Source organism: Electrona antarctica (genome assembly GCF_951216825.1).
Source record: "Electrona antarctica genome assembly, chromosome: 17".
Lineage (NCBI taxonomy): Eukaryota > Metazoa > Chordata > Actinopteri > Myctophiformes > Myctophidae > Electrona > Electrona antarctica.
Window position 1 is genome coordinate 25,232,253 of NC_136798.1, and position 144,179 is coordinate 25,376,431.

The window sequence follows — 144,179 nt, forward strand, 5'->3', positions numbered from 1 at the left end:
TGCTGAGCTCGCATTCTGAGCTGGCTGGCTTGCCAGGCCGGCTGGTTCTGTTGCTGCAAGGCAGGGCGGGGCAGACCGGGCCAGGCAGACAGAGAGCCAGGCCTCGAGAGAGGCCTGGCTGAGTTGACTAACCCTAACCCTTGGCTGCAATGGCTGAAGTGTGCTGGCTTGGCAGCCTGACTTTCTACACTGGCTGACTGGCGGGGCTGGCTGGCTGCGTTGGCTGACTGAGCGTGCTTGCTGGCTAGAGCCTTCCAACGGTGTCTACCTTGATCTCCGTCCTAAGAAAGAAAGACAGAAAAAGAAACGCACATAAATTCAGAACGACTTAAACCCTCTATATTTAATAAAACAATTCTGGACAGGAATCCTGTATTGCAGGGGTGCCCAAAAGGTACATTGTGATCTACCAGTAGATCACAAAGGCTGTGCAGGTAGACCACATGGCATGCCCCTGTATATAATCTATCACTTGAATTAATGTGACTTGATTGATTGACATAAAAAAGGCCTGTCAGCTCAAATGTTGCACACAAACATCAGTAGCATTACAAAGTTATTGTGACAGTAATAATTGCTATAGTGTGTGTTCAGTAACAGTGTTAAATAGATATTGTGACAGTAATCATTGCTATATAGTGTGTGTTTATTGTGACAGTAATCATTGCTATAGAGTGTGTGTTCAGTAACAGGAATATTCCTGTCTCTCCAGCTCTTTAATAAATAGTAAAGGGTTAAAAAAAATCGGGTAGGTGACAATTTCAGCCAATCAGGAGCAAGTAGCTATTTATGAGCTTAATGTTCCAGTTCTCATTTTGTCTGTTACATTACAATTCCACTTGTTTAATCTGTATCCTGACTGCGTTCCTGATGCAATGATTACGGTCACACTATAGAGCTACTTAACACTGTTACTGAACACACACTAGCAATGATTACTGTCACAATACAGAGCAATTTAATTTAGGTAACCAAATGGACCCCAATAGTAGATATTTACACTCTCAATAGTTTAATTGTCGTTAAGCATCTGCTTAATTTCCAAAAAACTAGAGAATGTAGAAGATTGCTACTTATGATCGTTTGTTTGTACAATGCTGATAATATTTATATGTATTACTGAGCAGAGTGGTTACTGCGCCGCGTTAACATGAGGCCCTGGGTTCGGTTCCCGCCAATTCCAAAGAATCTTTGTATGCTTCCCGCCAATTTCACAGAATGTTTGTCTTTTTACCAACCAAACAAACAATACTCTTTTCACATCTAGTCGATTATTTATTCAGCATTTGAGCCACGGACCACCATTTGGTGACATTTAGCCTCTCAGACCCATTTGAGCCACTGGCCACCATTGTGAGAGTCTATGAATATCATAAAATGGTGGTCGTGGCTCAAATGCTGAATAAATAATGGACCTCGACTAGATGTGAATAAATGTCGTTTGTTTGGTTGGTAAATAGGTATATTAGACTCCTGCCTCGACGGGGACGAGAAGCCGGGCCCTGATGTAAACAAAACGCCGGACTCTAACCACACGGCTATACCACCACAATGCAAAATCATAACAGTAATATAACATATAAATAACATATAAAGTAACGGTGATGGTACTAATATATCACTGTAGCCGAATGGTTAGTCTCGGCACCTTGTAAACATGAGTGCCCGGGTTCGATTCCCACTAGTTCCAAAGTATGTTTGTTGCTCCCCGCCAATTCCACAACAACAAACAACAAAACCAGCGTTAAGTATTAAAGAACATTAATTATTTACCTGCAGACGACGAGCACGATGTGGTGAGTGACGTGGCACTCTCAACAAACTGTGATCAAACCCACATGAATGCGTCTGCGCCCTATTTGAGGGGGGCGTCACTTCCTTCCGGTGTGAGGCTCCGCCCACGAGTTCTTCCCGCGAGTTTGTTTTAGTCATTTGTAGTCCTACTACGAACTGTCTACGATACGTCCGGGTCCTAGTCCTCACCAGCTCCCGTCCGCTTCTCATTGTAAATACTAGCAACGCGTGAATCTTTTTACAATGACGTTATTTTTCAGAAAGGAAGCCATTGAGGGTTAAAATGGGTCTTAATGCTTCCAACTCGAACTAGAATTATTAATGTAACTGTACAAGAAAATATATGACGTGGAAGTTTCCTCGAGTAAGACCCGGAAGTGGCTGTGGAAGTGCGGCTGACGTCATGGCTCTAATAGTCAATACAGGGCCTGATCTTCAGACTGGCAGCATCCTCAGTGGTCTGGTAGACTCCACGTCGGTCTTTCAGTCCAAACTTCACATCATCGCGATTTCAAGGCCCATCCGATACTTTTTCAACATCCACGGATTACTTGTTTTTGTGAGGGTTAGTTTGACCTGCATTAGGCTACGGACCCCCATTTAATGGCATTTCTATCTCGGGGACCCCCAATTTATATTGTAAAATCAAGGTTAATGTAACTCTGAGAAACTCTAGAAATGTGTAATAAACGGAATGACATTTCTGACCACAACGTGGGTGTCAATGGGCTGTGGCGCTGCCAACTGACTTGTGTTTACTTTTTTCCCTCTGCTGTTCTTCATGATCACCTTTTAGTTCCTTTATCACAGCGAACAATCAAATCAAGGTCTGTTAAATACTTCTGTAATGAATGACTAGCTGACTATCTCGCGATTTTGGCCTGGGTTTTGTGTTTACGCCAACTAGGCTATACATGAAGAGACCCGAGCAGCAGCAGCACTTGTAAAAGATGGACGGAGTCCTCTTTAAGCAATATGAACGTGTTTATTAACAAGAAGGTTGGTGATACAAAAGGTGGTTACGTCTCTGTCTGTCTCTTCTTCTTGTTGATTTCCGGCAGTGTGGACGCCGCGAGGCGTATTACTGCCCTCCACTGGTCTGGTGATTTATTCACCTAAATCTTGTCGCGTGTGCCAACGTGTACGTCACCAAGAGGGGGGCGGCGTCTAAAAGGCTAGGGACGGCCCCCTGGTGGGCATTAAATTCTAGCCCGCATCACTCAGAATAGAATGACGGTGGTATGTTTTTATAAATATTGAGCTCGTTCTTGGCGATAACATAGTGAACAAACACCAGGATGGATAGAAAGAACGTCGGGCCCAAATACATTACAAGGACAAGGAAAATGTTGTGAACAAACACGGCTGTGCTTAGATACTTTGTTGAACGTTATGTCTCTGCGCCCGTGCGCCGATCCAAGTCATTCTACGTCTTTTTGTAAACTCGTCAATCTGGGTTCCTTGATGCTGTCTCCATGCTGGAAAGCTGAACATCTAATTCCGTTTTCTGGCTCATTTCCTCGACGCGACCTGCTGTGGCACTTATTTACTGAGCAAGTCTGCACCATTGTGAGGTCAGTTTAGAAAAAGAACGTATACAAGCATACGGATGGTCGCTCAATGTAAACAAACCAGACAAGCCAGCAAGTATGGCGGAAGCTACCACGTGACACATATGTTGACGCCCCCTCCAGGAGATTTTGGTACACCCTATAGTCCAGTGTCATGCAGGAACTGCAGAACTGCCTCAGAGATTATTTGGTGGTTCTCATTATGGCCAAATAAAGATGAAACTGAAAAGGACTCCTCTCCTGCCTCTGCCATCCTTAGGAATAGGGATTGTCTTTCTATGCTGTACTCCTTACAGTCTGTCTGTCTCATAGAGTATATATATAAGGGTCTGTCTCTGTATATGCTATATCATATCATGCATGACCGGACATCCTGTCTGTCTGCATCGTACCTGTCCTATACTATATACTCTATGGTCCTATACCGTAGTACTGCGCAGTGCTGCGCAGGTACAATTGTGTCACAATGTTACCGTATATCTCCCCCCTTTTTTTTTCAGGGAAAACAAAACAACATCCCACAATATCCGTAGCAGAGGAAAATAGTAATAACACAACACTGTTGTAAACATTTTAGAGAAATATAACTCAAAATGAACACATGCGATCCAAGTCTAACTCTTATAGCTGTCAAAAATAAAATAAAACAATCAAAATAGCAAAATCTCAAGCACTCAACATTTGGATTTTCCTTTTTATTTTTTAGCAAGGGCAAAACAATAGTGCATCAAAACAAGTCCCTTGTGTATGTGTTTGTGTGTCAATTTTGTTTGTGTGTCAAATTTGAGACATTTATAATGGGGCTCAATGGCTTATTGGCACGTCAAAAAATCACTTTCCACCTAGAAACTCCATTCACACTGTTTATAATTCAGTTTACTGTGGGCACACATGCTGGAACTTTTTACTTTGAAATGTTTTGTAGTTTCTGAGTTATTTAATTTAAACGCCCAATGCATTCTCAATGGTAATAGCACAAACTTTGGCATGCTACTAGTCCTACATACTTACACCTAGAAACCCCATTCTAGCCTACTTAGGTTCATCTTACGGTGGACTGAAAAGGAATCTTTGAAATGTTTCAGTTTTAGAAATATAGTGCTTTCAAATTTGAGACATTTACAATGGCAAACTTTAATATATGTTCATCTTACGGTGGACATGTTTTCCTGAAAATGAATCTTTGAAATATAACTGGCCACCAAATGGTGGCAGTATTGCACTGTAATAACAGATAAGCTTTGCTATAGGCTATAGTTACTATGAACTCGAAAGGGCGCACCTGGGTGTGGTGGACGGTAGGGTCATCCCAGTCCATCATTGTTAGTAGGTGATTATCAGTCATGCTTCACCCTGTCCTGTCTTGCAATATATGTATCCGGTAAATGATTAAAATAAAATATACACAATATACAAAACATGCGGTCAATTTCCTTCATTTCATGAGTCTGAAAAGGATCTAGTGTTGGATTATCCAGTCCTCAAATTATAATGTATATTGGTTTTGATTGATTAAAAAAAAGATGCAAGTCCGCACACAGGCTCAGCTCCAGTATTTCATTTATTTTAAAATACCGACATCCACAAACAGAAACACAACGTTTCGGCCATAGTAGGCCTTCATCAGGTGATATGGCCATGTCCCTGTTTGATGGAGAGGTTTATTGTGTGGGTGTTGATTGGAGCTATGGAGATGGCTGAGTCTCTGAAAATATTGGAGGGAATATTGTCATGGCCAGTGGCCTTGTTGGGTTGCAGGGCACTCAGTTTTTTCAGTACCTCATCAGTTGTTACCATTACCAGTTTAAAATCGTCTTTGTATACTTGATCATACTACAGCGTCACACAAAAGCACCAAAAGTAGCAGATCCATAAGAACGAAATGCGACGTCTCCCCCCCCCCCCACACACACACTATTCAGAGCCTGCGTCAAACCGAATGGTGTAGGTCTCCTTTTTTCCCGACCTTTAGAAAACTCCATTTAAATCAAGCAGTATTTTTTTTAACCATTTGAGGGGTGGAGAATCCATTGCTGCTATTCCCGAGGCATGATTTTCACTCTCTACAGTCCCTTGGAGAACTCGTCATATTACTATGAGGACTGCCATGATCATTTCAATAAAAGGCAGAACTGTTACGAATATGAGCTCAGCATCTGTGTGGTTATTTATTTCTCTAACCCGTAGTCATGTTTTCAGAAAACTTTATTACAAATTTCACAAATTAACCCACAAAGGTTCAAATGCTTTTCATCTATCCACATATGCCACTAGAAAAAACTTAGGGCTAACGTTTTATCTACAAGTAAGGATACACTTTTGTAAAGAGGGACAAAATATTGACAAGTCTACATGAATTCAAGGGGCGAAAAGGCTATCTCATTTCATTTGTAAGGCAGGAGTTCTGGATTATTTTTCCAAGACAGCCCTTGAATTAAAAGAAATGGTCAAGAAACCAGTCAAAATGCCTCTTTCCCTTCTGGCATGGATAAATATACATCTTGGCCAACTGGAATCATATCAAGTGCAATGAAAACAGCCAATTAATAACGATACCCTCAACAATCTCTACTCTTGTCATGATACTAGTGTGAAACATTAACGGCCATTGTGGAAGAATGTTTGCTAAATATTCCATGATAACAACTTTACTGTTGACAGATTTGTGTTAATCTTTCAAATTGAATCGTCAAATTTACTTTTAAATGTATCATTTGCAGTTCTTTAACAAAGGCAAATAATTGCATATGGGAAATATTTGAAACATACAGTGTATTCTTTACTAATGCTAACCTTCAGTGATGACATATACAGTAGACATAGTCAAAGTCTTTTAGAAATACCCTGTTTAAGCCCCCCTGAGTGCTGGAATGTACAGACGATAAGAAAAGGCTCCAGTGTCCAAGGTTTTCAAAGCCGCTTTCCTTAATTCAGAGCACATTTAGAGTCCTTTATACAGATTTTCATACAGTACTAGGAAAGACAATCCACAAGTGTAATAGTCTCTTGATACGAATTAAGTCACATTTGTTCTTGGTCGGCTCAGTAGCATAGGTCCAACAACTGTAATTGTAGTCATCTTCGACTTCAAGTTCATACCAACCCAGAGCAAAGGGTTCCCAAAAAGAATCACAGTAAAATGGTCTTTCTTCCATTGTAAAACAAAGGGAGAAAGATAAGCTTGAATTATCTCAATTATTTTTGGACAAAGCCAAGTGCCTTTGTTTCAGTAAAGCTTAGGGGACGTTTTAAGGCGTCAAGACACGGGCAGTTCCATCGGTTTGGCTTGCTGTAATATTAAGCCTCATGCTCTGCTAACCTTTAAACAAGTTATAGCATTCTAAGCTATGTTTCATCTCATAGCTCCTTATCCTGAAAAGATCGGCCAGGACGAGATAACTGTAAACAAATTTTCTGCAATTTTTGTTTGATCTACTTTTGTATATCACTTTGTCTAGTAGAGTCCATTTGTGTTCGCTTGAACCCATTTCCCTCTAGCTTATTATGAGGACATTCACATTCCTTAACTCAGTCGTACGAGAGAGAAAAAAAGCCTTCCACTAACTTATATTCATCCAACCAATCTCATTAGATTTATGTGGATGTGCCAAAGGGATATCTCACTCCATCCCTGACACCCTCCTGTTCATTCTGTTCTTTGCAGACAAGCTTTTCTAGTTCTTGACCACTTCAGGCCGTGGCTCCATCTTCTTCAAGGACCCTGTGGATTCCGTTTCCAGGAACGCTCTGAATGGTGTGGGCAGTGTTGCTAAGGTCTCTGATGCTGCTGTGACGCGACTGACTCTCCAGCCGCTGGGTGGAGCCATGTCGTGATAGGCCGTCCAGGCGGTTGGAGCTGCAGTTTTTGGACAGTGATTGGTCGTTGAGGCGAGGCAAGCTTCCATACGGCAGCCGGTCTTCTGCAGCCCGGAAACTGCAGGCGGTGTATCTGTGAGGAAGAGGAGTACATGTTATCCTTTATTTAGCAACGGAGATGGGAGACAATAGACGCAGATCATCACAGATGTCACATGTTCAGCCATTTGTACTTTATTAGACACAGAAGTGGTACAATGCCTATCTGCACCCTCATGGCCAAATCCATGCAAACACATTGTGTTTGGGACCTGGGACCTGTCATTACTAAAAAATGCCATGCGACAGTTAAGGCTGTCCCCGAACATTCGGGGTTCGAACATTCGCTCGTTAGAGTTGGCAATCGCATCTTAATTAATGGGCTTTTTTTTTTAACTCGAAAATATATCTTGGCGAGAATGCGATATGCATAATAAATGTACTATGTTCATGTTGTGTTTACATGTTTATTCAGGGGGCACACAACCGGTGCGCCAGTGCACATACGTCGTCAAAATGTTTTCTGCACGGTAGATCAAAGGCATGCAAGGCGCATTTGCGCACCAACAGCTGAGACAGTTATGTAGAGAACCTGACAGGCATTCAAAAGGAACTCAAATGTGATGCTAACGTCCTGTAAGTAGACTTAGAAATAAAACTAGTGTTGACTAATCATTACACCTGGCTCTTATTTTGAAGAGGAAGTCAGTGCACAGGAAGTCCGTTTCAGTTGTAAACAAGCTACTATGACACTTTCACAAAGTGACGTGCTCATCTCATAGTCAAACCACGCGACCATAATTATTTACAATATGAAAACCATGCATCTGGGATTACTTATGGAACCTGCAGCAGTAGGTGAGCAATTACCTTTATCTATGTTGGACGTTTGTTTTGTTTTGGTTGAGCTGCTAACAAACGTCCTCCTGCTGCTTAACGACTAGCCTACACAAACACACTGTCTGTGAGCATCTTTATCATCTGCCCATGTGTGTGGGAAGCATAACATTGTGGCAGAGTAGAAACATCCGCCCCCCACCACCCCACCCCGCCAAGGTTCGGAGCTCAAAGGTTATTTTTTAAATTAATTCGAAACGAATGGTTTGGATGTTCGCTTGAAAATTCCTGCCGAAGTTCCAGTCCTAAAAACAGGGCTAGGGTACAGCCTTAGCGACAGTACACTATGTCCTCCAATGTAAAAAATAAATACAAATACAAATAAAATACATGTTACACTATGTCGTCCAATGTAAAAAACATTCAAAGAGATGCCATGCTATACTATGTGGTCCAATGTAAAAGCCATTAAATTGAAATGCCATGCTACACACTACAGTGCACATTGTGTCATGACATCCACCCCCATGCATTCACACTGCTCCCTACCTGCCGTCTCGGGAGCGGTGGAGGCTGCCGTGGTAGCTGCTCATCTTGGAGCGGGCGCTGCGGACCGAGCCGGCGCGGCTGGTGCTGCCGCTGGGAGGCTCGTCCAGCATGGCCAGGTGGGTGGAGGAGGCCTGGGTGGACGTCCCCTGGGTGGAGGTGCCACACGACTTCCGCATGACGGGCGCACCGGGGTCCCGCAGCAGCAGCTGGGCGAAGTCGGGCTCCTGCAGCACCTGGCGGCTCTCATTCACCATCCGGCTAGTAGGGGAGGGAGGGGCGGGAGAGGGGGAGGGGCGGACGCATGAATCGGAGGAGGAGGAGGAGGAGAAGGGGTGCGGCGGGAGGGAGGGCAGGGAGAGACGCAGGAGGGTGGGGAGAGACAGGGGGAAGGTGGCGGGGCGCGAAGCGGCGTGGAAGAACAGGAAGGAGGAGCGGGTGGAGCAGGGGGCGGGAGAGGGAGTTAATGCTCTGAATACACGGAGGGTGGAGGTGGGAGTGAGTGCAGAGAAGGGTCTGCGGTCACTAGGACTACACAGAACCTGGAGCCATGTCACCCACAACCCGAGCCCTAAACCCACACAGCCTAACAGACATGGTCCCACAACGTACGTTGACTCCACATTTTCATTTCAACACAGGAAGCAGTCACAACAGTATTTGTAAATCAGCATTTGAAACTGTCAACAAATGCCTTCTAAATCAGTAATTCTCACACTAATGGGTTAACCATTTAATCAAAAATAGTTATTCCGTTATTTTTGCTATTCGTCATATGACAAAGTATATAGAGCTTAGAGCTGAGAATACCAGACATGCGGTAAAATAAATTGCAATATCACAAGTATAACTAATAAGTCTGCTACATGTCACGTTGCAGTGTGTAATTTCTGACAAAATACAATAATAACCACGTCGTCCATGCGGGACGGATTTAATACGTACTCTTTGCGGCGGCGCTTGCCATTGAAGAAGCTGACCCATTCGAAGCAGGTCTTCTTGCTGCCGACCCAGAAGACAGAGGGGATGCCAGCGGTCAGCATCATGAGGTACTTGATCAGGAATAAGACCAGGTTTGGACGCTTGGTCCTCTCCACCTACAGAACAAACAACAGAACAGTATGATGAGACAGTGTTTCAAAATAAGTACAAAATAAAGCTATGACAAATGTAGGTCAAATGAATGAATAAGAAAATAGTCCACTATTGCATGTGGCAAACCCCAACTCCATAATTTACTTGCAACATTTTGTAAAAATGTAATTTCATCAGAAAACAATCAAGCGTCCCATGTCAAAGACATTGTGCTTTCATTCAAAGGTGCATTATTTGTTACAGACTTTCATGTTAGTTTCCAGAGTCAACAAGGGTGTGACTACCCTGTAAAATCCAGAGTTGTCATTTAACTCAGAGAGTGTACAAATGTAACAAAATGGAGACTTGAGGCTCCATTTGAGGCTTTTACTGTGGATGGGTATACATAGTAAACCCCCTGCGGGTACATTTTTACACTCTCAGCTTTAAATTAAATAAACAATTTAGATTTTGCTGCATATGCAGGGAGGAATAGATTTTGTGTGTGTGTGGGGGGGAGCCCCAAATGCACCCTACTAATGTTAAGCAATGACAGTGAAATAAAGTAAAGATTGATTCCCTCTCCATTAATGCCTTAAGGCATTGGGTTAACGTGAGAGCGGCCATTTCTGTGGAAGGGAGTAGAAGAGTAGACCATATCATGTGAGCCATGCACTTTACAGTTATTGAGTCATGCACGTACACTACAGTAAGTACATGCCTGGCGTAAGTTCACGCTTGTGGACAATAATGACATCAGTGTGTGTGTGTGTGTGTACATCAGTGCAACTGAGCAAGCTTTACGCTGGAGGCATAAACACAGAGACAGCTGACCCGGTGCCATCCCTCTATCTCTCTCTTCTCTCCAATCCCAGCGTTCCGTGCAAAGGGAGCACCTGTGCCGTGCTCCTGTACTGTCGGGTGGAAACCTTGTATGTCCAAAACCGTTCCCATTTCACTACTTTTCTGTGACACTCTTGTAAGATCTATAGAGCATTCATTTACAAAAAAATGTTTTTTTGCCCGACAGTGACGATATGCAAGCTCTGTGGCATAGTTTCCACCGTGTGCTTCTCAGCTGCTTAATGAAATGACAGACATCAGGCTCAGGTTATGGATAGGATATATAACTGTGAGTCACTCATCATCACACCCATACGTGCTCCAGAAGTGCTCTGAATTTTTATTAATCAATTTAATGGATTATAATAAAATGTTATGTTTTTATATATGGTAATGAAATGACAGTGAAGATAACAACAAGATCTACAACCTCAAAAAGTGTAGGATTTAAGAGACTCAGACTAATCAATTTAGAAGATTATAAAAAAATCTATTTGATTGATCAACAGAAGGAATTCTCTTCGCTTATCGATTATTCGACTAGTCAAAAACGTAACACAGTAGTATTACATAGTGGAGTAATCGCTAAGAAAATAATTGATATTTGCAGCACTAAATCACTGCAAAAGAAAACCCCAACATATTCTTCTCAGATCTGTCATAGCGTGCCTTCAATTCAATGAGTAATTTGACATACCCAATTTAAACATCCAGAGTAGTAGCATAGCTTTGAGCTGCTGTACTGGGTGCAACTCACCGTACATAAAGTCTGTTCCCATTACAGAGCCTGTACTGAGTCAGAAAATAGCTACATGAAACTGGAAACTCAGCCTAAGCCTTGGTTCTTTTGTCAAATCCCATCTGGTTCTAGCCAACCGCAGCTACTACAGTGCTGTATGGAGAATGTGTGTGTATGTGTGTGTGTGTGTGTGTGGGTCGGGGTAGCGAACTGTAGTCTGTAGCAGTGAGCTGTGTGGTAAAGTGAGTAAAGGACACAGCCTGCAGGAGAAGCTTTTAAGATAAATATAGAAGCCATATGTAAGCCTCTGCAGTCTCCTGATGGACCTTTGCTTTGTGTGGGCATTTGCTTTTGTATGTGTGTGTATAGTGCGAGAGTGTGTGAAGTGTGTGTGTGCGCGTGTGTGTGTGTATATTGATATATTACGGATCAGACAAATCTCTACGTACAGTAGCCAACATAGCACGTTTCATTCACCACACTGACACACCCTGACAAACGCACCCTGCTACAATGCTTTTTCAGGATCATTTTCTAACGCTCGTGTCCGTTTTGAGTTTTGACATTGCATCTTCTTTCACAATTTCCTATCCAGCTGAGCAATTATCACAGGTTGTACATTGTCCTTTCGATCGTTTTCTACTTTCTTCCCTTTTGTTTTTGGATGTGGTGTTTAATAAGCCCCTTGTTGTTTTACGTTTTTAATCTCTCCAGTGCGTTTCTGCATTATTATAAAAAATAATTCTCACTTTGTGCATTGGGTTTAATCAATTCCGCTCTATTTATTCATTAATTAATCCCTTAAATAACCAACAATCACCCTTTCCAATCTGTACACTGCAATCTTGTGGGGTCCAGGCAGGGACCCCCCACCATTATGACATGTGCAAGCAAATACAACTACAGAATATGGGGTGGCAGATTGAGAACTAAATAGTATAAAGTATATTTAAACAATGTAGCTGACATGTCTGTGTTGTATGTCAGATGTAGTGTGGTCTTATAATGTGGTTCAGCTTGACCCCAGTGCACCCATTCTATTCCAATAGAAAACACACAAAGGATTACTACTACTACTACTGAATGCCACGGCATTGCTCTTATTACGCAGAGTTTGCGTGACAGATTAACTGAATGCATGTGAATGCACGTCCCCTCCTCCCAGCGTAAGGCTCAGCTGTTTGTTTACGGCTGCATGTATGCACACACAGATGCACAGATGCCCAACATGCAAACGTGAGTAAATGTACACACAAACACGAGAATATTCACGCTAATGCAGGCGCACGGAACACACACACACACACACACACAAATGTACACACTAACACACACATCCTGTGTAAGCGATCTAATGCATTGTTGTGACATCATAAGCCATATTATCCCTGTTGGGGACACACACACACAGATGTTGTGGTGGGTCATCATATGGCCATGTTGGGGGTGGTGCAGCTAGATAAGGCACTGTCTCCTAAACCTGAACCACAGGGGGCAGTAGGAATCAACAGAGACCATTCTCATGATAATATACAAGGTCACAACAATGGCCTAGTCTCTACAACGTGTTGCAAGGCAACATGTTGTCTCAGATTGGTTGCAGAGTTTCTATTCCCCCCCCCCCCCCCCCCCCCAAACTACATTGCTGGTTTAATTACATTTTGTTACATTATATTTCACCAAATACTCCATACATCTGGCCAGCTCGTTTGTTCTTTCAGACCAGCATATTTCTTTAGCAAGTTCACGTCGTACGCCATCAATGCCTTTCCCTGAAGATGAAGTACTTCCAAGCTCACTCAACATTTGATGTTTGAACAGAAAGGCAACGTGGTGGGCTGGTCCCATGAGTGGACATGAGACCTGTCTGCGTCCCACAATGCTAATTCACTTCACATGACAGTCATTCTTTCTTACTGCACTGTGCTCGGTCTTTAATGACTCAATGGACATGGTTTGGTCTCAGTGTGTGGTATGTAGATAATCACCACGAACAGAGGCAGGATGTGGAGGCAAAAGGCCACACAGTAAAATACATTTTCATTTAACCACTTGAACCCAGGCGTCACTATTCCGGGCATGTCAGAGAGACAAACAATGTATCTGATCTACAAGCTCACAACGTGTTGTGAACTTGTAGATCGTCTCTATTTTCGGTTAAAGGACGACTTCACCACTTTTCAACCTATCTTCATATAATTGGTCCTCACTAATGTTCATGATAAAATAAAATAAATATGAGGGCTGTGGGCTTTTCAGAAACCCATCGTCCAGTGACATCATCGATGGGGAATCCAAGCTAATAGAAACGGCAGGCTTTCTATTCCTGAAAAGTTGCAATGGGATAATGGAAGCCATCGTTCTCATGATAATACAAATCTAAATATATTATTTTATAAATCTTGTTTAAAAAAAGAAAATCTGCCTAACGATGATGTCACTGGAAGACGGGTTTCTGAAATGCCCACGGCCTTCCTATGAGACACAGACAGAGTAGTTGGTTATTTTGCTATTTTATCATGAACATTAGTGAGGTTTCAAGTGATTAACTGTGGTTTAAGTGTAGTTTTAACAGAACATCCAGAACGACCTGTGTCTTTATTTATCAGCGCTGAGGGTCCACAGCCTTCATCCACGTCAAAAGACTCTTAACATGGTTATCAGTTTAGGAACTGGCTTGTGTCCTACTGGTCATACCCTTGTTTTTTACCCAGAATAAAATTACCTACGGCATGACCGTGCGTCAACAGACTCAATGGTCACATTAAAAAGCATGAAACTTGGCAACAACACAGTATTCAAAAAATAACAACATAAAGCGTGAGACTGTGAGCAACATCTGGTGATCTACCTGCACTCTCCTCTACTGCCAAAAAGCAACAAAACAGAAAACAGTTAATTGTGAGGAGCGGTCGCTGGCGGAGTGAGACGTACAAAGAGGAAAGGAAAGCCGTTTGAATTATTCACAGCTCCTTCACGTGTGAGGGAGTGAGTGTGGTACAGCCAGAGGCCAAGTGCAGCTCTCTGAATTGTTTCATCTATTTCAGACATGCAACCTGAGTTACCACTGGGTTCTTTCTCTCTCCCCCTGCTATATGTGTATGTTTACATGTTTGTATGCATGCATGCATGTGTTAGTGCATGTTTGTTTGCACTTGTGTGTGAGAGAGAAACGTGAGAGAGACATGAAGACTGGGTAAGAGAAGGAGTAATGATGTGCGTGCGTGTGTGTGTTCATGTATGTCTGTGCGTGCAAACACCTGTGTGCACACAGGTGTTTGTGAAAAGGCATCTGTTCTTGTATGTACAGTAATCTGTTCTACTCTAGGTGGGTTGGGAATAGAAACAGGAAGAGCTTAGGGGCAGATGAACATGCCAAGTTATATTTCCCTCCTTTTATTTCATGCTTGATGCCATTCTGAAGCGCTGCACGCAACCTGAATATAGAAGGTTGACCTGCGGCACCTTGCGTGTGTTAACTATCTTCTACACAGTGCCTCTGGAGAGCGTTTGAATTAAAGTGGAAAGTATATGCAATGGCCTGATGTTAGATCAGCACAATCACACCCCTCACACACCTACTATACCATATAAACATACCCCACAGGCACCTTACAATTTTACATACACATATAATTTATGTAAATAGATGCTTATATACATACACTGGATACAGCGTATACATACATACTGTAATTATGGACATACTATTTAGAAGTAGGACGCGTGCATACAACAGGTCTTCAAAAGCACATCAAAGTGTGTTATGATTAATTTACATACTTAACTATTCTTCACCTTACTACTTGTTGTTACTAGTCTTAATTATTTGTTTTGTCATTGTTGCTATTGCTGCCAGAATATAAATATTGAGGTGAGAGTATAAAAGATAGTGATATAAAATGTTGTCCATATGACCCAGTCCTACTGAGACATAATACTACTACTACTACCACCACTAATACTAATAGTACCAGTAAGATGCCTAAGGGCGAGAAGCGACCTCGCCATCAGCGGCGAGGTCGCGTGCACGCATCCGCCTGGGTGACAGCAGACTGCTGGGCGAGCACTGGCGCTTTGGCATGAGGGGTCAGATCAACATATGGAATGAATTCTGTATTGGGAGTGTCTTGAGTGTACATCGTTTGATGAGGTCAGATCAACGTTACAACGTATGGAATGTCAGAACAGGTCAACTCCATATTATGGAGATCTAAGGGTGGCAGCAGAGGCAGTGTCTTGAGTGTAGGGGGTTTGATGAGGGCCCGGGTAGGGCCGGGCCGGTTGAGAACTCTAGTTTTCCCCCGGCTGCCGGATGCGGCTGCACAAATAACTTTGGGGCAGTCTAGAGTTTAAATGGACAGGTATCAGCCAAAAGGGAGACATCGAAGAGTAAGGATGGATGGGGAAGGATCAACATATGGAATGTCAGAACTGGTCAGCTCCATATATGGAGATGTAAGGGTTTGAGGTCAGATGTAGAGTTGCTGGTCAATGGACATGATTGACATCAGGGATCTCCATTTATTTGTTTCATAGTATTTGATTCCATAGTAAATGCGACCTGTGGTCGCAACTACTAGTACTAATAATAATACCGATTTTTCTAGATACTCAAAGTCGCTTTACAAGAACAATAATAAAAACAGCTTTATTGGGAAAAACTAGGTTTTTAAAAAGGTTAAAATCTACAAAAGAAAGGTAATCAAAAGGGGATTGGGACATAATAACAAATGTGTTTGCGTAGAGATGCATTCACCTGGAAGGGACAGGGGATGTGGTATTCAGGGGACAGGGGATGTGGACAGGGGATGTGGTATAGAGATGCATTCACCTGGAAGGGACAGGGGATGTGGTATTCACAGGGACAGGGGATGTGGTATTACCTGGAAGGGACAGGGGATGTGGTATTTACCTGGAAGGGACAGGGGATGTGGTATTTACCTGGAAGGGACAGGGGATGTGGTATTTACCTGGAAGGGACAGGGGATGTGGTATTACCTGGAAGGGACAGGGGATGTGGTATTCACCTGGAAGGGACAGGGGATGTGGTATTACCTGGAAGGGACAGGGGATGTGGTATTCACAGGGACAGGGGATGTGGTATTCACAGGGACAGGGGATGTGGTATTACCTGGAAGGGACAGGGGATGTGGTATTACCTGGAAGGGACAGGGGATGTGGTATTCCCGGCACTTCTCCTGCACCCACGTGGTCTCCCAGACGCTGCGGTGGGCGTTCTCGTACAGGAGGCAGGCCAGCACGCTGAGCAGGGGCACCAGGTAGAGCACCGAGAAGACGCCGATGCGGATCATGAACTTGACCAGCTTGTCCTGGTTCTCCTTCTCCAGCGGGATCTCCATGCGCACGCGGTTCAGAGCCAAGATCCCCGCCAGCAACAGGCCCACGCCCACCTGAGAGGGGGGAGGGGGGAGAGGGACCGGATTACAGCGGATGAGTAGTGTAGATTTTAGTTTTAGTCATAGTCTTCTAAATTCCATTTAGTTTCGGTCATATTTTAGTCATCAGAAAGGTTTTGCTTTTAGTCTAGTTTCAGTCGACTAAATATCGTAAGATTTTAGTCGACTAAAGCTACAGTTGATTTTGTTGACAAAACTTTGGCGGGCCGTGATGGCGTTGAAATGATTTATGCTCAGCTGCGTGCCGAAAATAGCGTATCTACAAGCTCAGCACACACGTTGTGAGCTTGTAGATCTGTTATTTTCGGAGAGTGACACACCTACATACAACCAAGCATAAAATGTGTTTTCTTTTAGTTCTACTAAAGGAGAAAAAGAGGTTGTGCATCGGCAATGGTTTTCAGTGGAGTGCTAAAAACAAATCCAGTATACCGCGTTTGGGCTATGAGCCTTCATCAGTGAGTCTCTGATTCTACTAAAAGTGTTTGAACAGACTGTGAAGACTATTCACAAGATTATTATTACTGGATCTCTTCTCCACTAGTCCATTTTAGTCTAGTTTTTATTTGTTGACGAAATTGTCATTATATTTAGTCATAGTTTTAGTCATCATAGCCTAGTTATTATTTAGTTATTGTTTAGTTTTAGTCACCGAAATCAACACTGTTGCAGAGATGACTAGTGAGAAATGTTTTAGATTATACAATTAATCTGCGATTGATTGAGACCATAAAATGCAGGTTAAAAAAGAGGGAAATAAAGTACAATATAACGGTAAATGCTCCTCAGAAGGCATCTGAAGTGAACCCTAACGGGGACATCTACAAACGGTTTAGTGCATTTACCCTGCAGTCCAAAACATTACTTTATTAAATGGAACAAAGACAAGCATTCACATTCTGGAAAAGTTGTAAATAGCACATTTGATTTGATTTGACTTTACTATGCCTTGGGGAAATTTGTCCTTTCCATTTAATTTGATTTGATTTGATTTTATCAGACGTCATACAGCCAGGAGAAATACATGTTACATCACAGAAGCGTCAAGGATACAAACACAAGAAAGTTGGGCGACTTATTTCCATTGCGATCCTTGGTCTGAGACAAACAGCATTGCAACAAACTACATACAGCCAGACAGTAGGCGGAAGCAGACACCATGCCACCAGCCACCTTTTTGCTGTGAGCCAATGTTGTGTGTGTGCATACTATATATATTAAAAAAATTGATGCCTCATTGGCCACTGCAGTTCATTAGAGTGCTGTGTCTTCAACGAAGGTGGAAGTCAAGCGGAAATGCGGAAGGCCATTGACCATTTGCAGACCGCGGCCATCTTGCCATCAATCAGAGTTTGGAAGCGTTTTCACTTTCAGTAAAGCAATGTCCTGAGTATGTGTGTGTGTGTGTGTGTGTGTGTGTGTGTGTGCGTGTGCGTGCATGTACTGTATGATGTGAATGTTATTGTTTTCCATCTTCTTGCCTGTACATTCATATACTCTTATTTTATTTTATTCCCTCTGTAGATTTTGCAAAGCCATCTAGTGGTCATACTCTGCAGGTGCAGTGAGTACATTGGAATCTTGTTGTCAGATTATATTATAGCTCTATGGTGTTGCGAGCCATGCCCTAAGGAAGGCCGTTTGTGCTGCTATGGGGTTGTACAGTTCTGATTTAACATGGAACAACATATTTTCAGATGGGGGTCGGCGGCCAATTACATATCATTTTTGTGATCCTTGACATGAAATAGTTTGAGAACCACTGATAAAGAAACATAGGTTTTTCAGAAAACCGTCTCAATGAGTTAACCATGCCTCTTACCAGCACGTCCAGGCCGAGTGGCAGCAGCAGGAACCAGCGCAGCGCCGTCGCGTCGTAGAGCCCCACAAAGCACACACCACTCACACCGTCGCCCTCGATCTTGTTGAGGGCCAGCAGTGCGATGGTGAGGGCCCCCGGGACCCCCCAGGCACACGCGTGGAACAGCAGGGCCTTCTTCTCGATGGCCTCGCTGCCCCACTTGGGCACGGCGGCCAGGAACCAGGTGATGGTGAGGATGACCCACCACACGCTGCCCGCCATGGTGAAGAAGTAGAGGACCATGAAGAGGAGGGTACACACCTGTTGGGTTGGATGAGATGGAAGAGTAGTAGAGGTTAAGTAATAGAAAAGCAGGCCCCTCAGTTATAAAATGGTAAATGGTAAATGGTGCATTTATATAGCGCCTTTATCCAAGACGCTTTACAGAGATTGTGCATTACACATTCACCCATTCACACACATTCATACACCAATGGCAGCAGAAACCATGCCAAAGTATGTTTAACCAGTTAGTTGACAGGGGCCCTCTCCAGGGGTCTGTACTTGCCCCCCTCCTTTTTTCCACTCTACACCAAATAGGAGACGTACAAGCTCACAATGCATTTCGTTTCGACACAATGACAGATTGCAGATCATCTATTTTTGCAAAGTGTCCACCTATTTTCACAGAATGTTCGCCAATTATGGCATGCCCAAAATAGGGATGCTAGAGATCAACTGGTTAAAGAAGGCACCATTACTTGTCTTTGAGCAATTGTATATTGGCTATTGGTATAGACAGGGAAAAGGCGAAGAAGTAGTTGTAACTCAAGTCTGTTCTACTAAGAAATAAGAAAAGATTGTGTTTAGTAAATTTTGGGGCGTCAAAACAGTAGCAAAACAAAAAAGTAAATGCTCTGAATTACAGAACAAACAATTAACCATGCAGCCAAAGCGGTCTCTTTACCTTGTTGTGGGAGCCCTGCGTCACAGTGGAGGCTCTGAAGCGGCCTGGGCTCGCGGCGTTGCAGGAAACCTTGTCCTCCAACAGAAAGCCCAGGAAGAACACCAGGGACACCATCATGTAACACACGGCGTAGAATATAATCGGCCGCTCGGGGTATCGGAACCGCGACACGTCGATGAGGAAGGTGAGGAAGGTGAAGAGGGTGGCGGAGAGGCACACGATGGACACCACGCCGATGAAGTAGCGAGCGAGCATCAGCTCCTCGTGCTTGAAGTACATGTTGGGGCAAGGCGGGGAGCAGTCGTGGACCCCCATGAAGCTGTAGCCCAGGTCGGGGTCGATTTTGAGCTCGCGAGGGCACCAGAAGCCGTAGTCCCGCTGGACGGAAACGGGAGATTCTGTGGTCTCGGCGATGGAGAGAAGGTCTACTGCGCGGGGGTAGGTCTCGTCGCAGTCTGGGAACCTGGAAGGCGGGAGATATTTCAAGATTGATCATCATGGATTCCTATTTTAAACCCTATATGATGGCTTAGTTGAACTGGGTCCCCCAAGACTCCATATTGGTCCGCACCTTTAAGACTCCATATTGGTCCACACCTTTATTCCCTCAACACCAATCTTGGGCGCGCCTAACCCTTTCTCTCTAAACTTCTTTGCCATGTTTTATACTATTTAAAAAAAAAATTGAATGTTTTTTTTGTGTGGCTTTCGCCTTTTTTTATGGAGGGACAGTAGGCTGACAGGAAATGGGGAGAGAGATGGGGGGGTGACATGCAGTAAAGGCCGTCGGGATCGGGAGTCGAACCCGCGGCACACTGCCAGACTGGATTACCGGCCCAGGCTTTACTTCTACTATCTTGAAAAACATTTTAAAATAGTTCAACTAGCCGATCTACACCGAGACGTTGTGAGCTTGTAGATAGTTTATGGATGAGGGGTAAGGGCAAGAAAACAGCTATATATTCTACAAGCTCTATTTTTGCTGAATATTTGACCCAGAATAGGGACACTTGGGTTCAAGTGGTTAATTGGCTGGTGGATGGCGACAAGAAACAATTTGAACCAAGAGGCCTGTCATTGCCATTACTGTAAGGGGCCAAAAACAAAATCAATCAAAATTTTACAACATGCTCTTTGTGCTACTGGAACTGCTGTCCAGCTGCATAAAATGTCTTAAAGTTATCAGCACGAAGTCAACCTTCGGCCACAGACGCAGTGTAAACCAGATTATATAACAAGATTAGCTAGATTAAAATGATCTTCTTCGCCTCTCCATCATCCATCCAAATGAGTTGTGTGATGTCCATCACCTCAAAGCCAAGTGATACCAAATCCAAATGTCAGCCGTTAAAATTGTTTAAAAACATTTATACTACAAAGGGATGGTATACGTCTACAGTTGATACCGCAGTAGCTAAACCATGAGTGTACACAAATACAGACCTATGGCAGTCCATCTCATCAGGCCAGGTGACTCCAAACATGTCCATGAGTTTGTAGCAGTCGCTCTTGGCTTGCAGGCAGAGGCGACGGCAGGGTAGGGTCATGCGGCCATACTCTGTGCACACGGGGGCGTACAGTGCGCACAGGAACCCCCTGAGCTCTGGAGAACACTGCAGGTTTACCATTGGATGGAACGGCTGCAGGGGAGAGAGACAGAGAGGGAAGAGACAGGGAAAGAGTAAGGGCTGTGCTTTATTGATGGGTTTGTGTGTTCTGGCACATCAGTCTGGGAACCCAGAAAAAGAAAACTAATAAATCGAGGGGCGCTGCGGTAGCCAAGTGGTTAGAGCGCATATCATATGCGCACATTCCCAGATCAGAGATTCCCGGGTTAGATTCCCGGCTGTCTGTCACTCCCCTGCTCTCTCTGCATTTCCTGTCTCTCGCCACTAACTATGTGAAACATAAGTGCCCCCAAATATAATATATTTTTCCAGTGATGGGGTGGGGATAATATTAACAGTACTCTTATTAACGACTTAGCCACGTCAACTTAATACATCAATACTGTTGTAGCAATGTTTTACTTTACCTAAGCACAAACTGGCGGGGTGCATACTTAGTTTAGACTAGTCATTGGTTAGACATGGGTTAAGGTTAGGTTTAGGTGTGCTGCCCCGTGGGAGGTTAGGTTTAGGGTGAGGGTTTGAGATAGGTTGTAGTTGTAGGACTAATGACTGGTCTAACCAATGACTAGTCTAAACCAAAAACTGTCTAAACTAAGTACTGCACCTGGCCTCAAACTGGCTGCACTCAGCAGACAGTTCATATTCAATTCAGTAGCAGCAGGTTAAAGGAGGGATTCTCTAGAATAGAAAATGCTGCACTCTTTCTTTTGTTTGCATCATCTTGCATTTTCAACATGGAACGTGTACACTCGCCCTACATCTCTAGAGGACCTACAGTAGCAGCACATATTGCATTAGTTTGTTCAATTTAGTCATGTGTGCCAACACTTTTGAATGGGCAATGTGCCATGTTGACTAAACAAAGTGGGCACTCACGTTTTATTACATCATCCTATTTTATAAATGATTACATAAAAACTTGCACACAGGAGTTGTAGAACGGAGGGCAAGGACAAAATAGATAAATATACAGAGTGACAGAGAGAGAGAGAAATGAGCTTGTGTGGCTCATCCATGTCATTCACCTCTAAGGAGTCTTTGAAGGGGAAAACGATTTGAGAAGGCGATTCATTACACTCAGCTTAGCGAATTTGTGTATTTTATGAACTTGGAACCAGTTCAAACACAACTGGCTGGCAGAACCCAAGCCTTTTCCCCCACTCCCTTCTCCTCTCCTCCACACTCTCTCCCCTCCTCTCTTCTCCTTGTTTCCATTTCCTTCTCTAGTACAATACAGAGATAGAGGAGGTGTAGAACACGCCAAGTAACCCCCACCGCACCCCAACACCACGCACGCACACACACACACACACACAATGTGGGCGGGGTTTCCAGTCAGAGGGTCTTTGTGTCAGAGGGAGGACCACGCTGTGTGACTGACTGGTTTGACACACGGATGTAGCGACACACACACACACACACACACACACACACACACACACACACACACACACACACACACACACACACACACACACACACACACACACACACACACACACACACACACACACACACACACACACACACACACACAGCTTTTATAGACATGTACTGGTGAATATTATTTACTCGCATACACATCCAAGTATGAATGGACACAGGCTTCCTGAGCGTAGGGGGGGCATGTCTTTAAATATGTAAATCCCCAAAGGATGGGGATGTGTGTGTGTGTGTGTGTGTGTGTGTGTGTGTGTGTGTGTGTGTGTGTGTGTGTGTGTGTGTGTGTGTGTGTGTGTGTGTGTGTGTGTGTGTGTGTGTGTGTGTGTGTGTGACTGTGACTGTGTGTGTGTGTGTGTGTGTGTGTGTGTGCGTGTGATGAGCCAGAGAGAGGGAAATGTCTTGTATGTAGTATTCCCCCACATACAAGCATGCATCTGCCTGCACTGCATGGCTGTGTGTGTTTGTGTGTGTAAAATGAAAGCCACACCCAGGCAGGGCCGATTTCCAAGTAGACACACGTCCTTCTCCTGCTGGGGACAGAGGTCTTTATGACAGAGGCAGTGTGGGGGAGGGGTGGAGGTGGTTGTTTGAGTGGGGGCTGGGGGGTACGACTACTGAAGGGGACTGCACTCACTGCTGTGTTAAAATACAAATAAACAAATGTGTCCACTCCACCATCTGTTAAGCAGAGATGTATGAGAGCATGATTGGATTTGCAGCAGCTTTTCTCTAAATAAATAAAAAATATAATAAAGCTCATGATCCACAGATCCAGATAGTATCTTTACTTTGTTGGCTAAAATAAAACAAAATAAAATAAAAACACAGAGAATGTGACAATGTAATGACATTGGATACTGCTCTAAAATAACATTTATATTTAGTAAGTAGTCAAACCAATAAAATTGCAATGTAATGCAACTATGACAATGACGTCATATAATGAAGGATTTCACATCAGTCTCTCTGCTTTATGTTCGGCAGCATAATTGGAGCTGAATCTAGATAAAAGCCTCACAATGTTTGCCCTTGCTAATGCCTGATTTATACTTGGTTGCACGTATAAATCAGCTTTAAGCCAAGGACATTAATGACAGCATTACATGACACCTCGGCACTAGTCTTTACAGTGTGTTTGAGCCCAGCATGCCACCCACATGTCAGCTCTGTATGCAAAAGGGATTATAATGGCTGTTAGGCTTGGCCCCGCCAAGCACAAAACACGCACAAAATGCAGCCTTTGTTACACAGCTCACACGTTACTGACAAGCAGGATTTTCCAAAAGTCTTGGGATAGAGACGCATTGGAGAAAAGCATCAAGGTATTTAAGCGAGATAATTCACCTCGCGTATGAGGGATCAGTCGTTTTCCTTGAGCGATGACAGGGAATGTGATGAATGGGATCTATGTTCAGAGTCTACAAATGGAGGGCTATCTAAATGCACACTATTCATGTATAGTCTCTTGCACAAGGGAGGCCATTGATTTAACCACTTAAGATCTATATACTTTGACAGGGGTGCCCAGCCCACTCCCTTTTTCCTTCTACCAGAACCAACACCAAACCTATTAGGCGAAAATAGTAGATCTATTCTACAAGATCACAAGGCATCGCAAACGCAAAACGTTGTGAGCTTATAGATCAGATATTTCTCCCAATGTTCACCTATTATGACATGCTCAGAATAGGGATGCTAGGGTTCAAGTGGTTAAAGAGGCCGAAACGCAATCTGACCTGTATAGGAAATAACTGCATCTACAGTGACTGGCGCGGCTAGTTGTACTAGAACACACCGAACAGTGCACTGTTTTGCATCTGCATGAGAGAAAATAACTCTCCATACAGGAGGTGGCGTGGCACAGAGGATACAAATACAGCCGATCTACAAGTATACAACGCGTGTTGTGTGCTAGTAGATCAGCTATTCTTTTTGCTATTCTTGAAATGACAAGCCAAAGATAGGGATACCAGGTTGAAAGTGGTTAACAGGCTATGTGGTTACATTTTAAATTGTGAAAGATTAACCTTACTGACCAACTTCTAGGCGCCTTTGCCCCTTGTTGCCAGGCTGCAGTCCTGTGACATCCATTACCTCCTCAGTGGTGTGTTGTCAGGGTGAGCTAACCACTCGGACATGATCTAATGCAGCTCAAGTAAGTCTACATCTGCGCCTTCCCACTGCATATGCCCTGAAGGCCACAGGACGCAATGTACCGTACTATACACAGTATACTGTACTGCGCTGTGCCCAGATAATGTACAGATACAAGTTATTGTGTGTGTGTGTGTGTGTATGTGTATGTGTGCACAACAAACGCCGGCATCGCCGGATAGTGAAAGAGAAGAAGGAAAATCCCTCAGCATCCATTTTCCCTCTATCCCCCCTTGCATTCATCTTGCTGTACACCATCTCTGCCTTTTTCTTTCTTTCCATTTTCTTCTTATCACACCTCAGCTCATTCTTCCGAGCTCTCTGGTCCCTCCATCCCTCCCTCTACCGCACCCTCCATCCTCCCTTCGACCTCTCCTGTCATCTCATCCTTCCCTCCATTCACCAGTCGTACTACGATCCAGATTCCAGGCATCGGTCATAACCAGCACATTATTCTGTGTGTGGTGCATCTCTGGTGTGAAATAGAGCCTGACCGATATATCAGCCACTGTATATCGGCCGACTGCGATATATATGCAGTCGACAGGCTCCAATTTCTAAATCTGGCTTCGCTATTTTTGACATGTCATGTCACGATTCAAAATCTGCTTTTCTTTTAATTCACTTATCTACTCGTATTTTATATCTACTCGTTTGCGGTTAAATTGAAGTCAAATGTTCTTTTCATATAATCAGATAAAACACCATCGGTCGGACACTGTTAAATGGAACATATGGTCTAGTGATGTCTTCACCCACCCAGCAATACTAACATGGCGAGACCGACATCTTAAGGCCATATATATATGTATGTATACATACATACACACACACACACACACACCCTAGTGCTATTAACCCCTATATCCACACAGCAAACAGCTGGTGAGCCTCCAGTTGGTCGGTCGGTGGCTGGATGGATGCTGTTGCCCCAGAGCCGCTTGCCCATGTACGGAGAATCAAGCGTGTAATACAGAATTCTGTGGAGTGCTGTAGGCCTAGGGGAGGCTATGCTAATGCAATTTCCCTTTGCAGCGGTCTGCCAACGTCGTTACATATTCATAGGAGTTAGTTATGGGATTTTCTGATCTTCGTATGGAATATAATATGCCACAGAGGAAACACAGCCTGGCTCACACGCAGTCAGACATATAAATGAACAGACATAAAGCCATAGCATGTGCGTGCGTACGCATGTCTGTGTACTGTACATGCACGCGCGTCTCCTCCGTAATGCTAACGTAATTAGAGTTTGATGAGAACCAGCTTTGCAGAGTGTCGTCGACACCGGTCGCTGCAGTCCGGTCGGTGATGGATGAATCATCCACAATGAAGGCCATCACAACCAACTGGTCTCCAGTGATCTACTCTTCTATAAATGCATCTGAGTCACCTCGCTTCTCTTCGTCTATCCCCTCCCTCCCTCCATCCATCCCTTGCTTTATTCCCCCTCCCCTCTCGGTTCTCCAATTCTCTGCATTCTACACCTCTGCACCATGGCGACGGGTGATGCATCAGCAGGGAGGAGAGATGGTGGGGGGGGGAGGGAGCAAGGGTTCGAGGAGGTCAGTATGCGGGGCGTAGGGGGACCACCTCCCGGCAGCCAAGAAAGCCCCTGCCTCCCTTTGTTAGCAGTACAATCAGGAGTGTTTCCTGGGCAACCGGTATGCCTCACGTAGGGGGGAGGGCAAGGACAAAAGAGAGAGAGAGAGAGAAATAGAGAGAGAGAGACAGAGAGAAAGATAGAAGAGAGAGGGAGGGATGGGCCTTAGCGACTCATCCGTGTCATTCACCGCTAAGGAGTGTTTGAAAGCCAAGCGCACTGATTGTGTGTAACAAACACACACACACACACACACACACACACACACACACACACACACACACACACACACACACACACACACACACACACACACACACACACACACACACACACACACACACACACACACACACACACACACACACACACACAGCATAGTTGTTGTGCAGCAAAAGGACTCACTGTCTTCATTGACTTGGAGGCCAATAAACATGGTGTTGGACATTAAATAAAACAAGAGGTCGCTTTATGCCACAGGTCACGCTGAGCAGGATTTATCAGACCACAATGTGTGTGTGTGTGTGTGTGTGTGTGTGTGTGTGTGTGTGTGTGTGTGTTTATATGTGTGTGTTTATGAGACTAGTCTACCGCCTACTTGCTAGCTCTTAAACTGACCAGTGGATTTTGCTCACTGCACTGAGCATGTCTGACAGACTGACAGCCAACAGGGAGCAAAGTCAGCATTTTAAACATGCGCACGCACCCACACACGCACCACACACACCTTGCCTCTTTAGAAATCCATTCACACCACATGGGTGGGGTAACTAGGTTATCCTATACAACAGCTGTGAAACAGAACACGGTTTATCTGCAGTCGCTGTAAACCTGAGACAAGCAGCTAATAACATGACCCCAAACGACAAGGAAACGGGTGTAAATGGGGGCTGTTTAGAGACCATGGACTAAACCTTTGTCCTGTGTACATCCTCTGCTCTGTCTGCGACATGATGAACATGAACCACTTAAGCCCTAATATACACACAAAAATAAACAATTTGTAAGCTTGTAGATCTGCCACTTTCACAATGATTGAAAATATCAGAAAACTGTGAACCGATGGCCGAGAGGTACCACATGGGATCAAATACCAGCGAGGCCCCGCATTGATTCCTGGCCGGATCATTTACTGCCTGTCATTCCTCTACTCCAGGTGGTCCCCTAAGGTGGTCCCCAGCTAAATGATGGAGATTTGGTATCCAAATGGACACACATAGATCTTTATCTCTTGAGTGTAAAATGAAACCAAATGGACCCGTTTTACGCTCTCAAGAGATAAATCATTGTTAACATCTGCAGTACTTAATTTACAAGAAGTCTACACAATTATAGAATGTATAATAATTGTTATTTTGATCAACGTTTGGCTGTTGTCTCTCCTATGGTACCAACACTTCAACCACCATCATATTAACATATTCTAAGTCAGAGACTAAATGTCATCAAATGGTGGCCCGTGGCTCAAATGCCGAATAAATAAATGGGCCTTGATATGGAAAGGGTTAAAAACCACTGCTAACTCTGTCTCAGTGTTAACTGCCTCTATCAAATAAAAACATTTGGAAACCTTTCACCTATAAAACAGCGAAGGCAGGTCTAAAGTGGTTAAGTAAATGATCACAGTGCATGGCGGTTTGGGGTGTTCATTATTCAGTGTGGTGCCCTGGCTGTAGGGCTACAGGCCATATGCCAGGTGCTATGTGCACACTGAGCTGACAACAAAGGCAATCCACTCGCTGGAGAATTACCACTGTAAACAACTCATTGCACCGTGGTGTGTTTGCCAAATCTATAGTCATAATGTGAGCGGAGGTGGGCGCCCGCTGGCCAAGTGGTCCAGGCGCATGCCACATATAGGCTTTGGCCTTCGAGTCCCGTTCATGACGACCTTTTCTGCATGTCTCTCCCCTTCTCTCTCTCCCTCTTTCCTGTCTCTCTTCACTTGATACTATCAATAAAAGGCAGAAAAGCAAAACAATAATCATCTTAAAATAAAAATAATAATAATAATAATGTGAGCGGAGGTTTACTAATGTACAGTACATATAGATAAACAAAGTGTACTTTACTTGATGTACCTTACATTGCCGTGCATTCTATTCCCACCGCACATTCCCTATTGATGATTGAAGAGGTTTTTAAAGAGGGTTAGAATGAATGATGTGCAGATCAATACTCAGTATCAATATATCGATATTCACAAGCTACTCATTTGGTATCGATTTTCATTATAGAAAAACTCTGGCTGCCTCATGACGTCACATGCGTTTGTTTAATTGCTATAAACAAACTTTAAAAGTCCATAGACTTGGCTGCCATATGAGGTCATTTCAAAAGCCAGACGTTTGGTTTTCTGCACGACAGTGGTGAATCATTTTGTGCAGAACAACCTCTAGGAGGCTATACGTCATCACCTAGTCACAATCCCCACTGCGACCTGATTACAAGCACAGAAGCACAGTTATGGCTGACAACTATTTTACTGTGGTGATCATAAATGAAATGACGCCTACATACTGATTCACAGCTAATGCTAGCTGGCTCACACATACCACAAAGAACAGTCAAATCCACAGTGTTACAGTAATTTAACCACATTAACCCTCTGGTTCCTATTTTGAGCATGATGTCATTATAGGAAAATCTAGATGCAGCACATTGTGAGCTTGTAGATCGCTAAAACTATAAATAGCCCAACTATAAAATAGAGCTTCAGTGTTTCACTTTCAGTGTTAAAATGAATGCTCCAGATTTAGGACCTCTTACCATCTTCCTTCCATGCCGCACGCACGCACGCACGCACGCACGCACGCACGCACGCACGCACGCACGCACGCACGCATGCACGCACACACACACACACACACACACACACACACACACACACACGCGTTACTACCCGTTTACTATGTACTGCCATGACAACTGAATTTCCCTCATGGCATCAATAAAGGTCTATCCCTCTATAATCCTTAGTTTTAATTGAACTGTGATTTGGTTTCATTTGTACACCCTCGGTTAAATTAACACAGGATATTAACTGTGCATCCTGGTAAGAAACATGGGGCTTTTACAGTCTATTCTCCTGTCACCCCACAGCACTTCAGTCAATTCAAGACCAACACCTATACAAGGGAGGTTCTATCCTCCTATTTTCCTTCTCCCCATGTGCCACTCAAAACAGCACGTATTACTAAAGGAGAATAAATAGGGGGTGGGGTGAGGTTGATGCTCCATTTCCCTGTCCCCGTGTATCACTCAAATCCGTAAACAGAAATAGCAGATTCCCATCCCCACTGTCCCTGGGGCGGCGAGGCCACTGTCCCACTTCAGCTAGGAGGTCATTCAACGGTCAGAGATGAGAGACAAGGCATGGCTTTACACAGAACAGAAAATCCTGCTTTTTGTAAATAAATCTTTCTGTGTGGCTCCACCATGTTCAGACAGCCATGAGAAGAGGAGATCTGTGCAACAAAAGAGTTTAAGAGGCAAAAAGAAAATCCTGCCAGTGTTTAAATCAAGCCTATTAGTGAATTTCCATGCATGCACATTGTGTTGCCAGCAGTCATAAATGTATCGTGCCAAAGCACTAGATGAAACAAATAATCATTTGAATGGTACCATTCAGACAATCAGTACACTTGCAATTTCCCTCGAAGATACTCTAGTAGTGTTTAAATGGACAAATTATCCCAGGCTCGTCAAAAGTGTTCTTGAAAACCAATAGACCTGGAAAAAAAAGAACACATTCAACAGAGAGACACCACTTCAGGGGGTTTTGACAGAAACTGTGCAAGAATGGCAGCCGTTGGTTCTCGTCCAAGTCCTGGTCTCTCCATGGTGCGAGGCATTCATCATCATTATCATGGCTATTCAGCAGACTTAATTCCCTTTAAAATCGGCTGTCAATTCTCATTTGGCTGCATTCTCCCTCTCAAGGGCTTTGAATTCTCTCATGGACTTAGTCTAGAGAGAGAGCTGTTGGTGACACAACGCCGGGAGAGAGAGACAGAGAGAGGCGTAGTGTCTGTGATTTGGAATCTATTTGGTTTTTTTCTTTTCTTTTTTCTGGTTTCCTAACCCAATGAGCGCTTCTCAGCATTAAAAGAGTCTTAATTGTGTGTCCATGACCAATCAAAGTGAACAGCGTCTAAAACCAGAGGCGCCTCTCTATGTTTAGCGTGTCCACAATTTCTAATCAGGCATAAAAAGCTAACCTGGTCCGAAAACACAGGATTGGGTTATTACATGTCTCAGGGACGTAGGGCCAACAATGTGAACAAGTCGAAAAGCTACACTAGCACTCCCCTAGAGGCTGTACTGTTCCTCACACCCAACGAGACAAAAGTGATTTGAACCAACTGACAAAAAAGCAGAATTTGCTATTATTTGGAACCAATAGATTATTTATTACCCTTAGATTATGAGATATATTGTGTGCAAAGGTGACGTTTTAGTCTGACGGTGGCACTAGAGGCAAGGTCATGATGAGGTCACTAGGGTTCATCCTAAATGGAGAATGACCAACCAACTGACAACCGCCATTGCAATCCTTATTCCCAATCCTTACAGTGCGTTTTAACAATTGGACTATGGTGATACCATTTATAGTTTGGTGAATTGTATTGGATTGCAAATTATTACAGTAGCTTACACAGCCATGGTATAACCCTGGTTTGTTTCTTGGAGGTGTATCATGGATGTATTATTAGCTATTGTGTAATTTGACATGTACGATGTAGCAATGAAGGGTAATTTTATTTCTGCCTCTTGGCCAGTTCCCACTTGTAAAAGAGACTCAGTCTCAATGTGTTTTTACTGGTTAAATAACAATTAAATAAAACAGCGGGTGACAGCCGACAGCCTGCCATATTTATATTTTCCAGAGTCGCCGCTGTTTGCCTGCTGTTAAAACGTAGGGTTACAGCTTGAAATTTAGTCTAAAACTTTATTCACCAATGTCCCGATACCACTTCACTGGATATAATAATAATAAAATAAAACAATAAAACTACTGTCACCGTGACAGTGTCGCAGTGTACCGTCAAGGACCTGTTCACCACCGCAGAGTCTAGACTCTAGTCTAGAGATTACAATGCACCGCAGTGCATTCGGGTAAGCAGATCGCCTGCCCTATTATGAACACAATTCATCCCCGTGTTCAGGGGAAGAAAGCCGGGTGGGGAAGGTGATCTTTGTCGCTGCACAATACTCTAGGCTAGGGCGACACCTATCAGTGGGTTGTTGTTGAGTTGAACGGGAGGAGTGGGATGGATATGCTACGTCCTCTCGGTGGGGGCTCCTCACTGGCAGGTGAGCCAGTAGGATAAACAGCAGTAGCAGTAGTATAAGTATGCAGAGGATTAATTGGCATAATGACAATCTTATTAATTGGGAGGTAAAGGGGTAAAAGAATCACACCCATGTGAAGTAAGTGGTGCAACTCCGTGTGGGGGTCCCCTGGGGGGGGGGGTCCAAACACACAGGAACACACCCAGGGTGACGGCCCGATTCCGGCGAGCCGCCCCGTGTCCGAAACGGTTGAGAAATGACAGAGTTACAACCATGCTGTTTTCGTGCTCAGACATACATACCCAGGCAGCTACCCACACACATAGTCACTTAAGGAAGTGGTTTGCACCACTTAAAAATAATCGGCTACTCCAAAAAAAACCTTCTCTCTGCCATTCAAATGATTTCTTTTAACATTTTCGACGCGTCGCATTGCTAGGTTGGCTATTTAAAAAACAACTTTTAATTTTGCATGGAATCTTTGCATGGAACACTCTTATTTGTACAGTGCACTCTGAATAAAAGGCTGCTCGCCTCTGCTCCGCTCTGCCAGGCTCAGTGAGTACAGATGCGTGCTATGGTGTAATGTGATGCGATGCATGTTCACAGGGGTTACATAACCCCTGGATTTTAATGGCACAAAACTCCTCCTCCCTCCATCACTCCATCTCTCCCTGTGTAGCTGGAGTACAGTTGAGCACAGAGCCAGGCACAGATGGTCGGGCAGACATACACCATACACCACAGAGAGGTCAGAGGGGAGAGCTGGGAGAGGAAGGCAGCATACAATATGGATGAATAGACTAAAAGGATGGATGGGTGAATGGAAATTAATACGAGGACATAACGGATGGATAAATCAGTTCGGATGAATAGTTTAGACAAATAAGATGAGGAAAACATGGACGGATGGGTAAACAAATAAATATTTGGAAGTACGGATGAATAGTCACAAACAGAGGCAGGTGGAAACAAAAGCCTGAGTTATACTTTGCTCGCAGGTGTCATGCATTGAAAATAGCCGATCTACAAGCTCACCACGTGCAGCAACGTGATGCCCTGTGCGTAGATTGAGCTTGTACATCTGTTATTTTCAGTGCACAACCAAGTATAAATCTGAATAGACAAAGAGTGTGAAAGACCTACAGAGTCAGACAGAAAGGGAGATGGACAGAGAAACAGAGAAAAAGACAAGACGTGGAAATGTGTATCATGTCGACCAGTAACTGCTGGTCCATGGGATCTGCATACATAAAAGATCTGGGATTAATCTAACGAGGTGATGCATCTGCTCCGTGATTGAGTTCAAATGCCTACATCGACGTTTCAAAGAGGATAACACTAAACTACAACAATCAAATACTATGAGCCGTACATCTATAGATAATCTATGAGAAGCAGGAGTGAGACAATAAAACGTGGGATAATTTCAGGAATCCAGGCTTAACTCTATCAGAAGCAAAGAGAAACTAAAATAATGCCGTGTCTTGTTGGCAATGCGTTTTCTAACTTTACTTCAGCCCGTTGGAAAGAAACCCATGTTAAGTCGCCACAGACTGCTATAAAGCCTGTTATGTAAAAGGTTTTAGACTAGAGACATTGATTTTAACAGCCTCTAGATCAGTGGTGCCCACACTTTTTTTTTAAACTTGAGAGCTACTTTCAAAATGACCAGCTCAACAAGATCTAACCACCGAAAACAATATTATACCATTTCTGAAAATAGTTTAATATGTATCTGAGGGGGCTTTGGAATGGCGGAGCTGGCATTACATATAAGACAAGACACTTGGAATGGGAAATAGTTGTACATTTACAACATCTATCTAGAGTCTAGATGTTGTAAATCACCATCATCATTGCAACAAGCTCACCGGGACTGGATACCATTTTGGAATAAAAAGATACTGTAGCACAACAGTGTTTTATTAATAATGCACCACCACCAAGTGAAAACGCCACACCCCTATCCCACACAAATACCGCCAAGAGAAATCTACATTTCTACTTAATGATTTGGAAATATGCTCACAGTCCCTGAGGCCAGATGAGCCATATGAAAAGTAGGCTAGCACTTTGGGATTATCAACAATTAGCAGAAGCCAGCTAACCATGGTGTGAAGTGAAGTTATCTAGGCGGCTGCGGTGCTAGTGCTACCAGGATGTCCATGGGGCAGAATGCACAGCAAAGAAAACACCCTTGACCTTTAACTCGATCGTGTGTGTGTTTGAGTGAGGGAGTCAGTGAGAGAAAAGGAATAGGCCAGAGTCTCCCAGGCAAATACAGATACAAAACAAAATGTCCGTGACCACAACAAATGTCACGTTCCTTCAGTTCTTATATAAAGCTAAATGTGAGCGACTCAGAAGAAGATCGGGGTGCCTGAAAAGGTCACAGAGAGAAAAAAACAACAAAGCAAGTAAAAGAAAAAGGGGAACAGAAAAGGTCACAGTATGCCAAACAAAATTAAAGGCACTATTTTCAGAAAACCCTGTATATTTAAGATAAAACAGCAATACTTTTGGATGTACGGTCGGTCTTTGTTTAGCAGCACACTGTCACTTTGTGTTGTGTTTCAGGGCTCAAGTCACATGTCTATGACTCAAATCATAAAGGAGCATTAAAGCTTCTTAACCTACTTCTGCTTGGACCCAAATACAAAAAAAGAAAACTCTCTCCCCATGAGACCCAAGCTCATTAAAATGTTAGTTGTGCATATGCAGAGGCCCATCTGATGCCAAAGGCCAGGGGGCCTATTTGGGTCACCAACTATAGTTTTAACAGTCCCCAATATTCTTAACTGACCGTTGTGCAATTAAGTTGGTCCCCACCTTTTTTTCCCGTACACCAAATCTCTTTCTCTTCACTGGAAATAGCATACTCACAACAGCTCAGAACACATCACTTTGTGGATCAGCTATTATTGCTGAAAGTCTACCTATTATGACCCAGAATAGGGATGAGGTAGGTCAGTGTAGACTAGACTAGAGAGACAGGACAGAGAGAGAGGAGAGCAAGAGGAGTCGGACAGGAGCTCACAAGGCACATTTGTGAGCTATTATGGTCTGTACCATTACTGACTTGAGCCCCCAGGCCCAGGCAACCAGGATCTTGGCTTTATATGAAAAAAAACAATTAAATAAATAAACAAAACAAAACATCAAAACTAGTGTCACATGCTTTCCCTGTGTGAGCATTCAGAACCTTACCTCCATGGCGAGAGCTGCAGTCTGCTGGTCATAGTGGTTCAGAATGTTGGGCATGAAGGTGGCGTTGTATGGGAGCCCCTGGCACATGCGCAGGGTGATGGGCTCGCAGGTGAACGTGCTGTGGCTGCCTGCCGCTGCGTCCATGGGTATGGCCACGCACGCCGCGAGCATCGACACCGACAGCACCCACAGGAGACCCATGGTGGGTCGGTCAGCACAGCACAGGGTACAGACCAGACCACCAGGGAGGGGATTAGGGAGACGGTTGGACAGTACCAAGGTACAGCATCGGCTTTGTTCAGCAGGGATCGCTGCAGAGCGAGGGCCAAAGGCTGGTTTCACCAGAGCTCAGCGACAGTTATGATGGGACACCAGGTTTACGGGCCGTCTGTAGCGGCGAGTTTGTGACCGCTCCTTCTCTTCGAATCAGAAAGAAACAGTCGATGTCGTCGGTAGGCAAAATCCAAGATGGCCATGGCTGAGGGTGTTCACATCCATCACCAGCAGACTTTCATTCACCAATGAAGAAAATACATTTCCATCAACTGAGAATTATGAAGGTCCCTTGTAGTTGCAATATATAGATTGGACTTTTCTGCCTTTGTTTTCTTGGAGACAGACCAAGACCATGGAGGCAGAGAATTGAAGACAAATGCAGAGTGAGATGTGGGATCTGAAAAAATAATACATACAGAAATCTAATTTAAAAAATAGCAAAATACGTCTCTTCAGTTATTCAACAAAGCCTATATGGTGTATGTTGTACTTGACCTGAAAATGACCCCAATTTCATAATAATTGTAATAAGCTAATTAGATCGAGAAAGCAACCCACAATGGGCTGCTGTTTAAGGGTTGGTAATTGCTTTCATGGTCTGTTAGGGTGGGTGGTGATATGGATTAATGACTAAACATTATTAATTAATATACTATTCTGCTCACAGCTTAAAAATCCTACATGGTTAATTGCATTAATGATTGCAAGTCATTACAGTAGCCTACACACCCATGGCATAACCCTAGCCAGACTAGTATAGGCTACTGTATTATAACCCATGAAGCCAAATATAAAATGTAAATTGGAATACATTTAAGGTTGAGTCAACAAAACCTTAAACTGATAAGCAAAGCAATATTATTAGCCAAATCTGAATTGATGGTTATGACTAATATATGCATACACGTAACACTGTATATAAATATATCCTATATAGGCAAATATAAATATAAGGTTATTCAGTGCGCCCATTACCTGTGCGTAATGTTATGGGCGTGCTGGCTATTCCTGTTCACGGACCGCTGCTGCTGCCTGGCAATTCACGAATTAAACGCTCGTGTGAAACGTGTAACTACTATGGATCATGTATGAATCATCATAGGTAAAATTGTGTCCTATCTATCGGTCATAGCTGTCGGCTCATCATCTGCTCGATCAAATGCGCGTACAGAGATAAACATTGAGGCCCCGATAGCCTAAAATAATGTCATGCAAAACGCAGCGGAACAAAAGATGACGGTTAGTTCGTGTGTGTGCCGATAGTAGCCGTATGGAAGCTCGTCTATCCACGTCCCGGCCGGCGGCTCCGCTGCTTTCATTTACACGCTGATTCCAAAGAGCGACTGTGGCGATTAATACGCAAAATGTCCGCTTTGTGAAACGCGTTAATTTCTATATTCTATAAAGGAACTTTACCTTGATATTGTGTAGAAGATTCACGTGTGGTTGAGTGCGGGTTCTTCGCTGCTCCTCGACTTGGTAACAATGAGTGAATGTGAATGACCCACCACCTCCTCCTCCTCCTCCTCCTCTCTCTCTTCAGTTCTCACAGCAGGTTTACGATGTCCCCGTTCCGCGCGGCCGCGCATCGTGGACGAGCATGGCTATTGAAAGTAAAAACGTTAATCTATGGAGAAAGTAGTAGTACTAGTCTAGTAGTAGCCTATATATAGTTTGTTGTCTGACTCTACACAGTTCAGTTCTAAAAGGTACACATTTAGGCCAGCATTTAGGTTTATTAGGCTTATAGTCCAACTCCCAAGCAAGCTATGCTCCCAAGTAAGCACTATTTAGGCCTAAACTTAACATTGCAATGAGAACATAGCTGCTGGCAATTACTGTCATCATACTTTTTTCATTAATGGCGTCCGTAGGCTACAAAGCACTTCATATCCAGGCAGAAACAGCCCGCCAACAACAATGTTACAACCTAACAGCCCGTCGACAACAAATGTTACTGCCTATCACTGATATGTTATCAGTAACGACACAGTTGTCCGCATTCACACCATGAGTCACACATGCTGTAGGCCTGTAGTGTAGTAATCTACTCTACACTGGTTCTCAACGACGGGTCCGGGGACCAAATGGAGTTTGGACCCGGCCCATTTCCATTTGGTCCCATTTGCAGTGCACGCACAAATGAACAGTTTATTAAAAAATAAGTAGGGGGTCTGTGGCCTAATGCAAAAAGGTTGAGAATCACTGTATTATTAGTAGAGGCTATAGTATCCTAATGTGGGTTATACTGCAGCGCCCCCCTGTGTGAGCAGCCGGACATTATGGTCCCAGCAGGCGGTTGTCGCTCAAGGCAGTGTTGTCACTCCGGACAACGCATGAGCGCCAGATGACTCTGGGAGGGAGGGCAGTCAATGGTGCAAGCGCTCAACGACGTTACTATGGTAACATGTAAACTGTTTTAGTGGTAAAGTCAAAGTTGGAATAGAGGAGGCCTCAGAAACAGTTCTTGCACAGTGCATCTGAGACTGAGGATCGATCATGTGCATATATGCCTGCCATGTAGATAAGAAGAACAGACGGTGAGTTGAATGAGACAACTTTGCTTTCAGAAATGTACACAAGTCAATTAAGTCATATAGTATTGTGTGTTGCATGTATGTTTCTGGCTACCGGTATTCTTTAATCATAACGAAGATGAGTGGAGAGCCGCAGACACATAAAATACCCAAGCATGGTACAACTACATTCGTCATTGTTTTAAAACAGTTTAGTTTGTTAGTTCATTTCAATGCATTCTTATATGTACGTGTTTAGGGAAAACACTACACTGTGATATCAGTAGAACAGAAGTATGCCACTCGCACCCAGAACATCTCTGAGCTCTGCAAAGATGCAGACCAAGATGAGTGCCTGGACTCCTCTCAACCACCAGCTGTCCAACAACTATGTAAGTCAGTCATCTGGCATTGTATCAGTCTTTGCTTTTATCCACTTAAGTCCTATATAATTCATCTCATGACAAAAAGCAAAATTAGACAATCTACCAGCTCACACTATTCTCTAAATGTTTGGACAATTTGGAAAATGTTAGTATTACTTAGATTCTAAGAACAATGTCCAAAATACGGCCAGGTTGAAAGTGTTTAGTTGTGAGGGCAACATGGAGCACCCGTGGGGCCATCATGGAGCATATGGTGATTTATTTTGTTTGTCCATAAAAATACTAATCAACAACATGCAACAACATACGGTAAGAGGAATGATAGTGTGGTTGAATGCAGCATGGTTAAAAAAAAGAAAAAAAGAAAAAGAGAGAGAGAGAGAGAGAGAGAGAGAAAGGAGCACATATTTTTAGCAAAGAGTGAAAAATCCCAAACAAGGGAAATGGCACAAAAGGGAAAATACCATGGCACTCTTGTGGAGAAATGAAAAGGCTTTATTTTAATGGCTAATGCATGGCAAGAATAAAAATGTAAAAAACGCGTTGTGTTGCAGTGCGTTGGCGACAGCGTCCTTTTTTATTCTCGCCATGCATTAGCCATTAAATTAAAGGCTTTTAAAATGGTCCCATAACGTTTCACTTGTTTTGCCATTAAGCATTCACAATATAATTCCTTCATTATAATGTTCATGATATTGTGGGCACTTTAACTAACAACAGTTCTTCCTCAGGTATTCATGGAGAGACGAAACCTATTGGAAAAGTGGGTAAGTCAAAAGCACATATTCAGAAATAGCATCTGTCTTACTTACTTACTCTCCTCTTCGTCGTGGGTATATAAGGCTTCAATGAGCGCTCTCCATTGCATTCGATCCCTGGCAGCATGTTGCGCCTCTCCCCATGACAGCTTCATCTGTTCCAGCTCTTGTGTCACAGTTCTGCTCCAGGTGGTTTTGGGCCTCCCAGGTTCTTAGGCTAGCATCTGTCAAGTAAAGGCTTTTAATTGATGTCTTATATGCTCACTGAACAAATAAGAAGAAAAAGCAAGAACAAAAATCATATTTTTGTACGGCATTCTATGAATGAACTCACATGAAGATGAACATTCTGTCTTCCTTCATCTCAGTTTGACAAGTGGTCTGACAGCCAGAGGAAGGCCGTGTTGGAGGACTTCCTGTCCAGGTGTTCTGTGGGCCAGCTCAGGTACCTGGACCACAGTGTGAGCAGCAGACTGCCCCAGGAGGCCGCAGACTTCACCTGCCTGCTACCCAGAGTCCTCTCCCTCTACCTGTTCTCCTTCTTGGACCCCCGGAGCCTCTGCCGCTGTGCCCAGGTACTGATCTGCTTCAAAGGTGGAGGTATTTTTCCTTTTACTAGTGATGGGGGTATCAATGTATTTGTTAACTGTAATCAATAAGAATAGGAAATAATTTGGGTGTGAGAATGACTTGGCTGTGTGTGTGTGTGTGTGTGTGTGTGTGTGTGTGTGTGTGTGTGTGTGTGTGTGTGTGTGTGTGTGTGTGTGTGTGTGTGTGTGTGTGTGTGTATGCAGGTGAGTTGGCACTGGAAGGCTATAGTGGAGTTGGACCAGCTGTGGATGTCCAAGTGTCTGAGGCTGGGCTGGTGCATCAGCTTCTCCCCTACGCCGTTTGAGCAGGGTGTCTGGAAGAGACATTACATAGAGATGGTACAGGAACTGTGGATCAACAAACCTCAGGTCTGGAGATGAAACTAGTGGGATTGTAACTATCGATTATCTTCTTAGCTATACTTAAGTTCTGATTACTTTTTTGTTCAATTAATTGAATAATCAAAAACCCCTTTATTCTGTTTTTTATAATGAACCCAATCTTTTCCCTCTCATATATGCCTTTATAAAATTGAATAAATATATTAGTCTGACTAACCACATCATACAATGGTCACGAAAAAAAAAGAAGCTAGTTTACAAGCTTACAACACATCTTCATCAATTTGTTGTGAGCTTGTAGATCTGCTATTCTACGATTTGTGGCGTATTTGAAAATCGATAATTTGATTTAAAAAAATCTATATTTTTTATAATCAATTAAATCTATTAGTTTGATTAACTGTAGCACTGTAGACGTTTACTTGCCAGTGTCAGAAATAGTATCACCACATATATTTGTGTGAGTGAGACTCTTTATGGGGTTTTAATTTTTCCAGACCCCTTCTGCAAAGCAGCAGTTTGAGGTTCCAGAGGTGACAGCCATTAGCAGCACACGGCCAGAAGCGGCTGAACCAGCCTCCAGCAGCGAGGTGCGTTCAGCACCTGCCACCCATCGAGGCAGGAGCACCCCTGGGAGGGGCTTAGGGGCAGGGACAGGGAAGCCCCCCACTGGACTGCCACCCTGGAGAGATGCCGACAGACACCCCAAAGACACCCTGCGCTTCAACTACCTGGCCAACATGGACCCCATGGAACAAGCACAGTAAGACCACTTCCCTCAGGTCTGATAATCTCCCCTTTCAGTTGATACATTTGATTTTATTGCCGTTTTGTTTTATACCACTTTGAACACACAGTAACGTCCTCAGTCTCAATTGGAGATTGTATTGGCTATTCAAGAGTGTAGGAATGGCAGTGTGATGGGAAATGAGTAGTTATTGGATTAGTTGAAAATGTCCCCATTAGCTGCCTGCAAAGCAAAAGAAAAACTGTTATCTCACTTGGTGTGAAGAATGGTTTGATACTCACTTTGATACTCACTGATGATAAAAAATACGGTAACTTACAGATTTTGTTTATCATTTTATATTGCTTTTAATTGTGCAGCAATTACTGTACCTTCAGGGTTTGATTTGCTGTGGGGGGGGTCGGTCATCCGTTTATATTGCCGGTGGAGATGTTTTATCCCTGCTTCTTTTCAGACTAAATACATGCATCTCCTTTAGGGAAATGTATACCCTCTGATATGTTTCATATTCACGGTTGATGTTATAAAAAATGTTTGTTAAAATAGTTTAAAATATGACATTTTAAGGTCTTTCTTAAATAGTGAAAATAACAAATCTACAAGCACACAACACATAGTTTGTTCGCTATTTCTTGTATGACTGTAAATATGGGCTTAAGTGGATCAGCCCTGCTTTTTGTTTTGTTTCCACCTCCCACAAATCGAACCTCATTAGTGCTTTATTGCTCAGTGCATATAGTGAGAATAGTTTCCCCTAGTTGCACCACTCACCAGCTCAAAATCTCCCTCCTCAGGCAAATGAGAAGCAGATATGCAGCCCCCACCACCACAACCAACAGAGCTGACCCAGACAACACAAGGAAAAAAACCTTGTCGGAGGCAAATTATAAACTACGCAAAGCCAAGTCACTGGTAAACCAGCTCTCCTACATCCATTATGATGATGATAACCTAACTGTAACAGAGACCCCCATTACCTGACTCTGCAGGGGAACTCCCCAGAGACACCAGCAGCAATACCTGCATAATGCACTGTGTGTGCATTATGGTCGAGCCATTACAGGGAAATTCATGCTAATTACGAGTTCCACACAGGATGGAGGATGATGGAGGACAAAGGAAGACCAACATAATAATGCTGATGATGGTGGAGGGGGGGGGGGAGTTGAAAGAAAGGGCACATTGAATATGCAATAAACATTTCAGTCTCGGTAGTGCTTTTATTGGGTGGGTTTTTAAGGGAGTAGGAGTGAATTTTCATTCACTTACAGTACCTCAGACATTTCAAATTGGCTTTGGGTTAATATATTGTTCTGATGACTGCAAATGTATGTACCCATCTAATACATGTAATTGTTCTTCTTTTCTCCTCTCTCTCTCTCTCTCAGATGACTCTGTCCCTTGATCTCAGCTCCAGCTCGAGCCCCGCACCACCCTCCCATCCTCCTCTTCATCATCAACATTATCACAACCAGAGCAGACCTGACTGGGCCACTCGCAGCCTGGACTATCCCATGACCAAGGACACGGCAAGGAGCCTGGTGTGCTCAGCCCAGTGGAATGCTGGGATACGCCCGGGGCCAGTGAGGTCAGCAGTGCCTCGGCTGAGTGTGGAGGGACTGAGGGCATCACTGCGCTCACATCGCACAGCTCCCAGTAAGACTACACACAGTGTGTGTGTGTGTGTGTGTGTGTGTGTGTCTCTTTGTACTTGTATATTGAAAGAAGGGCTGCAACTATAGGTCATTTTCTTAGAGATTATTCAGTTGATTACTTTTTCGAATAATTGAGAAAAGGCTACGTAAGTAAAATAACTTAAAAGTTCTTGGAAATTAGTTGCTTTCTACCCTTGCTAATTATGAGATGTGACTTTCTGCTAATGGCCTAAATATCTCCTGGTCTCAGGTACTCCACTGTTTGAAGGCCAGCCATGGACATAGCATGCCTCTTCTAACCAAGATGAGGAGTGAGTCACATTGCCCCCCTCAGGAGGATTTCAGAACTACAACACACACCTAGGAGGACTACTATGTACTTGAAAATGTTCAACTGTGGCAGTGTTCTGAATGAAGAGTGATTCATTAGGTTAATTATCTTGACTTGGAACTTCAGTATACGACTCATGAGTAATGCAAATAGATCGGCTACTTGAAGCATATTTCTAAGACTTATTTTAACAAAATGATATCACTTATGTCACATTTAAGTTGTTACTACTATAGCTTGTCCTTGCTTGTTGTATATTTCTGTATTTGAGAGCGAGTGAATGATCTGGTTTCGATGTTTTCCTAAATGGATCATTATGAAGACTTGTTTAATGCTTACTGTAAAATGTACTGTCAAAAGAACCATGTCCATGTAAGAAATGTACCACTTTTATTTGTCAGTCCACACATCCCATCCAATATGCAATACAAAGCCAATGCAATTCTTGAACATCGAATCATAAAAACAACACACAACACAGCTGCTTGCATGCTGAATGTTACACAGTAGCATATAGCAGGATTTATACTTTGTCGTACGGTGTTGTCACGCACATGACAGTCATAGCCCATCTACTACACAAGCTCACAACGCATCACGGATGGGACATGTGAACTTGTAGATAAGCCATTTGTGGTACGCAACACTGTCGTACAAAAGAGCATAAATTGGCCACGGCCATAACAGAAAGCATGTGTTCTTCAACCGTGACCGACCAAGTTGAAAGAGAGACTTTTTCCTCACTAATTGCAACTCTGGGAATCACTTCAGTCAGTGGATGTACACTATCAATATCATACGTACACTCTCTTTACAACTCACATAGTCCACGTGTACAGTATTCATTCATTGCATATAAAAAACAATTGCATCCAAAAAAAAAAACAAGTATGGCGCTCACACAATATATTACTAAATACCAGGATGATCACAAAAATGAACAATCAACATATCTAAAATGAATGGTAGATAACTGATGCATTAGTAGAAAATGTGAGTAGGGTACAAGGCAGAGTGTGTTCCATTATATGGCTTATGGGGTGAAATACAATATAAAGCTCAATTGAAGCAGAAGTCACTATTCAACAAGAAACTGCGACACCGATGATATACCCATGTTACAAATGTAGGTTAGTCCCATTATTTGCCAGTTTACAATAATGTTTAATTTATTCGTACGATGAAATAAAACTTAAGGATTTAAGGCAGCTGGTAGTATGCACTGTAGTTCCTACACCAGTGATTAGAAGCAATTGGTTCAAAATGTAGCCTGTATTGCGGATAGATGACAAGGTCTAATGTTGATTGGCCACGCAAGTTCATTCTAGACGAGAAATATTATTGGTCCAAAAAAAGACAGACGTTATTGTATTGCCTTTATGTCTGCCAGCTAATCTGGGAGCTGGTTGGTGACCTTTGTTTCGTCCCCTACTCACCGTTTTAATTTATTTTAAAGGTATACATCCATCTCCAATTCGGTGTTCTTTGGAACCCAGTAACTCAATTACGATTGATTGATCTCCAGTGATGGATGAGCGGTGAAGCTTCACCCATCTCTGCAATATATACTGTACCAGTACTGCACTGAATGATTAGTGCCAACAAAAGCCTTTCTATCCCTCTGCCTCAAATCACTACCTTGGATGAGAGACACCGAGTGTTATTCTAATGGAATACTACTCACTTAATACATGGCTTCAGTTGTTTGATTTGCTGTTGCCGCCAGACGGTTCTTTGAATACAAATGAGTTCCTGTCTTCCGTCTCTGCATTTGCCATTCATTAACTAGAATATGAGACTTACAAAAGCAATATTGAAGCACAATATGCTGATGAATGTAAAAGTACGACAGTGAATAATAATGAGATTGTCTGATTCTGCAAAATTTTGTTAAAGGTCATTATTTATTCATGGAGAGCTCCATTAGAGCAACCTTGAGTCATAATGAAGGGCATATCTACAGTATATATATATCCTTTATTTACCCTGAGTGAGTGGAGTGAAAAGAACCAAGAGGGTGATAAGCTTGCCCTGGTTGGTCAGCTGCCTTATCTTTCCTAGGGGTTATACGGCACCTGATCAATCATGGCAAGTCACTGTGTGCTGAACTGGCACTAGGAGCGACCTCTCACAATGTAAAATATGGACAAAACTCGACTGCGACACATGGTTGCTGTGGATGGTTTGGTAGAATTCACAGCCACGTCGACTCTGTACAGTATGTCATTCAGTCACACGAAACCAAAACACAGCAAAAAACAGCGACTTATGGTTCTATATGGTGCAGAAAAAAAACAATGGTACCAGAGACAATAGACAGAATAACAACAGATCATTGAACAGATCATATAAAAGCTGAATGAAAAGACTCAAAAGGCATTTTGGGGGTATAAAATAAAGTGACATAATAATATGTATTCCCCGATTGGCCATTTGGCCCCTGCTTTGGAAACGAGGAATTACTTATTTGTTAGTTCCCCTTCCTGAAAGCTTAAAATCTTTCAAAGGGGCCTAACCCCAGCATCCATTCTGGGGGGAACATTAGCCAAAAATAGCCGATCGGTAGATCGGCTATTTTTTTGGTTAAGAGATTCCCTCTAAGAGATAGAGGGTTTAAGTGGTTTTAAAAAAAGCACACACATTATGGAACACCATTCATCACAATTATTCATCACAATTACAAATCCCTACCTGAGCAGAGTTCACAAAACATGGTATTCTTTTTTGCTCATACGAGAGGAATTTATTCAGAATGAAAGCTTGTGTATTTTGGAAATAACTTTCTTGTTAGATACAAAAGCCACACGCACGATGAAGAATACACACATACTTTAAACCTGACACAACACTTGAATTCATCACTCTGAGCTTTGCCATACAACAAAAGAAAAAACTTTTGGTTGGTAGATATATTTGTCGCGGCGCACATATTATACAGTAGGCTGCCACCTCTTCCGTCATCACAGCCTCTACCCAATACACAACAAACTTGACATCAACTGATTGGTAACATTTAATTTGCAAACTAGCAATGACACGACAGACAACCTTTATCGCATCATAATAGCGGTAGGTATGTTTGATTGTTTTGAACAGGTGAGCTGGGTGGCAGGGGGCTTGCTCTAAAAAGTCGAACCCAACAGCTGGAAAGAGTGCAACATGCCGGTGACACAAACGCGGCAGACAATAAATCCAACATGAATTTTCTTTAGAAAATAAGTGTCATGTTGTTAACAAGCTAATTCACTGAAACTTGTTTCAAGATACCTTTCACCCTTTAATCGCTAAATCACTATTAAAATCAGAACTATAGTAAATTGTCTCACTCCAAGCCATTTCCGCCACAATCATTTTAAGAAGAATGTGTTGGTATTATGCTATATATTATGTTTAACTTGTTTTGATGGACATTTGTCATCACACTCAACTCCTCATTCATAGAATTGGCATGCAAGTTGTGGTGTATATAAGGCTGAGGTTAAGTTAGGTATGTGCTTCGGCAAACAGTTTTTGTTTTTGCTATGGAAATGGTACATGTTCTGTGGGTTTCAGAGACTTGGAGAGAATGACTATGTAAATACACACAAGTATTAACATCGAGTCTTTTGTTTTCTTTAAATAATGTAAACATATACATCTTTCTGAGGTCAGTAAATCGATCCTCTTCATGTTTATTAATATATATATATATATAAAAAAGGAAAAGTGTTACTGGAGCATTGTTCGAATGTTCTTCGGTGTGGATTCGTCGTTCAGGTGTTTTGTGGTGAATCTAAATACAAAGAAAAGCAATGCTCAGATCAGAACGAAACCAAACTCCTCACAACACCTGCAACCTCCACATAGTTTGAGGGCACGAGATGCGTCGCTACAGCGGTAGCGGCTGTACTTTGTACTCTCGGTTGTGCACATGAATACTAGCATCCCCATTCTGGGGTGGACATTCTGCAAGAATAGCACATCTACAAGCTCACAACGTTTAGGAATGTGACCTATTGACCACTGCACTATTACAGTTTAACAATAGACAAATTAATAACTAATAATAACATATCCAGTCATAATAACTAACTAAATATACCTTTAAATCAACTGTATGCAGACCAAACAGAGCTCTGGGGGACCCAGTGTCAACCAAATATATGGGTTTTGTTTAAAAGCACTGTGACGAATGGTGCTACTTCAAAGTTTCTACTTATTATATTTGAACTTTTATGAGCCACAGACAAAACACTAAGTAGCGAAAATATAAGATCTGCAACGTCACAATGTGCCGCAGTTTTGCAATACTTCGGCTATTTTAGCTAGCAAGTATATAAAGCTGAAGCGATTCAAAAGGAAGGTTGAAGAAGAACCTACTTGAGGGCGTTTAGAAGGCCTTCTACATTGTCTGCTGGCTGCTCCTTCAACACCTTGATGCAGCCTTTCATCTGACAACAAAGAGGAAATGCATCAACTGGCGCCCTTCAACAAAATGAACAGAGCCGTGACAAAATAAATAAATAAAACAGGTTTAGCTTAATCACATTCATGTAACAGCAGTAGCGATATCGATCGTTTTTCAAAAGGACTAAATGAAATTGTATTTATGTGTGTGTGTGTGTGTGTGTGTGTGTGTGTGTGTGTGTGTCTTACATCTATCTTAGACGACTTATTGAAGGCTCCGTTGGGATGGACATGGTCATAAAGTATGATGACTCCAACCATGACCCTGGAACAGAATAGCAAGGTGTCCTCACTGTTGAACCGACTCGTATACTCCCTAGAGAGAGAGAGAGAGACTATACAGTGAACACAGAGCATCTACCTGTCTTAACACTGCATATATATTATTTGTTCTGTGTTAATGCATATTTTTGTTGTTGGTTTATTTTGTATCAATGCTTTGAATTGTTTTGTTCTTTGACCATGTTCAGCACTTTGGTCAGCCTTGGGCTGTTTTAAATGTGCTATAAAAAATAAAGTTTGATTTTAATCACGTTCTCTTTTTTTTTTAAAGACATTTTTATTATATTTATTGAATCACTTTCAACCTGACATCCCTATGTAGGTCTGGGTCTTTAAGAAATTTAAAAAATAGCACATCTATAAACTCACAACACCTTGACGATGTGAGCTTGTAGATGTGCTATTTTCAAATACACTGTTCATACGAGTATAAAATAGGCCTTAAGTTGTAAACAATACGCTAAGTGGTGTAAGACATGTTAGATAGGGGTATGTGAGTAACAGAACCATGTACAGTTAGAAGTTGACTCACGGTGTCTCCAGCATGACTTTACACACACTGGCCATTGTGCTGAGGCAGTCCGTTGTGTTCTCCAGAGGAAGAGTCTTATTCTGCAGACAAACCACCAGACATGTTATTAACCACATGAACCATAAGTGTATCTGGGCTTGTCATAATAAGTAGATAATAATAGTCATAATAGTCAAAATAGACGATCTAAAAGCTCACACAATGCGTCGCTGTGTGTTAGGGAAAAAAGGAGGGGACCACGACTCCTGGGCCAGGGGAGTATAAATAAATGAGCTTGTATACAAGCCCAAAGTTTTACTTATGTGGTGTAATATTATCACCCTCCCCACGCTTCCCTCCCCCGAACCAATTGTGTTCGTGTAGAGTAGACGCTCGACAAAGCCGGATGCACCATGGTGGATTCAAACCTACAACCTCCGTGGTGGAGGGCAGGCACTTTACCACTGTGACACCCAAGCGACATCTAAATGTTCTCCAAGACATTCAAGGACGTGGCCTGCCAAAAATGATTACACAAGCAACTCTATCCTCTATCAGCACCTGTAAAATGTGATTACACATGCAGTTCTATCGGTATGCAGTTATACTAAAACTTTTATATAAAGCAGTGTAAGTATATAAATTTGATTGATTGATGATGTTCTGGGAGGTCATCCAATGGCTTAGAAAGAAATTGGCCCGATGCCAAACTTACTTGCAGGCCGCTGGTATATAGACAGCTGGAGAATCCTGTACTAAATCTAATCCAACGATAAAAATCTTCTTTTATGGGAGTCCTTGGCACAAAATCTTTTCAAATATAATAATGGGTCCATGACATGAAAATATTTATGAACCACTGCCATATACCATGAAGTCTAAAGTCTTGTGATGTAGAACTGTACTGTGTACAGTTCTACATCACTCGCTAAGAAGAGGAAGATGTTATACAAGGTGACGACAATAGCATCACTCTCACCTCTGTCACAAAGTTTGTGGTTGCATTGCTGAGTGTTTTCAGCATGGGCGTGGCCTCTGCGTAGAACAGGGACATCCTATTGGCCATCTCGTTGTTGACCTCACTCTCAATGTCCAACTACAGGCACAGCAGAACACAATGTTACTCCAAAAGCAGCCAACTTTTAATTCATTTGACAACTGCTTTATCGGCAAACTGCCATCTTCACCTTGAACACTGAGTGAAAGTGAAAACTATTGTCATGTAGCCGGACAATCAGTGACCTCCGCCTACAAAGATAAGGCAGGCAAAACCACTGCTAACAAACCTAATTATACTGCTTTGAAACCAGTCCTGTTCCCATCGCAATGACTGCGTTCACCCAGTTTCCACCCAGTTCTAGCCCCTACATTGATGTTCATTAGATGTCGCTAGACATCTAATCATCAGTAGACAGAGAGCTCGATCAACTGGCTATGCAAGACTATTAAAAGACATGTATTACTGTCTATTCTTAGGTTCCTTCCTGATTTTGAGTGATTGCAGAAGTACAGAATCCAGCATAAATATCAAAAGGAAGACATAACTTAGATCTAGCTTCTGATTGTGGGGAAGGAAGCAGTTGTCACTTTGAAGGCAGACAATGAATTAAGGATCCAAACAGACTTAAAGATATAACTTAATTGACAACTCACGTTCATGTTATTTATGCGGTTTCGACTGATTGTTCTTCTGTAGTAGCTGAAATCATTCTGGATGGCAGGAATTCTCATCTGAAGTGAGATGAGAAAATTATTTACAGGACATTATATTATATAGAGTATATCCCCTTGTTTATCGGTAGGCATTTTAAAGCATATTGTGTGTGTGTGTGTGTGTGTGTGTGTGTGTGTGTGTGTACGCGCACACACACACACACACACACACACACACACACACACACACACACACCAAACGCCAGCATCTCTAAATAAAAAGTAAAAATATAGATATTTTGTAAACAAAAAATATATAAATACTAATACTAAAATCATATTCGTTTAAGTTTCTAGTGTGTGTGTGTGTGTGTTCAGAGAGAATGAATGAGTGCGAGAATACTTGTACCGGACCCGCTTAAGCTACTGGCTTACACTTGACTACACTGTAGTCTCACTGTAGAGTTCAGTCTGAATTGGGAAAACTGCTTTCCACTATGATGCTCCTATTTCATGGAACAATCTACAACTCGCGCTAAAACATGCCCCAATACCATACGAACAATTTGATAACCTGCTCTTAAATCTCCCTACCTCACTATGACATTATTTTGAACTTATTATGGTTTTATTTTGTTGTTTCTCCTATGTCTTAATTGTTGTTTAATCTCGACAGAATTGCAAAAGAGGGTTTACTAAACCTCAATGCTCTTTTTGAGAACAAATAAAGGTTTTGATCAAAATGTCCAGTAAGTATGCTGTCCCGCAGCATGTCCAGCAGACCTTGAGCTCGTCGAAGCGCAGCGTGAAGTGGAGGATCTCTGCAAACTGTTTGGCCAGCGCCTGCTCCTTCTCCAGGTGCTGCGTGGGCGTGTAGGGCGCACACGTCAGGCATTCCAACAAGCTCTGCAGGGCCTCCTCTACAGATCGGAGGATGGGGAGACAAAAAGGCAAAGTAGTGAGAAACGTGCACGTCGGCCAGTGTTACGCTTCGATTGGTGGCGATAAGTTCCTACGGATGCATCCACGCAGGAGTGCTGTGGTTTGGGGATCCAGCCTCTCTACTATGCGCCTGCTTGTCACTGGAAATGCAGAGGCTTTAACCCCTAAAACCCTCTATACTTGGTAAAAATAATACTTCGGTCGGCTACAGTATGTACTTTTCGCCCTTTACACAAAATCTGTTTGCCAAAATTAGTTGATCTACAAGCTCAACACGACACGGTGCTGTTAAACACAGTACCTAATCGTTGTGAGAAGCTGTAGAACTTCTTGAGTCTGATGACCAGCGGGCAGACAGAGTTCCAGGCCCTCTCCTGCAGCAGCAGGTCACTGGGGTTCTGTATAGCCTGGATGGACAGATATCACAATCATAATTCAACATCATTTAAACACTTAAATACTGTAGTCTCAGTGAAACGGACTTGAGTTCCAGCTGTATCAGCTTTGCTCACGCAATGTAAATTTGTATAAAAATGACATCACGGTACATTTAACCATGGAGCACTCCACTTGTACACATTTACAAAAAAAAGAAAAGCCCAAATGCACATCCCTGTTTGTATGTATGTATGTATTAGGGCTGTGAATCTTTGGGTGTCCCACGATTCGATTCTGATTCTTGGGGTCACGATTTGATTCAAAATCTAATTCTAAAGCATTTTTTTCCAGATTCAAAACGATTGTCTATTCAAAATGATTCTCGATTCAATACTACAATACAATACAGCTGTGGTATCACAAACACCATGTAGTGAAAACTGTAACTGTAAGCATAAAAAAAATCTAATCTAAAAAATAAATAAAAAATCTAAAAAGAATAATGTATTGGGTGGGTGATAAAAAAAGCTTTTTTAAAATTATTAATCGATTTTGAATTCGTTCATAACGGGAACCGCGATTCTAATTCGAATTTTGACACCCCTAGTATGTATGTATGTATCCTCTGTAGTATCTCTGTATCTGAAATTCTGAATATGCGTCTGTGTGTGTTTGTGAGGTTGTCAGAGAGTGGGAGGGAGGGTGTGTGCGTGTTCTCCTTACATCTCTGATCTCCTGTCCTGCTCCCTTGTATGCCTGCAAGAGTAGCAGGATGTTCTCAGAGTCCTGAAGGACTGAGTTCACCTGGTTCCACACCTCACGTTCTCCCTCTGTCGGCTGTGCATCTAACACACACACACACACACATCCAACAAATGAACCAAGGGTCACGTGCACGGACACACACCCCCAACAAATAAACCAAGGGCCACGTGCACGGACACACACCCCCAACAAATAAACCAAGGGCCACGTGCACAGGACACACACACACCCCACACACACACACACACACACACACACGCTAATCTAACAGTCAAGAAGAAATAATATAGTCATTGTACACCGCTACATGGGATTTTATTCAAGCCTTTTCACATTAGGACACGATGTCTCTGTAGTCTGTGCGTCAAAGCAGATTCAAATTTATTTTTAATTCAACTGGCACATTTTCAGACACAACACATCTTGACCGCTCTAATGTGAAATGGCTTTTAATTCGTTTTGATGATTAAAGTTGGCTTGAACAAAACTCTACAAACATGTACGCAGGGAAGCACTTCTCCCACACAAAATGTCAACACTCATATTATTCATACAATTCTATATGGAAGCATGTGACACATATGCATTCAGTGCAAGCGAGGAGAGATATTTTCCCTTAGAATGTTCAAAGGTACAATGAAAATGTATCATCATAGCATACTGTCTCAGCAGGTTTTGGATAGTCTAGAGCTAGAGCTACCTTATAAACTAGCTTTAACTAAATCCTTGGACAGTTAACTGGGCAAAATTAAACAAAATGTATAGTCATTCTGCTCAATTTATACTGCATTGCGCGCCGATGTCATGTGACAAAAATAGCCCATCGACCAGCTCAGAATGCAATGTGTGAGCTTGTACTGTAGATGGGACACCAGCGAGCAACGAAGTACAAATCTGACTTTAAACAGGGCTGTTGGACAATGACAAATACAGTAGTATACGGTACACTGGCATAGGTGAAGGCCGATAACATATTCTAAGACAAGCTCTTATTTACATTATAGTCTGCATATAGGTCATTATCTGATATTACAATGTGTGTCTGCAGTCTGTTTAGCAATTCAAAACCATTCCATTCTAGTCGCTTCCTCCATGCTGAGTAAACACATGTTGTGCTTGGCATCATTTGTGAGAGAAGTTAAAAATGCCACCGAAGGAAGTGGAAGCAGTTTTATTTTTCCTGTAGAAAATATTTATGAAAAAAGGCCAAAGTAGATTTTGATGTTAAAAGTTGGGTTGATTTTGTCTAGGCCTGCGTAAGGAGAATATTACAGGAAGTAATGTTATATTAATAACCACAAAAAACATTCATGGTTAAATATTATCAATATAAACAATGGATGTACATTAGACTAGTATGGCAAAGGGCATGCAACAGGGGTCATATTTTTGCAATGAAATACGGCTGAATGTTTTTCTGTAACTATGTTAGTAGTTGGACATATAAATGATCATTATTAGCATTTTACTTCTGAATATAGGCAACACTACTACCCAGGAAAATAGGTAAAAGCAAGGATAAATGACAAACAATGAACATGCTGGTAGATGATAGCAAAGGCATTCTATTATTAGAACACATGTTGACGCATGCATGGGAGTTAGTAGTGGCACACAGCAAAGGTCAGGGGTGAGCTCATATTGAGATGCCAGTTCCAGAATCATATACAGTAACATCCATCCATCCATCTGTAAAACTATTGAGAGTATACATTACAAATATAACCAAATTGACCCGTAAGCACAAGGGATGACTTCTATTGAGATATTTACTGGTCAGGTAGAACCACTGCTGGTTGACAAGGAGGTATTCTACAAAGATCAAAGAGTAGCATATCCTCTGCCCAAACTATGTTTCAGCAGTTAACAGTTTAGACTTGAGGAGGGCAGGGGGTGGGGGGATTTGGGGGTCCGGGGTAGAACATAAAAGTTACAGATTGTAACTTCAAATAAAAACACTGTATTTTACAGTGCACTGACATCTGGTGTGAACTATAAAAACAGCTGTCAGAGCCAGTATGAGACATTTTAACTTAAGATGGAAGGTTGGCTGAATAGAGTGACCATTGACCCCGGGTTATTTCAATAAAAGGGCGGGGGGGTTGGTGGAAAGAAGAAGAACGCAGGAAGCAGAGAAGCCAGGCTGGAGGGGCATGCATAAGCTGTGCTCACTTTCAAAGTCAAGGAAAAAGTTTGGCCCCTGTTCAAGTTCTGTGCAAGTGAGCACTTTTAACAGATTCCCCATTTGGTTTCTGTAACAAAGAAAAAGGGGGAGAGAGAAAAGAGAGAAATAATATTTGGTGTTAAAAACAGCGACCCAAAAGTTTTTCAGTACAGGACAGGAAGGAACGCCAAATCTGACAGCCAAAGGAGCGTGAAGTCACGAGAGAGAGGAGGAGAAGAAAGGTAAAGGGAACAGGAGGAATAGAGAGGAAGCAGAACCCCAATCACAGCTTCCACGTCCAGAGTGCTCGGTCTGCAAACATAAAACCACCTGCTGATTTAGAAAGAAAAGAAATATAGTAGTAATAATAATAGGGGAGAAAGCTGAGAGAGCCTTCCACCTTCTCCACCACTCTCTTTCCATCCTTCTCTTTTCCTCCTCTGCTCGGCTGCCAGACTTACTTTCAAAGTCCAGGAAAAAGTGTGGATAGTTCTCTATATCCCTTGTTAGGACCTTTAGCAGGTTACCCATTCCAGCAAACCTAATGAGCAAAATACAATAGTACAAGAACAGGCATGAATACATTATTATTATTTATTTAAAACAAGGCAAGACTTTCAAGGCTATTTTCACAATATTTATCTGTGGAACTGAGTCAAACTAAATGTAATGCCACAACTCCTACATTCCCAAGTGCTTGTCATGGTGGGGGTCTTTTTTTGAACCACAATATGATATTTTTTGTGGGTCGACCCCAGTTCAAATATGATCAAATATGATTATTTTGGGGGGTCCCCAGTTCAAATGTGATTGTTTTGGGGGGTCATAGCCCGAAAAGGTTGAGAACCAGTGGTCTATACTATCATCACAGGAGTACATATTCAATGTCATCAGCCCATTCCCAGCAGAGGTTGTTTCAATTAGTTACTACTGGTGTCATCTTTTCATGTATTTATTTTTGAGTGGTGCTAGCGCCACTCCTATATGCAACAATGTGTGTCTGTCTGTCCGAGCATGGCAATGTGTGTCTGTCTACAAGCTTTTGGGGGGTCATAGCCCGAAAAGGTTGAGAACCAGTGGTCTATACTATCATCACAGGAGTACATATTCAATGTCATCAGCCCATTCCCAGCAGAGGTTGTTTCAATTAGTTACTACTGGTGTCATCTTTTCATGTATTTATTTTTGAGTGGTGCTAGCGCCACTCCTATATGCAACAATGTGTGTCTGTCTGTCTGTCTGTCTGAGCATGGCAATGTGTGTCTGTTCGTCCGAGCACGGAAATAGCGTTTTTTCACCAAGTGTCACTGTTGCGCATCCACACACACACACACGCGCGCGCGCACGCACGCACGCACGCACGCACGCACGCACGCACGCACGCACGCACGCACGCACGCACAAGGGAGGAGGGCTTGTACAGTACAGTACTACAAAACTAGTAGAGTACAGCACCACTCAGTTCAGACAAGTCTGATTTTTCTTCACACACGAGTCAGAGATGATATGGATCATACTCCGATTCAACCCCACAACGTTAGGCCTACTAGATTCTGATCTAATAAAAATGGAGAAAGAGTAGGGGAGTGACATGCAACAATGGTTCGGCTGGGTTGCCCTACAGAAGCTTTTTCGATTCCTATTTTCTAGCCTTCTCCTTTCCTCTGTAGCAAGCCGACAAATACAGTTCTAAATAAACTCAGTGCCTCTCAGATCCAGGCCTTGTTAAACGTGAAGAAAGGGGTAATTAAGTCCTAAACGCCAGTTAAGACTCTCCATAAAGATTTCATGGGAGGCAACATGCTGGAAGTAAGTAGCAGTTCCCAGAGGAAAGCCAAGCTCCTGATGCATGGAGGGTGGTCAGCTAGGACTCCGTAATAACAGCAGGAGTTCCAACATTACGTGATCACAGGCCGTGGTTACAGTAGAGGACTGACTGACCTCATTCTTCTATGTCACAGAGCTACTACTGGGCCAGGGGCCCATGGCCTAGCCCGGCTACTTTATCCAATCACAGAGCTACTACTGGCCCAGGGCCTAGCCCGGCTACTTTATCCAATCATGTGGATTTGGGGATCCTCATGGGAACAGCGAGGAATCAATGTGGATCTGGGACTTCATGTGGCCAGCCTGTGATGTCATCTAAGAATGACTTATTGCAATTTTGGGCAAGGTTTCTGCCTGATCGGAGCTCCATTGGACTTAAAAATAAATACATTTAACTTTTTCAGTTAACTATTCGAAAATGTATACCCCAGTATAGTGACCCCAGTTCATATTCATGGGTAGACACTTAAACGAATATGATTTAAGTATTTATATTTTTTTACTTTAGTTTCAGTTTACAAAATATCTATATTTTTTAATTTAGAGGTGTGTACACACACACACACACACACACACACACACACACACACACACACACACGCTCATAGCATGATTTTTCCAGATTCGGTGTATACTCTTGCCTAGACTTAGTGAAATGGACCTGAGTTGGCTCTGTAGTAAGTAGCCTTGCCGAGCCATGAGGCCCATAGGGCAGGAGCCTATCTCCTGTTTCTGTAGCGTGAGGCAGCTTGATGTACAAGTACACCCCCTGGACATGACGCTAGTATGTCGCAGGGACTTACCCCCAATCCAACCCTTGATGCTGAGTGTCAAGCAAGGAGGCACTGGGTCCCATTTTTAGAGTCTTTGGTATGACCCGGCCGGGGATTGAACCCCGACCTCCCAGTCTCAGGGCGGACACTCTAACCACAAGGCCACTGAGTTGGCTCTGTACTATCCGTTAATTCTTCTTTATTTAATTCTTTTCAGTCTACATCAAATCTCTTCGCTAAAAATCTACAAATAGATCGTGTAGATTGGCTATATTTAGGTAATGTTGACCCCAGAATATGGTTGCTGAGGTCCACGTGGTTAAGTTGTTGGGAGCTTTACAGGGTAAAAGAGCATGCCTGATACAGAGTCCAGACCCACATAAACACACGCCTGCACCTACAGCGAACCTCTCTCCTACTAACTTCGGTCAGGCTCTGAAGTCACAACAAAAGAGAGACTGTGTGCTGTGTACACATGATGATCGCCCCATGATCACTGCCACTTCTTTACCCTAATCATCAGGTTTTATCACGCCCTTATCATCAAAGGTGGTCTTATTATGCCAAATTTATGGACTGCTGTATGCCGAAAATTGCTGATATACAAGCTCAAACACGTCACTGACCCAAAATACACACTTTTATCACCAACCATTCAGCATCTTTCTAAGTATTTTATTTCACCACAAGGGGGTAGTGTTGTACCACAACCCGTTCACATGGTCCACATTACCAATACCAAGGCAGTTACACAGGCACCAGTGTGGCCGTGTTGGGGCATGTGCTGCAGCCTGCAGTCGACTACAAGCTCAATTATTGTTAAACATAACACCCACGGCTATATATATATACAGTAGGCCAGTGTTTCTCTACAATCGTGTTTTAATCTAATTTGTCTTGGGAACCTGCCAAGCTAAGATGTTGTTAACTTCAGGTACCGTTTGAGATTGAAACCTCCAATATACGTAGCTAGTGGCTAACTCTATAAGAGATAACGATGGACATGTTAACACTAACTCATCCACACCCCCAGTGTGTACTTGTTCTTGGCAAGGCAAAAATAAGAAGAAGTGAGCTTCAAGACTGAGCATTAAGATCAAGTGACACATATACTGTATTGAAACCGATACTAGTAATGAACGATATTATACTAGACTGTGCCGACCTCCCCACCCCTCCCCTCCCCGCCTGCTGAGTAAGATAAGATAAAATGTTTATTGATCTCCAGGCGGAAATCAGGCCATTGCAGGAGCCTCTGTATCTCTACAGAATGTACTGTATGCCTTATGCAACGGTAGACAGTAACATTTAACTGCATTTGTCAACCCTAACCACATTTGTACACTCGTTTGTACACTACAATGTAACCACATTTGTTTGTCAACCATTTGTTTGTCAACCAAATACAAAAGTAACCGCATTTGTACACCCAGGAGTTAAATTAAAGCTCCAGTCCGTTAGTTCCTGTACAGGACTCGAACCCGGGTCTCCCACACCGAAATGTGACCATTACACCCCATGCTGGGGTATAAGTCATGGGTTTTCAACCGGTGGTCCGCGGACCCAGGTGAAAAAAACAAAACAAACAACAAAAAATCTCAATTATCAACATTGGTCAACAACAGCTTGAACAAAAGTTAGATGTAGGCCATTTGACAGTGCAGTGCAGAAACATAATTGCCTTGATGATAACGAGCATCACAGCTGAATACAGACACACTCTCACACACACCTGCCCTCTGAGAGTCTGGAGTCATTTCTTTCACCTCGAATATGATGGAATATGATTAAAGATTATGGTATCACATGCTCAATTGTTTTCCTTTGATTATCTTTTGATTTGGGGGATGACTTGAAATGAGTGAAATGTGCTATTTCGGGACTGTCCCGCGAGATGCGGGACGGGTGGTCAGCCCACCTGACACAATAGTGGTGGTCCCCAGGTTGCTCTTAGTCAGAAGAATGGTGGTCCGTGGGTCAAAATCAGTTGAAAAACCCTGGTATAAGTGATTACATTTATTAGTTTGATTGAACTGGCGATTAACCCCTAGTCTAATCTGACAGTATTGGACAGTATATGACACTTCTGCAGACAAAATCCAGTGATGTCAGAGTCCACTCCTTGTTTTGGGGGCTCAGCTTGAGCTTACGTTACTATTTCCTGTCTCTCGTGAAGCCGAGTCGGAGATTAAAAAAAAGAAAAAAAGAGAGAGAGAGAGAGAGATAGAGAGAGTGAGTGAGGAAACAAAAACATGCTTTCCCAGGCGGGCCTCCAAACCAAACAAACTACAAGTACATAATATGCATTATATTCAGGGCATTGAGGGGAACATGAAAACCAGGAGCGGCTATATACAAGGATCAGGAATTGGGAATGAGGAGTGGAGGGTGATGTCATAAGGTTCAGAATTATGGTGGACAGATTTTGTAAGTAGGAAGACTTTCTAACAATCCAGGCATTGTTTTTTCCATACTACTTGGATAAAACATGCCACTGTGAATGTATCATAATCAAAGGTCTGTATTCCTCTCACACGCCATGCTAATGCTGATTTCAGGCCTGCTGCATGTCACAATTCACATAACAACCAACTTGTGGTTTTAATCACTTTCAACATGGTGTCCCTATTTTGAGCATACTATTATATGCAAACAATTTCAAACATTTTCAAAAATAGACGGTCTTCAAGCTCAGTGCTTGAAACTGTCCTATTCATCATACAAACTTTATAGGGCATAAGTGATTAATCATTATAATCTTGGAATTAAAGAAGCGGTCCAAGTACAGTTGTTAACTCAAGTCCGTTTCTCCGATAAAACAACGTGTTTCGTTGCAACGCGTTGGGAGCTTGTAGATCGGCAAACTTTGGCTAATGTTCACCGCAGAATATGGACGATGGAGTTCAAGTGGTTAAAGCTGGGCTAAACAAAAAAGGACAGGAAAAGCATTCATTGACCCAGGTGTTGTTTTGAAACCTGCTGCAGAAGCCTCAAGTCCCTGCAGGATCCCTAAATGATCTGAAATCCAAGCTTGCTGTCTCCATGCACCTGTGCTTCTGGCGGGACATGCCGGCTCCCCCAAGCCCCCCACCCCCCACCCTGACCTGCCCCGGACCTAGACTGACCTCTTGTCCTCAGTTTACCTCCATGTGAAATGTCCTCCCTTCCTCCGTCTTGCAGAAAAACAATGCCTGAGAGAGACAGAGCTACCATCGTGAGCCCCGTGTGCTTTGTAATTAAAGCGGGTGCCATGCAATTATAACTGCAAATAAGTGGAGTTGCATGAACAGCTTTTTTTCCTGTCGTCCAGGGAGTTTGAAACAACCTCTGTTGGGACTCAAGTGGTTCTTTTTAAGCGGAATAAACCGACCAGATGAGATTTTGATTGAATGGTGGAATTCAGTGGGTGCATATTTTATACAGAAGGCATACAGAAGGCATGTATATTGAGAGAAGGCATGCATTTGTATGTATGTATCATCAAATATCCTTGTCATAACATGCAGAAAATTTGCATTCAATATATTAGAATTATGTTGCCAAATACGAAAACTGGCCTGTCAACTTGCAGCCACAGTGTAGCAATTTTAATCGTGGTTATTGTCCATCATAATGTTGATTTAAATTTCAACAGCCCAAGCAATAATTGTGAATAGAATATTTTATTGGAGAACTAATATTGTTACACAAAGAAGAAGAAAATAGGTAGAGTGAAATCTTGTATGTACCCAAATGGAACTGTAACAGTCCATTTGTTTACATTTGTAATTTTGTACACACTCATGGGTTACAAATTGAATATTTTTTAAGGTGTGCAATAGTTGATCAGTTACGAAAGAGATCACCCAAATAAGCAAAAAATAACTAAAAATAAAATCATTGCTCCATTATAATTTTATTTTATTTTAATAAAAAAATAAGGCAGCATGCACACTTTGTAGCGTGTCCTTTTATTAAAATGAGTTCGGAGGGAGATTGTGGTGAAAGTTGATCTAAGCCAGCTAAGGTCATTACAGTAATTACAGTAACAGTATACGTGTGAAGGTGGTGCTCTTACACACCCTCAATGGGCAACTGACTGACACTTTTGCTCGATATTTTCTACAGAGCAGCTCCTTCCTGTAGCACTAATGCCTGGCCCATGTTCAGCGAGCAAATAACTATACATCAGGCTTAGACAGCATGTACCGTAATGCTCAGGCTTTAGGAAGACAGATGTGTTCACAAATACTGCCTGGCCTCTCCTCCTCCTCCACATCGCAGGGGTTAAGTTTGCATTACAAATTTCAATTTAAAATGCCATTCCTCCTTAATAGTCACCATCACTCACTCCTTGCAGCCGCAGAAAGTGAAAGTGTGGGGTTTTTAAATAAGTGCAGTCTAATCCCAGCCTGTAATCATTGATACCGCAGCACTGTTGCACTTCTGTTCTGCACAATAGAGTGTGGCTTTGCTCAGGCGTCACTGAACTTGCTAATGGTGGGCCGTGGGGATATTGCATGTGGGCCTCCAAATTATTGGCAAAATACTAAGAAAAATACTGCACATGGCCCACCCATCTGACTACTAAACACGGTAGCCGAGAGAGAGAGCGTGTGTGAGTGAGAGTGAGTGAGTGAGTGAGTGAGTGAGTGTGTGTGTTGCGCCATGTACCTTCTCTGGTGGAGGAGCCTGGGATGCTATCTATATCATCCGCTTGCTTTGTTTCTGAAAAATAAGAGAGATGAGGATAATGAAAAAGTGAAAGAGAAAGAAACGAGTGAAGGACAAGCAAGAGATACTTCATTACCATTGCTATGTCATGAATGTCACGGATACCAAAGCAGAACAAAACCATGCACGCCACGGTTGTTTTCAAAACAAACACATATTTAAGCCCGGTCTGGCCTATGTACTTAACCACTTAAGCCCTACAGCAAAAACTAAAATAACCGATCCTCAATATCACAATGCATCAAAAAGCTATTTTCGCTACTCTGTGTGTGTGTGTGTGTGTGTGTGTGTGTGTGTGTGTGTGTGTGTAACACCAATGTTAGCACAGTTTTAACCAAGCATGCAAGTTATTAAAACTTGCATCCTGGTCTGTTGTTGTTGCTGCTCATCTGCCTGTTTAGCAGGAGTATTAAATGTCATGTGACACACTACACCTGCCAACCATCACTAGGATGCACTCTCATCGTCTACAGCAAGAGCAATAAATATGGATTATGCATTTCTGACTAATTCAGTCCCCGGACTGTATTTCACTGGCAAACAAAAGTTGAGGTACAGGAAAAATACTGTAGAAACGTTAAAGGACCACTTCACCACTTTCCAAATTATCTTCATATAATTGGTCCTCACTAATGTTTATGATAAAATACCACACATTTTTTCTACTCAGTCTGTGTCTCATGGGAGGGATGTGGGCAGTTCATAAACCCGTCCACCAGTGACATCATCGTTAGGCAGATTATTTTTAGAACAAGATTTAAAAAATATATATTTATATTATTGTGAGACCGATGGCTTCCATTTTCGCATTGCAAAGCAGTTTCTATTAGCTTGGATTCCCTATCGATGATGTCACTGTTGCCCCCAGCCCTACTATGAGAGACAGACGGAGTAGAAAAAAAATAGTGACATTTTATCATGAACATTAATGAGGACCAGTTATATGAATGTAGGTTGAAAAGTGGTGAAGAGGTCCTTTAAGCATTGGACACATTATTTAGTGTTCTGCCTCGTCTATGTTAAAAAGGACAAGATTGGATTATGAAAGTAAATGACTACAGGCCCTCAGAGCGGGCAAAAACCGTAGGCAGGCTGTTTGTTTGTGCGGTTTCAAAGCCTGGTTTCAGGATGCAAAAGTGGGTCACAAGATCATTTGGGGAAAATCCCCCAAAAAAGGATTTCATGCCACTTTATGCCATTAGATCCTGACTGAAATGGTCAAAAATGTTACACATAAACACATGGTTGGAGTCAAAGTGGTAGCTAGCTACTACACGCACATGTGTATGTACGGGGCAAAAAACGATATGGTAGTTGGTAGCTTCTGTATCGAGAGAATGCATGCTCACTCACGCTATGGTAAGCATTCCTAATCCTCACTGTGCGCACACACACACACACACACACACACACACACACACACACACACACACACACACACACACACACACACACACACACACACACACACACACACACACACACACACACACACACACACACACACACACACACACACACACACACACACACACACACACACACACACACACACACACACACACACACACTTCAGTGCAGCCACAGTTAGTTATAGTGCATTAAAACTAGCAGCTTGCTTCTGCTCTCCCTCCACGTGCTTCCCCCCCTACCCACACACACACCTACTACTGCCCCACCCCCCCCCCCCCCCCCCCATCTGTCACAGTGAATAGTCTTCACCCCTCCTCCCGGCAACCTGCATGGTAACAGATCAAGTGAACAAAGTGGGATACCGAGGATGGATGGATAGAGGACTTTTAGAGGGATAGGCTGGGTTGAAGCAGACATCCTTATAAGGGCATGGTGTGTGTGTGTGTGTGTGTGTGTGTGTGTGTGTGTGTGTGTGTGTGTGTGTGTGTGTGTGTGTGTGTGTGTGTGTGTGTGTGTCATATCCCCCAATGGGCCCAACACAGTGGACCTCTCCTCCACCTCACACACACCTCCTGTGTCCTTCTGGGCTCCATTAGACACATAGACGACAGTGAGAGTGCTGCACGCACACGAATGCACGTGCCAAAACACCATGTGTAGAGCACAGACCATTGTCTGGTGATGATAACTGACACCGGCTCATCCTAACACACACTGCACTAGCCAAACCGCCAACTTGTCTCTCTCTCCCTCTTTACCCATTCTTTACTCTGGTCTTTCATCTCTCTATTTCCTCTCTCTCTCTCATGCCTCTCTCAGAGGAATGTGGATGGATTTTCTATGTTAGTCAGTCAGTCAGTCAGAAACCATGAAGCAGCCAGCGTGGCAAATAAATAAATAGCTGTTCAAGTAATTTAATTAGCCAGGCGGCAGCCAATCAGCCAAGCAGAAGAGCAGCCAGGCAAACACATGGCCATTAGCAAAGCCAACAATCACTCTCACACAGTAAAATTTAACACAGAGCGTAAAAAGAAATGGCTCTGTGTACATATTTACACTACTGTAAAACCAGCAATGGTCGTGTGAGGGTAAATCTTTACACTACTGAAAACTGAAAAGCCAACAATTAGCCAGTCTAACGAATCAGTCAGTCACAAACCAGCTAGTTGGTGAAACAAGGTACGGTAGTTGGCCAAACAGTCAGCCGGTCAGTAAATCATTCAGCCGTGAGCAGCAGGTAGTGGAACCAGCAGGAAGGGAGATGTGTGTATAATCAGAGAAAATAAACATGTTTTTTTCAGGAGCCTCCAACCCAGTGCCAGTGGAATTTTCCAGTGACCCCCCTCTGCGACAACACACAATAATATGGGTATTTTATGTTCAGCAGTGACTTGTTTTGTCGAGTAGGCTAAATCGACGTCAGGACAGTTTTTATTTTTACATTAACCACTCAAACCCCATATGGTTGAGCGGAGTCCCTCAGGGGTCTATACTAGTGTATTGTTATTGTGGGGAAAGCTTTTGCTGAAATTAACGCTCGACAAGCTCGCAGCGCGTCGTCAGCTTCTTGTCCATGTGCTATTTTAAAGCTTTCCCCACATGACGGATGATGGAGTTTAACTGCTAAGTAAGTGGTAAATAAATAAATGTCTAATTCCCTTATTAACAGCAGGAATGGATGTTGCTCTTCTAACAAAACATTGTATTGCTTCAAAACACCCCATGCACATGTGCTGTATGAAATGTGTGGGAATGGACAATGGCCTATAGACTATTCAGTCATAAGGTACATAAAGTGATCGATAGGCCTGTGTAGCTGTGTCACCAAGATTGACGACAGACTGGCAACAGGGATCAGTGCCTGACCGCCTGTTGCGTTCAGTCAATCCGAGTTAATTTAAATATTAAATTGTAGGTACATGGCTGAACAATTAATCGAAATGCAATTTTGAATCAAGTTTCTTGACCTTGCGTTTTCACCATGGTATTAAATAAAGTCCATACCATCTTAGCCCTCCCCCTGAGACTCTGCAAACAGTTTGTCATTCCATCAGAAGCAGACATTTATATTACAACACATTTCCATTTTATAGTAGTAATTGGTAGTGTCATGGACAGTATACTTAAAAAGAGGAAACGAAAAAAGCAGAAGGCTTAGGCAGGGTTCCTTATCTTCACAGATGTCAAACAAAACTACTGATAACTTAAAGACAAACAACCGTGCAACGATTACAAGCTGATAACAGTGCACTGGAGCCCGCTTTCATTTCTGTGCAAATCATTTAAAATAGGAACTCGGGAATTACAAGCCAGAGTACTGATACAGACTCCCTGTCTGTCCTCTCATGATGCTAAATAAAGCAGAACACCATTAGTTGGCTGTTCTATGTAAAACTGTCACCATGACCTTTTGACTCCAACGGTGAGCTCCTTGTGGTCATGAATTATAGACGGAGGGTCGGAGGCTACAGACAGCATTCTGGGGCATCAGTTCATCAGTTCGCAGTCACACTCGCACAGACGCACACAAACAGACAGATGTACACACAGCACACACCATATGCAGGCAGACAGAAAACTCACAGCAACATATGGGCACACACACACACGCCTGCAGGCGGCTCCTGTCTGGGCGCTAACTGTTGCCATGGTGACAGCCGGCGTGGCCGTTAAGACAGGGGAACCGCATGTGGCTGACAAGAGTGGAAACGCAGAGAGAGAGAGACGCACGCGCGCACGCACGCACGCACGCACGCACGCACGCACGCACACACACACAAAGAGTGAAAGGTGCGGACGGACTGCGGTCAGTCACAGCTGTCTGACAGGGGAAACAACATATTGTCTGGATAGATGCTGAGGAGGTGCTGACAGCTCTCAGGGCAGTGAACAGAAGCAAACGCTATGCTATGCCATGAAAAAAACAGAAAGAACTAAGAGGTCTCCATCAGGTGTTCATGTGTTCGAGTCGGACGAGTCCCATTCATGACGACTTTTGCTGCATGTCTCTCCCCTTCTCTCTCTCCCTCTTTCCTGTCCTTCTTCACTTGATACTATCAATAAAGGCAGAAAAGCCCCCCCCCCCCCCCCCCCCCAAAAAAAAGAATCTACAGTGACTCAGTACATTACAGTTGAGAATAAAACAGTGCTGAATATCACTTCCACTTCATGTTGTCACTCTGAAGCTTTAGAATGTGACTCATATGTAATCTGAGAACAAACCATTTCACTGACTGACATGACGTGTGTGTGAGTGAGATGGTATTTATTGAATTTTGTTCTACATGTCATGTCTATGAATTGATTGCATGGGCCTAAATGGAAACAAGACTGCAAAGACCTTTTTGGTGCTATCCCTTTTGGACTAAATGTTTGACTGTACTTTTATTTTTTTTATTATTTGTCTAATAAACTATTTAATAATCAATCAATGCCATGTGTACCGTATCTATATTTATGAATTCTGTCAAATGTACTGTATTTATTAGAACACAATATAGGCCTATGACATGTTATGTATAACCTCTTATGTAGATTATATACTGTAGCCTGATAAAAACATATATTACATTGCAAATGCAAGGAAGGCACACACACACACACACACACACACACACACACACACACACACACACACACACACACACACACACACACACACACACACACACACACACACACACACACACACACACACACACACACACACACACACACACACACACACACACACACACACACACACACACACACACACACACACACACACACAGTCCCGCTCAATGGTCTGAATCCAGAGTTTACACAGGAACACAAAAGACCCCAAATCCCAGAGTTCACGCTGTTAAATGGACTGGAAGACTGCACATTGTAGAGGTCCTCCTCTCATCTGGTCCCTCACCGTGAGTTTACCTGCAGTGTAAGCAGCAGCATTCCCTTTAGTTCACATTCAAACGTTTTCACAGTTGCAACTTAAGGCCTCGACATAGTCCGTTTTGTTCCTTGCGTGGGGGAGTCAAACGGACACAAAAAACGCAAGCTTATTTTATACATAGTCTGCTCCGTCGCTTACGTTGTCTTACATCCGTCTATATTCACTTTAATGTGCAATGTGGTCCGGGCACATGCCACATATAGGCTCTGACCTATGTGTTCAAGTCGGACGAGTCGTAAGAGTCCCATTCATGACAACCTTTACTGCATGTCTCTCCCCTTCTCTCTCTCCCTCTTTCCTGTCCTTCTTCACTTGATACTATCAATAAAGGCAGAAAAAAAAAAAAAAAAAAAAAGGCATCTACAGTGACTCAGTACATTACAGTTGAGAATAAAACAGTGCTGAATTATTTTTATTATGGGATTATTTCTGAAGTGTAGTTGCTTATTTGGACTTGATTTCACGATTCTTTTTGAAAATAGCTGATGTGGTGAATAGTGGTGAAACTGGTTGCTTCTTTTGGGTTTGTTTTCATAGACCTGGTCGCTTGTTTCACTCACAGAATCTGGCAAGCTAGCTTGTCAACAAACCAAACAGCATTTGTAATAGTACATGTTGGTCGCTTCTGTAAACATCACATTGTCACCAAATGGAAGCATGTAGGAGACAATAAATGATACTATCATAGCTTGTACAACGTTGTCCTGTTTAACTTTCATGTTGGCGTCCAGTGAAATAATGTGAGATAGCCATGCCTGTTCGTGTTTATTTTTACAACAGAGTGGCTTCCCTCTTCCTTCGGGGGTAGGAGCAGAGCAGGAAAACAAAATCTTGCTCTCTGCTGCCTCCAGGTGGGCAGGGTGTCCTCGACGCAAGGTACGCACTACGCAACGCAAGCAATATGGTTGCGTAGGCTCGGGATCAGATCTCAACCCGACGGAACGAGACGGATCACGTAACTGACGTGACGCAAGGGGAGACATTTCTCTCACCCTCCGTTGCGTATGTATTCTTGCGTCGATTACGTTCGACTCTGCAAGGCACTTTAGTAGTAGCTTGTAGATTGGCCATTTGCCTTATTACTAAGGCTTATTAGTACTAATACGGCAAATGGCCAATCTACAAGCGACAAATAAAAAGTCGCACTATTTAGTATATAGGGGTCAAGTGGGTAAAGATTATTCTTGTTTTATTTAAATAGGACAACGTAGCGACAGCGAGAAAACCTAAAAGGTTGTGGTTTACGTGGCCAGACAGCGTTGTAGGATCCTGTAGGATCAGAGTCTCAGTCATTCCAATGCTGGACTTCGCTCAGAATTTGCACCTTCACTGAACATGGAAAACGTGAGCATGTATGTAGCTTTAGCTTAAATGTCAAAACCTGGATAGCGTGACAGATATGTAGGCTATCTTCATGAACATCCAGGGATTCAACCAGCAAATCAATTATTTACATCAACGAGCATTCCCAACGCTGGACAAAAATAAAATAAAAAAAGCATTCTTGACACCAGGTCATGCGAGGAGAGTTGGTGTGTGTATACAATACATTCATGTGATGCTATAACTTTGACACAGGTTTCCTGGATAGTGTGTTTGTACAGAACACTGAGAACAGTGGTACATAAGTGGGCCAAACTGTCCATGTGCGAGTAAAGCCTGATTTATTTACTTTGTTGTGAGGCGTGTCACACCGAAAATAGAAGATCTACAAGCCCACAACACTTTGCAATGTGACACGTGACGTACGTTGTAAGTTTGTAGATTGGCATGCAGGACGCTGGCATGCAACTGCATTTACTCCAGTTACTTTAAAATAGGCTTAAGGTGCAGATCAAACTTGCAATGTATACACGCAAAGGAGAAATACAGTGCGTGTCTGTTACGGGTAATACATTTCCAGGTCATGGAAAGTGAAAAATGGATTTAGGGGTGGCAGAGCGGTGGACAAGGAATTAGGATAATCAAGAGATGGATGGAGCTTCAGTCAGGTAAAGCAGTCTGGGAACCCATCTGCAAAAAAAGGAAAACTCTGAAATCTGTCTGAGAGAGTAAAGTGACAGTCACATCAACATGCACTGCCTTTAGCAGACACCCTCTGAGGGGTCACCCCAAGGTTTCGTCCCTGATGGAGGGCCAATGGGCGGTTGAGGGAGGTGGAGACTGGAGAGAGAGATCTTAACTCCAGGAACATGGTTTCCTGTTCTAGTTTGCATGGCAACAGTGAATGGATGAATGGATGATGGATTCATAACACACCAATGAACAGAGGGGGAGGGTGGGACTGGGATGGTGTGTGTGTGTGTGTGTGTGTGGGGGGGGGGGGGGTCAGTCCTTTACATTCAGTCAATTCACATGTCTAGTGAAAACAGGAAAGTGCATTGTTTTACCCTGTTATTCTATTCCATTATAGACATTATACTGTAAATACTAAAAAAGTATTTAAAAAAGAAAAGATTGACCTTAAATAATTGTCCTTATTTTGAACCAGGTGACAGCTTCCAGCACGTGCATAAATGGTAAATGGTGCATTTATATAGCGCCTTTATCCAAGGCGCTTTACATAGATTGTGCATTACATTCACACACATTCATACACCAATGGCGGCAGAAACCATGCAAGGTACCAACCAGCACATCAGGAGCAATTTGGGGTTCAGTGTCTTGCTCAAGGACACTTCGACACCAACTCTGGGGGAGCCCGGGTTCGAACTGGCGACCTTGCGGTTACCATCCGGGAACTCTACCCCTGAGCCACCGCCGCCGCTGCATACACACACACACACACACACACACACACACACACACACACACACACACACACACACCAATGCCTCAGACAAGAGACCTCAATTGTAACCAGCCATAGCAATAATGGCGACAATGCTGTATGACAAGGTCTAACTAGGCCTAGGGCATACTGTAAAGTGGTTTAACTGTCATGCTTCATAATGAGGAAGGGTTGCTGTGCTGTGTGAGAGACAGGATTAAAGGCCTGACTCACATCAGTTCAACTTTTAAATGAAAATGCTCAGACAGAGACTATGCAATGAGAATAAAATGGCATTCATCAGTTAAAACTTAAACGATTATTTAAGATTATTTTCCTCATAACTCTTAAAGAAGACAGGCATTCAATTGTAATTTGTGGGGTTTGTTTGCTGTGATTTGGTCACACTGGACTTCATTTGATATGAAATAAATGTAGCATTCAACAGAATTGTGATGATTTGTGCTATTAAAAAAGGGTGACACTGCAATCGATTTGGACTGACTGCTGAATACAGTACATTTCCGGTATTAGATGAAGCCGTAATGACTTCACGATGGTGAAGTTTGTACTTTGTTTGTACATTGGAAACCTGTCCATAAGGCTGATGTGTTCAGCCAGTCTCTCATAATTCCCAAGACTCTTCCCTCATTCATTTATCGAAATACACATCCATATCCAATATCTTTCTTTTTTGCTCTCTATTCTTCTCTGCTCTCCAGTCTCCACCCACCCACCCCCAATACCCCTCTGCCCCCCCTTCGGTTGGTTCAATTAATTGTGTCGTTGTTGTTGTAGTTGCTGCTGTTAAATGGGTGTAACGTTTTTACTCGAGTGGCAAACTGCCATTCACAATTGAAGTGACAAAACTTGGAACGCTGACACACGAGGAAAACAGGAAAGAATGGCCCTGAGCAGCCCTGGTCCAGAGTCAGTCTGGAGACACCACATTCCACAGCTGCTTCATAGACAGACCAGGCTATGTCATGCTTGTTGTGTTATGGCTGTCATCATTGTCCCAGTCTAAGTGCAGTCTTTCGGTTTCATGTCGGATCATGGAACATGTCATACGTAGAAAACTGGTAAAAAAAAAGAAAAACACCAGATGAGTGGAAATGGTGGCACTCAAAATATATATAAGACCTGGCTCAGACTTTAATCATTTTATTGTGTTACATCAGGCTGCTTATGCATTTCAGCATAGAGCTTTCGCCAGAGCATCATATTATGTTTATCTAACAACATTTATAAAATGGTTTTAGACTTGCTTCTTAATATTATGGAGTGCTGCTATTTCCAGTATGCTGGTGTTTTAAATACACATACACATTATATACACAAGTATTAGGGCTGCAACTATTTCTTTTCTTAGAGATTATTCTATTATTATTACATTTGAAGTGCATACATGTTTTTATGTATTTTATCATTATATTTATAATATATCAATGCATCAATGAGAAAACAATAACTAAGTATAATCAACCAAATCGATTTGATCTGATAAGCCCTTAACAAACAGCCATGGAGGCAACCAGAGGAAGCACACATTAATTTATTTGTTTATAGCCACATTATAGCCCTGTTTCGTTATGCCAATTAATTCCTCAATTTCCTCCCAATGCACACTGCGTTGCGTGTTGTACCCTACTGGAACACCTACCAGTGAGGAGCCCCCACCAGGAGGAGCCAGCACCTCCCTACTGCTCCTCCCGACCAACCCTCCCTGATGACAGGTGCCACCCCAGCGACCAACCCTCCCTGCTGACAGGTGACACCCCAGCGACCAACCCTCCCTGCTGACAGGTGACACCCCAGCGGCCAGCGACCATCACTCCCTGCTGACAGGTGCCACCCCAGCCTGTAGTATTACGTGCAGACAAATATCTTTTTTGTGACCAAAGCAATTATGATGGTGCTGCCTTACGGATTTATGCTCACACCACTACAAGCTCCTTTGACAATAGAACTGCCTCTAAAAACACACACTATGCTGACCCCAAGAGCTCTGAAGACTTCAGTTAAGTTAAGCCATTTCCTCTGAGACAGAGACAGACAGAAAGACTTTGTTTAAACCACAAGGCCCAAAATCAACACCAAAATGACCCAAAATAACTTCTGTTTGAGAGTCTCAAGGAAAAGTGCCCCTGTGAGTGCAAACAAATCGTTTGCCACAACTACCACCAGCCAGGCCTGTGCTGTGTGGTGGGTCTCAGGAAAGTGTATGGAGTATGGCCACCGAGTGCCCAAACCCAAACTAAAATGACGGTCAAAAGGATTTAAGATATTTTTGTTAATGCTCGCTTTGTATCTTTTATACTCTAAAATAAACAAAGGGAGCATTAACAATAAAATAAAATAAAATCTTCATTTACTTCAAGATTGTGGCTCGAAAATGTGCGGCTCTAACATTTAGAGACACAATCTTGAAGTAAATCAGAGAACAGCAACTTGGGGCTCTTTTCAAAGCTTAAAAACATCTGCAAAGGGAGGGGAGGGCTATGTCATAGTAACTGGCATAGACAGATTGTTGGCCTCAGCAATGAAGAGAGTCCCACAGACATGACCTCCATGCCAGGCTGTTAACAGGATTTCAACAACAAAAAAAAGCTAGGCTAATAAAATAAAACAATGCATAAGCCGAGGAGCAGTCAGCATGAGTTAACAGCATGTGTAGTGAGACTGTGGTCATTAATGCCACCACCATGTGAAATACACAAACAACTACAGCTAAAGCCAAGCCTACATTATCCCAAGTCAAAAACCCTTAACAATGCACCCTCATTAACAAGATGCCAGCAGTTCCACCACAACAAAAAGAACACGAGAGATAGCGAGAAAAAGAGGTAGAGGGGAGAGAGAGAGAGAGAGAGAATGATCTGAGGCTAAATGCGAGAATGAGTTTCTGACTGGCCCCAGAAGCAGGCCTTCAAACTGGGTTAGGGGAGCTGCATCTCCCCCAGGCTCACTTTACTGGAGCAAACGTGACATTGGAGTGGGTGGGGGCGAGAAGGGCTTGAGGGAGGTTCTGATGGAGTTATGTCCCAATATGGGCATTGGGTGGAAGAGAGGGGGGGGGGGGGGGGGGGGTTGCCCAATGCCACCACTACAATGGCAGCCCGCTTGGCTCCACTGAATCGACTCGCATACTGTACGTGTGCGAGTCACACACACACCTCTCCTGAGACCCTGTCTGAATACAGTCTGTCCAAAGGGACTTTGTTGTCATGAAACAGATGCACACACAACCACACTTCCCACTGTGGTTTACGCGCCTTTCACTAGAACACACCCACGCTGGAGCCTCGTTTTTCATGGCAAGTATCTGTGTGTGTATAATTCATACATACACAGAACATCTGTCCATTCTTACGCTTTCAAAGTCAAAACAAACACTGGATTTTACTGTGTACCACACACACACACACACACACACACACACACACACACACACACACACACACACACACACACACACACACACACACACACACACACACACACACACACACACACACACACACACACACACACACACACACACACACACACACACACACACACACACACACACACACAAAGTGTTCTCAACTCTGATCATCAGATGGTGTTTCAGTCCTCTGCCTGAGCCAGCTGGGCTGGCCCCCCACTACAAAATCACTACTATCCCCTTACACATCTGGCCTCGTCAACACAGACACCCAAACACCGGTTCCTCCGGGTCAGCGGAACGGCCTTAAAGAAGACTCTTTCTACTGAGACTGACATGATGAGGGGGATGCAGAGACAGAGGAAAAGAGACAGAGGGAGAAGAAGAGAGACAGAGGGAGGGGCTCCGGCACACAGTAGTAAACAACTCTGAAAGACGTGTGTGAATGGCGAGTGTGTTTCTGTGTGTGTGTGTTTCTGTGTGTGTGTGTTTCTGTGTGTGTGTGTGTGTGTGTGTGTGCACCGTGGTACGTGTGAAAGAAAGAGGGAGAATGTGTGAGAGTGCTAGAGAGTGAGAGACACTGGGAGCCATTGCTGCTTATAGCTTTTAAAAGATTGCAAAAGAACCACGCACGAACACTGAAAAGAAGCCCAGAACGTCTGTAAGAGTGAGAGAGAAAGAGTGAGGGAGTGTGGAATTCAGAGGCCGGAGGAGGAGGAGGAGTGGCCGTTTGGGCTACTACTAGCCGTTATGGTGTAGCGTGGGACTCCAGGCGTAGAATTCCTCCTGCAATGCTCTGTCAATGCCACTTCTGTTCTGCAGCAGAGCCCTGCCATGTCAAAAGCACTGCAGATACAAAGGAGACCATGTCTGTCTGAGTGAACAACATTGTGTGTGTGTGTGTGTGTGTGTGTGTGTGTGTGTGTGTGTGTGTGTGTGTGTGTGTGTGTGTGTGTGTGTGTGTGTGTGTGTGTGTGTGTGTGTGTGAGAAATGTATGTGAGTAAAATCTCTCCCTCTGGGCGTGTGTGTGGGCGTGTGTGTGTGACTGTGTGCAATGTGCATGCATGTAAATCTCCACACTACCACAGGTTTCTCCCCTCGTGGGTGTAGGCTGCTATGCTACGCTAGAGCTCACTGATGCTAATAATGATCTGACAGCAAGTGGTGAAAAAGCATCCACTACTACCCCAAACACGCAAACTGCCCACAAGTATCATGGACCCTGCAGAGCGCACACACAATGCAGGAACTATGAACAATTAGCAAATGCAAAAGCTACTGTAACTTGTTGAGAGCAAATAGTAGGCTATGTTCAGAAGTATATGAATCGCCACAAAGCCCCCTGTGTGTCCAATGCCGAGGGCTCTGCGGGGTGTGCCACATACAGAGCCAGGGCACCCTGGGAAAAATGTCTGCTTTTCTGCTAAATCTGCAGAAATATCTGATGATGCTCCTACCAAAGGGCGAGCAGGTAGAGGGCGACCAAAAATCTCCTACAGCTGCAATGATACTGTATATTAGGCCGTGAGCCAGGACCCCAAATCTGGGGTCATCTGTACCGATGGGGTGAATAAGTCTCATAGTGATTTTTGGGAAGGTATACATCCCTAGTGCTAGGAAAAATGTGATAGCATTGCATCTGTGGTAGCTTTCTGTGTGTTATCACTCCATTTATAACCACATGCCAAAACTCAATTTTCTAAATCCGAATGGAGCATTCTACTTCAAACTGATGGTTCTCTCCTATTATTGATCATATATCTTTGAAGAATGGTTGGGATACAGCTCAGACTATATATTTCTCTGAAAAGTTGTTAAAATTAGCACATCTAGAAATGTTATCTATTACAGGAGAGACAACATATAGGGACTATATATTACATGAGACGTACTTCTGTTTTCATGAAAGATGCAGCACAAAGGTTCCCTCTGTAAATAACTGTAAATATTTAAAACCATTTTAGAACATAAATTCTAATGAAATGTTTTATGAAATCCTATAAACTAAATATAGTGTAAGTGTACAGTGTAAGTAATGCATAAGATAACTTTCCGTTCACCATTACATCTCCTTTTAGTCCATTTGACACTTCTATCTGTTCAATACCAAACCTAATAATGCTGTTTCATATTACGTTTTTGTTGTTGATTTGTATTTGGGGACAATTTTAGCTTGGTTGCCCAAACTTTGGTAATTGGCATAATCAAAAAAGGCCTTTATATCAGGTCAATCTCACATGTTAAAGGTCTGGTCAATGAAACAGAAACAACTATTTCTATTTCTATAACAACTTATACTTATACATTTGTAATAATAGCATAAGAAAATATGATAATATTTACCTTTTGCAACTACATTCAATATCTGTAAGCTTCAACTCATAATCAGGAACATAAAATCAACCCACCACACCCCCCCAGCCCTCCTGATTGGCAGCAATATCTTACCCAAATCCTGATCTACCTCATCGTCAAAAGTATATCCTCTTTATTATCAACATCACTTCTCATTTGTAGCTTCAACATCTCATCAGGTGTCAGGTCACCCTTAGCAAAATGTGGATCTCCCATCCAAATTGCGTGACATCACCTGAACTTTCAAATTGAGCTTGGTGGTCTGCCACATTCCACTTGTATATGAGTACAACTGTCGTGGTACAACAGCAGCAACAGATTGTTACATTGTGACACCTAAACTCACCCAGCACATCAGGGTAGTCTGGGAAGTTCCCTGCCAGCAAAGTATTTTGTGCTCTGATCTTGCCTTTGCACATGGATATGAGGTTACACAGGACTGTCCCATTGAAGGTCGTTAATGTCAAGGCAATTATGTTTATGCACTGTCAAATAGGTCTACATCTATTCTATGGTAACATATAGCTGTATAAGTCATATTATCCTGCTCATTACTGTGCACAAAAATTATCCAAATGTTACTGTGCATTTTGAGAACCCCCACATTTTCAGTAAAGCGTGCACACTGTGCGGCCCCCACACACCATCATTCTACATCTAGTTGAATACCCCTGCTGTAGGTTACAACAACAAACAGCTGCATATCAATGGTAAGGTGAATACTGTGCATGTCAACCAGTGACCATACTGTATCTGCTGCATGCTTGGACACACCTGCTTATGAGACAGACATTGACCTGACCTTTAGCACATAAGATTGACCTACTTATAAGAAATTGATTTTATGTGACAGTTATTCTGTTCATTTTGTAATTGTATTGTTTTTACATAATGCAGTACAATAGAACATCACTTTGGGTGTGGTATGGACACCATTTTGGATTTGGCAATACATAATTAACTAGTGATGGGAGATTAATCGGCAAACACATCAGTATCGGGCGATTTGAGTTGTTTTTAGATTAATCGGCATCGGTTTGATTAATCAGACCGATTACGTTTTTCAATAAACTTTTCCCTACTCCTTTTTCGAACATAGTAACTGCGAGAGTGAGGTCTAGCCAACACCAACTCGGGATTCCTGGATCGCTGCCCTCCACAATGTCCTATCCAACATCAGGTTATTGAGCTCTGCAGTGTTGTTAGCCAAGCTGTCGCGCCGCAGCACGTCTACATAGGTGGTACGCTTCTTTCCCCCCTTGGCTTTGCCCTGGGTTTGGCTCCCATAGTCAATTTACTTGCCTCAAGTTCTGGGTACCTGACGCAGTGCCCTGCCAGCCTCATCCTTCTCTCTCTGACTTTGTCCGTGACCCGTGGTAGGTCCCCATAGAAGAGGTCCACATTTCTGATGTGACACCTAGTGCCATTCGTAGCATTCTTGTGTAGACTCCATCCAGGGATTTTTCCTGTTGTACTGTGAGGGTCCATGTCTCGACAGTATCTATGAACAGCCGTCTCTTAAGGTCTTCTCCCATGTCTGATTTCCACACTCTCCTCATCCCGTGCAAGGCTTTCCAGGCAAGTGCTCTCCGAACCTTCAGATCCTTTTCAGTTGAGGCAGTCCAGGCCCCGAGGTACTTGAAGTCCTCGTCCCGTCTGCAGTGGCAATGGTTTTGTCCTCTGTGTTGACTGTCATTACCTTTGTTTTCTTGGTATTGAGCTTGAGGCCGAACTTGGACCTTGGCTCAAGTCTGGCTGTAGCTTGACTCTATCATCTGGACCAACTTTTCTGGAACTCCGTAGGCACGTAGAATACTCATGAGTTTCCCCCGGTGGATGGTGTCGAAAGCCTTTTGGAAGTCAATGAATGTGATCACCGCTGACAGGTTGCGCTCCCATACCCCTTCCAATATCCTCCTCAGTGCCAGTATCTGCCAAGCCCAAAGTAACAGTTTGAACAGATCTACAAGCTCACAATATTATAAAGGTATTTAATACTTTCAGCGCCATTGCCGACAATTAAAGTCAATTGAAGCCTAATTTTGATACTGACGCTTAACACCATTGCCGACGGCCTTCGGCAATTGTGCTTTTATGGCGCATTCGATTGCTCGAGCCATAATGCTACTCACGTTAGCCGGTTAGCTAGCTGTGTTGTTAGCACAGCACTGGATCGCCCATCTTAGATCGTCGTCGCCATAATAATCCATTCTATTTCTTTCAATCGCCTGTATCTCCTATTCCTTGTCCCAGATGGCATTTTGGTCAAAACAGCGTTTCTTTGACGGCACAGATATGACGATCTGGAGCTCTGCAGAGCTCCGGTCTGGCTTCAGATGGTAAACAAGGCCTGTCCGCTCTGTGTAGTTTCCTAGGTTATGATTCCTGCTCATGGACCGGAAATGGCGGCTTTTCAAAATAAGAGCTCAAATTAAAAAAATGCTGGCGTGAATTAGATCCTAATTTTTCAATAAATGATAGCGGCCTAAGTGTTAAGTTAGATGTGACTTGCCTAAGCCTGCAGTGCAGACACCCCGTTACATGTATTTTTCAGAATAGACAAAATTATAATCTTTCAATACAGAATGAGATCGACATTGGTAATATTGGTTATCGGCCATAACAGCAATTAATTATATCGGATATTGATATCGGCCAAAATGTCTCATCGGCACATCCCTATAATTAACTGATCACTTTCACTGATTCAGCCACATTCCTTTAGTCCTAAACCCCCAAATAATGATGAATTAGTATTAGTTATAGCCATTTTAAGCTCCTGGCAGCCATATTGGACGCCATCTTGAAAATGACGCCTTTCCAGAACATATATTTTCCTATATTTTCAGTATATTCTTAAGCATGCCTAGAGGTACCAGAACCAATTGGAAAAACCTTTTCTATCATTTTTGGGGGGTGTATTACTATTTTTTTTCCATATTGATCCATGCAATTTTCGCCTAGTGTTATAAAATAAAATGCATGATAGCACTCATAAAGCTACCACGGGTGCAATGCTATCACATATTTTCTAACTCTAGACATGTATACCTTCACAAAAATCACTATGAGCCTTATTCAGCCAGATGGTACAGACCAACCCCCCTGGCTCACGGACTATATATGGTACATATGGTTCTTGCCCAGATTATATACAAATGCATCTTCTACATTTTTAATAAGGCACAAATGTTCTCCTGTATGGATTGTGCTCAGAGCAGCTATGCTACACAAACAGTACTGTTAGTTACTACAAAATACACTAAAATAAACTTTTAATGGGGGGGAGCTCTCTTCGTTTTACTTTTGTGTTTCATCAGTAAGTATTCAATTATCTTAAGAGATACAAAGTTCCAATGTCACATGTAGGGGATATTACATTGAATTTCTTAGAGTGTGGACTTTATCTAGAGTTGAGTATTTTGTCATGCCCTCTTATCGGTCTGCACCTGAGCCTGTTTGGATGTGCCTTTTTTGCATACCAATATCAAGGTGATCATTCTCAACCACAGTAACAGCGATCATTAGTGTGGTTGCCCTAACAGGGCAACCAGACTAGTGTGGTTGCCCTAACAGGGCAACCAGACTATTGTTATTGTACATTTGGATACTTTGCCGCACTACTCCTCCCACAGTTTTTACCGCACACACTCGAGCCATATGTCAAATCGACCGGCTTCATCGGGAATCGTGTGCTTGTATATTGCTAAGAGATCCGTTGTATAGTTTAATTGATATTAATGAATTAGTTCTCCATAGACTTATAATGGGGAAATCGAAGACTAAATTTAAGTATTTTTTTCCCTTGGAGACCGTAAGCGGTCCTTGTGAACCGTAAGCGGACATTGTAATTGGCTAGCAACATTAGTGGGAGGGGCCGATGTAAGCGACTGCGGCAACCACACTTCGCACTTTTTCAAAATTGCAACCTTTCCAGTTTATATTCATATTTGAATAGAAAAGAGAGGTCGCACACAATGCATCGCATCGCGACGCATTGTGAGCTTGTAGATCAGCTATTTTCAAATGGTCGAAATGTATATAGGGTTGAAGTGGTTACAGTAATGTATGTTTTTCTAATCAAAATGTAAATCTCCAAAGTAACTAGTAACTAAAGTTTTCAAATAATTGTAGTGGAGTAAAAGTACAAATGTTGGCTCTGAGATGTAGTGGAGTAGATGTAAATGTATTGGAAATTGGAATACAGTCAAGTAAAGTACAAATACCTCAAAATTGTACTTAAGTACATTATTTTAGTAAATGTACTTAGTTACTTTCCACCACTGGGTTAACAGCAGGAGGATGAGTTAACAAAACGTCAACAAAGAGAGAAGTATATGACCAAGCTGTCCGTCTGATGACAAAAAAGATTACGAAAGAAAGGAGAGAGAAGTATGACTAAGACACAGAAGTGGTCAATGTTATCCTCAACTTCATATTGACATCTGTCCAGATCATATCTCACACCAGGGCTGCAGGGCTGAATCATTCAGGCCGCGGTAGTCAAGTCCTACACCCAGCCAGGCCACCCTATCCCTATACCCACACGCGTGTACGTTTGGATTACAACAGAGCCATAGAGTATAGACAGAGTTGCGACATTGAGGGGGCAGAAAACAGCCCGGTCACGTGGTTCATGTACTCGCGCGAGCCCTATCGACTACAATAGATTCTGTAAACTTCCGGTGTCCCTATTCGCCAATAGAAGTCTATGTAGAAGAGGACTGGCCCCATGAAGTGAACGGAGTTGTCGTAACTCTGATGGGCTCTGGATTACAAGTAGGGCTGCACGATATGGCCAAAATTTCATATCTCTGTATTTATGCCAAATATTGCGATATCGATACGATATACGATATTACCGTTAAAATTTAATATTCTACATTTTAAGTACATACACGTGTGGGGATTGAAAAACCATAAAACCTGGGTGATCTACTGTATGCTATCAAATTGTATGTTTATTCACGCAGCATAGTACTGTACAGTATATGAATGATACATTCTCTGGCGGATTTTCGTTTCTACCCTTCTAAGGACCAGCTGAGACCCCAACTTTGAGAACCAATGGTGTAGTGACGGGCGGGAACCCGTTTGTGTTTTAAGAATTATGTTATACTTTAGCTATATTCGGTTTCAAAACAGGCCGTATGCGGGTACACTATAGTAGCTTTTCGTGCTGGGGCCCTTTACTTTAGAATCATATGATAGACTGACTGATCAGCTGGTTATGTTCTTTCACCACTTTATTATTTGTATATGTAACAATACATAACATTATATGAGAGCCGCTATAATTAAGATTTCCAGGGTGAATGCCTCCGACTTAATTGGCCTAATTTTCTACAGTGCCACCCTGCTCTTTGGGCCCTGCAAGGGGTTGTGCACAGAATTTCCCATTCAGGAATCCAGCTCTGACGCATCCCCAAAGCTAGTTAGCTAAAAGTTAGCTACTTTATTAGTGTGGTTGCCTATGGGCAACCATACTATTGTAATTGTAACACTTTATGTATTATTAGTGTGGTTGCCAGACTATTGTAATTGTAACACTTTATTTTTACTGGAGTAAGACTTTTTTTGAAACGCTACTCCTCCCATTGTTTTGACTGTACGCACTTGAGCCATATGTCAAATCGACCGACTTCATCGGGAATGGTGTGCTTGCTATAGATAAATGTTGTATAGTTTAATTGATATTAATTAATTAGTGAATTCATTTTCCCCATTCACTTAACATGGGAAGATCTAAAAGTCCAACTCAAGTATTTTTTTCTCTGACACCATAATAGCTATAGTTACAAGACTTGGCAGGGAGGTTCATAATAATTACAAAAATGAATTATCATATAATTACATCGGTCGGCCTCAAAATTATTTTGTCCCTGGATTCCTTGGGTCATGACGCATCTCCCCATATAGGCCACGCCCATTTGCGTCATGATCGATTTTCCGCCATTTTGAATCTTCTCCAAAACACAGTTTTTGCTCCTCCTCCTACAAACTTTGTCCAAATCTCACAAAAATCGGTACACATGATCTCTGGACCTTTCCGTTGAAAACACCACAGGCGGAATTTTGATAGTGCGTATCGTTCGGCCGTAATCGGCTTCCGAAGTTAGTGGGAGGGGCCTATTTTACAAAAAACACCACAAATCACAAACCAAATGTCCAACCCACCCCAAATTTGAATCAGATATCGCGGGTGGTTTAATCAACCAAAAGCCAAAAGCAATTCCATTTCCATCCATTTGCGCCGCAAATGCAAAAAAAATTACCGTTTGTTGCAGATTTTTTTTTGGGGGGCATAAATACCCTCCGAATTACTTACACATGATCACAGGTGTGACTTGAATTTGTAATTGGCTAGCAACGTTAGTGCGGCAACCACACTTTGCAATTTTTTTAAATTGCGACCTTTCTAGTTCCAAATGTCGGCGCAAATAGGCAAAATTAACAGAAAATGGCAGAACTACATTTACTACAACTTCACAATGATTCAACTTGTAGATCGGCTATTTCGGCAAAGAGATTTGATGTTGAGGGAGAAAATGAGCGGTCCATGGATGGACCCCAGTCCCCAGTCGATGAAGTATAGGGTTTAATAAAGCTGGTCTTTTATATATTGCAGGCCTGTTATATAATGGGTGTTTTACCATTATCCTAATAGGTATAGTTATAGTATGTTTCCTGTCTATCATCAGTCTGTAGACAATTGAATAATACCTGACCTTTCAGAGACAATACAGGCCAGTTGAGTACAGGTGTTGTTAACCCTGCTATTAAACCAGTTTGCGGTGCATGACCTAGCTAGCTCCACATAAACATGTGCAATATAATGCTTGGAGGAGGCTATTTTTGTTTCTTCCTTAGCCTATTCTATAAAGTAACTACTTACTACAGTTACAGTACATACCTGATAGCTAGAAGCTACTGTTCTGATGCTCTCTAACCACATGAACCAAAGCGTCCTTATTTTTGGCAGGGGTTAACATTTGGCTAAAATAGCAGATCAAGCTTTGAGATGCGTCGTGAGTAGGCCTGTAACAATTACTACCTAAATCGCAATTATTTGAGATAATCGCTTTTTTTTTTTGCATAATCGTCTTGTTGAAAAATGTGCAAAATTGTGCATATTACATTTTCAACAAATAGCAGAAATAGCTTACAACACATCACTTCGTTGTAAGCTTATAGATATTTCCACTATTTTGTAAATTTTTAAAGTAAGAATTATTAAATGTGTCAGTGATTTTCAGTGAAACTATGCCATTTGTAATCACGAAGCCGAAAAGGAAAACAGAAATACAAATCGTAACTCCCCAATGTTCAATGCAAAAAAGCCACAATTAAATCATTAATCGCAATTATTTGTGTCTCACAATTAATCGTCAACTTAAATTTGCAATCGGAGAACTAAGGGAAAGGGATGCCAAGCCTTAGTACAGCCCACTAGGGACACTGAATGTACATGGGGTTTAAGTGGTTAACGTGTGAGGTTCAACAGGTAGGGAACGCATATATCTAAATGACGGAGCGGTTGCGCAAAGACCCGCCCAGCAGCATTGTTTAATGCAATTTATAATTTAAGTATTTTTTGTTGAAGTATTCATGACAAAGTTGTACAGTATGTATATCCATAACATAAACAAGCAGCACGCTAGCAAACAATTCTCTAGTTCTTTGTTTCACTCATTTTATTATTATTATTATTTTCACAATTATATTACCTGATCATCTTCTTCTTACACTAGTTTAAACTTTTGTCACATGAAACTCTATACCGTCATATGCATACATCTGTCGCGCAAATTATCTAAACATTAGAAAGTCGGCTAGCCGGCGTATCTGTGTTTCAGATTGTGAAAATATAATAATAATAATAATAGGCCTAATAATAAAATGATTGAAATAACTAGTGTATTGTCTGCACGTGCTGCTTGCTTATGTTATGGATATACATACTGTTGACTTTTACAACAGTTATGCAAAAAGTGTGTATGCAAAGTTTGGCATGGATCGGGCCAACGGTGGCGGAGATTAGCTGGTAACGGACGGACGGACGGACGGAAGGACGGACGGACGGACGCACACACACACGGACGGAGTGCAAAACATACGCTCTCCCCATGCATTCGGCCTGGTGGAGACAATGACAAACAGCCAGTAATGAAAGTGCTTTGTTCTCAAAATACATATATTCCTTCTAAAACAGATCGGGCGGGTTGGTGTCAGGAACTGCAGACCACAATCTGTTACAGTCATACACACACACATACACAGACAAACTGTAAATCAATTTCAACATTGTTACTGCCCGGCTTTGAAAAAAGCTGTTGATGTTATGGGTCCTTCACTGGTTCCTGGATTGCTACACACTTTTCCTCAGACCGTGACGGCTCTTTTAAATCGCTTGGATATTCTTCACTTCAGACTGTTAGCTTATCATGGACCCCCCCCCCCCCCAAAAAAAGGGGAAAAAGAAAGAACACCCATAAATCCTGCACCTGCTAAAATCAATGACTTTGCTGCTGAGCCATAAACAATCAGTCAAGCCAAGCAGCCAGTGGCTCAAGGACAGGTTGGCTCTGAGACGACTCTACCAGCTGTGAAAAGTAGAGCTTTGAGCAACAGGCAGGCCAGTAGCACAGAACCGCTAATTGGCTCATATGCACTAAACTAAAGGATGGCCGACAGGTTAGCTTTACTATATACTGTAAGGCAGATAGTGTGATAAAGCCGAGTTCCCTCTCTAGTTGAAATAACTACATTATGTATCTTGGGTTGACTATACAAAAACAACTGGGGGCAGTTTAGGAGAGCAGACTGATTAAAAGGGATACATGAAGAATCGGAATTTGTGTCAATACTACCAATGTTGTACACCATCTCAAAACTATTGTAAATGCAAAAATGTAGGCCTATTCTATATAGAAGACTAGAGCAATATCTTGCGGAAAATCAAACAGCTAATGTTGCTCTTGAAAGGATGCTGCTGGTGTATGGAAATCAATACGTTCTTTAAAGAACTACATTAGCATGGAAAACCATCTGAGTGACAACCCCAACTGTTGTCACAAAGTCACTGAAAATATTTTTCAGTTTGTTAGAAATGCTTTTATTACATGTAGGAGACGGAGCTCCCTGCACATATTTCGTTTTTTTCGAGTGTGTATGTATATATATATATTTATATATATATATATATATATATATATATATATATCTCATCACTAATATATCAATATCGGCCATGAACACGTAAGTCATGTCGGTCGGGCGATCCCTAACTGATCCAAACTTCCTCCTTAAGAACCTTTTGCTTCTGCATCATGACCTTGGCAACCCAGCAGTCTGGCAGGTGACGGGGAAAGAATGTCGGGCAAGGATCCCAAACAAAAAAAGGAAAAAAAGAAACGGTATCGTTGCATTTGTGTAGTGTGGCCCACTTTCCAAGGCTTTCCTGTGGCCTACAAAAGAACACCGCTTCAGGCAATTGCACAGAAATAGACTGTACCAAGAGAGATCTGTTGCTCAGGGGAGTCTGCATTGCCATCAGAAGAACCAATCGATAAGGGCATATGGTGTACATGTTTTTCAGGAACGCAAGCTGTCATACACAAAACTCAGGTTTCAATGCAACCGTTTATCTAGCCATTTAAATTCTTGTGCACTAAGATCTTGGATTAAGTTGTGAGTTAAGTTATTGTACCGTAATTGTCCAGTGTAATGTCATATTTGTGAACTCTGCAAACTATCAAATGACACAAAACTCATGGTAACCACATGCCTAAAACCACTATTCAGTTCTGACATTGCAGCATGCTACCTAACCTGGCTGTGTTATGAAAGAGCAGGCAGTGATGCTGTCAACTTGAAAAGCCTCAATTTCATATTGAAGACCCATTTCCTCATGCACGCGGCAGTTGTGCAGGCTGAAATCTCCGCTTGCGCACAAAACTCAGAGCTGTTGTCTTCGCTGACAGGATGCGAGTATAAAAGTGAAACGTGAGCAGGAAGTGTGTATGGGTCATAAAGCAGCACGGTGTGAGCACACACACACTCATTCTCACAAGCAGAAAGACAAACACGAGAGAAAGACAGACAGGCAAAGGACGTTAAAGCAGCCCAGTGTGATTTGCATAGTTTCACTGTGGCTCAACATTTCCTCATGGGATTTTTTTGAACACAAACAAATATGTGAAAAATTATTATGAAGCCTGGTGTGCATTGGACACTAGCGGCTTTTGTGGTGATGACACTTATATTTATAGGAAGCTGTTATGGGTTAATCTGTATTACTAGTAATTAGGCTAAAGTGGACAACGAGATATTACCACCTACCAATGAGCTAAAAAGGCTACTGTCACCGTGTGTGAGCGTACAGGCAAGTGAAGGAAAAACAATACCATGCTATGCATCAATGCATGCTATGGGCCTGCAGGCTGCAGCATACTATTGTGGTATGGTCACACATATTCAACATTGTATGTATTTGTAAGCTCAACATTGTGGATTTAAATCTGATCTCGTCTCCTGTGGCGTCCTATTCTATAGTGTCTAATAATGCATAAATATGATTTTATATTAAGGTCTGTTCTGTTACAACACACCCACACTCAAAGTCTGTTGGACTCCGTCTAAAGTCTAAACCCAACAACTTGCATAGTGTTCAGCCCAGATGGTAGTATTGACTGAGTCAGCTGTGTACGATGGACCATTGTTAACTGGATGATTAGTGGCAGGAGATAGAGGATGAGAGGTAGAGGCTAAGGAGCAAACCTTCTTATACTTTAGCAATGCTGGCTGGATGGCTTAATGAGCTCAATCAGACTTACAGATAGAGCTGGGATACTCTTAATGGGGATGTGTGACCAGTATAATTAAATTACTGTAAATGTTTCAATGCACCATATATGCCAACATGCTAGTGCTACTACAATTAGTAACTAGGAAACGGCTAATTGAGCAGTCCCACCGTACAGTGGATGGCAATGCATTAATATAGTGGTCAAGTCATGTCCTCCTCCTCAGCAATAATGCAGTATATTGTTGAGCTGAGATGTAACATGTTCACAAGGTGTTCTGTATCTGCCACAACCTAAACATTTCATATTTTGTATCCGAGAGTGACTTAGCAGGCCGTTGATTGTGATAGCCCTAGCTGAACAGAAGGATGCATGGGGAAAGGAACATCAGCTTGTGGAAGGAATCACTACAAGGTCCAGTAATTTATTAAGAATGTGCAAAGTTGTCTTGTGACTCACAGCATACAGCTGAATGACCATCAAACACCAGGATCCGTGAATGAATGCAGTGGGAGAGTTGTCCGTGCAACTGGCTAACTGCATGTTCAGCTAATACTGCAGTCAGATATTTGGGCTAGGCGTCTGTACAGTACACTCTGCAGCACAGGAAGGAAATCCTGTGGGATTTCTCAGTTTGTGTCACAAAGCAGCTTGTGATACATAGCTGTGCTCTCTGGCGACCAAATGAAAATCACTGTTGCAAGTAGATTAATTTGGAGCTATGCAACTGCTATATATACTGAATATCACATTACCCCACCTAGCCTGGTTCAGTCTTGATTTCTTGAATCAGCACTTTTTGTTTGATTGACACCAGCAGATGCCATAGAAATCTGTCTTGTGAAAAATACTACACTGAATACTAAAGATTTCTGAGGGCCCCAGTAAGCCCAGGACACCTGAAATATCATTACATTTCACTGTTGCCCTGTTACTGGATGCTTAAAATTGTAATAGCAGTGACTGTAATAATGGTGATGTAATAACACATATTACACATGCATTTATTTTCACATGCTACGAGCTGAGGTGGAAGCTCCTACGAATGGAGTGTAAAGCCTTATTCATACTTACATGTACAGTTATTGTTATGTGTCAGTGTGTGCACCCAAAATCGCACATCTACAAGCTCACAACACGTCGACGTCTCACACAATGTACAACTAGCCGTTCATAATTCTAGTTTAGTGTATTTTAAAAGTGTTATTACTGTACCACTTTGTATGAGTCAAAGTTTATTTTCATTGTGCATCAATCCGTCTGCTTCCCAGTTTTGATTAACATGCAGGTTGCACAGCTAAAGTTATCTAATTGGATACTTTTATCATTACATACAACACAACAAACAACACTCGGACAACTCAGCAACGGGCCAACGGCTGCCACCTGTTTGCATTTCGGTAGGAATACCACCGAGTCATATTTGCAGACTGGCCTGGCACTGAGTGATTACACTCGATTATAGCTGTCTCACCCTCCTGTCCCTGCCAAGCTGCATAACAGCAGCAGGTTAAAACTGCACACATGCATGCAACCACAGCCACAGCCACAAACACACAACTGTTCTTAGAACACCAGCTAGCATTTCCAGTCGTGGGCAAGTGAAAACTGAGCTGAGAGTGAAGCAAGCAAGCTACGATGCTTTAAATTGTGAAATTTATAGACAGAGCGATGAGCAGACATCCAGGGATGACACACACATAAACACACTATAACCCACCGTCTTGGCAGGGCATGAATGATCTGTGTGCTGTGTTGGAGGCTGTGCTGACCAATATGTCAGTCTGGCCGATATATCTCCATTTTCTAAAAACATTGGTATCCATAATAATACAGCTGAGCTGAGCACTGATTCCCGATATTTAACCACTAGGCCCTATCAACCTTACCTGCCTGCCATCCCTATTTTGGGCATGTCATTATAGGCGAAGATCTTCAAACGTTTTCCAAAAGAAATTTCAATAGGGCTTAAGTGGTCTGACCCAAAAACCTGGCATTTGTCGGGCTACACATACAATTCAGACACACACACACACTCTTAAGGCCCCTCCAAGGGACATTTGTAAACGTGTACATGTCTTTGCTCTCTTCAATGGTTTCCCCAATGCTTGCACCACATCACATCAGCATGGCATCTTGCAGCCTTTTAAATGTTCAACAAAAGCCCACACAAAACACAACATGAATTGATTAGTCACTGTAAACCGATTAGTGCTGGCAGCACGACGTGAACAAAGGCTCTGGGAAGGACATCGTTATTACTCAGCTACTACGGCTCATTATGTTGTCAAGTACCCAAATGTTATCAGCTTCATCAAACACTACCTCTGGCCAGAGCTAACAATGGTGACGATAAGGTCAGCAAACTAGTAGAGGCACAAGATAGCAGTGTTTCTCAAACCACGGTCCATATCCCAGATATGGCCCATGGAATGTTGCTGCTGAGTGTTCCCAGGAGTCCGTATTTTAGAAATAAACAGTAGTTTGTGAAGTAGACTATGTGAACATCCTACAATACAATTCTTTGGCTGATTTGGCATGAGCCAACTGAGTATACTATTCACATAAACATTACACTACACACACTAGTTAAGCAGACAGCATGTTCTATAGTTAGGCTATGCACACCACAAGCAAAGCATCTTCCAACCGAGATAATCAGATCATGCACAACAGCCATTGTCTCGTCTTAGATTTGTGAAATTCGTCCAGCATGCCAGAAATGTTGCTATAAGATCCTTACATTCTCTGTATGTTGCTATAAGATCCTTACATTCTCTCTGCGCGCACACACACACACACACACACACACACACACACACACACACACACACACACACACACACACACACACACACACACACACACACACACACACACACACACACACACACACACACACACACACACACACACACACACACACACACACACACACTGTATGTCCTGCACAACAGCAGCAGCCAGCATTTTAATGGATCATGAGCTTCAATATATCAGATTCCTCTACACTGGGAGTTCTTCAAAACCACTGCAGCCCTGAGACAACTTTGAGAAATTTCAATCTCACTTTTGAAGACAAATCTGAGCAATCGAGCTTCCCCATGGGACTAAACAAAAACATATGAATATTTCACTTGTCTTCTTCAAATGAGTACATGCGAGAAACAATCACCTGGTCAATGTTGGGTCCCAACACAACATTAGGAACCACTGATCTTGACTGGTTGGTCAAGATCCTGGTGTTTTCGTGTTAGAGAATTCACTGAAGTCATTACAGCCAAGTGCTTCAAGGGTGGTACCTGAACTGAACACCCCCACACCAATAAATACTTGTAGGGAGTGCCCTAAACATGAGTAATCACACCACCTCATCTCTGCCTTTACATATGAATAGAATGTACCGGTATTTTAATGTATTTTAATGTATCACATTAATTTGCATCGCACAGTACTTGGTACACTGAATTGCAAAATTGCAATGATAAGTCATCAATTTTAATAACCTGCCCAAGGAAGGACTACAGATTAAAAAGAGCACATTTAGCAAACTCTTGCACATTGACAGCGGCATGGAAAAAGAGGATGTGCATTGTCGCTGGTAAATAAAAATGAATACGTAAAGATAACGATAAAGAACACTGACCATGACTTTTGCTCCCACCCTTAATGTAGGACCTGGTGAGAAGTTGAACTATTGATCTAAACTTTAAAGTCATTCAATTACCATACCCCCATTACATGGGAGAGAGAATAGAGACATACATTAGCAGCCCATGTCAAGGCAAGACATCGAAACAGCTGCTGTGGTCTGACATTTGTGACAGCAACCTGAGACCACAAACATTAGAAGGGCCAGGGTGCAAGAATCCTCTACCGGTCTGACAAGTCGTGAAGTCATTTGACTATATGAACTGCAATTCCATTCCATTGTGAAGCGTTCACAATAGGAGAGGAGAGGGTATGTTAACCTGGGGCCTGATGTAGTCATTCATTCTTTAGTCTGCAAAAGTTTTGCCGCAAAATTTAGTGCATGATGGTCTCTCTGGCAACTTTTGAGAAACAATAATTGGAGATATTTCAAAGTGCAAATTAAGTCATCTAAATTGCGATCGACCAAAGGAATTTATTTAATAAATAACTAACGTTAACGTTAACAGCCATGTGTTGCCAAAAGATTACCCAAAATCAGTTTACACTGACTGCAGGCTTTCTAATAATCCAGTATCACCGTAAAATCAAAGCAGCTTCCTTGAACCTTGCCAGCAAATTATCGATCACATTTGTAGCGAATTACAATGCACCCTCCGACACACACACACACACACACACACACACACACACACACACACACACACACACACACACACACACACACACACACACACACACACACACACACACACACACACACACACACACACACACACACACACACACACACACACACACACACACACACACACACACACACACACACACACACACACACACACACACACACACACACACACACACACACACACACACACACACACACACACACACACACACACACACACACACACACACACACACACACACACACACACACACACACACACACACACACACACACACAGGCTAATGCTAACTAGCAAGTTAGCACTTCCTCCGGCATCTCTCTCTCCATGTGAACTCGTTTGACAGCCACTGATTTCTCAGCCCCGCAGCGCCAAGTAGCCCAAATCCAGCCGACGTAAATCAAAATACTGCACTAAACAGGCGTCTCGAGGTTGACGCAAAGTCGCAAACGCTCCCACTCACCTGTAATTCTCCTGGAACTGTACTTTGTTTTGGGACGGAGGAAATGGAAAATGAGAACTCTGTACAAGAGCGTTACTTTCCTGACCAGCCCAGCTCAGTCCCCCAGTGGCTACAGACAGAGACAACAACGGTTTCTTTTTCTGCACGCCCCTCCCACCCCTCCCACCAGCCCGGACAGGAACCACTAACAAATGCCTATGCGCAGAGTGTCCGCCCATGGCATTTTGAATTGGCTCATATTGGGGATTTGCCTTCTTCTTTGTCCAATAGTGACGCTGGATGCCTGTTTTGGGCGTTCCTCGCTCGGCTCGCCGCAACCCCTGGCCCCTGGCATTAAAAAAGAAGAAGTTAAACTAGAAAAAGTGACCCGCCTCGGGGCACAGGTCTCCCACCAAGCCAGGTCAGGTTGCAAGTAAGCCTGGGACCGAGGCTAGTCAGGTTGTGGCCTCCTGGTGGCGCTATAATAGGCCAATGTGAAAAGGGTGCCATTTTATTGAAATTTATTGAAATTTATTGAAAAGATTTCCAGCACAGGATGAAATCCTCTACGCCAGACTCATAACAGACATACATTTACATATTAAAATTCACAAGTAGGCCTACATACATTTATTTATTTATTTTTTACACTTTAAAATAAACAAAGTTCATGTGGACCTGTACTCTGTTTTTTGATTTTTTTCTTATACATAATACAGTTTCAAAGTCCCGTATTTACCAGTCTATGACCTTACAAGCCAGCCCTATAGTTATACAAAAAATCTTTTGTTGACCAAAATTTGTCAAGTCTATTCTTAAAAGTGTTGACTGAAGGAGCCTGGACCACTTCCTCCGGAAGTTTATTCCATTGCTCTGACAGCTCTAAGTGTACAGAAATTCTTTCTCTTTTCTGAATGACAATTTAGTGGTTGTCATTCAGAGTCAAGAGTTTAAGAGAATTCCCTCTCAACTCATACCTGTTGTCCCAGAACAACAGGCTCGGCTGTAAAGTCATATATCTGGTGAACACGTTTATAGACCTCGATCATATCTCATCTGTACCTCCTGTACACTAACGTAACACCGTTGGTAACTGTAAGTGTCTTAAACTTTCTTCATATGACATTTCTTTCAACCCTGGAGTTTGCCTTTTTTACTTTTTCAGAGATGTGCATTTCAAATTCTAGTGAATTATCAACCACCACCCCTATATCTTTGTCTTCCTCTACTAGATTTCTTCATACGCTTTTGATGGCAATTGGATGATTTGAGGCATTTTGTTCCAAAAATGTGTTTTGCAAAAATCCACCTGTTGGTGGCGCTATAACAGGCCAATGTAAAAAGGGTGGGATATAGTCCCAGGCTTTGTGTTCAAAACGGGCCAATCTTGGATGGAATATGAAATATCGGACAGATCCGTCTTGAGCACATGACTATAGAGATACTGTGTAACGATTTGCGATATTTTTGGACAGAATCTGGAGGAGTAATATCAAAAAATGTGCCTGGAAAGCCTTGCACGGGATGAGGAGAGTGTGGAAATCAGATATGGAAGAAGACCTTAAGAGGCGGCTGTTCATAGCCACTGTGGAGTCAGTGCTGCTGTATGGGGCCGAGACATGGACCCTTACAATACAACAGGAAAAAGCCCTGGATGGAGTCTACACAAGAATGCTCCGAATGGCACTAGGTGTCACATGGACGGACCGCATCAGAAATGTGGACCTCTATGGGGACCTACCACGGGTCACGGACAAAGTCAGAGAGAGAAGGGAGAAGGGAACTGCGTCAGGCACCCACAACTTGAGGCAAGTAAATTGACCCTATGGGAGCCAACCCAGGGCAAAGCCAGGAGGAGAAAGAAGCGTACCACCTATGTAGACGTGCTGCGGCGCGACAGCTTGGCTGACAACACTGAAGAGCTCAAGAACCTGATGTTGGATAGGAAATTGTGGAGGGCAGCAATCCAGGTATCCTGAGTTGGTGTTGGCTAGACCTCACTCTCGCAGCAACAAGACCCACCTTTACACCTTGGCTTTTAATTCCGTTTGAGTTCTCTGTGTTTTTGTTTGGCTTTGTTATGTGTGTGTTTTTGCTGTTTTCTGTTTTAGCTTTACAGTGTATTTAGCTTTTAACTTTCTGTACAGCACTTTGTAAACCCTGAGTTGTGAAATGTGCTATATAAATAAAGTGGATTGGATTGAATTGGAAATTAACATTGAATTTACCATATCAATTAGGGTCCCAGAGATAAAAATGTCATTAAATGGGGATCCGTAGCCTAATGCATGTCAATCTGGGAGGTCCTTGAAATTAAAATGGTTAAGAATCACTGCTAGAGCCTTAAAAATCTTCTCTTATGGGCATCCCTGGCAAATCATTTCAAATGGGGGCTGCAGGCTAAGTGTCAATAATATGGGGGTCCTTGATATGAAAAAGTTTGAGAACTACTGTCGTACGGTACAAAGTGTCGCGCACTGCGGCGCACAATAAGCGAAAATAGCGGATCTACAAGATGGGACATGCTGTGGGCCAGTACTAGATCTATTTTTCACTAAATATTTTCGAAAATGTCTGAAAATGACCACAATTGGCACAGTGGGTTGAAAATTAAGATGAATTTGATTTATAATATATAGGTTGTAGTAGGATTCAGAGGCAAACACAAATAAATTAGGTTTGGGTATGGAATAAATCTAGTAGCTTTATATGGCACATAGCCAGTACAAGTATAGGCTATGATGACACATATGATATAATATAAGTACATAACCAGCAGTAGACTATGATGACAAAATCTGTAGACTACAAGCCTGACTGAAGAAGATTAAAGTATTTCATTAGTATTACGCACATGTGGTCAAGCTCTCTGAAATATGAATAAAACCTTTTGGAACATTTAAAATAAAAATACATTATATCGGCAAATAAGTTATATCAGCAACTTCACTGTTGCTTTCTTGGTATTGCCACGTGTCAATTATTAGTTATTACAACATACCGCATGAGTTCTTTATAGTGGCAGTTTCCCATAAGGGACAATTAAAACAAATTATTTATGATCTTCAACAATATGTTCTCTAGCATTAGTTGTCTTAACACAGTTGTGCTTAAGCTAATAATGAGCAAATGTTTCTTTTAGTGTCAGTGTTGTTCATAACAAGGTCAACATGCAATATCCCAGTGGAAAGCACCACATGGGACCTCCTGCTTGCAATGGCTGCTTCATCAGTAAGACAAGACAAGACAGTGAAGAGATTGATGGATGGATTTCAAAGGCATGTTGCAACATGCCAGGATTTGGGCATGTATGTATGGCATTTGGGGCTGCAATGTAGTGAAACGTGCACGCACGCACGCACGCACGCACGCACGCACGCACGCACGCACGCACGCACACACACACACACACACACACACACACACACACACACACACACACACACACACACACACACACACACACACACACACACACACACACACACACACACACACACACACACACACACACACACAAAGACATGAAGAGTATTTAAAAAATGCCAAGCCTTTAGTTTACAATCAAAATATGGAGCCATTTTAGTGCAAGGTCACCAATAGCCTGCACAAGTGCACATGCTTTTCCTATGGTGTGTTATGCAAGTGACATGTTGAAGTCATGCAGCTTTCAGGATGAGAAATGGATATTATAGCTTGTAGGGACAACAGTGTAGGCCTACGTATGGTTAGTCTTGCATAGCCAGATGATGTAGGCTATGTCTGGCTATGTGAGACAGGTTAGACTGCAGTATACTGTAGGCCTACATTTACTTTTTTTTTCTTTCTTTTTTTTAAATAACATTTTTTATTGATTCTTTTTCACATAAAGATGAATCAAATGTATACAGATAAAGTGAGACAAACTAGAAAGGTAACTTTTTAATTACAAATGATGAACGAAGATGAATACTTTTTTCGATAAGGAATTTAGACTACTTTTATTGAGAGATTGTCTCATGATGTCTCCGTGGATGCATGTAGTATGCACATTTCCACTAAAACCATCCATACTAGTGTAGGCCTAACTATTACGTGCCCTGGAGTACCTGACTGCATGTTACTGTAATACACACTAGCGAAACTGACACACAGTGACACCTGGCGGTAACATGTAGTACAAGTTTAAAGTTTATTTGTTACCCACTGACTGTGGGTGTGGGATGCAGCCATCAGGATCACAGAAAGCTTTGGGCGACATAGCAAACTTTTTGCACTAGTGGTGGTGCCCCCTATGGGCAGAAGTGAAAGTGCTTTTGGAAGTGCGCTCTGAGGCCCTTTGATTGATTGATTGATTGATTGAAAAATGTATTAACAGTTTGCAGAATTACAGTACATTTCAAGCACAAACTCAATACAAAGGCTGTTAACTGTGAGTGGACGACCCAATTAAGCATTACACTTGTTTCCAATAGGGTCCACAATGTTCAATTCATCAAAAACATTTAGAGACGTACAAATAAACACTTCTATATAGACAATAACAACAATAACAACATGCAATTAGATGTTGTGTTAATGGTATGGTGGCTGAGCGACTCCGTAGCATATTTGTCTTTTTCATGGTTTGTTCCTTCATAAGCCTGATTGTCCTGGGGAAGTAGCTGTTTATCAATACTCCCCTTGGTTCTGTGGCTACAGAGGCGCTTTGCCCATAGCTTGCTGCAGGCTAATAAGTGTCAATATGGGGGTCCTTGATATGAAAAAGTTTGAGAACTACTGTCGTACGGTACAAAGTGTTGCGCACTGCGGCGCACAATAAGCAAAAATAGCGGATCTACAAGATGGGACATGCTGTGGGCCAGTACTAGATCTATTTTTCACTAAATATTTTCGAAAAATGTCGAAAATTGGCACAGTGGGTTGAAAATTAAGATGAATTTGATTTATAATATATACTAGGTTGTAGTAGGATTCAGAGGCAAACACAAATAAGTACATTAGGTTTGGGTATGGAATCAATCTATAGTAGCTTTATATGGCACATAGCCAGTACAGTAGGCTATGATGACACATATGATATAATATAAGTATATAACCAGCAGTAGACTATGATGACAATATCTGTAGACTAAAAGCCTGACTGAAGAAGATTAAAGTATTTCATTAGTATTACGCACATGTGGTCAAGCTCTCTGAAATATGAATACAACTTTTTGGAACATTTAAAATAAAATACATTATATCGGCAAATCAGCAACTTCACTGTTGCTTTCTTGGTATTGCCACGTGTCAATTATTAGTTATTACAACATACCGTATGAGTTCTTTATAGTGGCAGTTTCCCATAAGGGACAATTAAAACAAATTATTTATGATCTTCAACAATATGTTCTCTAGCATTAGTTGTCTTAACACAGTTGTGCTTAAGCTAATAATGAGCAAATGTTTCTTTTAGTGTCAGTGTTGTTCATAACAAGGTCAACATGCAATATCCCAGTGGAAAGCACCACATGGGACCTCCTGCTTGCAATGGCTGCTTCATCAGTAAGACAAGACAAGACAGTGAAGAGTTTGATGGATGGATTTCAAAGGCATGTTGTTGCAACATGCCAGGATTTGGGCATGTATGTATGGCATTTGGGGCTGCAATGTAGTGAAACGAGAATGTGCGCACGCACGCACGCACGCACGCACGCACGCACGCACGCACGCACACACACACACACACACACACACACACACACACACACACACACACACACACACACACACACACACACACAAAGACTATTAGTAATTACAGAGAAAACCTTGTTTGTATTCGTTGATAACATGTATGCTATGTTGATGAATTGCCTTTTTTGTGTTATCCTTTTAGTCTTAATGTCTTACTTACCCTCCAGACTATAGAATACATGTACATGTAAATCAGAGAGACAATGGCAAGAAGCCAGTAGATTATTTTCTTCAAATGACTCACAGAACAGTAGTTTTGTGATGAAATTCAGGAAGGAAGAACTCAAGTGTGTTTGATCTCTGCTACCATAGCAACCATGATGAGGAAAGTTTGGAGATATATAACTAAAGGTGTCAGTGCTGCACTGACATTAGTACATTTACATTTGTAGTAGTTTATTTGTTTGCGCTTAATGTCAACTGTAGTTAATGGGATACCTGTCCAGTCACTGCACGATTGCAGAGCTAGCTACACTCAAATCGGGTAGCATGGCAGACTCCAACTCAGAGCCGGTAGCAACTCAGATAATGACATGTTCAACTGAAAATCAGAAACAGATTATTGGGTCACTTCTTAAAACAACTCTGCGAAAAGGTGACGAATGGTACCTGATAGATAGTCAGTGGGTCCGACAGTGGAAGAAATATGTGGGATTTGATACTGTCGGAGAGCATAACCCCTATCCAGGACCCATTGATAACGCAGGGCTGTTCTCAGACCATGAGACCCAAGTCCTGAGAGAGCATCTTGTAGATGAGCGTGACTATGTCCTTGTTCCCACTGAAGCATGGAACAAACTGGTCAGCTGGTATGGTTGTCATGAGGGCCAGAAACCAATTGTCAGGAAGGTGATTGAACTTGGAATGTATTCCAAGCTCTGTAATGTGGAGGTCTATTTGTTGGAACTGAAATTGTGTGAGAACGACAACATGAACAATGCGGTAACGCGTTATTTTAGTATATCTGACACTATAGATACCATAGAGAAGGTGATGAGGTCAGTTTTTGAAATTCCATCTGAGAAGGAGACGCGGCTGTGGAACAAGTACGAGCAGCTAAACAAACCAAACAACACTGTTCAAGATGCTAATCTGTTACAAGGACAGGAGCTTGTGATTGAACATAAGAACAAAGATGGCACTTGGCCCAGACAAGCATCCCATAAACCCTCAAGCAGAGGGTCCTACAACTACAACTATCGAGAGCCACAATCTCCGTCTGGCCTGTGTGGTCTCACTAATCTGGGCAATACATGCTTCATGAACTCTGCCCTCCAGTGCCTGAGCAATACACCCCCACTCACAGACTACTTCTTGAATAACCAGTATGAGGCAGAGATTAACCGGAACAATAACCTGGGTATGCAGGGGAAGATTGCAGATACATATGCCGACCTGATCAAGCAGATGTGGCAAAACCGCTCCAATTATGTAGTCCCAAGCAGCTTCAAAACACAGGTTGGCCGCTTTGCCCCCCAGTTTTCCGGCTACCAGCAGCAGGACTCCCAGGAGCTGTTGGCCTTTCTGTTGGATGGCCTGCATGAAGATCTGAACCGTGTAAGAAATAAACCGTACTTGGCTACGCAAGATGCAGAGGGCCGTCCAGATGAGATTGTAGCTAAAGAAGCCTGGACTAATCATCGCTTGCGCAATGACTCCATTATAGTTGACATTTTCCATGGCCTCTTCAAGTCTACTTTGGTGTGCCCAGAGTGCTCCCACGTCTCTGTCACATTTGATCCATTCTGCTACCTCTCACTGCCTCTGCCCGTTGAGAGAGACTGCACTATGAAGGTTTCCGTGGTCCGATCAGACCCTCAGTCCAGACTCACACAGTACAGAGTGGTGGTCCCCAAGATGGGTACAGTGATAGACCTGTGCAGTGCCTTGTCTCAACTTTGTAGATTCCCTCCAGAGAATATGGTTGTGGCTGAAGTTTTCAGTCACCGTTTCCATAAAATGTACAAACGTGATGATGGCCTCAACCAAATCAAGGAGAAAGATGACATCATTGTGTATGAGGTGCAGGAGGAGGACAGTGAAAAGATGAACCTAACAGTGTACTTCAGGGAGCGATCGAGATACTACTACAGAGGTTATTTCGGCCAGCCTATAATCATTACTGTGCCCAAGCAGAACCTCACAACAGATGTTCTGTACAACAAGGTCCTGGAAAGGATCAGACGCTATGTGAAGAACTCCCAAAGCCCCTGCAGTGAAACCAGGGCCTCGGCCTCAACCTTCCCCAGCCGTAGCCAGACAGCTGAATGTAATCAGAGTGGGTCTGGCAGTCCCACATCAGATGGCGCCTCATGCGGTTCCTGCTCCACCAACGGCAGCAACCACTCGGCGACCTGCAACAGCCCTAGTTCCCCATATGAGACTGAGAGTGAGGAGGCCATGGACCACAACGACGACGACGAGTCAGAAGAGGACGAGGAGATGTCTGACTTGGACAATGGACCTAGGCCCAGGCTTTTCACCTTCACCGTGGTCCACTCTCCTCTATCCTATGGAGCAGCCAGCACCAGTCAACTGCCAGATGATGGAAAGGTCCTTCAACTGAATCCAAATTCCACAGTGGCGATCGACTGGGAGCCTGACACAAAGAAACTGTATTATGACGAGCAAGAAGCAAAGACCTGTGACAAGCATGCCAGCATGGTCCGAACTCGAAATAAGTCCACAGTTGCTCTGAGGCAATGCATTGAGCTCTTCACAACCAATGAGACACTTGGGGTTGACGATCCATGGTATTGTCCCCCATGTATGAAACATCAGCAGGCCACAAAAAAGTTAGACCTTTGGTCATTGCCTCACATTCTGGTAGTTCACCTAAAACGTTTCTCCTACAGTCGATACTGGAGAGACAAGTTGGACACAGTGGTGGACTTTCCTGTCCGGGAGCTGAATATGTCAGAGTTTGTGTGTGATCCCAAGGCTGCCTCCAATGTTTATGACCTCATTGCTGTCTCCAACCACTATGGTGGATTGGGGGGAGGCCATTACACAGCTTATGGGAAGAATCAATTGGATGGAAAGTGGCATTATTTTGACGATAGCACTGTTAAATCTGCCTCAGAGGACGAGCCTGTGACTAAGGCAGCCTACGTACTGTTTTACCAGCGTAGAGACGAAACCCCCAAGCCCCAGCCTAATTCCTCCTCTAGGAGGAGCCCCCAGCCTGCTCCCACCCCTAGCACCCCTAAGAGCCCCCAGCCTTCCACATCTAGGAGCCCCCAGCCTTCCACCGCTAAGAGCCCCCAGCCTTCCACCCTTAGGAGGAGCCCCCGAAATAGCCGATGATTGGACACCAACCAAACCAGTATAAAAGTGGCTCTGGATGAACTGGCTTTGGCTGTTCTCCCTGGATGATAGCTGGAAGGAGATTATTCATCATGGGATGGTGTCTTATCCTTTCCTTTCCTTTCCTTTCCTCTTTCCTCTTTCCTCTTTCCTTTCCTTTCCCACAGTTAACACACAGTTATTACAGTAGCTGAGTCTCTGTTTTAGCAAAGCGTTTACAGATTATTTGGGTCTTCATCACACATTCCCACAACTTTATATTTTCTGTCCTATTCTCTCCAAATGTACTCTGACTTTTGTCCATTGCGTAATTAAATGTGCTTATTGGACCTCTCAATCATTCATTTTTGTTTCTAGTTTTTAATGCTTTAGTTTTTTATTCTTGTTTTGTTTATACAATTTTATTCATTTTATTTATACTATGTTTTTGTTCATTGTACAGCACCTTGAAACTCACTTTATAAATTAAGTAATTAACTAGAAAAGGGCACTCCTCCGAGAGCATATCTCTGCCAGCTGGGTTGCCTAGCCAGGGCTGTGTAAGTCGTGAATTGCAGCCACCAAGATGCAAGGAAGCTGTGAAGGGGAATAGGATTTGTGGCACCCCTTATAGGCAGAAGTGCTTCCAAAAGCAAGTTATAGAGACCCATTCATCATGACATCACAACCAAAAATGTATTTTCGAGTAGATAAAGCCGGCAGCATTGCTTTGGAGAAATATTATTCATTAGAAGTTCTGGAACTGGACTTTTATGATATTGCTATTGACTATTATAAATATATTATTTTGTTCTAAATATCCATACGTTGTCAAACTAGACATAGATGTTCATGTTGTAGACATTTTCTTTTATACGTACAAAGTAAAGTGTAATGGTATAACGGCAGCATGAGCCATGGGGCCTATTTGAAGAATTTGGGGTGGATGGAGTGTGCATTCAAAGTTTGACTCTGTGCACAGACACACAGAGACAGCAAAGCCATAATCTCCACCCATGCTCCTTGCGGCCGGGGATAACAGGGACACAGCAGCACCAGAACAAGAGGAGAGGACAATGTTACAAGTTACTGAAATATTCGTGGCTTTTCAATTCTCTGAAGCCGTTGATCCATTTTAATTTCCATTCAGCACTGCACGGTACAGTACCTCAGTCATATGAGACACACATGCTACTTTTGAGACTGTTCGGTCATCCGACACTTTCCGAGTTACACCGGCCACAGAGTTCTTTTATTTTATTATTCCATTCCTTTCAATTATTAGAAAACCAAAGCTCCCAAAAACAAATCCCCCATTCTTTGAATTTAAATGAGACAGGGATTATAATGAAGTGGCCTCCCAATGTATCTCATATGTACGGTATGGTACATGCATGGCACATCATTAAAAAAAAATCATAATAAATGGTTGCATAGCAACAGCAATAATGTGGTAAACTTAGGCTGATGCATATATTTAAAGAGCAAGGGTGGATGATTCAATGACAATTTTATCATGATGATTGTCGACATATACTGTAAGTTGTAGGTGGGTTTCTGTCTCTGTCTTCAGTGCCTGCCTGGTTAATACACAAATATGGACACATAGTTCTGGCATCATTGATAACTGATGTCATAGACTGGCCCCCAAGCACTTTGTGCCTGAAAACATGAACATGATCATTGTCAACGTGAACTTAAAAGTACAGTCATGTGTAATGACACTTCTTCTCTGAAAATGTAGCTGTTAGATATTCTGCTAAAATATCCATGAGGAAAAGAAGGGGTACTAGTATAGACCCCTGTGGGAAAAATAAAACAGTTCACTAGAATCAATTGTGATGTGGATATGAAAAGATTCATCCTCTAGGTGGCAGTATCTCACCATACTGCTGCTGGAAGGTCTACTGCCAGCTAGAATCTAGCTGATCTAGCTGCTAGGTCACACACTTTCCTGGGGTTTTTATGTGTGTAATATATGTGTTTTTAGATAGAGTTTTAGAGTTTTTAGACTCAGAGACAGAGTAACCCTTTTTTCGATTCGCTACTCCTCCCACAGTTTTGACGGAGCCATATCTCAAATTGACCGGCTTCATCGGGAATGGTGTGCTTGTATTTTGCTAGAGAAATGTTGTATAGTTTAATTGATATGAATTCATTTGTGAATTCAATTTCCCCATTGACATGAATGGGGAAAATGCAAAAAAATCACATTCAAGTATTCTTTTCTCGGAGACTGTAAGCACTATAGTTACAAAACTTATAGGGTAGGTTCATAATAATTACTACAATTAATTCACTTATAAAGGTTATCGGTCGGCCTCATGGTGGCGCTATAACAGCCCACTTTACATTTTGCCTTATAACTCTTGAACCGTAGTAAAATCAAAATAATTTTTCCCTGGATTCCTTGGGTCATGACGCATCTCACCATATAGGTTTTAAATTTTCTTCAAAACACACATTTTGGTCCTTCAGTCCTTTAGTCCATATCGTTCGGCTGTAATCCTCGTCCGAAGTTAGTGGGAGGGCCCTATTTTACAAAAAATGCCACAAATCACGAACGGAATGTCCAATCCATCCCAAATTTGAATCACTTGGGTGGTTTAGTCAACACAGAGCAAAAAACAATTCCATTTTTATCCATAGGGTCCCCTCCGATTTACTTACACATGATCACAGGGGTGACGTGACATTGTAATTGGCTAGCAAAATTAGTGGGACCCCCTACGTAAGCGATTGCGGCAACCAAACTTTACAATTTTTCAAAATTGCCACTTTTCTAGTTTAGTCATGGTGCCATGTTCATGACGAAAATCTGTCACGAAAATGTGGTCTCACTTCCTTCCTGAACTACAAGTCACACCTCCACATAGCTTCCTCTTCTCCACAAGGGATGCACTAAAGCATTATGGTCATTGTAGGAATTAAGCAATCCAGTCAAACCCTAGTCAAACACACAGACTTCGTTATTATTCTCACCATAGGGTGCAAATTTGAAATTGTGCTACTCTTATCTACTACAAATACTATTAACATTGAATGACTGCAGTTTCTTTCGGTGGTGAAATGTCCCTTTAAACTATGTCTCAGATATGTGACCTGTAGTAGGCGTGACGTGCGCATGACTTAATTACAATAGCGTACCACAAGAGATCAAATCATCAATGCACCCTTTAATGATAAAGGGACACAGATATGGATAGGGCAAACAACATACTGCCCATGTGGCAGTGGCTCTCAGCCTATGCCTGATGGCCTCAAAAGTCTAATATCTCCCCCTGGGTGTTACATTGGTGCCGTGACCTGGATCGGGTTTCCCTGTGGGAGGTCAAAAGGGGGGTGAGTGTAGCAGAGTGGCTCAGAGCCTCTGCCTGATGGCCTCAAAAGTCTAATATCTCCCTTTGGTCTAGTCTAGTGGTTAAGATATTGGACGTCCACACGGGAGACCTGAGTTCAAATCCCAGGTGTTACACACACACACACACACACACTCTTTGGGGATTGCATTTTGTGCAAGAGTGAGATCATCTACAGCACAGGTGATTAGCCTAGTTTTACCAGAGCCCTGCTAGTCAGCATTACCTGCTTCCACCTCTCACGGCGAGGACGTAGGGTTGGATTTTGAGAGGCATTTTTTGTATTGGGTGCCTCAGTGGGTCACTGAGTAAGAACAGCTGACTTTGAGGTACTTGACTGCATATATCATCATGGTATTACTTACTCAGTGAGCCACCCCACCCACACTTTGTTTATTTTTATAGATTTGTATTTATTTAGTTTGATGTTTTTAGAATAAATTTCTCTGAATCACATGGATCTAAAATCTCTCGCCCATATGGCCAGTTGTTTTATTTTTATTAATTTTATTAATTTGTTTGGTCAATATAATATTGGAAATGTATTTAAGATTATGGAATCTTTACTGTCCTCCCCTCAGACGCAGCACAAGATGGAGTGTGGATTCTTTCTGGATGTTGTAGTCAGACAGGGTGCGACCATCTTCCAGTTGCTTTCCAGCAAAGATGAGCCTTTGCTGGTCTGGGGGTATCCCTTCTTTGTCCTGTATTTTGGCCTTGACATTCTCAATGTTATCACTTGGTTCAACCTCCAGGGTGATGGTCTTTCCAGTGAGAGTCTTGACAAAGATCTGCATTCCTCCTCTCAGACGCAGCACAAGGTGGAGGGTGGATTCTTTCTGGATGTTGTAGTCAGACAGGGTACGGCCGTCTTCCAGTTGCTTTCCAGCAAAGATGAGCCTTTGCTGGTCTGGGGGTATCCCTTCTTTGTCCTGTATTTTGGCCTTGACATTCTCAATGTTATCACTTGGTTCAACCTCCAGGGTGATGGTCTTACCGGTGAGGGTCTTCACAAAAATCTGCATGTTGGTGAAATTTGAGTGGCTACTTATTCTGAGATATTATTACTATTGTAACACTTGACTCAAATGAACTGAAAACTGTCTACCTTTTATTTAGGTGTTGATGTCACAGTTATGACACATTTATGTCACAGTTCCTTGTATGGTTATTGGCTGAGAGGCATTGTAAATGGCTCCAAAAGTTGAAATACTAGACTGGTGCACCAGCTTACTTGGGAATGATGCAATCAGGAACAATTCAGCATGCCTATAGGTCGGTTTGGCGGACCAGATCTCCATAAATGCCTATATATGGGTATCGGTTGGATACAGTGCACAGTGTAAGTTCAACAGTGCCACTTTAAGTCACCCAGGGGTATTTCCGTACTCAGACATACATTCATAGCCTACATACAGTACATGCATCCATGCACGCACGCACGCACGCACGCACGCAGTCGCACGCACGCACGCACGCACGCACGCACGCACGCACGCACGCACGCACGCACGCACACACACACAGCTGTTCATTGGAGACGGTGTGCCACCGCTCAAAAATGTCTTGAGTTAGTCTTAAAATGAACACTGGTGGAAACATCTTTGCCTTCGGGGTCCTTCGCACATTTGGCTACACGGTATCGCCGGTCGAGCGTAACACACCACTTTCCATTTCTGATTATTGTGAGCCTAATACACCACTTTCCATTTCGAATTATTTTGCATTACAAATGCACGTTCACTGTTTCAATTAAACTGTTGCTCCAATTACAAATCTTTGTCTTATCTCGGCTATTTCAACTCATCATCATGGGGTGACTGTCTGCTTCATGAATATGACTGACTGAAAGATTTGAGTTGTGCTGCAGAGTTTTCACATTGTATTGATGATGGATGAACATTGGTGCCCTGTCAGAATATGAGAATATTTGCATATATATGTACGTACACGTATGTACAGGTATGCGTGCTGTGGACAGCAGGGCACACAGACAAGAGGACATCACAAGTCAAGGTCTGACTTCAATTATTATATCTAACATTTGTGTTTTGATAGTATTACAGTATTACATTTTGTCTTTTGATTAAATATCTGTCGTAGATATTCTTTGATTAGTATATGTTTTGTTTTGATATTCAAAGTGTGTCTTCACTATGTTCCTCTCTCTGTCTGTTTATTATTTGTAATGTCTGTTCATTTGTCCATCTCTCCAAAAGACTTTGCTGAATTGTGAACTTTGCTGAACTGGGGTGAAAACAGAGAGCACATTCAAATCAAACTGAACTCGGTGAAAACAGAGAGCACATTCACATCAAAGCTGCCAGGAAGATGAACACATCAAATGAGTCCTCCATCTATTACAACACTGACATTGTACGCATCACCAGCACAACAATGAACCTGGTCCTGGGAGTGCCCATCAACAGCTGGGTTCTGGGGCTGGTATTAACCGGACCAGCTGGAACAATGGCCTCAGAGTTCTTCACACTCAATCTGAGTGTATGTGAGATCATCTTCAGCTTGTATCTTGCAGCTGTTATCAAGCGTAATCCCCTCCTTGTAAACTTCACTGCTGGTTTCCCATTCAATGGCCGTCCGCTCTTCCAGAGCTGTATCTGCGTAGAGAGGTTCATGGCAGTGGTTCACCCAGTGCTCTTCCTCAAGTACAAACCCCTCAGGTACAGGGTGGCTTGCTCTGCGTTGGCCTGGTTGCTCATCATCAGGCTTTCATTAGTATATATGCTGGTGGGTTATAATAAGATATGGTATTATGTTCATTTGGCTAAATGCATATTTTTCATCTTAGTGATGCTGTTCTGCAGCCTCGCCGTTCTCAGGGCTCTGAAGCAGCCACAGCCAGGGGAGGTGGGGAGGGAGAGGGAGAGGGACAACAGCATGAAGAGGAGAGCCTTCATCATCATCTGTCTGATCATGGTGTCTTTTTGTGTGGGAACTTTCTTTATTTGGTGTGTATTGCAAATTTTGTGGTAAATGGTAAATGGTGCATTTATATAGCGCCTTTATCCAAGGCGCTTTACATAGATTGTGCATTACATTCACCCATTCATACACCGATTGCAGCGGAAGCCATGCAAGGTACCAACCAGCACATCGGGAGCAATTTGGGGTTCAGTGTCTTGCCCAAGGACACTTCGACATGTAGACAGGAGGAGCCGGGATTCGAACCGCCGACCCATGGATCATTGGACGACCTGCTCTACCTCCTGAGCCACAGTCGCCCCGACTGTGATCAAGACGTCTTTGAATTTAATTTTTTGCAGCTGTGTATTCTCATGACTGAGGTCACTGGGTTTGTTCAGCCACTGCTGTACCTCTGCCTAAAGACAGGTAAACTGCCCTGTGCTAAACCTGTACAAGGTACATAGATACTGTACTCCCACAGTGAACTCTGCCCTGTGCTAAACCTGTACAAGGTACATACTGTAGATACTGTACTCCCACAGTGAACTCTGCCCTGTGCTAAACCTGTACAAGGTACATAGATACTGTACTCCCACAGTGAACTCTGCCCTGTGCTAAACCTGTACAAGGTACATACTGTAGATACTGTACTCCCACAGTGAACTCTGCCCTGTGCTAAACCTGTACAAGGTACATAGATACTGTACTCCCACAGTGAACTCCCAAGAATGTTATAGTATCTGCAGTTACATTGATTCAAGTACAGGGAAAGGTCATAGCTTGTAGAAGGTGACCCAATTTAATGTTCTGTATCCTTAACGTTATGCATACTATTTTATTGTCTACTTTTTATTTATTTATCTCTATGCTATGTTTCTTGTTTTGCTGTAATAATTACCATGTTTTGTAAACTACTTTGTTTCAAAAATGAATAATGTCTTTAGTTGTGTTGTAGTGGGTAGAAAGATCTTAATCTACATACTGTCATTGTGAACACTTGTAGATGTGTGATGATGTGTTTTGGCTGCATCCGTTTTGTTGATTCACTAACTGTACCAACTGGTGTTGCTATGCTAACCTTCACAAGTAAAGTGGCTACGGCTAGTCTCTTGTGAAAGAAGAATATATGTCATTTTTTGTCATACTCTTGTTTCTAATGCACAATTTGCTGCTGCCAAGAGTTAATGTCTTAAAAATGCTGCGTCTAATCGAAAATGTGCAACCTTTAATCTATCTCTTGTTTGACCTGTGTGTTGTCAGGTAATAGTGTCTGTGTTGGTGTTAGAGCTGGGGTGGGTGGGTGTTGCTGGGGTGATTGTAGATGAGGGGCCCAATACTCGTGACCCGTCTACGGAGTCTTTGAAGATGGATGGATGGGCCCAATACTGCTGTGATCTAACCACATAAAGGGTAGGCTACTGTACTTCAACAATACCACCACCTAGTGGACAAAAAAGTGAATTCCAGGAATAAAGTGTAATAATAAACATAAAGATAAAATATACAAAAGATATATTGTAGCCTTCAGCCTTCTATCAATTACTGTGCCCTCAAAGAGGAAAACACTAATAGCCAGAATATCAACTACAGCTCTCATTTGCATTTATTTAATTTCATTGCATAATGATTGCATAATGGTTTTGATTCGCTGGTGCACTGCACGTTAGTAAATAATATGCAATGTGCTGTGCAAACAAAATCATTATTGATGACTATTTCCAGGGCTACAGCCAAATACATTGTCCAGCACAGCGGGAGAAGAGTTTGTAGCATCCTAGGGTTGTAGCATGATACAGCAAAATGGAAAACACTGTGAGTGACTTAAAACATCTGCGGACTGGACAGCACTTTGAGGCAGTCCCACGTTGAGAGAATTGCTGGATTGATTGTCGGAGCTGACAGCTCACTCCAAAATACTGGCTGGCCCTGCGTCAAGACACTTAAAACAAATTGATGCTGTTCCAAGGACAGGTGTTGAACTAGCTAGCTGTGTCATTGCTGTCCTGCGTAAAACCATTCATCTTTATAATATTAATATTCAATCCCTACAGTTAAAAGGCATCAGTTTGTGGATGCTATAATCAGCTGACGTTTCATTGGCATGGAAAGTGTTCAAGAGTTAAAAAGTTGTAAATGGTCCAATAAAGCCATATCTGTAAATGATTTCAATGTCCAGACTTGAGCAACTTATTGCAAGATAATTAATTGGTGTGATTGTGTTTTCAATACAAGCTTATAATGTCAAACGTAACAAGTTACAGCACAATTAGTTTCATTGATCTGAGACTGTTGATTTATTTATAGTCATTTCCGTCAAATGGCCTGTTTTTAGATTTTGATTGCTGCATGCTGTGTGCCTTGGTTTAAAACAGAGTGAGGAAATGTTTAAATATGTCAGCGGTTCCATTTTTCTGGGTCAGAATCTAAATGCTAGCTGTAGAGTTGTGAGTAATACAAAAATATACATGGGTTTTAAATGTCATCAGTGCTATCTGATGAAAGCTGCATACAAATGGGATGGCCACATTCCTTTTCATACTCATAGCATGCAGCACAGAAATGTCACCATTTCTCCTTATCTTTTTACTTTAGAAAATGTTTTTCAGACTGGTTTTTAAATGTATATCGTTCCTGGCAGGCAGAACCTTCTTATCTCCATCTTTGTGTTTTTTTGTAAATGAATGCCCTTGTCTGATCATATTATAGCGTCACACAAACAGCTTTGGACATATGAGGTTTCCACCCGAGAAAGAGGATATTCATGTTTTACCTCTGTTTTGTTGTTAGATGTCAGAGCTCTAGTAGAGCAACTACACAAGCTTCCACCAATGGTGATTGTCTTGTCCCAACAATGCACAGGACCTCATTTGGTCAGTCTGTGTTTTCAGTAAAGGGCTTAACTCTGGAACGTTTTTCCCACATGTTTTAGGTTGTTATTAGAGAAAGTAAAAGATGATTGTTCATTCAGTTTTGTTTTTTTCATTTGCTGCTTTCTTTCATTTTAACAATTTTAGCTATTTTTAACAGGGGGGGGCATTCGAAATAATATACAATTTAGCCACTTGTACTTTGCAAGCCAAAGAGTACATCTTTGTGATCACATGACACCAGATTCTAGACCTCCAGTTCTAGGCTACACAGATATACCACTCAACTGGCCATGGGAGATAGGCCTCGATCTGTATGGCCTTGATCAGGCAGACCTGATCTGCTACTGCCCTGTATCCTCACAGCATGGCAAGTTGCCATAATGAGGGACATAGTGAGTTAAGGCATAAACGAGGGCCAACTGAGGCTCTCCAAACAAGGTCACATTACCCCTTGCTGGAGGCTGCCTCCACACTGCTGCTGCTGCTGCTGAAAATTCAACCCCAATCTGAGAGTTTAGGAAATTCCACAAAGGCTCTACGGCTACGCCACAGCGTACCTCCATGGTTACAGCTGTTTATTCAACACCAGCCCTCGTCTTGCAATGAAGTTTAATAAAAAACGCACGTCCCCTTACAACTTTTTGATTTTAATTGGCTATGGAACAGTACGTACGGGTCGCACGAACACATGCACAGTTGCACACAAGCACGCACACAAACACATTTCCCCCCGACAGTAAACAGCCTTTCTCAGATCTGCCAGGCACTCCAGACTCTGAAGCACTCATTGAGTCTTTCTGGCCATTTTCATGATTCATCTAATTAACTTGGTCATGACCCCCTTCTCCCTCTCTCTCCCTCTCTCTGTCTCTCTTCCTAACTGTTAGGAACCCCTCCCCCCACACTGTATCATTATTATCAAAGTTGCCTTCCTGCCGACCCTGCTCAAAATGACAGCTGTTTGATGCTGCTGTTGGCTCTTTTGTGCTCCTCTCTTCCTTTTATGCTCTCCCTTGTAAGTACGGTGTATATATAGCTGTTTTTGTTGATTATTGTTCACTTCCAGTCCCTCTGGAAGTGAACGCCTAGCCGTTAATAGAAAGATTTGAGAACGGATGAATCACATTAGAAATATCATCAGTTGTGCTGATTAGTGATTAGACTGAGTTTTGTCAGAGCAGCAGCATTATTGGCTTAGGAATGGAACAAAAAGGGCAGGTATTCGCTCCTGTATTTTAACTAAATAAATAAATAATGAATGTTATATGGTGGTACATGGAGAGGCAAATATTTTCTGTGCAGGATTCCAGTGATTATTGATGGCAACATCATCTCTTTTTGTGTCCCGATCGATGGCCTTGCAGGCTATAGGGCCCACAGTGGAATTACTGCTGTAGAGAGATGTCAGAGATGAGAATAGCTGCAGACGCCATGGTGGGGACTGACTGATTACCGTGTGTGTGTGCAGCTAATCTTGCATACTGCTAAGCTGATCAATGTCATATTTCATGTGCACACTGACAGCAAGCAAATCATGTCATTTTCAAATATTTTTCAAAATAGGCACATTGACAACTAATACTATGTAAAAATAGCCAATCGCAGACATGTGCGTTGGGCTGCAATCATGTGCCGGATTTCATGTTCGACTATGTATATAATGCCCAGTGGTGGAATAAGATTTGTTTTACACGCACGCACGCACGCACGCACGCACGCACGCACGCACGCACGCACGCACGCACGCACGCACGCACGCACGCACGCACGCACGCACGCACGCACGCACGCACGCACGCACGCACGCACGCACGCACGCACGCACGCACGCACGCACGCACGCACGCACGCACGCACGCACGCACGCACGCACGCACGCACGCACACACACACACACACACACACACACACACACACACACACACACACACACACACACACACACACACACACACACACACACACACACACACACACACACACACACACACACACACACACACACACACACACACACACACACACACACACACACACACACACACACACAGAGAGACAGGCTGGCACATTCCATCTGTGATGCGAGTGAGAGACAGAGGGACAGAGAAAGAGAGACTGATAGAGAGAGGATGAGGGAAATTAGATGTATGCAGAAAAAGGGAAAACTCAGCAAGGAGAAAAGGAGCTTAAAAAAAGGATATAAGACAGTATGACAATAAAGAGAGCGAGGGTGAAAAGAATGAGAATGAGAAGACACAAAATGAAAAAATAAGTAATAGTAGGCCTATACTTAGACAGTACATCAACGCTGATCCTGGGCTCTGAAAAACCCTCATAGTAGTTACAGACCTGTACGGGTCCATTTGGAACCCCCCCAAGGAACGCTGAGGGTGCCTGGATGCCACTTTGAGAACCACTGGCTTAGACAATACACCATTTGAATCCTCTGCGGTGCTGGGTGTACAGTATATACAAGCTCACTTGGCTGTGTTCGCCATAATGAAACCAGGCAGGGAAGATAATCTTTGCAGCTGCACCACCAGCAACAGGTTGGTGAAGGAGGCGCCTACCAGCAGGGCTGCTGAACTGTGAGTAATATACCATACGGTGTTCCTCCACCCGTGCTACGTCCACCCTCCCATCATGAAGGCTCCTCACTGGCAGGTGGAAAGCACTGGCAGGCGATTCCATATGTATCAGAGGAGGAAAGTGGTTTCGACACCATCCCTGGGACCAACAGTCCAAAGAACAACCGCTGGGGGTCAGCACTTAGCAGTGACACAAAACGAGTCAGACTACACCACAGCTGGGGGGCTGTAACAGAGAGGTCCTCTGTTACTTGTACTTTGCACACGGCCATTGTAACCTTTATTTATTGATTGATTAATTGCATAGCATATGAGCACTTTGGTATTTGCACGGTGTAATTTGCACATTGTAGTTTGCACAGTAAACAAATGCAGTCCTGATTGAATTGTTGATTACATTGAACTGAACATTTTGAGTTGTTTCCTGTCCAGCTGAGCTGGCCACTCAGCTAACTAGGAACGCTATGATTCACGCTATGATTCCCGTGGCTGCCCCCTCCCCACTCACACACTGTGATAAACTGTGATATGGTACATTGTTTCACTTGCCATTGCAGCAGTAGAAGACAGCAAAAGAACAGACTGTATACAAATAGAACATCTTTTTTTGTGCTTTCTTTTAGCCCCTTAAGATGCGCAGTAAACATGGCCCCATAGCTGTTATCAGTTGTCCCCTTGGCAAGTGTGTTCTGCAAACCAGCACAAATTGAAGTTCTGCAGTTATGTGCTGTGTTTTAGAATTAGGCCACTCTGGAGAGTTGGGACTCGGGAGCTGAAAGCAACATGGCTGCCAATATATCTTCTCAAAATGTCCCATTCTAAAACTGGAAAACAGTTCATATACTGTAAGTCAAACAACAACCCACTGGGGCAACTTAATGAAGAAAAAAAAGTGCTATGTGTTATTAGTTTGTCTCAACGGAAGATTAATTTATAAACTTGTTTTGAATTAGCATCAACACCTGAATGTGTCATTCGATGCCCCTGACTGCAGTGTTCAAAAACATACTACTGTACTCTATTGTACATGATATTTCAAATGAAATCCACAAGAGACCTATAATCTAGAAGCGCCAGCGTTTCTGCTTAAAGAAAGATGGATGTTCATGGGCATCTGCACAAATACTGCTATTGCTGGATCCATTGCTAGTGGATTCTGCACTAGTTTAGTTGAGGCAGGCATAGGACACCAAAATTCCCTGTCTTTCTGCCGATGTCCTGCAGTCATCAGCTGATTCATAACAGAGTAGACTACTGGCCCTGTGCTAGTGCTATTTAAATTCACCCCAAGTACGTATGACATAAAAGCGGTGAGATCACAGAGGTAAAAAAGTGGCTTCTTTATCTCGTGCCTTTGGGATTGAACAACAGAGTCAGCAGCATCCAGGCTTTAATACTTCTTCCATCAGGCGATGTGGTATAAAATCTAGGTATGTATGCTGTATGAAGAGTTCCGCTGTAAGTGTCTGGGCTCTCCCAGCATTCCATCATCCCAGGGGGTATTTCCTCCTCTCTAGGATTGCCAATGGTAATCTATTTATAGCCCACTTATAGCTCACGCTTGGGAACTACAGAGGGGAGAAGGGAGGACGTGATAGAGAGAGCGTGAATTAGAGAGAGGGCACAATGGGACATGTGAGTTAATAGATTCCATGACACTGGCACGTGGACTGGGTTTGCATTTTGGATTGGGTTCATTTGGACATTATAGCACACTTCATCGTGTTGATCACATTATGCCAGTGCTATATCCTCTGTGTAATCTCCTACCCCCTCCTATACTAAGTGTTCAGCACTTCCCCTTCTGCCAGGTGATTCAGAGCCAATGTAATTCAGCAGTGCAGTCAAGTGCTGAAACACGTGCATATGAAGTTGCTGCGTAGCCGCCGCAATGACTCTAGATACTTCCTTAATGTTAACGAAGTCCACACCCACAACACCAGAGGGAGTGCAACGAACCATGTACAACCCAGATTCGGCACAAACAAGGGACTAATTTATTTTCGCTCCTATGCCACCAAAATGTGGAACGCCCTACCAACATGTCATTAAGACATGCAAATCCCTTGACTCCTTCAAAACCGCTCTCAAAGGGCACCTACGGATGGCCCCCGTAAAATCTGAATTCCCCCCTACCCCCGACGCCCCCCCCTTTTTTTCCCTCACTGTATATGTTTCTTTTCCCTTTTTACCTCCATTATGATGAATTCCTGTTCTGTTCTTTGTCTATATAGAAGTGTCTATTTGTACGTCTCTAAATGTTTTGATGAATTGAACATGGTGGACCCTGTTGTAAACAAGTGTAATGCTTAATTGGGTCGTCCACTCACTGTTAACAGCCTTTGTATTGAGTTTGTGCTCGAAATGTACTGTAATTCTGCAAACTGTTAATAAATATTTCAATCAATCAATCAAAAACTCGCAATTCCAGTGCTTTCAGTCAAAACTTCAGTCAAGCCAAGTGTGATTCCACTGTTGATGAGGGAAACAATTGACTAAAATAATTTAAATCTTCATTTCACAGCATGTCATGGGGTTAAATTCAGCTTGCTCTCTTCTGAGAAGGAATTCTCATTAAAATTCTGAAAACAGCATTGCAAGAGAGATGGAGCAGGGAGGGGGAATCATACTCTTCCTATTGTTAAATAATGGATAGACCCTCTTCTGAAATATACATGAAAGACTCCATTCCAGATGAGCCTCATGCTTCACTTATGTAATCGGAGGTCCCTGGTGGAGCAAACATTCCAATTCCAGCCAGAGCTTTTGAGATCGTTGCATAACCATCAAGGCGAGCAAAGGATTGAAGACTCCGAGGCCCCCTCGTTATGACGTTATAAAACAGCCTTTAGTTAAAAACTGCTCTTCCGATTATACAACCGAATTGAATAATTGTCTCAATCTCCTCTTTCTTTCTGGTTTGACATATTTGTAACATGTTTACTAGATGTTTTTAACACGTTAGCACTGTGTATCAAACAGCTAGCGGTGTTACATAAAACCGAGCTATGTAATTGACATTCTGTCTTTCTGTCTCTCTCACACTGACTTTTGTTCCCCATCCCCACCCACATTGCAAGCATAGCCTACTCATATCTGCCTTAAGTTTGAAGAATTAAGGGATAGCTAGTTGTCTTTTGTTCAACATGGATTGGCCCGCAGCTACTGTCTCGTGGCGGTGGGTATTATTAGACCCTATGTGGTGTCAGGACATCTGACGGCAAGATAACTAAGACCTGCTACACCGCTGCTATTTGTAACCAGACACCATGACCTGCATAAAGATTCTGAAAAATGCACAGTCAAAAATACAGTATATCAGTTGGAGAATGGAGACTATGCTGAATGTGCCGGGAATTCACTTTTTTTCCAACACTGAATAAACTGAGTTACAGATACTGGGCTTCAGAGCCACCTGCGTTTTTGAAGGCTTGCTTTCTAAATAATGTCTGCATGCATGCACATGAATAACAAAATGTGATTGCATGTTTTGCTGGTGATTATTATTTTCACAAATATGAATCTGGGTTTACAAAGTCGAAGATGCTCTACAGGAGAACCAATACTCCTTTCACTAATGAACCACTTAAACCCTAGGGTCCCTCAGGGGTCTACACCAAATCTCTTTGTTGAAAATAGCTCACGTGTCATATTGCCATGCATTGTGATCTTCTACATATATCTGCTATTTTTGATGAATGTTTGCCTATTATGACATGCCTCATTGTCATTGCATTGTAGGTACCTGTACAGAAAGGGTGCCCACACTTTTATGACGTAAGAGCTACTTTTAAAAATGATCAGCTCAACAAGATCTACCCACCATTGGTGAAAATAGTTTAAATATGTACCTGAGGGGGCTTTAGAATAGGGGCGATGGCAATACATATAGGACAAATGCACTTGGAATGGGATATAGAGGGGGAGAAATCTAATAGTTAGGGGGTTTCTGTATTTAATTTGTGCACAGCAACACTGTTGAAAACAAAATATTGCATTGTCAATCAATCAAGTCACCTTTAACTCAAGTGGCAGATTCCAAAAATAGTTTTTTATATATTTAAATTAAATATTCTTTAGGGACATGTCCTGTGATCTACCTGCACAGCCTTTGTGATCTACTGGTAGATCGCGATCTACCTTTTGGGCACCCCTGCTGTACAGCCACACCTCTCTCTACAGACTCTCATGCACATCCCTGTGCACACACACACACATTGTCAAAGTCCAGAAGGCCGTGAGCCAGGACCCCAAATCTGGGGTCATCTGTACCGATGGGGTGAATAAGTCTCATAGTGATTTTTGGGAAGGTATACATCCCTAGTGCTAGGAAAAATGTGATAGCATTGCATCTGTGGTAGCTTTCTGTGTGTTATCACTCCATTTATAACCACATGCCAAAACTCAATTTTCAAAATCCGAATGGAGCATTCTACTTCAAACTGATGGTTCTCTCCTATTATTGATCATATATCTTTGAAGAATGGTTGGGATACAGCTCAGACTATATATTTCTCTGAAAAGTAGCACATCTAGAAATGTTATCTATTACAGGAGAGACAACATATAGGGACTATATATTACATGAGACGTACTTCTGTTTTCATGAAAGATGCAGCACAAAGGTTCCCTCTGTAAATAACTGTAAATATTTAAAACCATCTTAGAACATAAATTCTAATGAAATGTTTTATGAAATTCAATAAACTAAATATAGTGTAAGTGTACAGTGTAAGTAATGCATAAGATAACTTTCCGTTCACCATTAGATCACCTTTTAGTCCATTTGACACTTCTATCTGTTCAATACCAAACCTAATAATGCTGTTTCATATTACGTTTTTGTTGTTGATTTGTATTTGGGGACAATTTTAGCTTGGTTGCCCAAACTTTGGTAATTGGCATAATCAAAAAAGGCCTTTATATCAGGTCAATCTCACATGTTAAAGGTCTGGTCAATGAAACAGAAACAACTATTTCTATTTCTATAACAACTTATACTTATACATTTGTAATAATAGCATAAGAAAATATGATAATATTTATCTTTTGCAACTACATTCAATATCTGTAAGCTTCAACTCATAATCAGAAACATAAAATCAACCCACCACATCCCCCTAGCCCTCCTGATTGGCAGCAATATCTTACCCAAATCCTGATCTACCTCATCGTCTCTTTATTATCAACATCACTTCTCATTTGTAGCTTCAACATCTCATCAGGTGTCAGGTCACCCTTAGCAAAATGTGGATCTCCCATCCAAATTGTGTGACATCACCTGAACTTTCAAATTGAGCTTGGTGGTCTGCCACATTCCACTTGTATATGAGTACAACTGTCGTGGTACAACAGCAGCAACAGATTGTTACATTGTGACACCCAACTCACCCAGCACATCAGGGTAGTCTGGGAAGTTCCCTGCCAGCAAAGTATTTTGTGCTCTGATCTTGCCTTTGCACATGGATATGAGGTTGCACATGGGACTGTCCCATTGAAGGTCGTTAATGTCAAGGCAATTATGTTTATGCACTGTCAAATAGGTCTACATCTATTCTATGGTAACATATAGCTGTATAGTCATATTATCCTGCTCATTACTGTGCACAAATGTATACATCTTTGTGTTTGAGCACAAATGCATTTTGAGAACCCCCACATTTTCAGTAAAGCGTGCACGCTGTGCGGCCCCCCACACACCATCATTCTACAGTTCAATCTAGTTGAATACCCCTGCTGTAGGTTACAACAACAAACAGCTGCATATCAATGGTAAGGTGAATACTGTGCATGTCAACCAGTGACCATACTGTATCTGCTGCATGCTTGGACACACCTGCTTATGAGACAGACATTGACCTGACCTTTAGCACATAAGATTGACCTACTTATAAGAAATTGATTTTATGTGACAGTTATTCTGTTCATTTTGTAATTGTAATGTTTTTACATAATGCAGTACAATAGAACATCACTTTGGGTGTGGTATGGACACCATTTTGGATTTGGCAATACATAATTAACTAGTGATGGGAGATTAATCGGCAAACACATCGGTATCGGACGATTTGAGTTGTTTTTAGATTAATCGGCATCGGTTTGATTAATCAGACCGATTACGTTTTTCAATAAACTTTTCCCTACTCCTTTTTCGAACATAGTAACTGCGAGAGTGAGGTCTAGCCAACACCAACTCGGGATTCCTGGATCGCTGCCCTCCACAATGTCCTATCCAACATCAGGTTATTGAGCTCTGCAGTGTTGTTAGCCAAGCTGTCGCGCCGCAGCACGTCTACATAGGTGGTACGCTTCTTTCCCCCCCTTGGCTTTGCCCTGGGTTTGGCTCCCATAGTCAATTTACTTGCCTCAAGTTCTGGGTACCTGACGCAGTGCCCTGCCAGCCTCATCCTTCTCTCTCTGACTTTGTCCGTGACCCGTGGTAGGTCCCCATAGAAGAGGTCCACATTTCTGATGTGACACCTAGTGCCATTCGTAGCATTCTTGTGTAGACTCCATCCAGGGATTTTTCCTGTTGTACTGTGAGGGTCCATGTCTCGACAGTATCTATGAACAGCCGCCTCTTAAGGTCTTCTCCCATGTCTGATTTCCACACTCTCCTCATCCCGTGCAAGGCTTTCCAGGCAAGTGCTCTCCGAACCTTCAGATCCTTTTCAGTTGAGGCAGTCCAGGCCCCGAGGTACTTGAAGTCCTCGACTCGCTCGAGCACCGTCCCGTCTGCAGTGGCAATCTTTTTGTCCTCTGTGTTGACTGTCATTACCTTTGTTTTCTTGGTATTGAGCTTGAGGCCGAACTTGGACCTTGGCTCGAGTCTGGCTGTAGCTTGACTCTATCATCTGGACCAACTTTTCTGGAACTCCGTAGGCACGTAGAATACTCATGAGTTTCCCCCGGTGGATGGTGTCGAAAGCCTTTTGGAAGTCAATGAATGTGATCACCGCTGACAGGTTGCGCTCCCATACCCCTTCCAATATCCTCCTCAGTGCCAGTATCTGCCCGACTTTCGAACATAAACATAAGTTAAGGATTATGAAAGATCCTTATTATTATTTTTGGACGTTTATTTCCTTTGTCTTTTCTCATTTATATTTTAACATGTTTGGAATAAATAAAAAAATGAAAATAATGAAATTAATGAATCGGTCTGTCTTTACAGATAAACAAGCCCAAAGTAACAGTTTGAACAGATCTACAAGCTCACAATATTATAAAGGTATTTAAGTTAGATGTGACTTGCCTAAGCCTGCAGTGCAGACACCCTGTTACATGTATTTTTCAGAATAGACAAAATTATAATCTTTCAATACAGAATGAGATCGACATTGGTAATATTGGTTATCGGCCATAACAGCAATTAATTATATCGGATATCGATATCGGCCAAAATGTCTCATCGGCACATCCCTATAATTAACTGATCACTTTCACTGATTCAGCCACATTCCTTTAGTCCTAAACCCCCAAATAATGATGTTATAGCCATTTTAAGCTCCTGGCAGCCATATTGGACGCCATCTTGAAAATGACGCCTTTCCAGAACATATATTTTCCTATATTTTCAGTATATTCTTAAGCATGCCTAGAGGTACCAGAACCAATTGGAAAAACCTTTTCTATCATTTTTGGGGGGGTGTATTACTATTTTTTTTTTCATATTGATCCATGCAATTTTCGCCTAGTGTTATAAAATAAAATGCATGATAGCACTCATAAAGCTACCACGGGTGCAATGCTATCACATATTTTCTAACTCTAGACATGTATACCTTCACAAAAATCACTATGAGCCTTATTCAGCCAGATGGTACAGACCAACCCCCCTGGCTCACGGACTAGAATAGGGTGGCTAGGGTTTAAGTGATTAACAAAGGGAAACCTACGCAGTGGTGTGTTCTACCGTTATACGATGCCGTGCAGAATTTAAAAAGAAAATATATTATAAAAAAAAGGATACCGTCTGCTAACCATTTCATCCATTGACCACGTGTGAGCATATAGCCTGCCCTATACGCGCACATTTCATGCAGGGAATAATTATCGTATGCACCCTCTGAAAAAAACAAAATCACATCCGTGTGAAGTGAGGGGAGCTCTTATCATCGTACATCATCATGACGTAACATGTCTATTTGCTCAGACACATGATGAAAATTCTCCATTCATTGTCAATGGGAACTTAATCTATGTGTAGGACAAAAATAGCCGATTTGCTCATCCACATATGACGACGTAAATTCTACATTCATTGTCCCTGGGAATTTAATGTTTGTGAATGACGAAAATCTACACTAATAGCTGAATATAGGAGGGACTAGCGCCCCTCAAAAACTAGAACACACCACTGTACGTACAGTATGGTCACGTGTGTAACCTGTGTATGGCTCACAACACATCGCACTGTGACACATAAGCTTGTATATCGAATATCTATAAAATAGGGTTATAGTGGTTATAACTGTTCCTCATTTTCCTGGGGATCCCCTGGAACCCCCTCAAGGACCGCTGGGGGTCCCCGGGAGCCACTTTGAGAGTGTATGAAGTTTTATGGCCAGTGCAACATTATCTCTGGACTCACACGCACACACACGTCTCACACACGCACATACACTCGAAAACATAATCTCTGCCTCCCGGCCTTCTGGCCTGGCGGAGATAACGACATATTTCATCTCAAACTATCCAGCAGCATCTCGAACATATCACTGAGTTACAAAAGCTTGCTGATGCTGAGTGATGATGACTGTTAAAAGGGCAGAATGATTTCATCGTCAGGGTAAAGTAAATCATTGCCTCCGTCTCAGTCCCCACCTCATTGGAGCTCAGGCTCCTCAAATTATCTAGGACGCCTTCGGCTGACAGGGGGACAAATGAATCAGAACATGGCGGTTCTTTATCTCACCTCATTTTCTTCCCTGGCCATCTTCTGTAAGACTGATACGCAGTATCTGAGAGGAGCTACCACCCCCACCCCCAGATGTATTGGCCTTAGTCCAAGGACGCACGGTTGTATGAAAAGCATCATGCTTGGTTGTCCTGCGATGAGTCGTATCCACTTTTCTTTTTATCTCTATGGAAATGTAGGATTTTACAGTGGCCATCGCCCCGTTAAAGGTTCCACTTAGAGGTGGAGTGAGAGGGAAATATCAATGCAGTAGGAAGGTGCATAGAAAGTAAAATTGGTATAATGGCTATAGATTAGATTCCAGCTCTGACCGTGAATCAAAAAGCCGTTCGCCTTTTACAGTCTCTGCCCAGCTTTTACGAAGATCATGATGGAGTTTGTTAGATAAAAATGGAATCATTTGGAGATCCACATGGGAATGGCATGTGACTTTAGTCATCTATATGACCTACTGTATCTATGACGCATTATTACTCCTAATTTGGGTTTCAGCCTGATCCGAGACACATTGGCTTCCACTACGAAATTCTTCTTTCTAATGGTTTGAGCCTAAATCACCACTCTGATATAACCAGTCCATGTCATTTCTGTCTGGCTTCTAAAGCGTTTTTTAGCTGCAGTACCACAATGTCCTGATGTGGTGGGGGCACTGTCTATGCAAATTCTCCACCACACCCTCATGCCAGCTAATCCCCTCCCACATCTTTGACTCATTATAATAAGGCCCACCATACAATTAGATGATATTGGTGAAAGGACAGGCTGTAACCTTAGAGTATATATGAATAGAGACGGCACCCGGATGAAACCCTGAGGCGAAATGGACATAGTGGCCGAATTTGGTATTGCAGCGTGGGCCCAAACACATGAACGCGCTGGTCCGTTGACTATCATTGTGCACGTTCACGATGACACGTGGACGCTGAATGCCTGCAATGATAGTCAACGGCAGCGCGTTCATGTGTTTGGGGCAAATCCATCCCAGAATGCACTCTGTTCCTACCCGGAAGGAGGAGTGAAATCGCCTCATGCGCTTTTGAGCAACTTAATGCAAGTGGATGGAGGAGAACTCGGGTGCCGTCTCTATTCATATATACTCTAAGGCTGTAACCCTATTTTTTGGCAGAATGACTTTGTGGTCAAGTACAAATCCAGCCTAATTAAAGCCCAGCCGAGGGCTGGTTTACAACGGCGGTTACTCTGGGCAGCTCCCAGGTGTGCAAAAGTCAGAATGTTATTATGAAGCATTTGTAAAAAGAAATGCATGTGCCGTTTAATTTGGTGGGGGGATGGGGTTGTAAAATTCATACCTATGCTTGTGATAATCATTCCACCCTCTGGTCATTCACTTTTACGGCAGATGATTCTTGTCAGTCTAAATAAAATACATGCATTTCCTTTTGGGAAACTGTGTTTACTGTACATATATTTCTTTTTGATTAGTACTCGTTTATATGATGTTTTTGCATATAGTAATGTATGTATGCCACTAAATATTTCAATGAGTTGAATACAACGGACCCCAATGGAAACAAGCAATATTGCTTTCTTGGGTTCAATCCTTTTAGCATTGTATTTGTATTAAACTGTACTCGTCTGTGCATATTTTTGAGTGGTGCAATGCACTCCTATAGACAGCTATGTGTGTCCCTGGCTGCCTGGGTCCCTGGCTGCCTGAGTCCCTGGCTGAATGGCTGGCTGCCTGTGTCCGTCCGAGCCTGAAAATTGCATTTGGTTGGTTTTCACCACCAAGTGTCACTGTTGTGCAGCCTAACACAAACACTGTCACACACATAATAACTGTATGATTTCGGGTGTGACAGTACAGTACAGTAAGCTACAGTAGAGGGACCCCCTGGGGACCCCCACACGGTAACTCGGACGCGGGGAGGCTCGCCGGAACCGGGCCGGCCCCCTGGGCGTGTTCCTGGGGGTCTGGATGTTCCGGGGATCCCCCGGGGACCCTGACACGGTAATTCTGTCATTGCTGGACCATTTCGGACGCGGGTGCTTCACCCCTGCACCACCCGAGCATATCAGTGGTAGGCGGGTGCTTCACCCCTGCACCACCCGAGCATATCAGTGGTAGGCGGGTGCTTCACCCCTGCACCACCACAGCATATCAGTGGTAGGCGGGTGCTGTGCCCCTGCACCACCACTGTGGTAGGCGGGTGCTTCACCCCTGTACCACCACAGTGGTAGGCGGGTGCTTCACCCCTGTACCACCACTGTGGTAGGCGGGTGCTTCACCCCTGTACCACCACAGTGGTAGGCGGGTGCTTCACCCCTGTACCACCACTGTGGTAGGCGGGTGCTTCACCCCTGTACCACCACAGTGGTAGGCGGGTGCTTCACCCCTGCACCACCACAGTGGTAGGCGGGTGCTTCACCCCTGCACCACCCCAGCATATCAGTGGTAGGCGGGTGCTTCACCCCTGCACCACCACAGTGGTAGGCGGGTGCTTCACCCCTGCACCACCCCAGCATATCACAATTTAACAATTACAAATGTATGTTGTTAACCACGTTAAACATGACCATTTTCAAAACTTGTCAGAATCTGTCAAGTGTTTTTATACACAAATAAATAAATAAACAATGAAAATTGCACATCTAGAAGCTCACAATGCATCTCGATGCGACATGTGACCTTGCACGATTTGTCGTACACATTACGCAGAAGTATATAGCCAAGTATAACCCATGCAGCATGTGCATGTGTGTGTTCCTTCCACTCGTCCCCATCTCCTCGGTAAATAGGAGGCCTGCGTCCTATTCTCCAGCCCATAATGGGTTTCTATACCCATTCTCCACCCATAACTCCTCAGCCCCCCACCACCCAGTTCCAATCAATGCCAGGGCCATTTTTAGAAGCGGTCAATAGCCTTATCAAGACAACGCAGAGAGCCTCTGTGTCACCTGACTGCCATGCATGCCGCCTCTCCTCTCTCGCCTCCTGCCACCCCCCCCCCCCCTCCCTCCACGAGGGGAAAGCCGAGGGAGGAGAATCCCTTTGTATGAACTGCGGTGCTTTCTGGAGTAGCTGTCCCTGCATCCTCGACACGATAGACAGACAGACAGACTGCAGTGGTGGAAAAAGGAAGGAGGGGTCTCAGGGGGGAAAGAAAGCAGGTGGGGGTGGGGGGGGGATGCTGGAAGGGGACTTTCTCGTTTATCTCTCTCCTACTCTCTCCACCTCACACCCTCTATTCTCTCCAGTATCTTAGTCTCCCTCTCTCTCAGCTCCGTCTTTGAATATAATGTTTCCTTTCTCTCTCTCTCTCTCTCTCTCTCTCTCTCTTTCTCAATTCAATTCAATTCAATGGGCCTTATTGGCATGAGAAAACATACGTTTACATTGCCAAAACAAAAAGTGGAACAATACAATACAATACAATACAATACAATCAAAACAACATGTATGTACATTTGAAAGTCAGAATCTCCAATAACACAATTTCTATGTACCAAGATCACTCGATGCAGGAATACACACAATTAGTCTTGGTGGTTGTGTTGCATTTGATATCCTTTCTCCCAGTGTCTTGACCTGTCTCTCTCTCATGGCTCTCTCTCTCTCTGCCTGCGTGTGTCCCTCTCTCCTCGTGTGTCTGATTGGTATGCAGGGCCAGGCTTGTTCTGTTCTGCAGTGTGGCTTTGTGAATGCTGCTCCGTGTGTTAGGGCGAGGGGGAAACGCATTGCAGTGGCACGCAAAGACGTGAAAACGCACTCACACACACACACACGTGCACGCACACGCACGCACACGCACACGCACACACACACACACGCGCGTGCGCGCGCATGGGTAAACCCCCTCCTGTTCCAGGAAACCCTTTCCGAGATGTCTGTGTCATGGTTCCGCTTTGATATATATTATTTGTATCGGCAAAGCTTTCACATTGCTCCCCTCTCTTTCATTCCTTCAACTATGTAATAATGTTCACTTTAGTGCACAACATGCACTGCAGCTCGTTGCTGTCGGGCAGAAACCTCTTATCTCCGTATTTTTTACTTTTTGTACAGTATGTCCTACTTTGTCATATTATACTACAGTGTCAAACAAAAGTAGCAAAAAAAGCTGATCTACGAGATCAAAACGTGTCGCATTTGTGCTATTTTTGAGGGCCTCCTATATACAGGTTTAATGTTTGTTTTTAGTTCAATGTTTGTTTTAAAAACACCATTGACAATGAAGAGAAATTAATGTTTGTTTTGTCCCTAACACAAACATTACATCCCATTAACAATAAAGAGAATTTAATGTTTGTTTTGACACCGTTTGTTTTATATCATCATTACAACAGATGAGAGAAGTTGATAAGGGCGCCCCTCACTTCACACGGGTGTGATTTTTTTATTTGAATCCTATAAACTTTAAAGTAACAGTTTTGGACACCCGACACCCGACAGCAATGAACTGCAGTTACAGCAGACAAAACTCAAAAGTGAAGGTTAGCACATCCCCCCCCCCCCCCCCCCCCCCCCTCCACCCGGCTGCCCCCATCTCAAGTGTCATATTGTCGATAACCATTTTTTTATGATACATGTGTGTGGAAATGTGATCTGTTTTGTAATACAGTAAGATGATAGAATGTCACTACTACAGTACTATGGATGCTGCATGATGGAGTTGTTCACATCATCGTGATCCTTCAGCGTATCAGGTGTCACAAGCTATTGATAGAGTAGCATACTGCCGGCTGGTGTGAAGAGATATTTCTGGAATTGGATAGAGTTATTGCCAGGCTCCGTGGGGGGAAAACACCACTTTGGAAACAATATCGTTTCAGCGGCAGCAGGCCTAATTAAGTTAATCTCTGTGGAGACAATGCATGCACGCTTTTCTTTAGCACCCGCTTCATTTTCTATGTCCATGAGCAGTATGACAGCCTAACTATCTGCCATAATAGCTCTGCTGTATTACTATTAGCACCCCATCTCCTTTATGGGTGCTCGCACACACTACTTAGGCCTGTGACTGTTTTAGTGCTGATGGGTGGCGCAGGGACATCTCTGTGGCGACGCTATGATGCCTCGCCCTGCAGCTGGCAGCCTGGCACTCTGCTGCGGTACAGCTGTGGAGCAGTCGCAGCCAATGAACACTCTGCGGTACAGATGTGGAGCAGTCGCAGCCAATGAACACTCTGCGGTACAGATGTGGAGCAGTCGCAGCCAATGAACACTCTGTGGTACAGCTGTGGAGCAGTCGCAGCCAATGAACACTCTGCGGTACAGATGTGGAGCAGTCGCAGCCAATGAACACTGCTATGCAGATGTGGAGGAGTCACAGCCAATGAACAGTGGGCTCTCCGCTGGCAGCATCGGCAGGGAGGCTTCGATGGATTTTCTCTCTAGGCGGTGGTTGAACCCAATTACACTTGAAGCAATAAATCCTTAGCAATGCAATTTCCCTCCCAGACAAGATCTGTTGGGCCTCCCCTTACCCTGCCCTGCCCTCTCTCTCTCAGTATAACCACACACACACACACACACACACACACACACACACACACACACACACACACACACACACACACACACACACACACACACACACACACACACACACACACACACACACACACACACACACACACACACACACACACACACACACACACACACACACACACACACCTCTCCGCTCATCGCTTTTGTTCTGCTTGACTCTCATTCCTCAATCTGTCTCTGCCTCAACTTCTTTCCACTCTCCCTCTCTGTCATGCTCAGTCAATACATCTTGCCACTCTGCCTCGGCCATGTCTTTTTTCTACCTCTCTCTCTCTCTCTCTCTCTCTCTCTCTCTCTCTCTCTCTCTCTCTCTCTCCTGCCGTCTCTGTGTTGTCCTTGTTGCTACCCGCTGCTTTTATTGGATCTTTTCTATTCTCTCTCCTGTCTTGTGGACTCCCTCAATCTGTTCGTCACCCCCCCCCCCGGGACTCTCTTCTCCTCTCCATGCTTCTTTCATCCTGCATGACTTCCTGTTGCACCTGCCCCCCAAATTTGGCACGCACACACACAGTCACACACACACACACACACACACACACACACATGGCCGCACACACACGCGCGCACACACACACAAACGCGCATGCGCGCACACGCACACACACACACACACACACACACACACACACACACACACACACACACACACACACACACACACACACACACACACACACACACATTTTAACCATTTATTTATTTAAGGAGATGCATACAAGGACACAAATATTATAGGTGCAGTAGTAAGAGTACATTTACACATGGCATGTGTTTTGCATGGTACAATAGGCATGTCACTCGTCAGTACTCAGGGTATAAGTACCAGTGTCTCCGCCATACAGTATGTGGCGGCTGCCAATTATAGCAGAGTCACTAAAATACTTTGTCAGTCTTTTGCCTCCTTTTTGGGCATCCCAAGTTGTTGGAACCGCATCTAACAAATATGTAACATCTAGCAAATATAAAAAACAAATATTCTGCACCTATAGCCCAGCTCTGAGATGGTATGCAGAAGTGGTTGATATTTAATGACCTCGGTCATAAAGTCTTCCTCTAGGCTGTGGTCAAAGGTGCAGGCTATCTCTAATACAGACACTTCCCTCGACTCTTCATCAACCACAACATCTGGTGTATTAGCTGTCAAATATGTAAAGATGTCTGGCTTATCAGTATCACAGAGTTGAAACATGGATGGAATAACACAGGAATGTTTGTACATTCTCACTGAGCATGCATGACATTTTGATATGCCATTTGATATGAGTTCCACTATTCTACCATGGCGTGCTATGTATCCCTTTGTATGCATAACAGTGTCTCTCTCGCCCTCTGTCTCTCTCTCTGTCTCTCTCTGTCGGCTACTCTCTGTCTCTCTCTCTCTCTCTCTCTCTCTCTCTCAGGGGTATAGTGTTCCAATTGGTTATGTCATCTCACCTAGGTCATGTGCCAGTGCCCTGGGCTGTCTGGTGTCTGGTCAGCATGGCCTACTTGATAAAGGTGGAATCCCCCATGCACTCCTGCAGAATGTACATGAACCTTAAGGGATAAGAGCAAGCTCTTCACCGTGCGTCCCTCCATCCATGCTCACTGCTGCAAAACGCTGCTAAACAGACACTATGCTGCTTAGCACGGTTATTAAGACCTGAGGCTGATTCTACAAAATGAAGGCCAACTGTGGCCGAAACGTTGTACCATGACATTTTTAAACACTTGCTGCTAGCAATGCTGTTGTGCAGACCTTTATTCTTTGGAACTGACTGAATATTTTCCAAAAATGTAAAAAATTAACAGATGTACAAGCTCGCAGCGCGGCACGAAGTGACGCGCCATGTGAGCTTGCACATGTGCTACTTTTTTTTTATAGTGATAGCACATGTGAGCTTGCACATGTGCTATTTGTTTTATAGTGAAGAGAAGAGAGTCCGCACACAGGTTTGCTCCAATGGTGTTCTTTTATTGAAACACCATAATAATATACACAACGTTTCGACCGCAGGCGGCCTTCATCAGGTGCTATTTTTTGTATAGCCAATGCAAAAATCTTAAATGACACAGTTCGCGGTTTTAATGGGTTCTTAACTAAAACTAACAAAATAACAATACATTTTAGTTAACTGAACAATAATAATAACTGAAACTGTAATGTTTGATTACAAAACTACATAAAATCTGAGAAAATGTCCCTAGTTTATAGTCTTTGCCCCAAAAAATTAAAGATAGCAAAAATAGCAGATCTAAAAGCTCAAAACGTATTAGCGTATGAGCTAAACTATAGTAGATGAGCTATTTTTGCTATTTTTCTGTCCTCATTGAATCTTTCCACTGACTAAAACATATTGCAATAAAAAACCTGAATGAAACTAATAAAAACTACAACTATAAGCCTTTTCAAAATAATAAATAAAACTAAACTAAATTGGCAAACCCACTTCACAAACTAATGACAACTACACTGAAATGTAAAACACCCAAAGTAATAAGAACCCTTAATAACCTTGCTGCCTCCCTAGAACACCCTAGTCTATATTTTTTAATCAATGTATTAATTGAGAGATAAACACAAAGATAGTCACAGGCATAAAGCAGTATACGCAGTTAGCTAGACAGATAAAGCCACACTTTTATCTCTTAAAACCTGATTTATACTTTGTCGTATGACATTGCAGCGCCAGCTTGCCAAAAATACTAGATCTACAGTAACCTACAAGGTCACAATGCGTTGTGATACCTACTGTAAGCGATGACACCAGCATACGATGGAGTATAAATTAAGCAAATGTCTATCTGTAAATAAACTCCATTAAGTTGCCTAGAATTAAGTTACACCGCAGCATGCCTATTTTGGGGGGAACATTCGCCAAAAATAGCAGATCTACAATCATGTCACAACTTGTTTCACTAAGAATGCATGTAGAAAATGCATGGGCCATTGTATGGCCCCACTGGCCATACAAATTAATGACCAGAGGGGGGCATATTGAAAACACACACATCGAACCCTAGTTTACTGTATGCATACATAGACCTATATAAAGAGTATCCATTAACTAACTATAGTATTGCAAAACTCAGTTTTTGTCTCTAAACTGATAATTATATAATTATATTATTTGGAAACAATTTGTATTTGTGTATACTTTCAGATGTGTACACAGTACACTATACAGTAAAGTCCTTATCTAACAATAAGAGTGTGCAAATAGACCCTTTATTAATTAAAGGTGGAATGAATGGAATGAACAACAGTCGGGCAGATACTGGCCCTGAGGAGGATATTGGAAGGAGTAAGGAGCGCAACCTGTCAGCGGTGATCACCTTCATTGACTTCTAAAAGGAACCATCCACCGGGGGAAACTCATGAGCATTCTCCGAGCCTACGGAGTTCCTGAAAAGATCGTCTCGAGCCAAGGTCCAAACCTGCGACGGTGACACCAAAGAATTCAAGATCCTAGCGGGTGTCCTACAGGGTGACACTCTGGCCCCCTTCCTGTTTATTGTAGCGATGGACCATACAGTACATACACTGAGACTCGCAATCAATGGCAGAGAGGAAGCACTGGGGTTCACTCTGGTCCCGAGGAGTAAGTCAAGGTGAGTACACCCCATCATGGTCACTGAACTCGACTATGCAGATGACATCAGCCTAATCTCGGATACAGTAGAGAAAGGAAGGGAACTACTATTGGCAGTAGAAATGGAGCGCAGGAAGCTCAATGCCAAGAAAACAAAGGTAATGACAGTCAACACAGAGGACAAAACCATTGCCACTGCAGACGTGCTCGAGCCAGTCAAGGACTTCAAATATCTCGGAGCCTGGACTGCCTCAACTGAACAGGACCTGAAGGTCTGGAGAGCACTTGCCTGGAATGCCTTGCATGGGATGAGGAGAGTGTGGAAATCAGACATGGGAGAAGACCTTAAGAGGCGGCTGTTCATAGCTACTGTGGAGACAGTGCTGGCTATACGGGGCAGACATGGACCCTCACAGCACAACAGTAAAGAGCCCTGGATGGAGTCTATATAAGAATGCTACGAATCAAGATTTAACGTCCTGTCTCGCTGCAGCCCACATAGGCTACACGCTGTCACAAATATTTCGCTGTGTAGCCTGGCTATTCTTGTGTGTGTGGCATGCACGGAGAGAGAGAGAGAGAGAGAGAGAGAGAGAGAGAGAGAGAGAGAGAGGCATACTGTGTCGGTCTCGCACTTGTATCACGGCATCCTGCACGTGCGTGAGATGTCAAAATGAATTGGAATAAAAAACAAATGCTATAGCCTATATCGGGTCTGGATCGCATCTTGGTGAACTCTTGCAGTGTGTGATGCCTAGTCGGCGACTAATCGTTTAGTGTGAAAGTCACAACGACTCGCCGACAACTTTAAAACTCCTACAGTGTGTAGGGGCCATTACTAATTTAAAGGTGCATGCTCTTGTCTTCATGTCTTTATGTATGTAAATTGTCTTGTTCTTTGTGTTATGTTAAATGTGTGTATAAATTATGTGTTCTGCATACTTGGCTGCTGTGTCGCAAGACAAATTTCAGTGTGAACTGACAATAAAGTACTATATCATATCATATCATATCATATATCATATGGTGTGAGAGGTGTTTTTGTATAAACAATTTAAAGGTGAAAGTTCATTGCTATATAGAGTGCTTGTTCAGTAAAAAATATACATTTTCAAGTCGGGATGCCAATTTGATCAAATCAAAGAGAACACCACAAATATAATGTATCAGTTTCAAATGTACTGTAGGCCTACCAGACAGTTGTATGTAATGTACTGTAGGCCTACCAGACAGTTGTATGTAATGTACTGTAGGCCTACCAGACAGTTCCAAATTTTGTCTTGTCTTTTTTCATTTGTTTCATCACTTCCAATTTCACTCGTTTATTCTTTATCCTGTATATCTTCTCTTTCCTGATTGGAGACAATTGGAATTCCAACCTGAAAGTGTATTTAGGGTTTCTAAAGAGCTGCAGAGACAGGGAGACCCTCTGTTTCTAAAGAGCTGCAGAGACAGGGATACCCTGTGTTTCTAAAGAGCTGCAGAGACAGGGAGACCCTCTGTTTCTAAAGAGCTGCAGAGACAGGGAGACCCTCTGTTTCTAAAGAGCTGCAGAGACAGGGAGACCCTCTGTTTCTAAAGAGCTGCAGAGACAGGGAGACCCTCTGTTTCTAAAGAGCTGCAGAGACAGGGAGACCCTCTGTTTCTAAAGAGCTGCAGAGACAGGGAGACCCTCTGTTTCTAAAGAGCTGCAGAGACAGGGAGACCCTCTGTTTCTAAAGAGCTGCAGAGACAGGGAGACCCTCTGTTTCTAAAGAGCTGCAGAGACAGGGAGACCCTCTGTTTCTAAAGAGCTGCAGAGACAGGGAGACCCTCTGTTTCTAAAGAGCTGCAGAGACAGGGAGACCCTCTGTTTCTAAAGAGCTGCAGAGACAGGGAGACCCTCTGTTTCTAAAGAGCTGCAGAGACAGGGAGACCCTCTGTTTCTAAAGAGCTGCAGAGACAGGGAGACCCTCTGTTTCTAAAGAGCTGCAGAGACAGGGAGACCCTCTGTTTCTAAAGAGCTGCAGAGACAGGGAGACCCTCTGTTTCTAAAGAGCTGCAGAGACAGGGAGACCCTCTGTTTCTAAAGAGCTGCAGAGACAGGGAGACCCTCTGTTTCTAAAGAGCTGCAGAGACAGGGAGACCCTCTGTTTCTAAAGAGCTGCAGAGACAGGGAGACCCTCTGTTTCTAAAGAGCTGCAGAGACAGGGAGACCCTCTGTTTCTAAAGAGCTGCAGAGACAGGGAGACCCTCTGCTTCTGATCGGAATATAGAGCTATTTAACCCTTATTTTATCCCAGGATTTTGCAGTGCATGTATCCTGTATGTTGCTAAATGACAGCTGACATTTTTCTTCTTTGTTCTCAACTATTTCCCCGGGGTCAAAGCAATCAAGTGGAGATGAGGTCTCATTGTGACATTTGTCCAGGGAATGGAGGATACAGCACACTGATATGATTGTTCTGACAGGACAAATTGTTAGTAATTTGTATACTGTCACTGTGGCACAAAAAAACACACACAATTTAGCCTCCTGTCAATAAATCTAACAACCTTTCTCAAGTATTGCATTAAAACAAAACACATTTTGGGCATGTCATTATTATATTTCTTCTTTATGTCAAAAATAGTGAATATGTACTGTATGTTTTACACAGAATTTATGTAGAACTTGTTGTTTTAAGTACGGGATCATTCGATTCAATTCATTCCAATTCAAATGATTGTCAGGGCAGAATGAAAGAGTGTTTCAAGAGATGAAAGTGTACCAAAGTGTATTATTAGACTGCGATTATTTATAGTATTTGCATTGTGCTTTGATCTCTGGAAAAGAACTCTTTCATTCTGCCATGATTTAATGACAACTAGAAAAAGTGAAAGAGAATAAAATCTGCACTCTCAGTCGTAGTAGGAGTCTTGTTTAATAATGATGATGATCCGCAGCAGCAGTCAAACCAGACAAACGCGTTTCGGCGCGCAGGCCTTCGTCAGTGTCAGAATTTGCATAGCAACGGAAATGACATGGTTATATATAATTTCTGTTCAAAAGGGACTATACAGCCGTGTCTCATTATTAAAAAGGCATACATAGTAGTGAACATATATTATTATAAGAAATCATTATTGTCTCATTTCAACTCACAGAATCCACATTACAAAAAGGATAATGATAGAAAACAGTTTAACACCAATTCTTCATTTAGACCTTTATGAAATAGCAGTATTATGCATGTCTTAAGTACCAGGTCTTATTACTTAACTTAAGACCTGGAGGCGTGATCAATGCCATTTGGCTATTCTGAGTGGCCAAACAGCATTGACCACGCCTCCAGGTCTTAAGTTAAGTAATAAGACCTGGTACTTAAGACACACATAATACTGCCCACATGTACACAGTGTTTAAGAAATGGATCCAAAATGCTCTCTTTAAGGGGTTAATATATTCTATGCCTTGAAACCTCAGGGTATCATGTCCAGTACTGTTAAAGTGTCTGGCTATGGGGGATTTTCTTCTTTTGTTCTTATATTACTTTTATGTTCAGTGATTCTGGTTCTTAATAGAGTGTTTTCTATCATTATCCTTTTTGTAATGTGGATTCTGATATAGTCCTCAGCCTAGTAGGAAAGTGCGTGAAAGATTTCACGTAAATTACACACTGCGTTCATGATTTGAGGCTCTTTTTTTTCAAAACGGGGCAATCCTGTAAACTTTGAAAGCCAATGTTAGCCAATTAGGATGGAATATGAAATATCAGACAGATCAGTCTTGGGCACATTATAGAGATACTATAGAGATACTGTGTAACGATTTGCGGGATTTTTGGACAAAATCTGGAGGAGTAATATAAAAAAATGTGTTTTACAAAGTTCGGCCTCCTGGTGGCGCTATAACAGGCCGTTCTGGAAATTTTGGGGCAAAGGTTCAATGTTGGCATCCAGGGAGTGTGTGTGCAAAGTTTGGCATCGACCGGGTTAACGGTGCCGGAGATTAGCTGGTAACGGACGGACGGACACACACGGACGGACACACGGACTGACGGAGTGCAAAACATACTCTCTCCCCATGCCTTCGGCCTGGTGGAGACAATACATTGAATTTGGGCTCTGACCAAAGACCGGGCAGAGTCTTTTGTGCTGGTTCTGGACAACAGTGTATCCCACTGACTCAAGGCCGGGCACTGCACTCCCTGTGGTGGTGTGGAACGCGTGCGTCAAATTTGAAGTTGGTGGGGCGAACGGTTCTCGAGTTACGTGGATTACAGATGGACAGAGACGTGGTGCATTTAAAGATAATAACTAGAGCGGAGCCTGTTGGAGCCTCTACAGCGGTGCCCGTTGGGCACTGGCCTACTTGGAACGATGCAAGTTGGAGTTGGCTGGACTGGATGCTATAGGGCTGGGGGGGTATGGGATTTTTGTTACTGCGGTAATCGTCCACCCCCTTACCGTCAGTATGGTGGTAATTACCGCCAGCTCCATATATGGACCCTGGGCAGGGGCCCTGTCCAGATGTCAGAACAGGCCAGCTCCATATATGGACCCTGGGCAGGGGCCCTGTCCAGATGTCAGAACAGGCCAGCTCCATATATGGACATGGCCAGGGGCCCTGTCCAGATGTCAGAACAGGCCAGCGCATGGCCAAATATGAAGTGCTGTGATGTCAGAACAGGCCAGCTCCATATATGGACATGGCCAGGGGTCCTGGCAGATGTCTTTTTGTGGCGGTTCTAGACAACCGTGGGTCCGACCGACTCGACACTGGCCACGTGCACCCCTGTGGTGGTGTGGAACGCATATGCCGAAGTTGAAGTCGGTGGGGGGAACGGTTCCCGAGTTACGTGGATTACACACACACAGAGACTTGGTGCATTTATAGTTAGAGATAGATAGATATAGATAGATAGATAGATAGATAGATAGATAGATAGATAGATAGATAGATAGATAGATAGATAGATAGATAGATAGATAGATAGATAGATAGATAGATAGATAGATAGATAGATAGATAGATAGATAGAGAATAAAGTCACAACACCAACATTGATGAGGCAGTATTGCTTTGTTTTCAAAATATAAGGTTTTCTTCATTTTCTGAAAAATGAACATTTTGGAGTTAGGTGGTCGCAGTATCGAACCAACTGAGGGCATGGTCACCACTACAGTACAATTTGTGAATATGTTTCAATTGTTGACAATTTTAGTTTATTTTTATGTTTAACTTTGATGATAATTAAATGTCAATAACGACATGCTCAAAATAGTGATGCCAGGTTGAATGTTGAAGCTCAGTGTAACTTTTCCATATACACATATGCACCTCATCAGATAAAGGGTTAAGAAATATAATTTGTAATGTAAATGGTATTCCTCCCATGGGCGTTCTTCATGTGGAATCAGGATGCAGAAGGAGTCAGAGTGATAGCTCCTCTCTGCTTCCCTATCAGCAGGCAACACTTAAGCTACAGCTCTGAATATTTAATAGGGACACTTTTGAACACCTATTTTTATCAGCACGGCTTAATAATTCAAAGAGCACTTCTCCTCTTCTCTATACTGCAATAACTAGCGTCTCTGTGTGTGTGTTGATGAATGTTTTGATGAATTGAACATGGTGGACCCTGTTGTAAACAAGTGTAATGCTTAATTGGGTCGTCCACTCACAGTTAACAGCCTTTGTATTGAGTTTGTGCTTGAAATGTACTGTAATTCTGCAAACTGTTAATACATTTTTCAATCAATCAATCAAAACATGTGTGTGTGTGTGTGTGTGTGTGTGTGTGTGTGTGTGTGTGTGTGTGTGTGCGCGTGGCTACTGTATTTTTGGTGTGAGACAATACGCAACAAGTATACGGTATGTACTGTAGGCCACATACGAACTGTGAGACAGGCAGAGAGAGAGAGAGAGAGAGAGAGAGAGAGAGAGACAGAGAAAGAGAGAGAGAGTGCGTGCGTGCGTGCGTTTTCATGTGCAAATTGATGGGTGAATCCATGTGCCCACCTGCTGGGCTGTCAGAGTGAGACCAACTGCTGGGAGAATAATTTGAATTAAAAGTTCTGTTTCAAATGTCCTGGTGGTGAGGCAAATTAAAAGTAATTCCCTTTACGCCCACACAAGCATCCTCTTTCATTTCAAACGAGAAGCAGATGAAATTGGCATAATTTCCCTAAAGTCGATTTCAGACATCGATGCCCCCCTTGAATCAGCATTCCCAGCGACAAACTATTCAATGAAAAGGTCGTCTTTTGAATAATATCCTCCCAATCAACAACACAGTACCTGACCGAAAGTGAAATAACCACATCAAGTAGCTTGCCATTTATCCCGACCATCCAATCAGGACTGCAACGTGTAGAGAGGAATGATAGTTTGATCATGCCTACTTCAAATGGTTGCTGGTACACATCCTGTGATAAACATATCATTGCAATATTTCATATTCCATTCGATTGCCTTCCACATTTTACAGGAGCATTTGACAAAAAATAAAAAATCAAACATCATGAACACTGCTTCGGATCGACCCCAAATTTGAATCGTTTGTGCAAAATAGGGATTCATTATTAATGAATTATTTAATAATATTAAATTATCAACCGTTTTTGTTGTATAATCAATTAAATCTAATAGTTAATAAAAGTTGCAGCCCTAATGGTGTGTGTTGCTGTTAGTACACTACCCGGGACTCCATTACAGAGACAGATGGCCGTGGTGTCCCACCCCGCCAACCCTCCCCCGCCCCTGCCGCCATGTCCACGCTTTAGCGGCGCCCATGCAGATATGACGCTTGTTCTCTGCGTGTGTGTTCTGTGGCTGGTGTGTTCCTCCCTGCGTGTGTGTGCCTCTGACGCGCAATGTTCTCCGCATTGACCGGGGATTGGGTGCTGTGGGCCCTGATGGTATCGATGAGGAGAGAGCCAAGGAGGAGAGAGACAGAGAGCCTGGATTCACCAGGGAACGCCCCACACTGGAGACAGCACGACCTGTGTTGCCACATTTTGCAAGAGAAACAAGCCCCCCCCAAAAGCGTCCAGGCCACATGAGCATGCGCGCACGCACACGCGCGCACACACACACACACACACACACACACACACACACACACACACACACACACACACACACACACACACACACACACACACACACACACACACACACACACACACACACACACACACACACACACACACACACACACACACACACACAAATCGTGTATGGGTGGTCCCTGGCACAAAATATTTTCTAAGGGGGGTCAGCGAACAAATACACATATCATTCATTCTGCATGCTACTGTATAAACCGCCTGGAATTTTTTTTTGTAACAGGTAGTCTTATTAGTGATGTCATCAGGAGACGAGAAGTGTAAAACACAGCATGACCAAAAGCTTCTGATTGTAAATAACCATAGGTAAATCTAAATGTAATTTAGTACAATGGCTTGTATTGTACGCTGGAATGCATACCAGACAACCAGAGAAATAAATTACAATCTAATATCTAGTGATATTCTCTCACAGAGAATTAATTGCATCAAAGGATGAGTCAAATTACAGTTCAAGCAAGTGAAATTCCGATTTAATGCATCCTTGCACAGTACGTGCCCTGCAGTGTTTGCATATTATATCCACAGGTGTGTTGATACATTGATGTCCAGACCTGAACATTCTTCAACTGAAATTATCATATTTTATACAGCCAGGGGGGATGAGAGCTAAATGACATGCAGGAAACGCAGGCTGGACTCAAAACGTTGATAAATGTATGATAGCTTCATTGACAAAATCCATATCATCACTGTCAGGTATTTGGACCTATATGTCCAAAACGGTTCCTTGTTTATTAGCCTATTAGTTAACAAATAAATGGTCAAAATAGCCAATCTACAAGCTACCAACAACGCGCTGCTATTTAGTCTTGTGCGCCATTTTCGTATGATGAAGTAGGGCATCAATTTATGAAAAAGTTTAAATATGGAGAAACAATGTTTCTGACCAACAGAAACAATATGTAGCTTCCTGTTCTGTACAGTCTCTGTGATTAGCATTCATTTCAGCTTACAAAGAAAAGAGTTTCACCGGAGTCTGTAGATATTTGGATTTTAATGCTTTGTTCTAATTAAAATTGGCAAAGAACAAATCATTTGTCTCGTTTAAATGTTGTAGCCAAAATCGTTTCTTGTTGCAGATAAAGCAAATCATTATTTGAGAGAGTTAATCCTCCTTGATGTGTGTGTAAGTGATTGAGTCGGGTACATGTTTAACAACGCCTATTTGAGCAATCTACTGAGAAAGATAGACAGGCTGAATGAACGAAATAGACGCAATGCAAGCAAGCATGTGGTGTGTGTGTGTGTGTGTGTGTGTGTGTGTGTGTGTGTGTGTGTGTTTTGCTGTTTAGACCTCTGGCTCGTTCATTGGATGCATTCGGGTTTATGCAACAACACTATAAAAGCCAAATGGAGTGACATTACTGCTGTGGTTACGACCCTTCAAATGAAATAACTCTCTATTGGTTTATGTGGTGTAAGCCACAAAAACCGGGGGATAAAGCTGAGAATCTACCACAAGAGGATGTGGGTCTTGGTAGTGGCAGGGGTTTTTATCACCAACGTCCAGCAGCGAAGATCGTGGCGGGAGATTTTGACTTGTGGAGCTCATATCAGGCCATTGTTGCCTTGGTTACGTTGTATCTGAAATCAGGCTGTAGACGATAGCTGAGAGGTTTTTCCCACACACTGTAGAGAATAGAGTTCTGGAGTTGATTCCTGGAAAAAAATGAGTTGTCTTTTTAGGCCAGGGTTTACCAAACAGTGAGTCAGGACCCATTTTTTGGTCAAGGACCCATTTTTATGGGTTGTGATTAAAAACAAATTACATTTCCAATTATTATTATTTATTTTTTCAAAAGGTATATATATATATTTTTTTACTGAACTTTAAAGAAATAGTGAGGGCGGTGGGGGCGTGTTCTCTCCTCCGAGTCATCAGCGCCCATACCCTATAGGTGGGGTTGGCGAAAGGGCCTTTCTGTGTGGAGTTTGCATGTTCTCCCGGGGCCCCTAGGGTAGGTACCCTCACAAAAAACATGCAGTAATCCTGGTCTCTATACTGCATGCCTCCCCCTGGTCAGCCGGGGCACCCGCTGGAGGGAAAAGGAACTGGTTGGAAAAACGTGTTCCTTCCATGTGCTACGTCTATCCGGGGAAATAAGAAGCGATAGAAGTGATAAGAAGCAGTCTGCTCACTCCTCATGCATTGAAGGAAGCATATTGAGCTCAGTTCGGGGCTCTCCCCAGGTTGGCAGAGGGAGAGGCCTAGGATTACACCTTGGGAAATTGGCATAAAAACTTTGAAAAAAATTAAAAAAATAAAGAAAAAGTGCAAAACTAAGTTGAAAATTAGAAAATAAAGAAATCAAAACAACGCGCAATTAGAAAACCACAATGGCCATTAACATAGCCAATATCACAAATGTGGAGAGGTCATCACATTTGGGCAAGTGGCTATGGACAAGGAGTGTTTTTCATGCAAAACAAATGCTTGGAATGAATGGATTCAGAATCATGAAACCCCCCACTTCATTTCAATCTTTGTGTGATGTGTTACTACTAGACACCTTTACAAACACATTGGTGAAGAAATGTATTGGTAAGAATTTTATTCCCAGATTGTATTAATATCCCCTGACTAGTAACACAAACTGATAGACGTATTGTTACGTGACACGTTGTCACTGCAATAACCAATAACCATGGCAACATCAGGCAAGCTGATAAGTGCCATGTTGTTGTAGATAAACTGTCTGCCATTAAGGACAAGGAGGAGAGCCCAGACGGAAATCCTGCAGGTCCAACTCGAGGCCAACGAGGCAGGTGGTCTTCTGCCTCGAAGAAACATTCAGCGGAGATGAGAAAAGTCGAAGGAGGGGGCACCATGAGCCACCTACATCAGGGGTTCTCAACGTTTTTGGCCGGGGACCCCCGGAAATGCTTTGGCAATGTCTCGGGACCCCCGCCCCGCCCCCCAATATAAATTGACTGCTACAATAACCTTAAACCATTTTGGGCGGGAACCCCTTTTGGTGTTTTAAGCATTGTTATAATTTAGCTATTGAAAAATAGCAGATCTACAAGCTCATAGCGCGCCACCGAGTGGCGCGCTACGAGCTTGTAGGTCTGCTATTTTAGAAAAATCGTGAACATTTCTTTTAAAAAAAAATCTTTTTTTTTTTTTTTTTTTTGAAAATAATTTGGGGACCCCTAAAATAATTTGGCGACCCCCCGAGGGGTCTGGACCCACGGGTTGAGAACCCCTGACCTACATGTACCACCAACAAATACTCTAATTGAATGACAAAATGTATCGTTATATTCATGCTGTTAATAGGGTTTGCCACAGGATAAATAAATACATGTTCACGCTGTAGAACAAATGACACTCTATACACTTTGTTGACGGGGGTCCCCCAGGGGTCTATATATACTAGCAGGCCCGCTCCTTTTTCCACTCTGGACAAAATATATTTGCCGAAAATAGCCAACCTACAAGCTTAGACGCGTTGTGAGAGCTTGCAGCTCAGCTAGTTTTGCAGAATGATTGCCCTCAGAATAGGGACGCTAGGGTTCATGTGGTTAATTGCATTCTTTGGCCATTACTGTTTTCTTTTGTCAGCACAGTGGAGAGGGATGTAAAGCAGAGGGCAGATATGAGGGCTGATACAAGTCGCATGCCCTGAACTGGACTGGACCGGAAGTGGTGATCGTGTTAGCTGGCCAAGACAAACAGGATGCCTCAGAACATCAGCTTTTGTTTGAAATGATGGAGACGATGCGGTTTTACAGTGAAGAAGATCAGACAAGAGTGATTGAACTTATTCGCTTATTTTCTTCCCCTCTTCCCTCACTGCAAAGCTAATTGCTTTCTCTGGGACAAATAAAGCTAGAACCATATTATTTTCCTTTCATCAGGCAAACTATGGGGAATAGTAATATATGTAGAATAGTAATCGCCATCATCTTTTACATGGTATTAACTGTAGCGTAGCCTCACCACGTCCTAATAATAAATCAAATTTTCATTATACAAATCGTGTTATATGTAACGGCATGATTTCCCTCATATTTCATACAGTATGTGACGGGCGGCATACAGCGCAAAATGACAGCTGCAGGCACGGCCACTTAAATGAAACCAATATACAGTACAGACTACAGAGTATACTGTATATACTGTAATAGAGTAGATTATAAATAATTTGTCTTGCTGGAACCCCAGCGGTGCATGGTGGACGGTGGTATACTCTACTGTATGTGAGTGGATGCAAAGCAGGGATGTCAGAAAACATTGCTATAGGCAGCAGTGGGCACCAACAGCGTGACATGAATATGCATGCAGTGTCCTCCTACGTGTTAGGCAGAGATATATATTCCCCTGTAATGGATGAAAATCCCCCGCATGCCTTTTAAGCTAATGCGCCCCTCCAGTTAAAGGGCCTCGCAGTCTTGGAGAGTCCAGGCGGGTGGGCTGCTGAGTGGCACCTATAGCAAACAGCATGCGGCAAACGTCAAATTCACTCGCGTTGATCTGCTTTGGGGGCATTGATGCAATAAAGCCTGATAGTTGGTCATACGATGGAGCATAAATTAGGCTTAACTCAACCATGCATTTGATTTGGCCGGTGTGTGTGTTGAGGCGTTGAGGGTCACTGTTTAGTGCTGGATTTGTCATAATGGAAATGGGTGATGGAGAAAGACCTTTTTCTAATGCTTGCTGGCATGCTTGCTGATGTAGTAGACAAGTGCATGCACATAGAAGTTGTTATGTAGTAGTAGACAAGTGCACGCACATACAGTACTGTAGAAGTTCTGTGCCACGTTCCGCGTTCAGAGTCTTTCATGTCTATGACTCAGAGAGTGTACAAATAGAACCCTAACGGGTCAGTTTGGGCCATCTCAGACTCAGAGTACACCCTTAGAATTAACATTCAGGAGGATTACATAGCGTAGATTGGTGTCCTAGAGACAAAAATGGTATCTGTGGCCGCCTAATGCATAACAATCTGGGGACCCTTGAAATAGCTGAAAGGTTGAGAACCACTGGGTTATAGATTGTCACTGCACACACACACACACACACACACACACACACACACACACACACACACACACACACACACACACACACACACACACACACACACACACACACACACACACACACACACACACACACACACACACACACACACACACACACACACACACACACACACACACACACACAGCACTCTCAGTTGAATAGACTTTAAAGGGTTAGTTCAGATTTGTTTTACTTAAAGCTGTAGGAAATACTTGCCTTTAATATATAGTGATTGTAAAGGTATTAATTGATTGCCTGAGTCCCGTGGTGGGAGGTCTGGTCTGGTTTTGGAGAATATCAAGTAGTTCCGGGTATTTGATGGGGGTCACTGGGGGCCATGCATTAAAAGTAAATTAATCCACAACACTAGCGAAATTTGTATTGTTGACCTATTACTACCATAGTACAACTTTGGTTCAACATTTACCCCATCCCCCGTCACATGGAACTATGGTTTTGTGCTGCTGCTAGCGTAGTGATACTGGACACAAAAAATAGTTCCATGTGACAGAGTGTTCCAAGTTGAACAAAAGTTGCGCTATATGTTAGAAATAGGTCAACAATACCAATTACGCTATAGTTTTGTGGATTAATTTATTTTTAATGTGTGGCCCCCAGACCCCTAACCTGACTCCGCCAGATGGGGCAGCAGAGAGTACACTGGGTTCCTCCTTCCTGCTCCCATCTGGGAACTCTCAGGCAGACTTGATGCTCCGGCCACCAAACGGCCTGGCCAATCAGCGGCAGCTAGAGGCGGGATCAAGGCAGCACTGTGTCTAGCACTGTGTATGCAGTGTAAGCACTGTATAGACCGGAACTACTTTTTTGTTTATTTATAAAGCACATTTAAAAACAATTTTCATTGTACCAAAGTGCTGTACAGAACATCTCATCAACACGACAAATACAGACAGTAGGAGCGCAACAACATTTGTTGCAGACAGTAATACAGACAGTGAAAGTAAATGGTAAATGGTACATTTATATAGCGCCTTTATCCAAGGCGCTTTACATAGATTGTGCATTACATTCACCCATTCACACGCACATTCATACACCAATGGCGGTGGAAACCATGCAAGGCACCAACCAGCACATCAGGAGCAATTAGGGGTTCAGAGTCTTGCTCAAGGACACTTCGACACTAACTCTGGGTAGCCCGGTTCGAACTGGTAACCTTGAGGTTAGCATCCAGCCACTCTACCCCTGAGCCACCGCCGCCCAAAGTACTATTCACAAAACCAGACCAGAACTCCCACCACGGGACTCAGGGAATCAATTAATACCTTTGCAAACATTATAATAATGGCAAGTATTTCCTACAGCTTTAAATCAAAAAATCTGAACTAACCCTTTAAAAAAACTTGGCAGACAATTATTCAGCATACGTATTCTGCCTAAAATGGACATCAGCGTAGATAAACAGTCCAATGATCCCTTCCTCACTGCATCTGTCAACTCAACGACCAAGCTTTTATTGGAAATGGACGGTTATGTGCACAGCCACGTATTCTGGGAACATTAACGCTGACAGTAAGAAGTGTATATTGAAACAGTGAAGTAGTTGCTTGTTTTAACTGTTGACGACATGAATTGAATTGTTCTTTACAAGGAATTTTTATTACAGTACCAATGAAAGAATAACAAACGAACAGTAAAAAATATTAGCTGTGCTAGAACTTAAGTGCATCATTTGAATACTAGTTTCTACTCAGGCGTTCCCAAACCTACATGCCAAGGACATTCCAAGGACAAAATAGCCAAGGCCTCCGACTGTGACCACCATTTGATAAAATAAACAAAGAATAGCAAAAGTAGACCATCTACATTCTACAAGATCACGTGCCATGAATCACGATGCTACATGCACGTTGTGAGCATTTACGAAATATTTTGAAAAGTTTAGAAAATGTTTGAAAGGTTTGACAGTTCTGACATGCCCAAAATAGGGGTGCCAACCAGGTTCAAAGTGGTTAAACTGCATGGCACAATAATCGTATGCACTGAATTTGAAATATATTTTTCCCCACACCTTTAAAATTGGTGTACTGCCGGCCTCCCCTTGATCAGTGGCGGATTAACTCTTTGTGGTGACCATTGCTATGACCCGTTTTGACCGTTTTGTCAGCAGGGGGGTCATTTGACACTTTTTTTCTGCTCCTTCAGCAGCCTTGCTTCTAAATTTCAGCACTCTTGCGGCAATAGTTGAGTCTTTTTCCACTTTCTCCCGCCGTTTGGTGCCCTGTGATGCAGCACCTAAAGCCATTAAGCCAGCCCTGCACTTGATCTGTGATCTAATTAGCATGAGCGTAAAAACTATCTTGTATCAACAATATTGCCATACGAAATAGTCATGTATATTCACGGCCGAAATACGCAAGTGCATATGATATTAACTGCAATAACTGGTCAATCAGTTCTGGTTGTCTAGGAGTTTTGGCTATCATTCGGCACTGATCATAGCCAGAGCTCATTTAGTTAGCACATCGGATAGGGTTTTATCTACACTCAATCGTTTTAAACATGGAATCATTCGATTAACTTGGCATCACAAAACAGCTGTCGTGCCTGTTATTGTGGCTGGCCTGGTTCTCTGGATGTCGCATACACCAGTGGTTCCCAAACTTTTCTGGATCAGGGATTGATTAATTGATTGATTGAACATTTTAGTAACAGTTCAGTCATATAAATCACTAATAGATTTAACCAATATTTATTATAGAATGAGAATACAAATGAGCATATCATTTTTTACCTTGGCGTTCGACTCTGCTACATTTTTCTTCCTGCTCGGCACAATTAAACACCATCATTAAACATTAAGAGCAGGGAGATAGATATACAATAACACCCCTTGTGGGGAACAGAAATAACAGAGCCCACCGGTGGTGCTGGGGTGGTGGTGGGAGCAACATCACATAACAACAACCAGGAACCATATGCAGAAGGAAGGCAGGAATACCCCACA

The 144,179-nt window shown here is 42.8% G+C and overlaps 5 protein-coding genes across 6 annotated transcripts; 2 read left to right on the forward strand and 3 right to left on the reverse strand.

Annotated features, from left to right (window-relative positions):
* Positions 1-5,296: 5,296 nt before the first annotated feature.
* On the reverse strand, positions 5,297-34,984 carry fzd3a (frizzled class receptor 3a; the record flags this gene model as incomplete). Its single annotated transcript, XM_079525477.1, has 8 exons — positions 5,297-7,314; positions 8,607-8,864; positions 9,549-9,700; positions 16,422-16,673; positions 18,502-18,801; positions 19,448-19,910; positions 20,891-21,087; positions 34,784-34,984. 8 exons carry the CDS (start codon positions 34,982-34,984, stop codon positions 7,056-7,058), a joined length of 2,082 nt encoding a protein of 693 aa, XP_079381603.1. The 3' UTR covers positions 5,297-7,055.
* Positions 34,985-37,871: 2,887 nt separating this feature from the next.
* fbxo16 (F-box protein 16) lies at positions 37,872-44,665 on the forward strand (the record flags this gene model as incomplete). Its single annotated transcript, XM_079526345.1, has 8 exons — positions 37,872-37,967; positions 38,693-38,728; positions 39,088-39,294; positions 39,514-39,678; positions 40,149-40,414; positions 41,194-41,311; positions 41,788-42,055; positions 42,305-44,665. The coding sequence occupies 8 exons, from the start codon at positions 37,872-37,874 to the stop codon at positions 42,337-42,339; spliced, it is 1,191 nt and encodes a 396-aa protein (XP_079382471.1). The 3' UTR covers positions 42,340-44,665.
* fam49a (family with sequence similarity 49 member A) lies at positions 42,751-90,483 on the reverse strand. 2 transcript variants are annotated; one of them, XM_079527039.1, is made up of 12 exons: positions 90,354-90,483; positions 60,780-60,833; positions 53,535-53,614; positions 51,321-51,442; positions 50,521-50,626; positions 50,061-50,197; positions 49,278-49,355; positions 48,604-48,720; positions 47,646-47,725; positions 47,021-47,147; positions 46,745-46,815; positions 42,751-46,157 (listed from the first exon to the last, which is right to left on the reverse strand). In XM_079527039.1, exons 3-12 carry the CDS (start codon positions 53,605-53,607, stop codon positions 46,094-46,096), a joined length of 975 nt encoding a protein of 324 aa, XP_079383165.1. In that variant the 5' UTR covers positions 53,608-53,614; positions 60,780-60,833; positions 90,354-90,483; the 3' UTR covers positions 42,751-46,093. The 2 variants fall into 2 exon arrangements, with proteins under 2 accessions (XP_079383165.1, XP_079383166.1); XM_079527040.1 differs by lacking the exon at positions 53,535-53,614 and adding an exon at positions 53,988-54,067.
* Positions 90,484-96,914: 6,431 nt separating this feature from the next.
* On the forward strand, positions 96,915-99,356 carry LOC306941042 (ubiquitin carboxyl-terminal hydrolase 4-like; the record flags this gene model as incomplete). Its single annotated transcript, XM_079526346.1, has 1 exon — positions 96,915-99,356. One exon carries the CDS (start codon positions 96,915-96,917, stop codon positions 99,354-99,356), a length of 2,442 nt encoding a protein of 813 aa, XP_079382472.1.
* A 3,901-nt stretch (positions 99,357-103,257) lies between these two features.
* LOC306941043 (polyubiquitin) lies at positions 103,258-103,719 on the reverse strand (the record flags this gene model as incomplete). The annotated part of the gene is made up of 1 exon (XM_079526347.1): positions 103,258-103,719. One exon carries the CDS (start codon positions 103,717-103,719, stop codon positions 103,258-103,260), a length of 462 nt encoding a protein of 153 aa, XP_079382473.1.
* Positions 103,720-144,179: the final 40,460 nt, after the last annotated feature.

Bases quoted from the DNA above. Each gene is read 5' to 3' on its own strand.
- fam49a (XM_079527039.1), bottom strand. From the start codon at position 53,607: ATGGGGAATCTGTTAAAAGTGCTCACTTGCACAGAACTTGAACAGGGG. The intron at 50,198-50,520 runs GTACTGTGTTTA...TCCGATCTGTAG, and splicing joins CAGCTTCTCACAACGATTAG to AGGAGGCCCTGCAGAGCTTG. The intron at 49,356-50,060 runs GTCTGCTGGACA...ATCTCACTTCAG, and splicing joins TGCGCTTCGACGAGCTCAAG to ATGAGAATTCCTGCCATCCA.